At 32.4% G+C, this 144179-nt stretch overlaps 5 protein-coding genes and 1 pseudogene across 24 annotated transcripts; 2 read left to right on the forward strand and 4 right to left on the reverse strand.

Moving 5' to 3' along the window:
- Positions 1 to 828: 828 nt before the first annotated feature.
- LOC148177340 (ATP-binding cassette sub-family C member 4-like) lies at positions 829 to 4868 on the reverse strand. Its single transcript, XM_088033314.1, has 9 exons — positions 4737 to 4868; positions 4457 to 4687; positions 4003 to 4409; positions 3800 to 3956; positions 2621 to 3757; positions 2254 to 2575; positions 2064 to 2214; positions 1762 to 1992; positions 829 to 1715 (listed from the first exon to the last, which is right to left on the reverse strand). Exons 1-9 carry the CDS (start codon positions 4811 to 4813, stop codon positions 829 to 831), a joined length of 3600 nt encoding a protein of 1199 aa, XP_087889440.1. The 5' UTR covers positions 4814 to 4868.
- A 2191-nt stretch (positions 4869 to 7059) lies between these two features.
- LOC148177341 (uncharacterized) lies at positions 7060 to 8028 on the reverse strand. Its single transcript, XM_088032329.1, has 3 exons — positions 7667 to 8028; positions 7522 to 7619; positions 7060 to 7474 (listed from the first exon to the last, which is right to left on the reverse strand). The coding sequence occupies exons 1-3, from the start codon at positions 7890 to 7892 to the stop codon at positions 7094 to 7096; spliced, it is 705 nt and encodes a 234-aa protein (XP_087888455.1). The 5' UTR covers positions 7893 to 8028; the 3' UTR covers positions 7060 to 7093.
- Positions 8029 to 11155: 3127 nt separating this feature from the next.
- On the reverse strand, positions 11156 to 16936 carry LOC148177342 (transient receptor potential cation channel protein painless-like). Of its 2 annotated transcripts, XM_088032280.1 has the most exons (5): positions 16708 to 16936; positions 13494 to 13676; positions 13254 to 13448; positions 12812 to 13210; positions 11156 to 12764 (listed from the first exon to the last, which is right to left on the reverse strand). In XM_088032280.1, the coding sequence occupies exons 1-5, from the start codon at positions 16723 to 16725 to the stop codon at positions 11202 to 11204; spliced, it is 2358 nt and encodes a 785-aa protein (XP_087888406.1). In that variant the 5' UTR covers positions 16726 to 16936; the 3' UTR covers positions 11156 to 11201. The 2 variants fall into 2 exon arrangements, with proteins under 2 accessions (XP_087888406.1, XP_087888405.1); XM_088032279.1 differs by lacking the exons at positions 11156 to 12764; positions 12812 to 13210; positions 13254 to 13448; positions 13494 to 13676 and adding an exon at positions 13714 to 16485 and having other exon boundaries at positions 16708 to 16913.
- Positions 16937 to 19730: 2794 nt separating this feature from the next.
- Positions 19731 to 20342, forward strand: LOC148177343 (uncharacterized). Its single transcript, XM_088032336.1, has 3 exons — positions 19731 to 19852; positions 19905 to 20024; positions 20073 to 20342. The coding sequence occupies exons 1-3, from the start codon at positions 19795 to 19797 to the stop codon at positions 20249 to 20251; spliced, it is 357 nt and encodes a 118-aa protein (XP_087888462.1). The 5' UTR covers positions 19731 to 19794; the 3' UTR covers positions 20252 to 20342.
- Positions 20343 to 22159: 1817 nt separating this feature from the next.
- On the forward strand, positions 22160 to 28115 carry LOC148177344 (uncharacterized; annotated as a pseudogene). The gene is made up of 14 exons (XR_015769857.1): positions 22160 to 22221; positions 22271 to 22334; positions 22382 to 22812; positions 22866 to 23018; positions 25666 to 25790; positions 25846 to 26010; positions 26106 to 26520; positions 26606 to 26877; positions 26927 to 27133; positions 27182 to 27328; positions 27428 to 27522; positions 27576 to 27713; positions 27764 to 27890; positions 27940 to 28115. The product of XR_015769857.1 is annotated as an uncharacterized LOC148177344 (transcript).
- Positions 28116 to 30441: 2326 nt separating this feature from the next.
- On the reverse strand, positions 30442 to 116492 carry LOC148177345 (uncharacterized). Of its 18 annotated transcripts, none has more exons than XM_088032298.1 (12): positions 116403 to 116492; positions 115640 to 116349; positions 92097 to 93110; positions 90904 to 90969; positions 68030 to 68255; positions 50412 to 50605; positions 37330 to 37480; positions 36257 to 36445; positions 35792 to 35965; positions 34474 to 34808; positions 34102 to 34420; positions 30442 to 34056 (listed from the first exon to the last, which is right to left on the reverse strand). In XM_088032298.1, the coding sequence occupies exons 3-12, from the start codon at positions 92631 to 92633 to the stop codon at positions 33887 to 33889; spliced, it is 2361 nt and encodes a 786-aa protein (XP_087888424.1). In that variant the 5' UTR covers positions 92634 to 93110; positions 115640 to 116349; positions 116403 to 116492; the 3' UTR covers positions 30442 to 33886. The 18 variants fall into 18 exon arrangements, with proteins under 18 accessions (XP_087888424.1, XP_087888420.1, XP_087888415.1 ...); XM_088032294.1 differs by having other exon boundaries at positions 90880 to 90969; XM_088032289.1 differs by having other exon boundaries at positions 90880 to 90993.
- Between the last annotated feature and the right edge of the window lie 27687 nt (positions 116493 to 144179).

Here is a 144179-nt window from a genome sequence, read left to right on the forward strand (position 1 = left end):
AAGCTGCTCTTTCCATTCATCTACAACTCAAAGGCATTAAACGTCAAAAAGAGATATTTGAAAATTACTCCTAATAGGTCTTCTTTAAACCTATTTCGATCAACATCTAGTTTATTTGTGAAGCAAACTTACGCTATTAGGGCTCATTTTAAGCAGAATTTCACGCTGAATCCAAAACTACTAATTTTTCAACAAATAACTGAGTTATGGCCCATTAAATCTTCGGATTTAATAGAGGACCAAAATTTTTATAACTATCTAATTCGGTCGCTATCTCGCTTATTTTTAGAGCAAACTGAAGTTGTTGGTACTCATTTTACGCAGATTCTAAATCCGAGCTCGAAATCCATGTACCACAAAAAATAACTGAGTTAAGGGCGATTTAAATTTCGCATAGATGGTTTTTATTTTCGAAATTTTCAATTCTCAGTATCTTTGAAACTATGACAGGTAGAAAGATGCGGTTTTCGTCATGGTTTTTCTTTTTTTTTGCTTAAAATTTGCTCTTAGAAATCCAAAATTCTATAAGCGTTTTTTTTGTAAAAAATCCGATTGAAATGTCACTCGTACAACACAACCTAATTCGGTTAATAATTTCGTTAATTTGTGAAGAAACCTAAAGTTATTGATGCCCATTTAACGCAGAATTTTACGCATAATCCAAAACTGTGCTAATTTGTCATGTACGTCAACAAATATTGGAGTTAAAAGCAATTAAAATTTTGGAAAAACTACTAAAAGAAAAAAATTGCATACATTTAATTACATCTAAAAAACTGCAAAAAATACCTTCCAAAAGCAAAGTTACAACCTTATCAACAACTTTTATCAGTTGTTTTTATACATTTTAAACAGCAGCCCACTTTCATTCTGCAATAAATATACCGGATTTCCACATTCAACAATTTGCCCCTTTTCCAAAACGAGCACTTTATCGTAATTCAAAATGTACCGCAATTTATGTGTAACCATAAGAACGGTACTATCAACAAAAAACTCTTCAATGATCTCATGAATCATCGTCTCCACCTCGTTATCAACATTAGCAGTCAGTTCGTCCAAAACCACAATTTTGCTCTTCCGAATTAAGGCTCTGCACAAACAAATCAACTGCTTCTGTCCAACACTTAGGAGCGATTCATTGCTAATTCTATCATCAAGACTTTGGAAAAGTGTTGATAATTTAACAGTTCTAATAGTCGCCCAAATCTCTTCATCTGAGTACTTCCCCGTTGGATCGACATTGTACCTCAAAGAACCAGTAAACAGAGTTGGATCTTGAGGAACAACGGAGATTTTCGATCTGAAAAAGTCCAAAGGAAGAGTTGTGATGTCGACACCATCGATGGTCACGTCTCCTTGAAAATTATACAGGCGCAACAAAGAATACACCATGGAGGTTTTTCCAGTACCGGTTCTCCCAATCACGGCCACTTTTTCCTTGGATTCCACACAAAAATTCAGATCTTTCAACACCCAGTCATTGTCATTGTACGCAAAGAAGAGCTTCTGGCACTTAATTTGACCCTTTTGAGGCCACTTCTTCACCAACAAACCTCCAATTTTTTCCTGTTCTTGCTTGGTGTACTCCAAAGTGCGCTCCATTGTCGCCATGTCGTTTTCCACCACCGTCCAGCACCGAAACAAGAATTTCTGAAGACTGATGAAGATGGTGGTCTGAATGAGTACCAAACCAACATCGCCCACGGAAGTACCTAAAACTGTTGGTACAATCAAGTGAGTTGTTGGGTTTGGTGGTACCTTTATCCAGTACTAAAAACAAAACCACGACGAAGGCAAAGAAGCAAATACCACACAAATGGACAAGAAAATAGAAAGTTTCTCTTGTGGTCAAATAGATGTACGAGCAAGAAATGTGCACATCTAAATTCCTGTCGAATTCTTCTTGTAGAATTCTTTGTTGGTGCGAAATTCTTACAGTGGTGAGACCCTCCATGGTTGCATTAATCGCGCCGAGCAAAGGACTCCGTGCTGAAAGAAACACAGTCCGTAAAGTGGTACTTCTAGTACTAGTCAGCTAAAGTGGTACTAATTTCACTTACTAGAAAACTCCAATCGTTTGAGGGCACGCCCCGTCTTCAGATAAAACAATCTAGCAAACGAAAGAACAGTCACTGAGAGAACCGGAGGAATGACAAACAAAGGGTTCACTGTAACTATCACAATAACAGTCCCAATAAAAGCTGAAAAAATCTGCACAACTTTGGTAACCGGAAGTTAGGTACAACTCACTTTAATAAGCGTCAGAAACGAATACGGAAGAACTTCATCGATGTAGAGGAGATCCTCAGAAAACCGATTCAATATCGTTCCGATTAAATGGGTATCGAAGAACTTCATCGTGGCGCTTGTAACTCTTTCAAAGAGGAGTTTGTGGATGCTGATGGAAGCTCTGGCTGCAAAGGACCAAAACATTGTGATTTTCAACAAGTCGATTATTGTCACTGTTAGAACAACAATGGGGAGGAGGTACGTCATTTGGTGGCGTTTCTGAAGAGCTTCTTCGAACTTCTCCCCAGTTGCGTTGCTGAAGATGGTTTGCTCGGCGTTGACCCTGGAAACAAACTTCGAAGCTCAGAAGAAGAAGAAGTTACCTTACCATTTGCTCTCTAACTTCGGGACGGTACTACTCAAGAACTGGAATGGGAATGATAGTAAGAAAACCACGACGAAGAGGACGTAGCCTCCAGACGCCACGTAGCTCTTGTAGACTTGTAGAGGCACAGATCCACTTCTCTTGTACTCTTCATAAAGTCTCTTTTGGTTCTTTGGAAGAAGAGCGAATCTTTCATTGCCATCGTCCTCAGGTTCTGTCATCAACTCCTCCTGAGTCGCCGGAACCAAGAAGTCTTTTTGTTCCCCCAAAGCGACCACGTTGTTTGCCGCCGCAATGTGTCTCAAATTCTGAGACGTCAGTACGACTATCTTACCATCTAAGAACTTCAAAATGCACTCTTTGTAGATAAAATCAGAGACCAAGACATCAAGACTTGATAAGCAATCATCTAGCAAGTAGATGTCGCGGTTCTTGTACACAGCACGCGCGAGGTTAATTCTAACTTGTTGGCCTTTGCTTAGATTAACACCTCTGTCGACTACCAGAGTTTGGTCTCCATATTTTAGTCCCTCGAGATCGTAGAGTAAGGCGCAGACTCTTAACACTTCATAGTACCGCTGCTTGTTGTATCTGGAGCCAAAGAGAACGTTTTGTTTAATAGTTGAAGGGAACAACCACGGCTCTTGAGAAGCGTAAGAAATGCTTCCAGAGACTGTTAAATTTCCTTCCTCCAAGTTGTGTTCTCTTGCTAGTGCTTTCAGAAGAGTTGACTTGCCGCTCCCAACAGGGCCTGTGATGACCGTAACTCCTTCAGAAGTGTTAAAGTTGAGCTCACAGTTAGAAATTCGTAGATTTGAGCCCACGATTTGTGGCGCCACGTCTGAAGTTTCGTTTTCTGACTCCGGAGTACCACTGTGGTTGAGGAACTCTTCAATTCGTCGTACCACAGCGATCAGAGTCGCAACTTTTTGGAGTACCACCGGAAAAGTTAGTTTCACCGATCTGGAAATCACGTGGATACTGTTCATAATCAGAAATAGAGTCCCGGAGTTTAGTTTCAACCCAAAGTAGATGCAAGTAACCAGAAGGCAGTACCACGAAAGAGACAGGATGAAGTCGGCGAAGACGTATTTTACCCATAACAGTGTCTGGATTCGTTTAATGAGAGGGACTTCTTTCCTGGAAGGAAAATTAGAGGAGATTGTACTAAAGGGTACTCACCGTCGGAGCTCGCAGGCGCGGTCGCTGAAATTCCCCCCCAGAAAATACAGTTTTACCAACTTAATCGCACTGAGGACTTCTTTGGTTTGTTGGCATCTCTCCTCGGTTTTCGTCAGAGTTTTCGTTTTCATTGATTTTACCCAAAAGGCCAAGCAAGCTGAAGAAATTATCAAAGTTTTTGAGTGAGGGTGGTACCAACTTACTGTCTGGTAGTACGATGAGTGCGATTATGAAGACGAGGACTAGAAAAAGCCATCCTATTTCTGTGTACAAGACGTAGAAGGTCATGCAACATATTACAACGTCTTGAAGCAAGTACGACAGAATGAAGACACTTTGGAATTCGGTCACGTCTTTTGTAATAAGAGTTACAGTTTTACCAACTGAAATATCCTTCGAATTGACTTTCATCATGTGTCGGTAGATTAAGGAGGTGAAAGCGACTCGAATTTTCAACGCGTACGTACTGATCCGGAGAAAAAAATTCTGATTGTAGACAGACTGGGCAAAAAGAATGAGTACCAGAACGATTCCCTGGAAATATGCGTCTTTACTTCCCTGTTTGGAGAAGTTGGAAATAAACTTCTTCAAAATTTTGGGTTGGAGGACTCTGAAAGAACTTCACAGGTCTTTGGGGGTGGTAAAATGGGTACTTACCCTAGAAGTACCGGAATGACAAGAGAGGCAAGAATCAAAAGGTACTCCGGTCCGTAACACCTCCACAAAAGTCGAAAGACTGAGGCCCTTTTTGATCCAACAGTCAATTTCTTCCATTCTTTTTCCAGTTTGTCTCCTAGTCTTTGGGACTTGTACGACGGAAGTACCTCGTAGATGTCGTCCTGTGTCAACTCTTTTCGAAATCCATTCATTAAAATTTGTCGCGAGTATCTGTAAGCAAATAAAAGGTAATTGTAATTCACTTTTGACTTGAAATTACGTGAAAAGAAGTCCCAAGAAGAAGTTGGTTTTCTGCTCGGGATTGACTTTTCTGCGGATTGGGTCTAAATACTCCATGACTTGGTGGCGCGTTGGTGAAGATTTAAAGCAGTGGTCAGAATCGAGCGCATTACCCAACACTGTCCGGCAATTTATTCAAGTTTTTACGAGTGGTAACTCAGGAAAAGATAAAAGTTTGTGATTATCGCGGAAAAAACTTAAAAATTTCCAAGCGAAGGCACTTAAATTTTTATCGGGAATTAAAAATTGATTCTTATTGTCGTTGGTATGGTGACTATTGTGCATAAAATATTCAATAATTGTTGCCTTATCAAAAAATAGCGAAAATATGCAACAAAATATGACAATATTAGAAAATAGAGTGATGACGGTAAAGGTGGGGTAGATTAACTATTATCGCATGCATATGCATGTAGTTTGCACACACGAGGGCGAAGTGAATGTTAATTCAAAGTAGCAGCATTTGGCAAAATGATAAAAAAGTACTTAGAAACCTCGTAGACAGGAAAAGTGTTTTACCTACATTTTTTTATTTTTTTGCGGGTTTTCTTCAGTTTTCTTGGATTGTCACTGAAATTCTTCTCAGATTATCAAGGTTTTTTTACATTCTTCTTAGATCTCTCCTCAAATTCTTCATAATTTTCTCTGAAATTCTGTCCCAAACGCTTCAATTTCTTAGATTTTCCTGAAATAACTTCAAATTTCAGGCATGTTTAAATTACTCTCAAGTTCTTCGCACTAAACTGTCTCTCGAGTCTTTTAGTTTTCTCAGTTCTTTGTATTTTTTCACATTTATTTCCGATTAGCCTCACATTGTCCTTATATGTTTTATAAGATTTTTTCAGATTCACTGAAATTCTTCTCAGATTTTATAGGTTTTTTCTTAGATTATCCTCACCCTCCTTAGATTTCTCCGCAAATTCTTCTCATTCCACAAAATTCTTCTTTTAGATTAAACTCATATTAGTCTCCTTAGATTTTGATAGATTCTCGGGGAAGCTTCACATTTTCCTTCCATTTTCTCACAAGTTCTCCTCAAATTCTCTTTACTTTTTGAAATTTTTAGATTATCTTCACATACTCCTTTAATATTTCCTTGGATTCTCTTTAAATACCTGTTGAAATTCTTTTCAGTTCCCTTAAAATTTCCAAATTCTTAGTAATATTTTCCTAAACTATCGTAACATTTTTTGCGATTCTGCTCTAATTCTTTTTATTCTACAAAATTCTCTTCTTAGACGCAATACATTTTCATTCATATTCTCCTCTTCTAAGTTTCTCTTTAGAATTTTCATAGATGCTCCTTTGATTCGTTAAATTCTCCTCAAATTTCTTATATTTTTACTCATATTCTTCCAAGAATATCCGCAAATTCTCTATAAATTTTCCTTGAAATTCAATCAGAAACGCTTCAATTCTTCAGATTCTCTTGAAATTTCTCACAATCTCAGTCCTATTTTGTTTTGGTTTCTTTCACATTTTTCCTTAATTGCCCTCAGGTTCCCCGTAGATGAGTTGACTGCCTTTTGAGTTTTTTTTTAATTTCATCAATTCGTCCCATTTTCACATTTTCTTTCCGTTTTCCTACAAGTTCTCCTCAAATTACCTTTATTTCATAAAACTTTTAAATTATCTTTACATTCTTGTTAAATCTTAAATTCATTAGGCTCTTTAAATTTTTCCTGAAATTTTTCCTCGATACTGATTAAATTCTTTAGTTTCCTTGAAATTCTTTTTATTCTCAGATTATCCTCACATTTTTCTGAAATTCTTCTTCAAATTTCCCCTCTTAGATTAATGGACTTGATACAGTCGTACTCATATTCTCCTCTTCTAACTTTCTTAACTAAACTTCTTTTAGATGTTTCTTCGATTTGTTAGTTTCTTCTCAAATATTTTATATTTTTACTACCCCGAGATTATCCTAAGTTTTCTTCAATTTTCCCACAAGTTTAATTTAGATTTTGTTTAATTCCCCTCTTAGAAATTGCTCACACTCTCTTTAGATCTCTTCCCCAATTCTTCTTAAATTTTTCCCAGCTTTCTTAGTTCCTCTTAAATTTCTTACATTTTGTTATATTCCCCTCGATTATCGTCACATTTTTCTGAGAGTATGAGGAGGATTTAGGGAGGAGTTTAAGGAAAGTTAGAAGAGAATCTATGAAGAAAATTTAAGGAGAGCATGAAAGGTTATCTAATTAAAAAATAAGGAGAATGTAAAGAAGAATCTAAGGAAAAATTCAAGACAATCTCGAATAACAAAAAGATATAAGAAATAAAATAAATAAAACCAAATCAAAGAAATGTTTTAATAAAATCCTTAAATACAAATCCGTCTCATTCATTTGAGTAAATCGGCGATGCGCTCGGCGACGGCGAAGTCTCCCGTTTGTAGCAAAAGCTCCCCGAGTCAAACGTACCCATATCAGCTTGAAAAAAAATATTATTAATTTTATGTTGAACAATAGCGCGTGTCCTCTTGTCGTAATCTCGTAACCGATGAGCTACATAAAGTCCATAAACATCGCAACTGTCCTGTTGCAACGTCTGGAAAATCGGTGGTGGTGCCTCAGGATTAACATTTTCAAGAACTGAATTGTTCACTCTTTTAACTACTTTAATTTGTTCTGTGTACTTCTGGATTTGGGGTTCCGGTATTTCCTGGCAAAAATCCTCCGGTTCTTCGTCTGCAGGTTCGTCATCTTCTTGATCGCATTTCTAAAATGGAGAGATTATAAGAGTTTCTGGAAGAAGTCGCATTTTACCTTTGGAGAAATTGTGTTTTTTTGCAGCTCGTGTTTGTCCAAAAGAAATTCCATTTTCTTGAAGGCGAACCATTTTGAGTGGTACTCCTTCTTTTGACCTACAGAAAGTCCTAGTTCGGGAAATTTGTACTTCCCGCACTCTTACCTATATTAGCTTTGATCTTCAATTTCTCCCGCCGGAAACTAGACAGCAAACTCTCCATTTTCCTCTTTGCTTCTATCAGCGAACAACTTAACGCATGTGCGATTTTCTTCCAAGCGTCGTATTTCCTATTTTTGTTGAAATAAGAGCCGTGATGAGGATTCCAGAGTTCAGGAAACTGTTCGTATTGGTCTATGAGCTCTAGACATTTTTCTGTGCTCCATTCCATTTCGAATTCGTTTTACCATGTCACATTTTCACTGCACGAAGCGAACAAACAGAACCGAACGCCCTTGGTAAGCTCATGTTGGAAATTAATCGATGGACTGCGTTCGGCACGGCACGTTTGTAATCGTGCAGCTTGCGTGCGTATGTTCGGTGCCTTTGTTCCCTTTCGTGCATGCGCAAGAAGGAATGGAAGAGGAATTTAATTACTGTCAGTTTTTCTGATTATCTGAATTTTCGGATTATAAATTTTTTGAGGAAATTTAAGAAGAACCTGAAGAAAAATCAATGGAAAATTCAAAGAATTATTCCGGAGTTGCTTCGATATCTCACTTATTGTTGGAGAATTTTACGCAGAATTTCACAATGAATTCAAAACCATACTTAAAATTTACGTACGATCACAAATATTTGAGTTATGGTCGGTTTAAATTTTGCATAGTTGGTTTATATTGTCGAAATTTAATGCTCAATATTAATGTGAAGTCTTTGCAATCGCTTTTCTCCCGCTTTCGTTTCTTGAAATCCACTCTCAGAAATCCAAAATTCGATGCACATTTTTTTCGAAAAATTTTGTTTGACTTAAACCTTAAAAAAAAACGATTTTTCGTCTTTAGACGGTCTTTTGTAAACTACTTGCTCTACCGATCTAAAATTTAGACTGACAGTAGACGTCAAGCTGTTCTTTCGATTAATGAATAACTCAAAAGCATTTAACGTCGTTTTTGTCCTGAAAAAGGTCTTTGAAAATCACCCCAAAAAGACCTGCTGAAAACCTATTTCGGTCAATATCTAGATTATTTGAGAAGCAAATTTACATTACTGCAGTACATTTTTTGCAGAATTTCACGCTAAATCCAAAAGTGTACTAATTTTTCCCGTACGTCAACAACTAACGGAGTTATGACCAATGAAAACTTCGCTAGAGAGCCAAAATGTTGAAGGGACGGTTTCATATCTTGAAAATTACGATAAATAGAGAGATACGGTTTTTGCCATCGTTTTTCTCACATTGTGTTTGCTAAGAATACATTTTTGCATTTTCCGAAATTCGAAAATTTATTAAGAAAATTTTTTGACTAAAACTATGTAGGTAAATCTACTTCAGTCGATATTTTGTTTATTTGCGGAGCAAACTTAAGTTATTAGTACTCAAAGTCCCTATATCTATAGGTCTGAGCGAGTCCACTAATCGCGTTCCCATGTTGATGACGTCAAAACGGTTCGCCTTTTGGCGCGAAGTTTGAATACATTGCTCAGCAAGCAAACTGCAGTACACCGGTGTATTTTTGCGTGAATGTATTTTCACTTTTGACACTCAATTCAGTCATAAACTAATTCGACCAAACAAGCTTTTTTAAGGTTTCATGACGAGTACAAGTGGTGTCCCTAATCGCTGCTTGACCCAAGTGCCTCTAATGAGAATCACCTGGCTAATCAGTAACAAAATGCTTTCAAATGTAAGATCGGAAGCTGCGCTGTCAGAAAACTTTGGTCTTACCTCACCATTTTCTTCCACAACCACGCGGGGAACACCAAGAAAACCTCAACATTTCGCACATTTTGAAATGGTCTGCCATATGGCAATTTCTGCCAGGAAATGGTGAGGAACACAAAACTTTTTGACACTACAACTTCTGATCTTTCAATGAATAAAGTTTTTGTCATTGAATTATTTGTGTCCCAGGACTGAGTGTCTTAAGATCCTGGGATATTTGTGAGGTGTTTTTCTTCAAATAGGAGGTAAATACAATGATAATAAGCAGGCATAAGAGCCAAAAAGAGACTGAAATTTTTTTTTGGTTAGAGGACCAGTCATACAAATTCGCCACTGCTCTCTGTAGGAACCCTGTCGAATTAAATGACACGAACCGTTATGACGTCACATTCCCTCTCGCCCCCCGTAACGGCACCCACCCACACTTGGCAACTCGCTCAGACCTATAGATTTAGGGACTTTGATTAGTACTCATTTTACCCAAAATCCAAATCTGTGCTCAAAATCCACGTATGCAAACAAATAACTGAGCTACGAACGATTAAAGTTTTGAATAAGCTGGTTTTTATTTTCAAAAACTTCAATGTTCAAATCTTTAAAACTGTGACAAGAGAAAGATGAGGTCTTTGCCATTGTTTCCTCGCGTTTTCGTTACTTTAAATCCGCTCTCAAACATCCAAAATTTGTTGGACAATTTTTTTCGATTTTTTTTTTGACTTAAATGATAAAATTTGAATGTTTCGTCTTTTTAACGTTTCTCGTAAATTATATTTATCCCACTGACTTGAAATATTGACAGGTGATAAACTTTGAGTTGCTCTTTCGATAGATATTTAATTCAAAAATATTAAACGTCGTTTTCGCCGAGAAAGAGGTCTTTGAAAATCACCCGAAAAAGATATCTTGAAGACCTATTTTGACCAATATCTAGTTTATTCGTGAAGCAAAATTATTTAATTAAAGCTCATTTTACGCAAAATTTTACGATGAATCCAAACCGTGCTAATTTTTAAGTACGCCAACAAATAACTAAGTTTTGGCCAAGTGAAACTGTAAATTGTAGATAGAGAGATCTAGTTTTTGTCATCGTTTTTCTGGCATTTTGTTTGCTACGAATTTGATCTTTCATTTTTTTTTTCCAAAAAAAAAATCTTGCTAAAACTGTAAATCTACTTTGGACGATATCTCGCTTATTTTTGGAGCAAACTCAAGTTATTAGTGCTCATTTTACGCAGAATTTCACGCTAAATCAAAATCTGTACTCAAAATCCACGTACGCCAACAAATAACTGAGCTACAACCGATTACAGTTTTGGATAAGCTGGTTTTTATTTTCGAAAATTTCAATGCTCAATATCTTCAAAACTATGACAGATAGAAAACTGTAGTCTCTGCTATCGTTTTTCTCGCGCTTTTGTTGCTTGAATCCGGTGTCTGAAATCCAATAAAAAAAATTACGACTCAAATATGAAAAAAAATGAATTTTTCGTTTTTTTACCGCCTCTCGTAAACTACTTGTCCTAGAAATCTGCAATTTTGCACTAACAATAGACTCAGCGCTGCTTTTTTTATCGATATATAACTCAAAGACATTAAACGTTGTTTTCACCCTGAAAAAGGTCCTTGAAAATCAGACTTCTTGAATACCTATTATGGTCAATATCATGGTTGTTAATGAAGCAATTTACATTATTGGGGCTCAATTTACGCAGTATTTTACGCTGAATCCAAATTCTTACCAATTAAAAAATGATGTAACAAATAGAACAGATTGTAAAACATTTTATTTTTGAAGAAAACCAATTTTTTTCAACTTTATTTTATAGGCATAAACAAATTCGGCGGGACCTGAATCCGCTTCACTTCCCCTTTTACAGTAACCAAAAACGACACGTCCTCCACATTCCCCTGACCGTCCAAACACGTCCTAACTCTCTCAAGATGGTCATCACCAAGAATTATCACATCCTCAAGAATTTCCTTAGTCAGAGGAATATCCACCGCATCCACAAAATTGTACATTTTGAAAAACACGTTTAAGAGAACATCGGAAGTTACTTTCTTCAAGAAGTCTTCGTTGTAATCGTAAATTACACGCAAAGAAACTGTTAAGTCGAGAAGATTCACTTCTTCGTCTAGAATCTTCCAGAAGAGCTCGAAGACTGGCAAGTGCGAGAGATTTTGAAATACGTTGATACTCCTAGGATGGTAATCACAAGACAGATCTGTTATCACCACAAACTTCAAACTGTGGTCTTTAGACTTGAGGAAAGTAACAACTGTGTAGACCACCTCCAGTTCTTTTTCACTGTTAACTGTTAAAACCATCGGCGCGAAACCGTTTTTCCACAACGTTAGGTAAAGAAACTCCAACGAGGCGTCGTTGTCGATGTCATAGACCTTCCAACGTAAAGTCTCGTCTTTGACTTTTTTAACAGTGACTCTAGAAGCCTCCAAAACAAACTCCATTTCTTCACCTAGAATGTGGTTGATGGGAGAGTAGATCTTCTCCGCGATATCTTCAGAGTTCTTCACCAAGACTATATCAAACTGTTGAGTTAGCTCGTTCCAGAGCTCCAATTTCGCACATCTTCCTCTTGCAGGTTTGGTCATAAACGGCACCAACAACAACTCCGAAATTTTTGTTAAGAAATCTTCCCGCGTCATTTTATGCGCGGTTTGGTTCTTCTTCCCCGCCTTGGAAGTCTTGAGTTTCTTCTCCACGAACCGCACCAAATCCCCGGAGATGTTGGCACGCGTGTTGAAGACATTCTCAATCATTGTGGTAATCGAAGACTTGAGCTCCGGTTGTTGCTTCTGGTTAAAATACATCCTAAACTTCTTCAGAGTTGTCCCCAACTCTTCATTTACAAAAGAGACGACATTGTCCACGTCGTTCGTTCCGTTGAAGAAATCCTTCTTCTTGCTCCGGTACGTTGCAACCTCGATCTTCTTGTTCTTCCACGTCCGTCTTCCTTCTTCCTCCCAGTGGTTGAGGTCGTCGTAACTTAACTCGCGCGATTCCATCATCAGACTCGAAGCAGTGTGAAGAACAAAAGTCACGTCTGCTTTCTCCTCCAGTTTCTTCATTAGTTCGTAGTTAACTTTGAGGCTCAAGTGCCCCGTTTCTGCGCTCAACACCACACTGTTGTACAAGTCTCTGGTTTCCGTCTTCTTACACCGAAGAGCCATAACTTTCGTCTTACCACCACAGTTGGGAAACTCAAAGACGATGTCTCCGAAGCCTTTCCATTCTTCGTTGTTGATGGAGAGTTTAAAGTCTTTCTTAGTGTACAACGCAAAGCGCACGGCCACGAAGACCGCCAGAGTGTTAACGTACGATTGGTTTTCTTCAGATCCGGGCCGAAGAGCGTACTTCTGGAAACAAAAAATTTAACAGTTTTTGGTGACGCGTTTGAACAAACCTCTGGTTTTGCCCGTTCTTCATTCTTCCTTCCTGCGGTTTCAACTTTCCCTTCTTTCTTTTCTTCGAGTTGTTGCAAAGCGGTGAGGTGGCTTGGACTGTTCTTGTGCTCATTCCACTTTCTTGGAACGAATTTTTGTTTACAAACCGTGCATTCTTTGACAGTTTCGTCTTTCCGTTTCTTTGCTTCCTGGTGGAGCTTAGTTTTGACGGCACTCTTGTGTTCTTCGCATTCTTTGTGCGCCTCTTTGTCCACGCGAAGAAACTCCTTTTGGCACAAATCGCACGTAATTCTTTGTTTCTTCAGTGCCTCCAGATGTTTAGGTGTTGTTTGGTGTTGCTTCCAGTCTTTACGTGCGACTTTTACATTGCAAGCCGCGCAGTTTACCACCTTCTGGTTCTGGAAAAAGAATAAGAAGAACGAAGACTAGAATTGAGTTTACCTCAGCAACTGCTCTTCGGTGTGCTTCTGATTCTAGATGCTCCTCCTTGTCTCGTGGAAGAAATTCTTCTCGACAAACCTCGCACGTGGATTTCGTATTCTGCTTTGCCTCCAGGTGTTGATCCGTCTTCTGATGGTCCTCCCAGGCATCACGTGAAACATCTTCTTGGCAGAAACCACAGAAGATGTTCTTCAGCTACAAAAATAATGAAACTGACTGAAGGGAGTTGGTTTGACTTACCATTTTTCTATGTGCTTCTGATTGTTTGTGTTCTTCTTTTTCTCTGAGGAGGAATTCTTCTTTGCACAAAGAGCACGTCGTTTTTGCATGTTGGCGTGCTTCCGAATGCTCAGGCGACTCCTTATGGTCTTTGGAATTCTCTTCCGCAACGTGTTCTTTGCAAACATGGCAGAAGAACATGTTCTAAAACCAAGAAGAATTGTTAAAAGAAAAGAACAAATCAATTAACTCTTTTATTAAGTTAAATTAACATGGCACACAATTTGGCAGTGTTTCATTTCATCTCCTGCAACTTCTTTATCAGTTCCTCCAAGACCATTTTGTCCTTTCTTCCGTTTTCGCACCTCCTTTCATTGACTCTCTTCCTGATGTAACTCTTCACTTTCTTCAGAAAGTTAGCTTCCTCCGCCTGTCTGGTCAAGACAAAATCCAACTGCTGTCTTTCTTCTTCACTCAGTGATTGTCGATCTTCGTCAACAACCCTCATGGTCCCTTTAATTTGAATATTCGTGTGCTTGAACTCCCCAAAAATCCGCACCATTAAAGAACTCTTCATTATTTTATCAGCTCGTACGATAAAACCGGCACTTTTAAGTTGTTCAGCGACCGCAACTTCTTTCTGCAAGTTGCTGATGTCGAAAGCCAACAACCCTAAAAAGAGATTTTGAAGAATAATCGCCAGGAAGAACACGAAGGTGATGAAGATAACTTTGGCGAAGAATTCGTTGTATGAAGTCTCGTGGTACAAAGTGGTGGTGTTCGATTCTGTCTTCCAAGGCGTCTCCATGTAGTCTAGATTACCAGTGAAGAGTATAACAGTGTAGAAGAACTTGTTGGCGAATCCTCCAAGTCCAACTTCGTCGGTTTTTGTAAAGAGGATGTAAAAACAGATGCTGAAGGCAAGGAAGTGGATCAAGTAGAAGAATAAGTAGCGGAAGTACCATTTGATGGTACGAAGAATTATCATGTAGCGGACAAAGGCCGGGAGGGTGGTTAGTAGTCCGAGGAAGACCACGTTGGAGCTTAAGACTGTTAACACTTCGAAAACGTCGCTCCAGGTTGAATACGAAGAAAATGGTGGTGTGAATAAAAAGGGCCATAATAGGGCCAAGGTGGTGACGACGATGAAGAACAATTCGATGTAGTTGGTGTTGTCTTCATGGAACATCTTGAGATTGGTGCGTATCTGGACGACTTCTTTCGTGACGAAGAGTAGTAAACAAATCAGTGAAACGAACCAGAAGAAGATGATGCATCCAAGGTCGTATTCCTCGAATTTGGCCAAAATGTAGGTGTTGAGCACCATGTAGAAGACACTATAGTAATATAAGTTCAAATAGACGTATTTAAAGGAGGACTTCCATTGAGGCTTCAAGTTGTTCCACTGCCTCTTAATGAAGATTTTGAAGACTACATGTTTGAGTAACTCGGAAAGAGGAGGTGAAAGGTACAGTTCCAAAAGTGACGGCAAAGAACTACACGTGAAGCTGGTGCAGTTGATGACCACATCACCACTCTTTTGGGTCACGCAGTTGTCTAAATGTGTCTTCAGGACCTCAGGGTCTACTTTCCCCAAAACACTTCTTGGTGGTTTCGAGGAGTTTTCACAGGTCCAACTCAAAGAGCCCGGAAACTTCAACAAGAGAAGTTGGTTCTTGGTGTTAATCTTCTTGTTCTTCGCCCCTCTCTCCAACAACAGCGACAGTTTCTTGAGCACATCCGTGGAGTGACAAGTAACATTTCCTTCCAAGCGAGCCAAAACGACGGAGAGGGTGTTGTTCAAATCAACCCCATGGTTGGTTTCTATAAGCACCAGAAGAGCGTCGCAAATGGTATTCATGGGTAGTTCCGAATCGCGGAGCTTGTCTAAAATTAGCGCGACAAAAGGGTAAAACCCTTTGGTTATGGCGGCCTCCAAAACTGTACGCCCATCTTCAAACTTTGGAAGTTGCACGTCTCTAACCCCTTGTTCCAGAAGGTGAAGAACGCACTTGGCTCCTGATTTGCAGAAGACCTCCACCATACCATCAGTGACGTCCTCAGACCGCGCCCACTCGTGCTTTTCTTGATACCAGAAAATCAAGCTTCTTCGGAAACAGTATTGCAGCAACGTGCAACTGGAGGTGCTTTGCGTGTCACCGTCTAAACTCCCACGGAAGTCCCTCAAGTTACCACCGTTGAACTTCAAGAAAGCGTCTTCGTCTCCCGACTTGAGGAGCTCGAAGAGAATTTTTGAAGACGATTTAGTTGTGGTGGAGGTCGCCAAGTTGAAATGTCTACCGTTTAACAGCTCGCGGGCGGTTTTACCACCCACCGCGTCTCTGCAGCCATCCAAATCAACATTCTTCTCTAACAGTAGTTGGACTACTTGGAAGTACTTTCGTTTGATGGCTACAATGATGGGAGTTTCGTTCCAGAAGTTCGGGTGATTAACATCAATGTCTTTTTTGATTAGGATTCTTGCGCATTCGACGATGTCTTCGTGTTCTCTGTTAATGATATTCGTAAGTTTGAAGTCTTTTCCGTTTTGGCAGGATATGGTGAAGGTGGAGGAAGTCGCGCCGTGACTCAACAAGACGTGGAGAGCGTTTTCAGAGAGCGCCGTCAAACTGTTGATTCTGTTATCAACAACAAGTTTCGAGATTCTTGAAGTGACTTCATCAGGTCTTATTCTATCACAAACTGCTTGTAATCTCGTCGGATTTGTTGCCGCAGCGGCGTAATGAAGAGGTTCCCATCCGTAGTGTTGGTGGTCAATGTAGTACAGGTTGGCACCACTGTCAATCAACAGTTTGATGGTCTCTGGTAACACATTAGCAAAACCGCCTCCTCCTTGGCACGCTAGGAGCAAAATTGGTGTTGTGGTCGCATCGTTTAAGAAAGAATCGACCAAATATCTTTGTTCAATGCGGTTCTGTTGAACTTGAGCTCTAAATTCGAGGAAATTTGGTTCAATTGGTATCCGTACTTCTGGAGGAACGAGTGGGACGTTCTGGAAAGAAAATTGGATGGGTTGGTACGACTGAACTAAGCAAACGTGGTTTAAAAAGCGCGCGAAGGATCTAAGAATAGACTCGCGCGCCGCAATTGTTTATATTCGTATTGATCCAAGCCATGTCGCGGCGACGACGTGACCAACCGAGGTCACATTCTAACCTTAACAGTAAAATACGCGTGCAGTGACTCAAAAAAGGTGAAGTTTGAGGGTACTTACTTCCTGTTGATTGGCCATTGAATGGAAGACCACTCCCTTTTCCCTTTTTCTATTTTTTTTTTCAAATAAAACTTCTACGGCAAAAAATTAAAAAACGGACTTGTGGAGGTGGAGGAGGAGTGGTGCGAACACTTGGACCACCGCGACGAAAGTGGAGTCCGCATGAGTCGCGGAAATCCCGCGAAATTATCTGCGATAACATTTCAGGGAACTGATTCAGCGCTTGAGAATCTAATTTTAATTTTTTTTTTTGTTTGGAGAGATTAAACTTCGTTGATGATTGCAGGAAGTAATAATGAAATGTGACGTCACCGGTGAATCAAATTGATAAGGATGGAGGTCATCGTTGTATTTTAATTGAAAAGCATTGATAAAAATTGATGTCATAATATAAATTATTATATTATATTATATTATTATGAGAAGTATCTGATTTAGCTCTAGGAGATTCGTATGCTAGTTTTTAGTGAAATAAAAAACTTTCTTTTAAAATGTCTAATTTCGACAATTTTCATGTTAGAACTGTGAAATTTGACGAATTTCTTGCGCTTATTGACTGTACTAAATTACAGAAATTTAGGACGCAAATTACAATTTTTAGAAATTCAGAATTCACAATGTACGTTTTATGTTTGTATAATAATTTAATAATTTTGAGCTTGACGGAATTAAATTCGGTAAATTTCATACCTACTTATGAAGAGTTTTTTGAGTACTATATCAAGTTACAAAATTTTAGAACAAAAAGTAGAAATTTTTAAATTTTTAGCTTTTAAGACGAACCCAAAATTCAAATTTTTATAGTAAAATGTGTAAATCCGACAATTTTTATGTTAAAGCTATGAAATTTGGAGGACTTATTACATTTGAGATGGGATTATGGAGTGTACTAAATTACAGAAGTTTAGGACACAAACTATGAATTTTAAAAAATTTCACGCGTAAGATAAATTCAGAATGAAATTTCTTTAAGTCTGCAAAAACGACAATTTTATACCATTAATGCAAAAAAATGTGGTGGTTTTTATACTTGGAAAGAGCTTTTTGAGTACTTCACCAAGTTATAGAATTTTAGAACCAAAAATAGAAATTGTAGAATTATTTATTTGTGCTGCCATCAAAAAATTCAAAATTTTCTATTAAATTCTGTAAGTTCAACAATTTCAATTTCAAATACATGAAATTTGATGTGCGGATTGCTTTAGAAGTGGTTATTGAGTGTACTCGACTACAGAATTTTGGAACAAAAAATAGAAATTTTAAAATTTTTGATTTTTGAGACGAATCCATAATCCTAAATTTTATATTTTAATGTGTAAATCTGACACTTTTTATGTTAAAACTGTAAAATTTGACGAACTTCTTGCATTAGGAGTGCTCATTATTTGTACTCAATTACAGAAATTTAGGACACAAATTACAATTTTTAGAAATTTTTATGTGAAGGAAAAATTTAGAATTTAAAAAGTTTGTTTTATGTTTGTAAACACGATAATTTTGAGCTTGACGGAATTAAATTCGGTAAATTTCATATCTACTTATGAAGAGTTTTTTAAGTACTATATCAAGTTACAGAATTTTAGAACAAAAAGTAGAAATTTTAGAATTTTTAACTTTTGAGACAAACCCAAAATCCAAATTTTTATGTTGAAATGTGTAAATCCGACAATTTTTATGTTGAAGCTATGAAATTTGGAGGACTTATTACATTTAAGGTGATTATGGAGTGTACTAAAATACAGAAGTTTAGGACGCAAACTACGAATTTTAGAAAATTTCATGCGTAAGATAAATTCAGAATTTAAAAAGTTTTTTTAAGTTTGTAAAAACGACAATTTTATACCATTAGTGCAAAGAAATGTGGTGTTTTTTACACTAGGAAAGAGCTTTTTTAATACTTCACCAAGTTAAAGAATTTTAGAACCAAAAATAGAAATTGTAGAATTCTTTATTTGTGGTGATATCAAAAAATTCAAAATTTTTTATTAAATTCTGTAAGTTCAACAATTTCAATTTCAAATACATGAAATTTGATGTGCGGATTGCTTTAGAAGTGGTTATTGAGTGTACTAAACTACAGAATTTTGGAACAAAAAATAGAAATTTTAAAATTTTTGATTTTTGAGACGTATCCATAATCCTAAATTTTATATTTTAATATGTAAATCTGACACTTTTTATGTTAAAACTATAAAATTTGACGAACTTCTTGCATTAGGAGTGCTTATTATTTGTACTCAATTACAGAAATTTAGGACACAAATTACAATTTTTAGAAATTTTTATGTGTTTTTAATTTTTGAGAAGAACCGAAAATTCAATTTTTTGTATTAAAATGTGTAAATCCGACAGTTTTAATGTTAAAGCTGTGAAATTTGAAGGACTTATTACATTTAAGGTGTTTATTAAGTGCACAAAATTAGAAAAGTCTATAATGCAAAATACGAATTTTTTAATTTTTCATTTCTAGGACGAATTCAAAATTCAAAACTTTGCATTTAAGTGTGTAAATTCCGGAATTTTATCTTTAATGCGACGGAATTTGGTGAATGTGTTACTTCAGAAGTTTTTTTGAGTGTCCTAATTCACAGGATTTTAGAACAAGAAGTAGACATGTTAGAATTTTTATTGGTGATGCAAACTCAAAATTTGAAATTACTTATAAAATTATGCAGGTTGGTTAGTTTTTCCGTTAAATTAATGAAATTTGGTGGACTTATTACTTTACAGAATTTTATGTTAATAAATAAAAATTATAGATTATTTTTGAAGTCAAAGTTAAAATTTCCGCAATAATTTCAGTAACCCGCATCGAAATTCCGTTGACTCCTTCAGATTTTTTTTTCTTTTGTGTGGCGGGAAGTTTGAATAACAAAACATTATTTATTATGTTTTTTATTAAATAATTGTCATTACACGAAAATCATCGATGAAAATACTCTTTCCTAATGATCTTAACAAATGACGTCAAGGCCACTTTCGCGGAAAAGTAATCTGCATTATTTATGTAAATAACTATTTTTGTAAACCAACTCGTAAAAGGTGAATAGGTCGGCTCAGTTGGCGACTGAATCCAAACTGTGCACCATGTCATCGACAAAACTCACTTTTATTTTTTTTCTCTTTGGGATTCTATTCGTGTCAGGTAAGGTACCATTTTGAATTCTCCAATTGTTTTTACGCCATTTTTATTACAGATTGGGCCCTCATTTGCAAAAACTGCAACATTGACTGTCTTAGCGATGATCAAACAGACGAACAATGTGTAGAGCCAGGGGAAGAATTTGAAACTGCATGTTTGCTTGAAACTTTCAAAGGTATTTTTGGTGTATATTAATATTCATCTCACATGTTTTTGATTGTAGATGAGAACAACCAAACGTTACAACAACGAAAATGCGTTTTGTTTAAAAAAGATACGAGATTTGAGTGTGCTGACTATCCGCGTTACAAAACCGTTTCGTGTCTTACTTGCAAAACCGACAGATGTAACGTGGGTGGGCTTTCCAACGCGACCAACACTTCAAGAGGTCATCTAAATTAATTTTGAATTTCTGGACTTTTGGACGTATTTATCTATGCATCATTCGATTACAATACAAACTTATTGGAAATATATTTTATTATTTTATTTACTTCGATTTCATTCAATCGTTGGACCAACTTCGCTTTTTCAGTCTTTTAGAAAATTTTAGATTAATTTTTGGATATTTTTTAGAATTTTCCTTAAATTCTATTGAAGTTAAATTGAATTATTAATTTTAGAACAAGAAGCAGAAATTTTAGAATTTTTGGAACAAGGTCAAAATCTAAATTTTTTTATTAAAATGTGTAAATCCGACAGTTTTTACGTTACAACAATGAAATTTGCTAAACCTGTTACCATAGAGGCGTTTTTTAAGTGTACAAAATTACAGAAGTTTATAATGCAAAATACGAATTTTAGAATTTTTCATTTGTAGAACAAATTTCAAAGTTCAAAATTTTGCATTTAAGTCTGTAAAACCGGCAATTTTGGGCCTAATGCAACAAAATTTGGTAAAGTTGTTCTTTCTAAACACTTTTTTATGTGTGATAAATTACAAAACTTTAGAAATAGAAGTCGAAATTGTAGAATTTCCTAATTGTGATGCGAACTCAAAATTCGAAATTTCTTATTAAATTCTGCGACTTCAACAATTTGAATCTGAAACACATGAAATTTGGTGGGTTTATTGCTTAAGAGGCGTTTATTAAGTGTACAAAATTACTGATGTTTAGAATGCAAAACACAAATTTTAGAATTTTTCAAATAAAAAATTTCAAAATTTAAAAGTTTGCATTTAAGTCTGTAAAACTGGGAGTTTTGGGCCTAATGCTACAAAATTTAGTGAAGTTGTTCTTTCAGAACACTTCTTTAGGTGTGATATATAATTTACAAAATTTTAGAAATACAAGTCGAAATTTTAGAATTTTTTAATTGTGGTACGAAATTTTCTATTAAATTTTTGTAGCTTTAGCAATTCTAATGTTAAAGACATGAAGTTTCGTGGGCGTATTGCTTTAGAGGTGGTTAGTGAGTGTTCCAAATTACAGAATTTTAGAACAAGATGTGGAAAATTTAGAATTTTTGATTTTTAGGACAAGCTTAAAATCCAAAATTTTCTATTTAAATGTTAAATTTCACTTATTAAAATTATGTTTAAATAATAAATTTTGCTAAACTTGTTACTATAGAGGCGTTTATTAAGTGTACAAAATTACAAAAGTTTAAAATGCAAAATACGAATTTTAAAATTTTTCATTTGTAGAACAATTCTCAAAATTTAAAATTTTGCATTTAAGTCTGTAAAACCGGCAATTTTGGGCTTAATGCGACAAAATTTGGGGAAGTTGTTATTTCAGAAAACTTCTTTAAGGTCTAGAAATAGACGTCGATATTGTAGAATTCTTTAATTGTGGTGCAAACTCAAAATTCGAAATTTTCTATTAAATTCTAAAGCTTCAACAATTTTAAAGATAAATACATAAAATTTGGAGGACGTATTCCTTAAGAGGTGGTTATTGAGTGTACAAAACAACAGAATTTTACAAGAGATACAAAGTATGTATAGAATTTTTGATTTTTTGGACTAGCTTAAAATGACTTTTTCATTTAATACTATTGCGAAAACAATAGAAAAAATTACACCTGGAAAGGCATTTTTACTCCTCAAATGGATTTAAACATCAATTTATCAATTGACAGTCAGTGTTACCACAACCACATTGAAAGTCATGGCCTTCTTCTTGATGTATTTGTTAAATGCTTACATTTACAAATATTTGAATTTTTATCTTCCCTACATTAGTAAAAATTGCAGTTTTAATCGACCTTTAAGGAGACTTTTCAAATAAGATAATAAAGAACAAACAAGATAAAAAGAAATTCCCGCCTGAGACGGCAGTAAATTTACACCCGCTGTAATGCGAACATAAATATGAGTACCGGTGGTGTGAAAATTCTGATTAGTTTTGTTTGTGTCGTAATAATCGGTAAGTTTTCGGTCAAATAAAAGTTTATTCATTTCATTCATTTTTGCAGTGTTAACTGGAGTGACATTTTATCAATTATTTCAGGAAAAAACACGAGAAAAAATTATTGCCAGGTAGCCATAATTTTATTTTTTTATAAATTTTCGAGTTTAAATTACAGAACGTTTTGTCTTTTACCACCGCCCCCTTCAAATGGGTGGTACCAACCGAAACTGTCACCATCAGTACCAACAGGAACCATTTTACGAGTGTTTTGCCGCGAATCTTACATTTTGAGGAAAGAAAACGCGTCCGTTTGTATCAACGGAAATTGGTTTCCGGAAATTGGAGAATGTTTACGTAAGACTTCCGTTTTTTCTTCAATTTGCAGACTTCCGATTGTAGAAACGTGTCCTTCAATGTACTCTACATCAATGATGACAATGAAATGTTTTCATAATAACCGTTTGATGAAAAATTGCGAGAACGCCGTTGAAGGCACTCATGTCCAATACTTTTGCCCTTTGTTTTACGAGGATGCAAGACTGTATAAGTTCAAAGGGATTTGTCGGAATGGGAGTTGGAGTGAAGACCCTCCTTCATGCGTTCCTGGTAAATCTGAATACTTCGCAACCACCCTGTATAGTAAAAATGATGGTTTTTAGTTTGTGGGCGAAATTACAAAAGTATTCTGACACCCTTGATCATTAATGGTACGGTTTCTACAAAAGCGGAGTTTCCGTGGCAAGTGGCTATTTATTACCAGAAAGTTTTTATCTGCGGGGGAGTACTACTTCACGAAAAACTCATTCTAACAGGTGAGTACAATAGTCAATTGAAAAAATATGTAATAATGCACTCTATTAATAAACGATTTGATAACACTAGTCACTAAATTGCAGCGGACAGTCATTTTTAAAGTAATTTCTCAGATGAGCTAAAAATCTTCGACATTTTTCAATAAAATTTCAAGTTCTGTCAATTTTCGTTCTAGAGCAATGACATTTGCTAAGATTACTACCACAGGTTACTACTTTTGAACCATTGACTACTTTACCAAATTGCAACATCAGCTATAAAGCAAAAAACCCAAATTTCATAAATTTTTATTTCTTTGACGAGCTAAAAATCTCTATCATTTTTTAATAAAATTTCAAATTCTGTCAATTTTTGTTCTACAGCAATGAAATTTGCACCAGTTACTAATTTTGAACCATTTATTAACTGTACCAAATTGCAACATTATAAACCGAGAGATACAAATTGTAGAAATTGTTATTTTTCAGCTAAACTAAAAATCTACAACAGTTTTTAATAAAATTCCAAATTTTGTCAATTTTTGTTCTAGAGCAATGACATTGGCTGAGGTTACTACTTTTGAACCATTTATTAACTGTACCAAATTGCAACATTATAAAGCGAGAGATAAAAATTGCAGAAATTTTATTTTTTCAGATGATTTAAAAATTCACAACATTGTTGAATAAAATTTTAAATTCTGTCAATTTTTGTTTTTGAGCAGTGAAATTTGCATAGGTTACTTTTAAACCTTTTATTAACTATACCAAATTGCAACATTATAAAGCAAAAGACACAAATTTTAGAAAATTTTATTTCTTAGATGAGCCAAAAATTTCCAACATTTTTTATTAAAATTCCAAATTTTGTCAATTTTCGTTCTAGAGTTATGACATTTGCAGAGATTACTACTTTTAAACCACTTATTAACTGCACCAAATTACAAAACTATAAAGCGACAGGCACATACTTTAAAAAAATATATTTTTAGGCGACTTTAACTAAAAATGAAATTTTTAGGCCTTAAAAGCGGCCTAAAAGTGAGTCTTTTCTGGCCGCAAACATTTTCGGCCGATCTATGGTGGCGCCATCTATCCATAGTTTTGCATATTACATCAAGATACCGATATTATCCTCAATTTTATACTTATTTGGGTAAAATCAATCGACAAACTGCTGTAAAGTGCAACAAAGACGTGTTGAATTAATGAAAATGAACATATCTAGCAGTGCTCCTGCAACAACATTAAAAAACACATTAAACCTAATTCATACAAATTGTGACGCTACACGTGCTGAAACTGCAAATGTAAATAAAGAAAATATGAACTTTTCTGAAGGATTCATAAATATTTACAATTATTTAGTTGTTATAATTGATTAAATCAATAAATCATAAATAAAAATTAATTAACTTGTAAATTTAATGATGTCGCCTAAAAAATCTTGTGTGTAACACGGCTAAAAAGTGCCATTTTGCCATCGCCTTTTTTCTGGCCTCGGCTAGCGCCTCGGCCATTAAAAAAAGGCTCGGCCAAAAAAGAACCACTTTTTGGCCTTGGTACACAAATAGCTATTTTTAGATTAATCAAAAATTTTTAACATTTTTTTATAAAATTCCAAATTCAGTCAATTTTTGTTCTAGAGCAATGAAATTTGCACCGATTATCACTTTTGAACCATTTATTAACTGCACTAAATTGCAACACTATAAAACAAAAGACACAAATTTTACAAATTTTTATTTTTCAGCTAAACTAAAAAACTAAACTAAAAAACAGTTTTTAATCAAATCCCATACTTTGTCAATTTTTGTTCTAGAGCAATAAAATTTACAGAAGTTACTGCTCTTAAACCATTTGTTAACTGCACCAAATTGTAAAACTATAAAGCAAAACACACAAATTTAAGAAATTTTTATTTCCAAGATGAGTAAAAAATCTCTAAAAATTTTCAATAACATTCGTAATTGTGTCAATTTTCGTTCTAGAACAATAAAATTTGCAGAGGTTATTATTTTTAAATCGTCTATTAAGTGTACCAAACTGTAACGTTATAAAGCAAAATACACAAATTTTAGAATTTTTTTTTTTTGTTAGTAAGCCAAAAATCTCTAGCATTTTTCAATATAAAATTTTAAAATTTAATATTTTGAATAACTTTTCAATGTTTTTTGACTTGTAACTTCTAAATAATAAAAAGATAGCAATGCATTTGTCAGCGCGACAAAAAGCCAAGATTTCAGTCTTTTCATTGATGTATTACAATGAAAAATAGTTGCAATATTTTTTGAATTATATGCAAAACTGCATATAAAAATCACTAAAAACAGCACATAAGATCAGTTTTTTTGAAATATTATGGGAAGTACTAAACCTAGCGATAAAATTTATAGGTTTTTGGAAAACTTATTAAATCGTTTTTCTAAACCCCTATCGAACAATTTGATAACTTTGCAAGTTTTCAAGAAAATCTGAAGAAAATCTTTTTTCTACCCACAGTAAAAACATTTTTCAAAAATACCTCTAAATCCGCACCTGATGGAAGAAAACGGACTTTAGGTTCAAAATCAGAAAGCCATTTTATTTTAGAAATGATTTTCCACTTCTCAAATACAAATTCTTTTCCATTATCACACTAGTTCGGTAATATTCTTTAAAATCTTAGCTGCGCATTGTTGCCAATCAAAGGAGAAAAATACGGATCAGTTATCAAAGTACACTGTCGTTGTCGGAAACTTTTACAGGAACTATACTAATGTTGTTCAAGAGGAAGTTGCCCAGTTGTCCCTAGTAATACAAATAATTTCCCTCCTAGGAATTAAATTTTTATAACGTTGTTTTCAAGGTGGAAAATATAATTACTTATGAAGGGTTTCAAGGTGAACAAAATGCCTATGAAGGAGATATTGCAGTAATAATCCCAAGAAAACCTTTTAAATTGTCGGTAGCAGTCCGCCCTATATGTATAGATTGGGACAAAAAATATGCAAAGGATAAAAGGATGGGAATTGTAAGGATAACACAGAGGTTCTCTAGATTCTTTCTCTAATCTCTTTTTCCGCTTCTGAGTTTACCAAAAATTGCATTTCATACGACATCTTATAGGTCAGTGGCTGGGGAAACACAGCTCCAACCGGAAAACCTTCTGAACATTTAAGAAAACTGCAAGTTCCGATTATCCCATATGAAGATTGTGAAAAGAGCTTGTCTGATGTAGAAAGAGATTACATATCTGAAGATAAACTATGCGCAGGGTACATAAATAAAAGCAAGGATAAGTCCAACAAAACTAGAAACTTTCAAAAACTGTTCTTTTAGGTAAATCTGCCTGTCGTGGTGACAGCGGAGGCGGTCTTATTTTTGAGCACTTGGGCGTGTATTACCTCAGTGGAATAGTCAGTGTGGCTTTGGAGGCACTGACAGTAACTGGGGGCTGCAATATCCAACAATTCACGTTTTTTACCGACGTCTCGAAGTATTTAGATAACTTCATTGAAAACTACTATGAAAAGTACAAACCGTAAGTTGAAAATTGCATTGGTTTGTGGTAACAGTGTCTTTTACTCCACTGGAGTGAAATCGGTACTACCGCTACTTCTTTCAAGATCCACGCCGTCTGTTTATGAAAAACCACCAGAGCACCCCCAAGTGAAAACCACAAGAAGAACACGATCAACTTTCACCACACCGTTGCCCCCAGAAAAGTACAGTTTTGCCGGTAACTGCACACCGCCGCCAATCCCTCATGGAAGTGTGGAAACATACAAATCAAAGTTTTTTTTTAAAGTCAAATGTGAATCTGGGTACAAATTGGATGGAGACCAAATTATTGAGTGCGAAAATGGAAGATGGTCCTCACCAGTGGGACAGTGTTTAAGTACCGAATGTTTCTTCTTTAGTAGCGCTTTATAACCCCACATTTTAAGAGGTGTGCCCGTCTCTTATAAATACAACTTTTATGAACATCTCCTGTTTTTATCAAATGGGGAAATTAAAAAGTTGCAATGATACAGTTCACGGATCAAATGCTCACTTCAATTGTGCCAAGTTCTACGAAAAGGAGAAGATGATGGAACACCCTGTATTCTGCAATAACGGGAGTTGGACTCCTGGAGTACCGAAATGTGTTCCTCGTAAGTTCTAAAATTAGAAACTGGTGTAGTACTAATGGAATAACACAGGATGTGGTCATAAAGTGATGACGGATCTAACGAATATGAAGAACCACAGCGATTTAAAGAAAGAAGTTTTTCCTTGGGTACTAACAATTTATGATGAGGAGCTCGTTTGTATGGCAACACTGTTATCAGAAAGACTTGCAGTAACGTGTAAGTTTTACCTGTAGCTCGTGCTAACACTCTCTCACTTGCCTTACAATGCCGCATTTTTCTCACTTACAAAGCAATGTACGATTTTGAAAATTTCAGCACGTGACTGTTTGAATCTCAACAGATCTTACATGATTGTGGCAGGTCAGTATAGTCCAGGGCAAGAAACATCTTCATTAGTGCAGCGCCGAAACGTAGCTATGTTTGCTTCCAATTAGTTAGTAACTGACTGACAGTTTTTTTTTAGATAAGTTCAGTCGATGTTGTAATTCACAATTATCTCGCATTTATAAGATTTTCAAAAGAACCGTTTCACTTATCGGCGGTGGTTCAACCCGTGTGTTTAGATTGGAATGAAAAACTCAAGGATTTTCATTTAGGATATGTATTTTTAACACTTTTTGTTCGTGTTTTTTTGCAAAATGCAGATTTTAGATAAGTGGCTGGAATCATTCTGTTCAAGTTTCTAAGGTTGGTCGCATTGATGAATGCAGGAAAATGATGCCGGAGAGTTATGTAAACATGACGGATGAGAAATCTTGCATTCGTTATGAATCGGAAGGTTTGTATACTATTTTGTTCTGCGAAATTGTAATTTTAGTAATTTTTAGTTTCTTCCATGCTATTCAAAAATGGAGGTGGGGGATTATTTTATATGAAACCTAAAAACAGATTTTTTCTTGTTGGAATTTTAGATGTTTTAAATTCTACTAAAATAATGTCTAAATATAGAACGTACATTCCTATTCATGATTATATTGATGTTTTACAGTCCGAAGTGTTTTGAATTTTTACGTCTTATGAATAAAAAATTAAAATTTTTATTTCTTGTTCTAAAATTCCGCATTCCCGTAACCCTCATCCAATGAGAATTTTCAAAATAATAAATTCTCCGAATTTTATTGATTTAACACGAAAATTAATAAAAAAATCGATTTTTAGGTTTACACTACAAATAAAAATTCTAAAATTTCTACTTCTGGTTCTAAAATTTTGTAAATTCGAGAACTCAAAAATCTCTTCTAAAGTAACAAATTTACTAAATTCCATTACATTAAAGCTTAAAATTGTTGGATTCACAGACTTAAATAAAAACAATAATTTTAAATTCGTCCAATAAATAAAAAAATCTAAAATTTTTACTTATTGTTTTTTAATTATGTAATTGTTATATTTAATAAGAGCGTCTAAAGAAATAAATTCACTAAATTTTATTGACTTAAGTAAAAAAACTAACGGATCTACAAGAATTTAATAAAAAAATTCGAATTTTAAGTTTGTTCTCACAAGTAAAAACTCTAAAATGTCTAGTTTTGGTTCTAAAATTTTGTAAATTAGAACACTCAAAAAAATTTTTTAAACTAGCAAATCTTTTGAGTTTCAAAACATAAGGCTTAAAATTGTCAGATTTACAGATTTAAATATAAAATCTAGAACTTTGAATTCGTCCTATGAATAAAAAAAATCTAAAATTTTTACTTTTTGTTCTAAAATTCTGTAATTTCATATACTCAATAAGAGCTTATAAATTAGTAAATTGACTAAATTTTATTGACTTAACCAGAAAATTAACGGACCTATAGGATTTAATAGAAAATTTCTAAATTTTGAGTATGCATCACAAATAAATATTTTAAAATTTTTATTTCGGGTTCTAAAATTCTGTAAATTGGAGCACTTATAAAACTTTTCGAAAGTACCAAATCCACCAAATTTCATTACATTTAGTTTAAATTATCAAAATTATAACTTAATTGAAAAGTTTTGAATTTTAAATTCGTCTTATAAGTAAAAAATGTAAAATTCTTTCTTTTTGTTCTAAAATTTTGTAATTTTCTATACTCAATATTAACTTTTAAAGAAATAAATCTACCAAATTTTATTGATTTAACCGGAAAACTAACGGACCTACTGAATTAATAAATAATTTCAAATCTTAAGTTCGCATCACAAATAAAATTTTTAAAATTTCTGCTGTAGTTTATAATATTTATATATATTTATAATATAATTAAATATATATAATTATTTATAATATAATTAATATGAACTAGAGAACTCAAAAAACTTTTCTAAAATAACAAATCCACCAAATTTCATTGCATTAAGCTTAAAATTGTCAAATTTACAGACTTAAATAAACAATTTTGAATTTTGAATTGATTCTATGAATAAAAAAATCTAAAATTTTTACTTCTTGATATAAAATTATGTAATTTTATACAGTCAATAAAGACTTATAAAGTAATCACTCCATTAAATTTCTTTGATATGACTAGAAAACTGACAGACCTACGCGGTTTAATAGAAATTTTTGAATTTTAAGTTTGCATCACAAATAAAAATTCTAAAATTTTTACTTTTGGGTTTAAAATTCTGTTAATTAGAGAACTTAAAAATCTGTTCTAAAGTAGTAAATCTACCAAATTTTATTAAATTAAGTTCAAATTTGTCGAATTTACAGACTAAAATAAACAGTTTTGAATTTGTCTTATAAATAAAAAAATTTTTACTTTTGTTTTAAAATTCTGACATTTTAAACTCAATAAGGGATTCTATAGTAATTAAGTCATCGAATTTTATTGATTTAACGAGAAAACTAACGGATCTTTAAAATTTATTAGATAATTTTGAATTTTGAGTTTGCGCTATAAATAAAAATTTTTAAGTTTCTGCATCTGTTCTAAAATTTTGTAAATTAGAACACTCAAAAAAACTCTTCGAAAATAGCAAATCCACCAAATTTCATTGTATTATTTTCAAATTTAAGCATATGAAAATTCAAAATTATTTATACGAAAAATTTTTATGGAATTAACACAATACTCCAAACCAAATAGCCCTGTTCTCCCCTACATTAGCCACAAAGCTACCCACAAAACTCGTACTGTTAGTTTGTTCACTCGTTGAGAGATGGCGGTACAAAACAAACATAAAGAAATCTGTTTTAAAGGTTAAAAGCGTGCTTAGTCTAAGCACTCATTAAAAGATGGCGCTACCAAAAAAACACTGCAGAAATCTGTTTTTTCTTATTTCTCGTTTTCAATTTTAATTATTATACACATTTATTGCGTAGTTATCTTTTACCGTCTTGGGTATAAAAGAGACACACATTATTTTCTTTTATATTTGCTATTTCCAGTAAGTAAGATACATTTCACACGTACAGTTCATACATCAATTTGTCGAATAAAAACATGATAACATAATTTCTCCTAAAACCACATTATTATTAATTTTTGTTTATCCCTATACATTATACAAAACAAGTTTGAATTTTGTGTGAAGAAATACCTCGAGTTTCAATTTGGTTTGTTTAAACATGAAAGTTTAGATGAAAATAAAATTTCCGTAGTAAGAAGAAAAATTCGAAATTTAGCAATCGCACAACATTCATTCGTTAATTGATTTTTCACTGTATAGCAAACTACAGCCGAAACAATTGTAATAGGAACTTAAAAAAAAACTACAAAAAGCATAAGTTAAAAAATATAAATGGCAGTCGAATTTTAAATAATAAAAAATGGCGGCACAAAACTTGTATAAAATTATAATAACGTACAATATAACTCCTTACGACTAACGTTACGTAACATATAAATAAGTTCCGCAGCGGGAACCAAGTTAGTAAAATATATAAAAAAGTTAATGATAATATCAAATATTATTTTCCTGGTTTTTCGTAATAATACGCAAAAATTCAAACAGACAATAAATTACAATAAAGCATAAACTATGAAAACAACTGTAGTATTAACATATACAGTACCAACTAGGAAAAAAAGGAAAAAAAACATTGAGTGATCAACAGCGGCCGAGTCGTAACAGTTTTCCGGGGAATCCCGCCCGACTCGGCCGATTGTTACGTATATCATAGCTTAAGCGTTAAATTAACGGAAACTAGTTTGCACGAAAATGGCGTATTGTTACATTTATTCGGATAAAAAGCGCATGCGCCCCCTTCGATGCGGCCCTGGCTCAATTTCCTCAACTAATCGTCAACTATCAACAATAAACATTTAGCTATAAATCTGTAACTATCAAGTGCAAGATGTGACTAGCTGCACCGACAGGGGCGCCACCACTCTAGCTGCGCTCACAGAAACTTATTTTTATTACTATATACGTATACGATGAAAAAGTAACTTAACATTAACTTGTGTTAACACAACTAACATTGAAATAACTATAGAAATATTTTTGCGATTTTATTATATGTGGTTTTAAATCGAATTTTTGACCGTTCTTAGTTTTGAAGTAAGACCGAAACGTTTGTTATTTCCCAAAAGTGACTTTTAGACATATTTGTGTTAAAGTGTATCGTGTGAACTTGGCCGAGTCGTTTTTTTTAAGAGTGTACCGCCGAACTTGAATTTCTTTTCACAGTGTAAGTGTGATCTGATTATTGTGAAATAAACGAACGAGATCGGGTCACGTGATATAGTCACGTGACGCGACCGAACAAACACGAACTGAGGTGTGGTTACCAAATTTTTTGTATAGCATAAGAGAATCATTATGCGTTTAGTCTATTGCTTTTTTAACAGAAATTTTAAGGTCCGGTCCTGCAAAATACACTTCGGGGGCTTTTCTCCATTTTTTTTGTATAGATATAACTACGAAGCGGTTGGTAATAACAGCAATCGGGGAAGGGTGCCATTTCTACGTCTTTTTGGGTCCCCTCGAGGCGCAATTACAGGACCGTATTAACTCCAAACTTAACATTCATTAACAGAATCCGGTTAAAACTTGAAAAAACTGTGCAAACGAGTTTGCACTGATGTTAAGTGGGCTATTGCAAAATAAATTTTTGTAATTTTACGATAAATATTTGTCCATTCGGGCACTAGACGTTAATATTTATGTAAAATACATTGAAAGGGGTCTGGGACCCCCGCGGGCTTGCTGAAAGTTTGTAGTCGGACATGGCGTCCGCTTGGGCTATTGTAGAATTTTCAGATGGAAATAATTACTGGTGTAATTATTCTGGTGGGCAAAATGTTTGTAGCACTTTGTGCAACCGGGCTATTGTAGATTTTTGTATGTATTTTAACTGTCAAAGTCCGGGGATTTACGCAGGGACATCTGCGGCCGCGACCTGCTTTACCGGAATGTTGGCGCGCTGATGCGCAGATGCACTCTGCTTACATTGTCGCTATTGTGGGATGCTTCACTGGTAAGTCGGTGAAACACGAGTTCTAAGTCGTCACTTTTTAGGAAAGATTGTGGCTGAGTGCCGTGGCTATTGTAGATTTTTAAACTATTGTCTATATGGCTATTGTAGTATATGGGAGTTCTAGTGATCACTCGAAGGACCCAGGGAAACGAAAGGGCCCCACGGCCCAGGTTTCAATTTTTCGTCCAAACAACAATTTCAGTGCTAATATTAGTAAAAATACGATTTCTTTAAACGGCACCGCCAAAATCTGCCAAAATTTGGGCTCTGTATCTAAATTAGGTGGGACCAATTTCATCACCAAGCTGAGAGGACTCCAAACCCTAAAATTTTGTTTTATTTTTTTAAAATTCTCTATTTCGGTTGTGAAAATGACCCCAAGGCCCCTCGATTTTGAAAATTGTACCCACTTGTAAACTGAACATTTTTACGTAGAAAATTGAAAGCACCTCGAATTTTGATTGCTTGCAAATGGGAATTTTCGGCCCTTTGGAACCCTACCGTTTCCTCCCGGCCCTTCAAACTGTGCCGGTTTGCTTATGTACATGCACTTACGTATAAAATATGTACATCTGATAAAACCACATGATCGACGAGAAACCGAAAATTGAAAATTTGTTTAAGTACTCGGTATAAAAAGTCCTGGATAAATCGCGCAGTCATTCGTCCTTTCATACTCTGCCATACAAAGAAAATGAATGGGACTGTATCCCTTTTGTACTTGAAAAAACGAGCAATAAATTCCGATATTTTCTAAAATTAATAAAAATCACAGTAAAAATTGCAAATTCATTTCGTTTTTTTGTTGATATATTTTTATTAAATTTTATTTAGTTATTGCTAATCTTCAACCGGCCAAATAACTAAAATCACAGATTGAAAAAAACGTCTCCAATTTGATTTTTTCTCTTCGCTTCGTTTCTTAAAAGTTTAAATAAAAAATCGTACTTACATCTTATAATTACAAATTCTCTAGCATTCATCCTTTGTTTTCTTCTAAAACAATCTTATTTGTAATAGTTATTTACAGCTTATCTCTAAATATAATGTAATAAGTATTTTTCTTCTTATCATACCTAAAAACACTTAATTTAGGTATTTCCTTCTCAACACTTATTTACTATACATTGTTTAAATGATTTTGTAGTGATGCACTTTTAAAGTGCGCTTAATTCAATAAAATTATGGCCTAGCCATCAGGATTATACTGAGCGCATTAACGTGTCAAACAAAAACGAAAAAACAAGATAAAATTTGGCACATGTCTTCAAATTTGGGTGCGTCAGAGAATCCGTAACTGTTGGAAGATTGATGGAGCTGGAAGAAGGCTGCGACCCTTTCTTGTACTTTACGTTAGAATGCGTTCAGTAATAGCTAAAGTTTCATGGCTGTTGATTCTGCTGCTGGGAGCTTAACGAGAAGCCCAGCGACCTCGGATCGCTTCCGTGTAACCTTAAGGCTTGCTCCAATCTCTGCTCTTGCAGCCTTAAGGCCTCGGTGAGGTCGGGACTGAGCTGCTGCGAGGACTGCCCTTGATGGGTCTGGTAGTTACCTGCAACACCCCGTCAAGTCTGATCGTACCAATTTCGAGTCTTACCATTGTGACGCAGTGGACTACCATTATCCTGCTGGTGTTGGTTGAGTTGCGGCAGGGCTTGACTCATCGCCAGTCGCAGAGCGGCCTCCGCTTGCGACCTGAGCAAAGCCTCGGCGTGTTGCTGCATCCTGAGCGCGTCCTGCTGTTGTTGCGACTGCTGCGGCGACGACATGTCCATCACCGACGACCGCATCGCGTCCATGTTTCTTATACTGTCCATCGAAGCTCGCATCGCGTTCATCGCATTCATGGACGCCGATAACGTGTCGTTGGTGATGGGAGGCGTCGACGGGTTGCTGCTGTTGTTCACTTGGTTGGCCTAAAATCGGCAATTTTTACCAAATGAGCACTCGATTAACAAAAGGGGCTTACTTGTGTGACGCCAAGTCGCATGGCAAGATTGGCGATGTTAGCGGCCGCAATGTTGGCGGCGGCGGACGAGTCCGAGCCTAAGCCCGGGGGGACGCCGCCTTGGCCCACCATGTTGGCGATTACCGCCATCCGATTGGCATTGTGTAGTTGTTCTTCGACGTTGTACTGTTGGTGGAGGCCGTTGTTGCTGCGTAAGATTTCGTTTAGTTTTGTTGTGCAGTTGTTGTTGTTGTTATTGAGACCGCCGGCTTCGGAACCGGCGGACGAGAGGCGGCCGTTGCCTGAGGAACTGTCGCTGTGGGCGCTCGGCGACGCGCACATGGGGCTACCGCTTGCTGCAAGTTCGCAAACGCCTTAATATACAGGACAAAAAACAAGATTCACATAGGGGAGAGGGGGGCATAGTGGGGAACTTAACAATCAATTAGTCACGCATCCTAAAATAATAGGAATTAATAAAAAAATTTTACTATATATTATAGACTAATGTATTGCGAATGATTTTGGTTGAACTTTTTTTGATTTCAATAAAGAACTTACGACATGTGAGCATTATTTTGAAAAATGGGATTTGCCCCGCTTTGCCCCGTATATAGGGGTAAAGTGGGGTACCCTATGGAACAATCAAATTTTTGAATAACTGTGTACTTACTTAGAAAAAGTAACATCTTAAAATTACTTAGTCATCAATGCTTATTGCACATAAATGAGTAGGTTCATCATATTTAGCCACTACATTTGTATGACTAAATTTTAAAAAAACTTGCTCCTTAACTTCGCGAATTTTTTAACGAAAACACTAAATTTCACATTTTGTTTTATAAAACATATAGGTTTTCACACTTTGTTTTATAAAACACACATGGTCAACTGTCAACTGGCAACCAATCAAAATATGCTATTCGACTTTTTTCACGGCGTTTCATTTGAGCAGCAGCACTATTGCCCCGCTATGCCCCGGTACCCCACTATGCCCCCCTCTCCCCTACCTACTTTAAAGGTTAAAGAAAAAGAAGAAGAGCTGTTGGGGGTTATGTACAGAGAAGAAGCGGAGAAAGAACATGCGGGAGAACCAAAGAGAAACGGACACTGCCAGAATACGCCAATTTTTTTAAGTTTTTGGGAGAAACCGAAGAGAATTAAGACGAAAAATGTATGACCTCTGGAAGGTTTCAAATTTAGTGGGTTTGAAACCGATTTTGAATTCAAACAGCAGTGGCGGGTGTAATTACTGTATTTATTCTGCCAATGTTTTTAAAAGCTATTATAAATTCCAATATCACAATTCATCCTCCTTAATGTAACGATCGATTTTTACCTGCCCCAGCCATTCCTGTTAGGCCCAAAAGACCACTACCGGAAGCAGATGCGGAAACAGCCGCCAATAAAGTCTCTCTTTCTCTCCTTTCGGCGGCGGCTCGTGATAACACGTATTGGGCGGCAAACTGATGCTTGGGATCCATCCTCATATGTTCCATATGGGTGAGTAGACCTAAAAGAAAAAAAATACCAACACTGAATAACGAGGAACATAGAAGCAAAGCGGCAAACGATATGAAAAGCACACAAAACGAGAATATTATAAGATGGGCATTATAATATTCGCGGTTATATCCTCATCAGTTGGCGGTGAAAAAAAAAAGAAAAAAAAAAGTGCAGTGGTGGCGGTTTCGTCGAGGCTTGACTGTCAAGAGTTTTTCATACAAAACGGAACTAATAATCGCGTTTCAACTGATGAGGATATAATTAACAAAAAACGAAAAATAGGAAGTGATTGTGATACCTGACTCGTGTGTAAAAACTGCTTGACAAACAGAACACGGCCACATTCTCAACGAACTTGATAATTGTGACGTTTCCGGGTGACACGCCAAATGTTTCCTGAGGGATCCTTCATTGACATAATGCTTTCCACAAACGGGACAAGGATGATTCGCTGTCCTTCTCTTCGCTAAATAAGGATCGATGACGTCAACAGAGAGAGAAAAAAAGATCAAGCCAAGCAACCCCAAGGATCTTTATTAAAGCGATTTTTATATATTCATATCTACGAACTAATCGGGGAATCCCCGTTGACAAGACGCAACGTAAATTTTACGTGACGTCCCGTTAATGTTAAGAAAGCTCAACACCAACAAAAGCAATGCACTAAAGAAAGGACAGGGAACCGCTCAAGCAACTAAATAAATAAATACGACGTGTTAGTAAAATAAAATAATGATGGTTCGATTTTCCCCGAAAAACAGGAAACCCCGCGAAAAAATTCGTTTGTACCGAGGAAAAATTTTCATCATCTCATAACTGTTTGGAAGTTTAATTCTTTAATAATAAAGCAATACGGAGTTCTCTTTGTGAAAAGAAAACTTAATAAAATGTTTTTGTATTGGGAAGTTACAAATCCTTTCAAAGAATACGAGGGCGGCGTGGCGGCGGGGAAAAAATCGCTCCGTCTCTGTTTGACAACACGTATCAATGCCATCAAAAGGAATGGATTAAAAATGGTCAAAAGAAAGTTAATGAGTGTACAATTAAAAAATAAACAGCGGCGAACAAAAATGCTTTTAAGCTTTTGCCCTAATCGATCCTGATTTACAAGGATACAAGAGGGCTGTGAGAAAAAGGGCAGCCTTTCAATTTTTAAGTGAGACTTGACGTTGATTTATAACGTCCCGCGCCCGGAAAAATTATCAGAACGTGATTTTTAGTGGTCGGCATGTGTAAACATGGGGAAAGCGCAATCGAACAACATTAAATCAACCGGACGAGCCCCTCAGATTTTTTTTTTCTGTGGGGCCCTTCGGCCCTGCCACCTCCCAGCATGCAATGGTCCTTCGCCCATCAAAATTAGATACTTACTGGCAACCCCGGAAGCATTGGGATCTTTATGCGTGTGTTTCATGTGTTCCATAAGCGCTTCGCCTCCTAAGAACATCTTATGGCATAACGGACACGAAGTCGCGTTCGGTCCTCCAATCAGAGCTGCATGTTGCTGCAAACGACCAATACACTGTTGACAAAAGCTCGCGTTAATGAAAAAGTGTCGATCAAACCAAACTGAAAAGTTAGGTTCGTTTGTCGGTTTGGTTTGATTCGAACTTTGTTCGAGTACGGCCCTGTACCGCCAGATAGGTTAGGAAGGTTACAATAAATATCAAGTGAATGAACTGGGAAGGTTTTTTCAACAAGGTTCACCACTCCCTTTCTTTGAAGATTGGAACGAGATGGACGATGGTGGGATGACTGACTCTCACTAGACGGCTTCCCACACATGGTACATGGAACTGAGATTTTTATAGGTATCCGTCAATACGGGCCTGAACGAATTCCTAGTCAGTTGGATTCTGTGAAACTATAATCGGAATTGTCAACATTTTTTTAATGGTTTTGATTTTTTCTGTAACTGCTCGGCTCGCTGCGCTCGCCTCGCCTGTTAGGCCCAAGCTTTTTGTGTCTACGAATTAGATTATTTGAAAGCTGAAGCTTCAAGACACTTTTGAAAATCTTCTCGGATATTCTCTCATATTTCGTAAAAATGACAATTTTAAACGTTTTCCAAAAACGGTTTTGATTTTTGAAATAATTGCTCGGCTCGCTGATGCTCGGCTGTCTCTTAAGCTCTATATTTTCGTTTCTAGCCATTAACATTTACGTAAAATTATTGAAAGCAGTTAAGATTTTTAATGTGACGTCAGAAACTAAAACGAATCGTTGAATTAGTCATATTTTGTAAAAATTACCTCAATTTTGAACGACTTTCAAATAACGGTTTAGATTTTTGAACAACTAGTCGGCTCGCTAACGCTCGCCTCGTCTGTTCAGCTCCGTATTTTTGTATCTAGTGCGGAATTGTACTAAAATTTATTTCATTAAAAAGAATAAGCTTCAAGGCGCTCTTGTATATTTTTTTGAATTTATGACATTTATATTTTTCGAGTTCTGGCAGATGAAAATTGCCAAAAACTAAAAAATCGTAAATTTTTATGAGACATTTAGGATTTTCAATGTGACGTCAGAAACGAAAACGAATTGTTGAATTAGTCACATTTTGTAAAAATGACTACAATTTTGGACGTTTTTCAATAAACGGATTTGATTTTTTAAATAACTACTCGGCTCGCTGACGCTCGGCTTGTCTGTTTAGCACCGCATTTTTGTATCTAGTCCGAAATTTTACTAAAATTGATATCGTTTGATAGATAAAGCTTTAAGGCATTCTTGTAATTTTTATCAGATTTTTTATTTTAATATATTTCGAATTCCTGGAGAATCAATATTACCTACCAAAAATAAAAATTCGAAAATTTTCATGAAACGACTATTTTCAATGTGACGTCAGAAACAAAAAGGAATCGTTGAATTAGTCATATTTCGGAAAAATGATTACAATTTTAAACTTTCTGAAAATTGTTTAGATTTTTAAAATAACTACTCGGCTCGCTGTCGCTCGCCTCGTCTTTTGAGTGTCTAATCCGGAATTTCACTAAAACTTAATCATTTGATAGATAAAGCTTAAAAGCACTCTTATATTTTTTTAAAATATTTTGTTTTAATAATTTTTAGAATTCTGGCGGATCAAACAATTAAAAAATCGAAAATTTTCATACAACGGCTACAATTTTCAATGTGACGTCAGCAAAAAAACCAATTCGTTGAATTAGTCATATTTTGTAAAAATAACTACAATTTTGGACCTTTTTTTAAGACAGTTGTAATTTTTAAAATAACTAACTTGGCTCGCTAACGCTCGCCTCGTCTTTTCAGCTCCGTATTTTTGTATCTAGTTTGGAATTTTACTAAAATTTATATTATTTGAATGATTAAGCTTCAAGGCACTCTTGTATTTTTTTCAGATTTTTTTTATATTAACAATTTTCGAATTCCGCCGGATCAAAAGTGCTAAGAATAAAAAAATCGAAAATTTTCATAAAACGACAATAATTTTTAATGTGACATCTGAAGCAAAAAAGAATCGTTGAATTAGTCGTATTTTGTGAATATGACTAAAATTTTTGACGTTCTAAAAGAGTTTTGATTTTTAAAATAACTACTCGGCTCGCTAACGCTCGCCTCGTCTATTTGGCTTGTTATTTTTGTATCTAATCTGGAGTTTCACTAAAATTGATATCGTTTGACCACTAAAGCTTCAAGGCACTTTCGCATTTTTTTTCGGATTTGTCACGTTTAAACATTTCGAGTTCTAGCAGATCAAAATTACTTATTAATTAATCAAAAATTTCTCGGAGACAGCTGGGATTTGCAATGTGACGTCAGAAACAAAGACGAATCGTTAAGTTAGTCCCATTTTGTATTTTGGACGTTTTTCAAAAAACGATACATTTTTTCAGATTTTTCATAGTTATAATTTTCTGGCGTATCAAAATTTTCAAAAGTAAACAAATCTAGACGGCTTGGATTTTTTATGTGACGACTGAAACAACGACGAATCGTTCTTACTTAACATGCTTTTTTAATCGGTCAATCCGGGCCTGGACGAATTTGAACAAGCGAAGCGTTATTAGAAGGGGCGCGAAAAAACGACTAAAAATTAAAGACCTTTTAACAGCAATCTACCTTGTTTTTAATTCAAGATTTATGAAGTCATCTGCGAAGTACGTTTTACCTAATTAACGACGATAAGAAAAAAGATAAAGCTTCCATCTCATGCCTCGGTGTAACTTTTCGTTTGCTCCTTGTAATTATCATGCATTCTTTATCACATTTTGAGTTCATTTCAGTTGATTTTTTCGTTTGTTGCTCTTTAAGGGGTTTGTTGCGGCGCTGATGAGTCGGATAAGGACAGCACCAACACCCCTAATTAAATATTAAATCCCAAGGAAACGTCAGCTTATTTGCTGGATTTTTCTTGATGCAAACGATTTCGTTTATGGAATTTTTCATGGCCGTCTTAAAACCAGAGCGTTTTATCGCTTTGTTTTTAGAAAAACGTGTTTCGTAAATTATTGCATCAAACCTGTATTTTTACCTGATCGTTAAAAGTTTACCATTAATAACGTGTTTGCAAGGCGATGAACGAAAACGTTTTACTTTTATCTCAAATATCATCAAGTTAGCAGAGGTTTTTCTACACATAACCTCACTAAACAACCCTGTCTGACCAATGATAGTGTGGGTCAATAACAGACATACGTTTATTACCACACGATCTTTTATTATTGTTTTTTAGATAGCTTAATTTAAGAGTAATAGTTCGAAATTTGAAATAGGTTGGTAGCATTGCCTGTCATAGCAGTTTGAGGTTACACAGGACTTTTTTTTGTTACAAAGCTACTAAACAACTGCCTGTCGAAAGGCAACATGAGTTAATAACCGACATACGTTTGTTGTCTTGTTTCTTTCTAGCAAAAACAACGCCAACTTCATGACTTTTTGTTTCAGAGTAACACTAATGAAACGAAGCCAACTTGATTTTTAATTTTTGAGTAACACTAACGAAACTAAGGTACTAAAATGGGATCTGTCAAAGCAGTTTGAGGTTAAAAATGACTTCATTTTTTTGTTATAGAGCTACTAAAAAATTGTTTGTCAAGTAGCAGTACGGGCTAATAACAGACATATGTTTATTGTCCTATTTTCTTCAATAAAAAACAACGCAAACTTGATCAATTTTAATTTGAAAGCAACACTAATAAAACTAAGCCAACTTGTTTTTGAATTTCAGAGCAACACTGACAGAACTGAGCCACTTTAAATAAGTTGGCATCATTGCCTGTCATAGCAGTTTAAGCTACTAAACAACTGTCTGTCAAATGGCAGAATTTGTTAATAACCGACATACGTTGGTTGTATTGTTTTTTCTATCAAAAAACAACACCAACTTGATAACTTTTTGTTTCATAGTAAAACCAATGAAACTAAACCAACTTGAGTTTTAATATCAAAGTAACACTACCGAAACTGAGCTACTTGAAATGGGTTGGTGACATTGCCTGTCATAGCAGTTTGAGGTTAAAAGTTTTTTTTTTGTTATAGAGCTACTAAAAAACTGTCTGCTAAATGGCAGTATGGGTTAATAACAGCATACGTTTATTGTCACTTTTCTTCGATAAAAACGGCGCCCACTTGATGACTTTCAATTTGACAGCAACACTAATAAAACTAAGAGTAACACCAACAAAACAGCGTCACTTGAAATGAGTTGGTAGCATTGCCTGTCATCATAGTTTGAGGTTAAACACGAATTCCTTTTCTGCTACAGAGCTACTAAACAACTGTATGTCGAACGGCAGTATGGGTTAATAACAGACATACGTTTATTGTCCCGTTTTCTTCGATAAAAAACGGCGCCAACTTGATGACTTTTAATTGGAAAGTTACGCTAATGAAACAAAGCCACTTGATTGTTTTTTCGATGCAGTGCTACCAACCAAAACTAAAAAACGAAATTTTATGGCTTTAAATCAAAGATAATATCCGACGAGCCGCCATCATCGTCAGTTTCACGGTACTCAGGAGGAGAAAAACGCTTTTAATTTGTATATTGTGCATATTAATGGTATGTAAACAAAGAAAATTTATGACTCTTTCGGTAAAAAGTTCAATTAGAAAAACGCGTTGTAAACTCGGTACAATAAAATGAAGAATCTCATGGAAATTTGTTAAATCCTCATTTAAGTACTTCTATTTATGGCCACAATACTTAGTATTAATTCTTGCAGACTTTCTCTGTAAATAACTGTAATTTACGGTATTTTTTCGTATGTAACAATTATTTAGCTATTTCTATGCGGTTTGAAATTTCGGAATTTTCTATTGGAAAAAAGTTTGTATTGAACTAGTTTCACTTTCGAGTTGTTTCACACGGTCATGTAGGTGGAAAAAGTGGCGAAAAAGAGCAAACACGCATCGAACAGCACCGTCTCTAATAACATTGTATCCGTTCTGATTTCATGGAATCCATAATGAATATGAAACTAAATGAGCGAGTTTCTTATAAATATTCCGCCAATTAACATAGAAAAAGGACGAAAAACCCTCGACATTTCCTGACGTAATGGTATAAAATCCCATCGTCCATTTTTCCCCCATTATGTAATCTCCAGCAAAAATCTTCACAGACAATTCGCACCGGTGTGAAGAAAATTTCACACCGTTATCAAACCGATCTTTCTGCTTATTTGTTCGTTATATTAACGGCTCCACCCCGTATTTATCCGACAAATGAGATGCATTTTTTATCGGGAATTTTTTCACGCACGCGATTCTCTCCACGCCTACTTCCTCTGTACGTCGAACCAGGGAAAGAAAAAGGAACAAGGAAAAAATTACACATCCGAGGGTAACACCCTGTTTGCACGCGTCTCGGCCGCACCACCACCCCCGCAACTACAAATTATTATAAATGATGACAGATGACAGAAACTATGGGGTGAATTGACCTATATATGATGACTCATAATATCCGAAAAAGGGGTGAATAAAAAAGTAGTGGGCAATCTTCGGCGGGGGTTGGATACTTTTTCAACCCTCTCGAAAGGGGTTGAAAGTGTGTTAGTGTTTCTTCACAAATCGATAGGTACATTTTTCGGGGTGATTTATATACGAAATTAACTATTTGACAGAGGAACTTCCACAATACCATTTTTAACCGAAGAATTTTTAATTTCGTTTCTTTATATAGATGGTGACAGGTGGGGATTTTCTCACACTTTTAATAAAACCGAAGAAATAAATTTTCCCACTCTGGAAGACTTTATAAGGGGCGAACAAAAAATATACTCAAACGTATTAAGATTTGCATCGGGTTGGCTCTGATTTACGGTTCATTTTCGGGGGGAAAATGACAGATGATGAGAAAAGGGAGTTTCTTTTCACAGATTGACTATCCCAGGGACACGCACTTCCACGATTTTATACTAATTTAGTTCAACGAACGGCGAAATTGTCGAATTATTACTAGAATAATTGAAATTTTTGTGGTTTCAATATATGCCAATTTAATAAGAAATTAGTTATTGCACAATGCGGTAAATGGAAAAGTGTTTTTCCCTTTCAAATACCTGATTATCCCTGCAATTGTTTTATTATTTGGTTTTACTATTTTTTTTTCTTCACATTCTTCTCATTTTAATTCACTATTCTTCTTCTCCTCCCTCAAATTCGTCTTTGTACGATTTTTAGATATTTACAGACTTCTAAGTTTATACGAAATGGTCATTCTAAAAATCAAGGCTGTCTGTAAAAAATTTCGATTTTTCATATATTTTGCAGTTTTTCGAAAATTACAATTAAAAACTTGAAATTTACAAATTTTAAGTACCAGCTCGTTTAATTTTTACTTTCTTAAGCTATAAGAAACGGTTGTGACGTCAATTTAAAATCAGAGAAGTCAGTAGAAAATTTCAAAATTTTTGGTAATTTTTATCAGTTTTTCGAAAGTTTTAATTAAACTCTAAAATCACAAATTTCGGAAAAATCGCATGTTGCTCTGGAAATTTGGCGTCAGAACTGAATTACAACGAATTTCTACAAAAATGACAGGATTGGACTAGAAAATATAGGGCTCAAAATGTAGAAGTAAATATCAAAATTTCGAATGTTGTTTCAAGTTTCTCTATTTTTTTTAAATTGGAAAATCAATGTAACTGAAATAATTGTGCAACTTTTACTGAAATTGCAGGTCTGGACTAGGAGCTATTGGGCCCGAGATCCAGGCCGTTGGTTTTTTTTCGGAAATTTTAATTTGAAACTCTAAATCTATTTTACTCTTATTTTAGTAAAAATACAGAAAAAATCGTTGACATGTTTTGACAATTTGATTTTAAAACTGCAATTTTTACTGAATTACCAACACCGGACTAGAAAATATAAAGCCGAAATGCAAATCTTAAAAAATGTTTGAACTGGAAACAAGCTAAAAGTCAAAATTTGGAATGTGGTTTTAATTTTTCCTAGTTTTTGAACAATTTGAAAAACAATTATCTTTACACGTATCTAATTCATAAATCGCAGGACTGGGCTAGAAGCTAGTGGGCCCGAAATTCAGCTCGTTTAATTTTTTGGTAAATTTGATTAGTTTTTCAAAAATTTGGATTTAAAACTTTAACTGTTAATTACTATTTTAGCAAAAAACATAGAAAAAGTGGCTGATATACTTTAATTTTTTCACTTTAAAGCTGCAATTTTCACTGGAATTTCAGGACTAGACTAGAAAAGCCCAAAAAAGCAAATTGTCTAAAATATTTGAATTTCAAAACTTTAAACGAGCGAAATGCCAAAATTTGGAGTGTGGTTTCAATTTTCTATAATTTTAAATAAAGGCTGTTAGCAGAAAATTTAAAAGTTTGTAGTCAGTTTTTTAAAATTTGTATTGTAAGTCTCATTAAAATCGCAGAACTGGATTAGAAGTTTTTGAGTCCAAAATTCAGCTTTTTGGTAATCTTTATCAGATTTAAAATTTAAAAATAAAGTTCTAAATCTACCTTGCTATTTTAGACAAATTATAAAAAAAGTCGCTAATATAATCATTAAAAAATTGACTTTAAAACTGCAGTTTTCACTGAAATTTCAGGATTGGACTAGAAAATATGAAGCCCGAAAAGCAGATCTTCTGAAAATTTTAAATTTTTCAATTTAAAATAAGCTAAATAATAAAATTTCAACAGTTTTTTAATTGTCTTTCCTATATTATTCAAAATCTTAATAAATAATTTAAGCTAAATAAAAACAGCTTGCAATTTTTTTTCACAATTTTTATTTAAAGGTCTGCAACTACAAAACCACTGAAGCTAAAAGGCCGAAAAAATTCCAAATTTTCTTTTATACTGTATCTTTAAAACTGTCAAACTCTCATTAAAATCGCAGGACTGGACTAGAAGTTATCGGTCCCAAAATGCAGCTCGTTTAATTTTTTCGTAATTTTTATTATTTAAGCTTTAAATCTAGACTCCTATTTTGGTGAAAATATAGAAAAAGTCGCTGATACTCGGGTAAAAATACAAGATCGTCTAAAAATTCTGAGCTAAATATAAAAATGTATAATTTTTATTGAAATGACTAAATGAGAAAATTTTGAACTTAAAGACTTTCTACTTGATGGTCAAATTTGAAAAGTTTTGGAAATTGGTAAATTTGAAACGCCTCGCCTGACATTTAATTTGGCGTGTCTTAAAAACGCGACCTTTATGATTTTCAATAAAGAAAGAGAAACTTAAGCCGTTGGAGCAACAAGAAAAAATGCAAATATCCAGCGATTACAATCTCTGTTGTCTATAATTAATTTTTAACTTCCAGTGCGAAAAATCCGGGAAAAAGGCGACCGCTAGAAAAGAGAAAGTCGCTAATAATAATTTGTTTTGAACGATTGGCTGATAAAAGCATTCAAATTAACTGTTACGGACAATATAATATTATTGCATAAGATGTAAGTGGCGGCTGAATAATTGTAATGTTTTTCCCGACAAAATTTTAATTTCTTAATGCAGAAATGTCAGGGAAAAGTTGGTATTTTTAACCGAGCGCCTCTCAAACGTAATCTACTTTTCAGAAGAAATGAAGATAATCAATCAAATCCTCGACAAGGCAATTTCAGTAACAAACGTAGAAATTTCTTCGTCTTATTACACAAGTTTTTCTTCAATGCAGTTATGAATTAACAAACATATCACGATCGATTCGCCGCAGTTTTACAAAGGGAAAAAAATCAAACAACCCCTTATAATTAAGTCTGTAAGTAATTAATTTTTGCCATGAAACCCGCAAAAAAATCTGTAGTTTTTACAAGAAAGCGGCGGATTGTGGCGATAAATTACCTTTTGTACGCAAAAGTTATGCCTTTTATGTTTACAAGCCTGAATTTATTTCAGGGTACATATTTTATTTTTGAAATAAATTAAAGAAAACTATATTGCTATTGTCTTAATATAAAGTATGTAGTCGTAATCATCATTCGTAACGAGCGCTCGCCGCTTTTTGTGCGTAATAACTTAGAATAATTATCGGGGACTTAACAGCAATAACGTACCGGACTAGTACAAAAGGGTTAAAACTGAATGGTTTCCAACATGCGATCTTTTTTAATGTCTTCAGTACACGCATCTTTTTCTTAATCATTTTCGTAACTCATTCCGGGGATATTTCACACAATTAACTAATTGAAACCGAGGGTAAGTTAGACAGCCGAGCCGGCCCTGGCCCTATTTGTTTTTGCCCAAAAACCACGCATTAACCCCGCCATAAAAACGTCGACACGTCACAATCTTAACTAACGATCTCATCTATAAATTCTTTCTGGAATTTTTCCAGGCGATTCTCGCCCTTAGCGAGTGCGACTTTGGACGTTTTGGGGAATAATTGGGGATTAGTACGGAGATTTTTCGATTAGGTTTCGCACCTGATACGGAATTTCTGGAATACCTCGAGGGGTGAGGGAGGATCTAAACCCGCGTGCGTGTTGCCAACTCAACAAAAAGAAAACAAACCAAACTGAAAACAACAAGCTTCGTCATGTGTAAATTAATAAAATCAGTAAGAAAATCAGTAAGTGAATCTTTTGGAAAGTGGTTCGCATTTTTGGCCTTCGACGATTCCGGGTTAAGTGACCGGAGTGTGACATTGGATGTCTGTGCTGGGCCGAGTTTGACTGGGGATTTTTTACGACGATTTTTACTCGTGTTCGTGTCGTGTCAGGTTATGCTCTATTGTTCTTGGTATATTTGACAACCCTTATCGTGTTCTGATAATGTCATCGCAAATGGTATCGGTCGGACGGATCTTTGTTTATTTATTAAACTTGCTTTTTTACTTAATGTTTTATTGCAATGCTTATTATAGCAGTTTCATTATTTTTATTCAAATTTTAACTAAATTATTGCGTCAATAATAGAGCATGTTCCTTAAATTGCACTAATTCATTGTTCTCTTTTACCCGTTTGTATACAAGCTGGTCCATTACTTGACATGTTTCCAAATTAATGTTAACATAAATATTACACTAAAGTAGGCTGTGAAATTGGAAATAAGTTGGTAGCTTTGTGGACATTTCAAAACCAACAATTTTCACATAGTTTAGAGCGCAGAAGTTTAACAACACCGCTCACTAATGAAATGATCAATAATTTTTTTTTTATTAATTTTAAAATGAAAGAATTTTTGGTCAACTAGATTTTTTTTTTATTTGAGGTGACCAAAAAGTTTAAAAATAAAAACTGTCTTCGAAAAAATCAGACTTTGTTTCGCTTTTAATTTTTTGTTTAAATTTAGATTTTTGTAGAAACTGGAATTTTAAAATTTCTCCAATAATAGTTTGCCCACTGAGTTATTTTATCGGTCTTAAACCATGAAATTTGCGTTTCATTGTAAATTACTATTGAAAGAAAAAATAAAAATTCGTATTATTGAAAACTTGAAAACATATTTTTTTTTTTGGTAAATCAGTTGATTTTTACAATTTGTGGAGATTATTTTAAATTTATTTGTTACATCTGCTAAATAACAAATTTACTAAAAGATAACAGAATTGTTTTTAAATTTTAGGATCATTATTTTAGGTGGCCAAAATTTTGAAATTTACATAATCTCGTTATAACTCAGTTATTTAATGAGCGATAATGTTGAATTTTAAGGATTATATTACTTTTTACTTCATAATTACAACTGCTAAATTACATAAAAATTAAATGAACAAAACAAGATTTAAATTTTTTTTAAAATAAACATTCTATAAATAAATTTGCTATTTAGTTATTTATGGGAGTATACGTTCAAAATTTGACTTGGATTCTGCCTTTAATTTCTTTATTCGTTTCTTCCAGTTACAAGTCTTAGTTTTAGAAATTTTTATTTTTAATGAATCAAAATTTTTACAAATTTTTAAAAAATGTTTTCGAAAATTCGTTATTTTATTGGACAAGAGGTTCGAAATTTGTGGAGGTTACGCATTTTACCGATTTTCGTTATTTATCAAGTTATTTTTGAACAAGAAAATGAGTTTTTGCATTTTGTTTATTATAAAAATCAAAATTTTTAATATTATTGAAAATAGCTTTATAAATTCGTAGTTTTTAAAACCATCGAACTTACAGTTTTGCTAATTTTCTATTTAAAGATTCGGAACAAGATTTTTTATTTTTTTTATTTCTAATAAACCAAAATTTTGAAAAATTGAAAATAAATCTGCAAATAGACTGCAGAATTTCTTTATTGACTCAATCAAGTTAAAAAATTATTGAAAGAACTAGGATTTTTTATTATTTAAAATATATAATTTAACTCAGTTTATTTTTTATGTTGAAATTTAAAAAAGCAACTAGTTTAAGACTGCTAAATTGCAAAACGATTGAAAGACCAAACAAATTTTAAAAATTTCAATTGTTTCCGAAACCAAAATTTTTGAAAATTTGAAAAATATGTTCCCATCTTGGCAATTTTTGGACTAAAAGCTTGAAATTTTTGGAGGATCCTCTGTTTACTTGTTTTTCTTAGCTAACCGAGTTATAAAAATATTCACCAATCGGAAAAGATTTTAGAACATTTTGTCTTTAAAAAAAACAAAATATATCAACTTTTTAAAAAATATTACCGTAAATCCGTTATTTATTGCCCTATTACCTTGAAATTTGCTAACGCTATTAGCTTTAACTTGTTTAATAAGTCTGCAAAATTACAAAATTATTGAAAGGATAAAATTTTTAATTTTCCACAAAATCAACATTTTTAAAAATTTCAAAAATATATTCGTATATTGGTTATTTGTGGAGCTAAAACTTTGAAATTTGGAGGAGGATACCCTCTTTACTTGTTTTCCTTAGCCAACCAAATTTTGAAATTATTTAACAATTTGAACAGATTTTGGAAAAATTTCTCTTCGAAAAACCAAAATTCTTCAAAAATATAAAAATATCTTTGTAAATCCGTTATTTATCGCCCTATTACATTGAAATTTGCTAATGCTACTAGCTTGAACTAAGTTAATAAGTTTGCAAAATAACAGAATTGTTGAACTGATGGAACGGATTTTAGAAATTTTTATTTTCTACAAGATCAACATTTTTAAAATTTTCAAAAATTAACTCGTATATTGGTTATCTATTGAACTAAAACTTTGAAATTTGTGAAGATTTTTGTCTTTACTTGTTTTCCTAAGCCAACTGAGTTTTGCAATTATTGAACAATCTGAACAAATTTTGGAAAAATTTCTTTTCAATAAAAGCAAAATTTTTCAAAAATTTGAAAATATTTTCGTAAATTCGTTATTCGTTGCCTTATTAAAGTAAAATTTATTAATGCAGCTAATCAACTTGGTTAATAAATCTGAAAAATTACAACATCATTAAATTAATAAAACAGATTTTTACTTCCTGCAAAATCAAAATTTTTCAAAATTTTAAAAATAAATTCTTAAATTGGTTATTTATAGGACTACAAGGATAAAATTTGCGGAGGTTACTATTTTCAACTTTTTTTAGCCTTCAAAATTATTATTTATAATTCAATAAAAAAAAAAAATTAAAATTGGTTTTGCACTTTCTGACCACATTCATCACTGTAAAAAGCGACCTATTATTAAGTAATTTTTCCCTAATTACAGTTGGTAACATTAATTTTCGAGCCTCTTCATTTGTTAATTTAATCTTAATTTTATTCAAATTTTAATTGATACTTTAAGTTGTACACACATGGTAATGTGGGTATTATGATAATGACCAGTTGATGTGATAATTACAGCTTTGGTTATGCATTAATTTTTTTTTTTCATTTGAATTAAAAGCAAAAGAGATCAGTGAATTAGGAAAAAATATTATTACTTTAGAAAGTAGGTAATGTAATTGTGTGTATTAATTAGTATCAATTCTATTAATTAATCCGCTACGCAACACAACGGCGGTCTTCGGAAATGCGACACACTTTCCAAAACGAAACAAAAAAATTAAAAACTAAATTCTATTCTACTAAAAAAATAATAAAAACCAGTGTATACATACATGGCTTACTTTCGACGTGTGGGTCCTCAGACTTGACTCCGTTGCGAAACCTTTTCCACAAATTGTGCAGTGGAAGGGCCGATTTTTGGCCCTTTCGACTTGAGCGTCGTGATTTCGGAGATGTTGTTGTAGATTCGATAATTGGATAAAGGCCCTTCCACAGTCCGGAAGATGACACTTGTAGGGCCGTTCTCCTACAACAGAAACGTTGTCTTAACTTCCGACGGTTGTGTTCACTGACCATTCTCGCGGCACAGGACGAAGAAAAAAAGAGCAGCATATGGCGCATGCAAGAATAATTACTTCTTATTCAAGTACACCTTTTCGGGAAGCCACCCACTATAATATTAATACGTTTAACCCCACGTGTATTGTTTCAAGAATGTGTTTAAAGAACACCTGCCCCCCGAAAAATGGGGGCTCACCGTATACGGAACAGGTGAGTAGTGACCGTGTGATTAAAGATACCACATGGCATGATGGGTGTGTTATTTTTTTATGTTTTTTTACGGAGGGGCTCCACTGATTTAAACGGCTATAATTTTCGATGTCGTTGAGATTTCTCATCGGTCAGGTGGGGTAATTTACACCCTTCCGAGGAAAATGATGGGGGCTAATCCATGCAAAAATTGCAGATTAGTATCGGCTAATTGCCGGAATGTGAGGGAAGATTGAAGAGGAAAAAATGGAAATGACACACGTGGTCAACAAGTGAGATTGGATTAATTGTGTGCACGGAAAAAAGTGTGTGAAAGTAATTAAGTGGATTAAAATATAAACGTAAATGAAAAGGAATTGCATAAAATCTAGATATGATTATTATTTAATTAATCAAGAATTCTTGTTATTATTGTGCGTTTAAAACTGCACCTGGCACGAGTCTTTCAATTTAGAGACATTTTGTTTTTAAATGTTTGGAAATTATAATTAATTTGTCAATTATGTGGAGATTCCAGTCAAATCAGTTGAGCACATTAATTATTTGTAGAAAGATCTAAATTTATTTTTGCTCGGTTTTCGACCTTTAAGAAATGCCCAGAAGCTTAGGCAGAAGTTTCGTCACTTTTTACTTGTAGGCATTTATTTGGAACTTTTTTGAAAATTGTTTAGAAAATTGAGAAAATCCAGGGAATCTAAAAACAATCTAAATATTAAAACAACTAAGTCTAGACTGGGAAAATCGTAAAATATTCAGAATATTTGGAGGATTCAGAACATTTTAAACGTAATGTAATACATAAATTTAGACACTATGGAGGAATTTGAAAATTTATTTATTCTTTTATATCTCCACGTTTTCAAAATTCTCGTATATAAAATGTAAGAAAGAAAGAAAAAAAAAGAAAATTAATTTATTTACGTTATGAGAGCGAATAATTTTTTTTTATTAAAATCAGTAATTTTCGAATTTTTAAGCCTAGAACGATGAAAAGTCTTTGCTCTCAACTTGTTTTTTGACTATGCCAAGGTATAGAATTTTTGAGCAAAGAATATTTTTTATAAAAATCTGTAATTTTCGTATTTTTGGCCCAAAATCTAGAAAATTTGGCGAAGTTAATAATTTTAACTTGTTTTTTTAATGTGCCAAAGTACAGAATTTTTTAGCAGAAAAGACAAAATTTAGAATTTTTTATTTTGAGAACGTGTTAAAAATTTGCAATAGCTTTATTATAATTTGTATTTTTCGAACTTTTAGTCCTGAAACTACGAAATTTGGCGGGGTTACTAGTCTTGACTTGTATTTCAACTTTGTCAAAGTTCAGAATTTTTAATCTTTAATCTAAACTTTTTAGAATTTTTCATTTTGAGGGCAAATCAAAAATTTTACAGCTTTTTTTATTAAAATCTGTAATTTTTGAACTTTTTGGCCCAAAACTATAAAATTTGAAAAAGTGACTACTTTTGACTTTTTTTTCAACTGTGTCAAAGTACAGAATTTTGGAACAAGGCAAAAACTTTTTTAGAATTTTTTATTTTGGGTGCGAGTCAAAAATTTTTTCATTTTTTATTAACATCTGTAATTTTTATACTATTAGGCCCAGAACTCTGAAATTTGGAGAAGTTAATGCTCGCAAGATGTTTCTTAACTTTGCTAAAATATAGATTTTTGAGCAAAAAAGACAAGTTTTAGAATTTTTCATTTTTAAGGACAAATCAAAGCTTCCCATTATGTTTTACAAAAATCTGTAATTTTCGTACTTTTGGCCCTAAAACTACAAAATTTGGCGAAGTTTGTACTCTTGACTTGTTTTTCCACTGTGCCAAAGTACAGAATTTGTGAGCAAAGAAGACAAACTTTAGAATTTTTTATTTTGAGGGGGAAAAATTTGCAATATTTTTATTAAAATCTGGAATTTTTATACTTTTAGGCCTTAAAACTATGAAATTTGGAAGAGTTACTATTTTTAATTTGTTTTTCAACTGCGTCAGCGTAAAGAATTGTTTAACAAAGCAGACTAACTTTAGAATTTTCTGATTTGAGAACGAGTAAAAAATTTGCGATGAAATTTTGATGTCTTATTAATTACGAAATTTTTTTTATCTGAGCCAAATTTTGATTTTTTAGTACCAAGAGAAAACATTGTGAGAAAATAGTTTTAGCTTTAAAACTATGAAATTTGAAGGAGTTACTATTCTTGACTTGTTTTCCAACTGTGCTAAAGTACAGAATTTTTTAACAAAGAAGACAAATATTAGAATTTTCTATTTTAAGAGCGAGTCAAAAATTTGCAATATTTTTTATTAAAATTTGTAATTCTCGCACATTTCGCCATAGATCTACGAAATTTGACAGAGTTACTACTCTTGACTTGTTTTTGAACTGTGCTAAAGCATAGAATGTTTGAGCAAAGAAGACAAATTTTAAAATTTTTCATTTTGATGGCAAGTCAAAAATTTGCAATAATTTTTAAGAAAATCTGTAATTTTCGTACTTTTAGCCTTAGAACTACAAAATTTGGGGAAGTTACTATTTTTTACTTGTTTTTCAACTGTACAAATGTACAGAATTTTTAAGTAAATATAAATTTTTTTAGAGTTTTTCATTTGAGGCCGAGTCAAAAATATGCAATATTTTTTATTAAAATCTGTAATTTTCGCACTTTTTGCCCTAGATCTACGAAATTTAACAGAGTTACTACTTTTGACTTGCTTTTCATCTGTGCTAAAGCATAGAATTTTTGAGCAGAGAAGACAAATTTTAAAATTTTTCATTTTGATGGCAAGTTAAAAATTTGGAAATAATTTTTATGAAAATGTGTAATTTTCGTACTTTTAGCCTTAGAACTACAAAATTTGGGGAAGTTACTATCTTTCACTTATTTTTTAACTGTACAAAAGTACAGAATTTTAGAGCAAATAAAACAAATTTTAGAATTTTTCATTTTTAGGTCGATTCAAAAATATGCAACATTTTTTATTAAAATCTGTAGATTTGCATATTTTTTCACCATATTTTCCTACTTGTTAAATAAACCATTGTAAACATAAATATTTAATTATAATTTTTAATTCCACAAAGCTATTAATTTCACAAGCATTATTATTATTATTACCTAATAACCCCTGAGGGAATTTCCGTTTTTCGCAAAAACAATTTTAGTGACTTTCTCGATTGTATTCGCGCTTAGCCTCAAAAATCTGACCCTAGTAGAAAGTTTCCACCATTTTTTTATTTTTAATGTAACCACCCCAAAGTGCCACTTCGTTCAATTTAATTAAAAGTGCATGTATGTTTACCATTACATCCTTAAAAGTAATTAAGTGAAGTGAACTCTTGGACAATTTTCTTTTCCCTGTGATGGCCAATTATGAGGGTTGTATAACATCAAATATGACTTCCTCCAACGGCGTCTTGATTATACGTTATCTGCTAAATTTTAACTAAGTTTGTCGAAACAATTGATGCTATCACCAGCAATATGGCTATTACGGGTGGAACTTTCACTTTTTGTTCATTTTTTCTGTTGACGGATGGACGCGGAGAAGCATCTGTTGAACGGGACCCTTCGAAAAAACCCACACAGATGTGAGAGTGAATAAGTGTACGATTTTTTATTTACAATCCTTTCGGACAGAGAAATTTATTTTCATGTTAAAATAATGCCGGTTAAAACATGTCGGGTCATTTACATACAACACACGGCTTTTCGATCCGAATCGGAATTTATTCGTTTCCTTCGAGCTATTTCAAAGTAAGGAAAAAGGGGTGCGAGTTGCGAAACGAGGGCGATCGGCAGGGGCGGCGCGGGAAGGAGAAATAATTAGGCTAACTCACTTAGAGGATAAATACGAGGTGCTAATGACTCTGACGGATCTGTCAATTTTTTTATTGTGATTTATGCGTGTGAGTTTATTAAAAATTTATTACCGAACCCAATATGTACTTATTTTTAATTAACCTTTAAAGGGTCCTAAAATTGCGAAAAAATTACGAAGTGAGAGTAGATGATCGAATAACGCTCTCTGGAGGAAAGCAATATGAAATGTAAATAGCCTATTTAATAATGTATAATATTCTGAACTGCAAGGACAGGTTATAAATAAATTCATTTAAAATGGAAAGTAATAAAGCTTGAGTGTAACAAGAAGTAGCAATTTTATTTATAAATTATCCAAAAATTGCCTCAAACTAGCAAACGTTCTGTTAATCGATATATTCCCATTGTGCGTCTGAAAAGAAGCGATCATCCCCTTCGCCCGATTTTTTCCTAATTTGAAATTCCCTTCAACATTTATCTTTTAATAAAAGAGAGTCCGCATTAAAAATCCGTAAGAATTTCACGACCAATTTAATGGAAATAATAAAACGAAACTTTTTAATTCCACATTCTTTCGAACTGTGACATATTTTTAATAAAGGAGTTATTGAAAAGAAAGGGTGCCATTATTGGAAAAACCGTTCGAATTCTCACACCGCGCAATCAAAACAAAGCCCTGTTAAGAAACGGAAATGATGTTTTTTTTTCATTATTATGTAAACCGAATTAGTGTGAATTCGGTCGGAAAAAACTGCTTTACATATGTCTAGTTAATAACGTGAATGATATCACAATAAAAACTCATTATCGCATTCGATATGCGGCCGGGGTGCGCCTGCCTTTTAATTTGGTTTTCTTTTATCATTTTCTTTTTGTACGCACGATGACCCTTCGGAGTACGAGCAGATGGTAACACTTTAATTCAAGGGTTACCTTTACTTGACCATATGCATATCAACAAAAAATAAGAGAATGATAGTAGTGGAGGCAAGGAACCGGAAAAAATCCAAACACTAACTGCTGGAACTGGCGGGGGTTTTGTTTTAGGATGGGTCAGAAAGTGTTTTATGAGGGCTATAGTGTTATAATTTAGAAGGGCTAATTGGGGCGATGGACAACTGAATCTTATTAAAGCGTTGTTCTGGTCAGCTGAGTACTTTATTTTCACGGGACTTTAAAGCTTTTTTATTTCCAAAGCTTGTTTTCTACAAATTTGTAATTCCTAATCAAAAATTTTCACCACTTTTTATTAAATCTGGTAACTTTGATAGTTTTAACTAAAAAGCGATAAAATTTTGATGTCTTATTAATTACGAGATTTTTATTATTTGAACCAAATTTTGATTTTTTAAAACCAAGAGAAAACATTGTGGGAAAATAGTTTTAGTTTTAGAACTATGTAATTTAGAGAAGTTACTACTCTTGACTGGTTTTTCAATTGTGTTAATGTATAGAATTTTTGAGCAAAGAAGACAAATTTTAGAATTTTTCATTTTGAAGGCGTGCCCAAAATTTGCAATATTTTTTTATAATTTGTAATTTTTGTACTTTTAGCCCTAGAACTAAAAAAATTGATGGAGTTGTTTTTTAACTGTGTCAAAGTACAGAATTTTTTAACAAACCACATAAATTTTAGAATTTTTTAATTTAAGAGCGAGCCAAAATTTTTCACCATTTTTTATTAAAGCTTGTAATTTTCGTATTTTTGGCCCTAAAACTATGACATTTGGAGAAGTTACTGCTCTCAACTTGTTTTTCAACTGTGCTAAAGTACAAAATTTTTTAGCAAAGAAGACAAATCTTTAGAATTTTTCATTTTGAGGCCGAGTCAAAAACTTTATTAAAATCAGTAATTTTTGTATTTTTAGCCGTAGAAGTATGAAATTTGGAGAAGTTACTAACTCTTGGCTTGTTTTACAACTGTGGTAAAATACAGAATTTTTAAGCAAAAGAGTAAAATTTTAAAAATTTTAATTTTGACGGCGAATCAAAATTCGCAATATTTTTTCTTATCATCTGTAATTTTCGTGTTTTTTAGCCCTAGAACTATGAAATTAGGAGGAGTTACTATTCTTAAGTCGTTTTTCAACTGTACCAAAGAATATACTAAATTTTTGAGCAAAAAAAAGACAAATTTTCAAATTTTTTATTTTGAGGCCGAGTCAAACATATGCAATATTTTTATTAAAATTTGTAATTTTCATACTTTTAGCCCTAGAAGTATGAAATTTGGAGGAGTTACTATTCTTAACTTGATTTTCATCTGTGGCAAAGTACTGAATTTTTGAACAAAGAAGACAAATTTTAGAATTTTTGATTTTGAGTGCGAATCAAAAATTTGAAATATTTGAATTAAAAATTTGTAATTTTCGTACTTTTAGCTCTAGAACTATGAAATTTGGAGGACGTACTATTTTTAGCTTGTTTTTCGACTGTACCAAAGTATAGAATATTTGAGTAGAAAGAACAAATTTTAAAAATTTTTATTTTGAGGGCAAATGTAAAATGTGCAATATTTTTTTATTAATATGTGTAATTTTCGTACTTTTAATGAAATTTGGAGGAGTTACTATTCTTTATTCGTGTTTCAACTGTACCAAAATACAGAATTTTGGAGCAGAGAAGATAAATTCTAGAAATTATTATTTTGAGGGCGAATCAAAAATTTGAAAGTTTTTCTTAAAACCTGTAACTTTCGCAATTTTAGTTTTGGAATAAAACATTTGGAGAAGTTAGGATTAATAACTCGTTTTTCAACTGTGCTAAAGTACAGAATTTTTGAGCAAAAAAAACAAATTTCAGAATTTTTATTTTTAGGGCAAGTCAAAAATTCGCAATTTATAATTTAATTTATAATCTTTAATTTTCGTACTTTTAGCCCTAGAACTTTGAAATTTGGGGAAATTACTGCTCTCAACTTGTTTTTAACTGTGCCAAAGTACAGCATTTTTAAGCAAAGAAAACAACTTTGAGAATTTCTCATTCTGAAGACGAATCAAAAATTTGCAACTTTTTTTATTAGAAACAGTAATTTGCTTACTTTTAGCCCTATAACTACGAATTTTGAGGGAGTTACTATTCTTAACTTGTTTTTAAACTAAGCCAAAAACAGAATTTTTCGGCAAAGGAAACAATCTCTAGAATTTTTTATTTTAAAAGTTAATAATAAATTTGCAACTTTTTTGTGAAAATCTGTTATTTTCATACTTTTTGCTTTAGAACTCTGAAATTTGGATGAGTTACTTTTCTCAATTTGTTTTTCAACAGTATCAGAATTTTTGAGCAAAAGAGACTCAAGAATTTATCAATTTAGGATTTTAATTTTGAACACCGCAAAAAAGTTTTTAATTTTTTTGATCTTTGATGTCATAATAATAAAATTCGCAAGAAATGTTATCTTTTGTGCCGATTTACAAAATGTAGAGTTAAAACAATACTAAATAAATGTGTTTGTGTTTGATAAATTAAAGAAACATCATAGAAGTATTCTTTAGAAAAATTACATTACTTGAAAAAGTAATTTCTATTAAGCCAATTAACTAGCTTTTCATGTAGATGTCTCAATTAGGTATAAGTGAAAATGATAAACAAATATATTATGTAGAAATTTCCAGATACTGTGCAAATGCGAATTTTCTGTATGCTGCTATCGGAGAACAATGAAAAAAAAGTACATGAATAAATACTTTATATTTTAGCACTTTTTTTGCGAAAAACCATAAAACGGAAATGCATTACCTTAAATAAATATCGCACATTTTGAAGGTCTGCACTAGTCAACGACATAAAAACTGAAAGCTTCTTAGAGCTTTAAAGATAACATTTAAATGTTATTTTCTAAACAACATAAAAGTCTCTTTTAAACGCAAAGCTTCTTTGAAGGTTTGAATGAAACAAATTCGCGTATTTTTGAGCGGCCGTATAAATACGAAATAAAATCTGTTATAAGGCGACATTATCCTTGCAAGGATTATTCACGAGCCATTTATCCAGCCCACAACAATAAATTCATACGATTCCATTACATTAATAACGCGTTTTCTTTTCGTATTATTTCGCTTTCCTCGAAGGGTTGCGCGTCCCCTTTTTGTTCTCCGTTGTAATAAACTGAAAATATTCCCCATAGAATGTCTCGCCTGCCTCATTTCGATAACTGTCCCGATCAATCGTAATGTTGGAATTTTTCCCGTATTTTGCCATTATTCAAAATGGCGTCCAGTGTATGCAATCATTGCGAATGTGTGCATAGGGTTCGACCATGCATGTGGCAAAGAGGGGGTGGAAAATGCAATGCGGGAGGCGAGGGGTGCGGACATGTGATATATCTACGGGGCGGTGCTTTGCCTATGTACTAACGGAACACAGTATTGTGCCGATTTCGATATCTCACATGGACCGGATTATTTCCACGCCACGTCACCACTCCGGGGAAAAAATCCGGAAAGCCATCACCGGAAAAATCTAAATAAATAATATCGAGCGATTCCGGGAATACACAGTCTTGTTGGAAAACCAACCCCTTCGGTGCACTTTTCGGCGACTTGATGACCCGGAAACGGAAACCCTTTTTTCCGAGCGTTTTTCCACGTGGAATCGATCTGAAAACACAATCGTGTTTGCTGATGCAGTTTCAGTTCGATACGTGTGCAATACAGTCGGCCACGTGAATGCGGGGGCATTTCACCGGTGGAAATCCACTGGGCTATTCCGATGGGCTAAGTGTGAAAATCGCCTGCCTCACTGCCTATTCCCATTACCTTTAATTTAAATGACCGAGCCACGGAAATATGAACCGTAATGAAGTTCGTTATTTATTCAGTATTAACGATTTCATTGTAAATGCATTTGTTGTTATGATATTTGGTGCAAATTATTGCGACGAGAGGGTGGAAAAAAGCTCGACACTTTACCGGGCGCTCGAATCACCCGAAAGAATTTTCTGTTTTTATATTCCGTTTGTAAACAGTGGATTATTTCATCAGAAAACAACAACAAATTCTATACGATTATTATAACGAATTAATGATTATTAGGTAAATAGTGCCGGAAAATTTAATTCGGTTTTTTAGAATGTTGCGCGTAATTATATTAAATGAAGCAATGTTACCATACACTAATGTAAACAATACTCGTATTTTAATAGAACTGTAAAAATGAGAGTGGTATTTATTTTGCTTTGTGGCTACAGTAATTGTATTGAAATTTTTAAAAACAATTACAGTTCACAGTTTATTTATTCATTTGTACAAAATATTTAAACAATTTTCAATTTTCAACTCAAAGAAATAATTGCTCGATTTTAATGAGATATGTTATGTTTACTATATTGTTTTCGGGCTTGCAGCTTTTCGTGTTGGTAGCAATGTTATCTATCGATTTTGACGTTTCATACAATTAGTAATTTCAATTAGTGCTTGCTAGTTTTAACGACTCTAGAAAAAATGTTGTTTGCAATTCGAATTTATAATAGATAATCCATAATATTTAAATATATTTCAGTAAACAATTATGATGAACACACCAGCGTTTTTTTTTAACATTTTTAATTAAGCAAAACAGATTTTTGAAATGTTTATCTTTTGGAGTCAGCAAAATTTTGAAATCTCAAAAAAACTTTTGTAAATTAGTCATTAATAAAACTAGAAGCTTTACATTTGTAGACAAGACTACTTTAAACTTGCTTTTTTGATCTACCAAATTACATAGATTTTGGAAATTTTAATCATTTTAAGTGAGCAAAATTTTGACTTTTTTTAAGAAACCTTTATAATTGCGACTAGATCTTTGAAATTTGTAGAGAGTTCTTTCTAAACTTTGCCTGTTTGATCTGCAAAATTACAAAATTATTGAACGACCGAAACAGATTTTGAAAATTTTTATCGTTTAGTGAAAGAAAAATTTTGAGTTTTTTTAAGAAACTCTAGTAAATTTTTATTAAATCCTTGAGGTTTGTAGAGACTAGTTTCTAAACGTTGCTGCCATATCACAAAATTATTGACCATCGGAACAGAGTTTGGAAAATTTTATTATTTAAAATAAGAATTTTTTTTTAGTTTATTGAAGAAACTTTTGTCAATTTGTTATTAATTGGAATATATGCTTGAAATTTACGAAGACTACTTTTTAAACTTTGCTTGTTCGATCTGTCAAATTACAAAATTACTTAACGATCGTACGGGACGTTGGAAATTTTTATTATGTACGGTAAGCAAAATTTTATAATAATAATAATGTTTATTACAATTTTGAGTTTTTTCAAGAAACTATTAATTAAATTAATAATTGTTAAATTCCTCATTAATTGAAATAAATAATTAAAAAATCTTTATCCTTTGAAGTAACCAAAAATGTTTGAGTTTTTGAACGATTGAAACAGATTTAAAAAAAATATATCATCTAGAGTAACGAAAATTTCAAATTTAAATTTAAATTAGATTACATTATTGAAATTTGTGGAAATTTCTTACTAAATGCAGTTCTGTCGATCTGTCAAACTACAGAATTATTGCACGAGCAAAACCAATTTTGGAAATTTTTATTCTTTGAAATGAGCTAAATTTTGTTTTTTTTTTAAAGAAACTCTTGTAAAATCCGTTATCAATTGGAATAGCTCTTTCAAATTTGTTGAAACAATTTTCTAAACTTTGCTTGTTTGATTTGCCAAATTACAAAATTATTTCACGATTGAAACCAATTTTGGAAATTTTTATTTTTCGAAATGAGCAAAATTTTGAGTTTTTTTTATGAAACTTTTGTAAATTCGTTACTAACTAGAATAAATCTTAGAAATTTGTGGAGACTACTTTCTAAACTTTGCTTGTACGATCTGCCAAATTGCACAATTATTGAACGATCGAAAGGAAGTTTGATAATTTTTTTCCTTTAAAGTAATGAAAATTTTAAGTTTTTTTTTAAACTTTTGTAAATCCTTTATTAACTGGAATGAACTATTGAAATTTGTGAAGATTTCTTACTAAACTTTCTTTGTTCGATCTGCCAAATAAGAAAATTATTGCACGATCGAAACCAATTTTAAAATTTTTTATTTTTTGATATAAGCAAAATTTAGAGTTTTTTATGAAACTTTTGTAAATCCGTTATTATTGGAATACATTTTTGAAATTTGCGGAAACTACTTCCTAAGTTTAGCTTGAATGATCCACCAAATTACAAAATTATTCAAAAAACGAAACAAATTCTACACTTTTTTGACATTTAGAGTAAGTAAAATTACAAAAAAACTCTCCTAAATTAATTACTAATTAGACTAGAACCTGAATATTTATAAATAAAACTGTTTTCAGCCTATTGGTTACTTCTGTCAAGTTGCAAATTTATAGAATAAGCGGGACAAATTTTAGAAATTTTTATCCAATTATCCAATGGAAAATTTTTAAATTTTGAATTTTTTAAAAATAAGTTAATATACAGGGTCTATCAGAACTAGCGGACCAAAATGAAACGATGTATTCACAATCATCTGGGAATAATTGGAAAAATGTTTAAAAAAATCCATCTTTAATAGTGATCAGAAAATGAACAATTTAAACTAACCAATCGTGTTGCTGATGTTAATTTACCTGAAAATTAGCTTTTCCTGCTTTATTTGTAACTATGGATGCATCTTAAATATTTTTGCATTGTTGTTACACTGACGTAATTTTTTAGGTGACGTCTTCTCATAAAAATTGACAAGTTTATTTTAAGACCAACAAAATGAAATAATAAACTCAAACTTTAAAATTAACAGAATCCGAAAAACAGATTAGTAAATGAATACAGAAATAACAAAAATGAATGAATTAGCGGTATAAATTTGAAAAAATAGGTAAATAGTTTTTAAAGTAAATGTTCAAAATTTCTTCCTTCCACTTGAATGCACAGAGCAGCTCTTCTCAGTAGACTTGCCCTAGCATTACTGACCATTTCAGCTGTTATTGAAGCAAATGCTTGTTGAATGCGGTTTCTTAACACGTTAATATTTTCAGGCATATTTCGGTACACCAAATTCTTGACGTGTCCCCAAAGGAAAAAATCTAAGGGCGTAAGGTCTGGCGACCTGGGGGGCCAACGTCTTGGGCCTCCGCGGCCTATCCATGCATTAGGAAATCTAACATCTAAATGGTTCCTAGTTACATTTGCAAAATGTGCTGGGCATCCATCATGTTGGAACCAAATATTGTTAATGTCAACATTTCTTAATCTTTGTAGAGGAATATTGTCTAGCAGCATGTCCAAATCATCAACTAAAAAATTTGTATAAATTTGGCCGTTGAGTCTGGCGGGAAATTCGTACGGGCCAACCTGAAAGAATGTGATGTTTTATAATTGCGTATAACTTGTTCTCAAAACAATTTACTATGGCGTTCCCAAAAATTCCAGCCCAAAGATTGACAGAAAATCTTTGCTGGGGATTACTTTGCCTGAAGACGTGCGGATTATCTCGCCCCCAAACATGAAAATTTCTTTGATTGAAAAATCCATCTTTTTGAAAGCAAGATTCGTCTGTAAACAATATGCTTTTGACGAAGTTCTCATTTGCTTCATGTTCCCGCAGAAGCCAAGTACAAAACTCCACTCTTAGAGGATAATCTTCCGGCGTAAGACATTGCACTTTAGTATAATGAAATGGGTGCATTCGTTCGTCTTTAAGAATACGTTGAACAGAAGAGGTGGACATTTCAAGATTTCTGGCCACAATACTAATGCTCGTTTCAGGTTCCTCTTCAAAAATCTCAATAACCGCTTCCTCGTTGTCCACGGTTCTCGCAGTTCTTGGGGCACCCCCAACCTCCCTTCTGCATACTTTTAAATTACCAGATTCTCTTCCTCTCTGTACTAATCTTAAAATAACATTTCGGCTAGGCTGTTCCCTATTTGGAAAACGAAGTGCGTATTGCTGGATAGTAGCTGTTGCACTGCGATTACACTCTCCATACAACAAGACCATATCAAAATATTCTTCCGGGGTAAACATAATTAATTATTAAATACAATGAAACCACAAATCAACGTTTGGAATGACTGTCTAATTGTCAGAAATACTTTGTTATGACATAACAGTCAATTATTTTTTGCAACAATTAAATAGGTTTCTATGGTAAAAAATATATGTTTTAAGGTAATTTTACATCTACAACACGATTGGTCAATTAAAACCGTTCTTATTTTAAAAGCCAACAAGAATGGATTTTTTTAAACAATTTTCTCTTTATCTGCAGAAGATCATTTATCCATGGGATGATTTTGGTCCGCCAGTTCTGATAGACCCTGTATAATTAGATAAAAAACTTGAAATTCGTTCCTTGTTCGTCGTGAATGTAAATTAGAAGAAAAAAGTAGTTTGTAAACACATGTACTCGTTTCTACCCAGTTCACAAAACATGCAGTTATAATTTTTCCTTACAAATACGAATAAAAACAAAACCAGTCTCTGTGCTAGAATATATAATTTTAATTTATTTAAATAATTCCAACTCGCCACTCCAATTATCACACAACTTAATGAATCTAACACGCATCATGTGGTTATTTCAACATCCGGAGGAACTCTTCTTGTCCGGGAAATCCCGTGTTCTCACCAATATTGATTAGATTTTTTCTAGTTGAAACGAGCAACTAACGTCTGTTCTCCGAAATTAATAAACGCTTACCGGTTTCATTTTCCAACTTTTCCGAAAGCTCGTTGAACTTTTCTAAAGCTTAAGCCGATTTATGAAAGCCCCCCCGATTAATCGTCGATTAGCGCCTATATTTTTCCCTTTCGGTCCGCGGAATAATTTTTTGACGAAGTGAGAGCTTTTTAAAATTTCTCGGTCGTTTTCCGGTCATTAAACGAGCTTTTCCCACCCTAATTTGATATATTGAACTGGCGGCATTAGGTGCACATTTGAATTTTTTCATTCATCATACTTTCGATAATAGCCGAGTGGCTGCACCGAATATTAAATAGTGGTCGAAATCTGAAATAAAAACTGCACCCTTTTTCGTCGAGGGAAGATCCCCTTTTTTCTATCTAACCCTTTGGAACGGGGTAGTAGTGGCTCAATGCCCTATTTCTAAGTTGAAAAAATGTGCCTTCGATCGATTTTTAATTATGAGAGATGAAGGGAAAAAATTTGGAATAATATTAAAAGGGTGGCTCTTTGAACTCGATATAATTACAAGATAAAAACAATGAGATTAAAACTGACCCTGAATCGACCAGATCAAATATTTAATATGTAATTACAGCAAGAAGTGGACAGCAAATAAATGAGTGGTCAGCTTTAGAAAAATATTTCATTTAATGGATGTTTTTTATTGTAGAGCAAACACGAAGGGGACGTTTACTTAGAATCAATGTCCAATAAAACTTGACAAGAGACTGTTAAAAAAGCAATGCTATGGAAATTTTCATTTCAATATACATGGACGTGTTTCAATCTAATTAACCTCGATAATAAGTTATTGAAAGCTAAATTTAGTATCTTATCACTGGAATTTATGATTTAAAGACCTCTTTCTCTTAGGATGCGAGAAAGTAGGATATGAGATTTTGGTGTTAAATTCATCCCAAAATTTTAGAATTTCTATTGTCTAGACGAATCTAGAATCAGAATTTTCGTATAATTCAACAAGTTCGTATTTGAAAATCTATGATTAATTTCGATTCGTCTAAAATCTTCATTTCTAGAATACGAAATTGCCTGAATTACTATTGAAAAACTCTGAAATTCAGAATTTATTGTTACTGCATTTAGAATGTTCATATGAAGACAAATGTTGTTTAAGTATCGAGAAGCTAGAATCTATAAAAACACTAAGATCTAAAAATCTAGAACACAAAATTATAACTAAACAATAAACTTTAAAACTTTGCATTTCTACATCAAAAACTTCTTCTAGGCAACTTTTTTTAAATATTTACTAATCTAAAAGCTAGAATCTGATCTAGAAATCTAGAATACGAAGCTGCTTGAATTACGATAGCAACATTTTTAATATAAAACTTTGAATTCTGAATTTATAGTTTCTGTATCTAGAATCGCATGTAAGCTATTTTGTTAGTATCTAGAAGCTAGAATCAAATCTAGATATCTAGAACACGAAGTTGTATGAATTACAAATAAGAAATTTTAAATATGAAACTATGGAAATTAGAGTTTATAATTTCTGAATCTAGAATCTGCATTTCTAAACAATTTTGTTTAAGTATTTAGCAGCTAAAATCAGATCTAGAAATTAAAATTGTAGAAATTTTATAAAGTACGATTAAGAAATTTTAATTATGAAACACCAGAATTCAGAACATTAAATTTTTGTATCTAGAGTCTGTATTTCTAATTAATTTTCTTTAAGTATCTACAAATTTAGAAGCTAGAGACGGATTGAAATACGGATACAATTGAAAATCAGAATCTATTCTGTATCTAGAATGTTCATAAGTAGACAAATTTTGTTTAAGTATTTAGAAGCTAGAATCAAGAGAAAATATATTATCTAGAAATCTAGAACACAAAATTACCTGAATAATAAACTCTAGAATTTGGAACTTAGAATTTCTGCTACTAGAATGTGAATTTCTACTAAGTTAGAATTGGATTTAGAAATATAGAATACGAAAATGCTTAAATTACACCTGCAAAATTTAGAATTTAAAACTTACTGTTCAGAATTTATAGTTTCTGTATCCAGAATCTGCATTTCTAAGCAATTCTGTTTAAGTATCTAGATACTAGAATTGGATCTAAAAATATAAAACTTTGGGAACCAGAATTTCTTATTTCTGAATTTAAAATGTGCATTTCTAGAAAAATTAAGAAATCTAGAATACAAAACTGCTTAAATTATGATTACAAAATACAAGATATAAAACTTTGGAATGCAGAACTTATAACTTCTGAATCTAGAATCTGCAGTTCTAGGCAGTTTTTTACGTAGGTATCTAAAAGCTAGAATCGAATTTAGAAATCAAGAATACCTTAGTTACGATTGCAAAATTTTGAAAATAAAACTCTGGAATTTAGAGTTTATAACTTCTGAATCTAGCATCAATATTTCTAGACAATTTTATGTATGAATCTAGAAGCGGGAATTAGATCTAGAAATTTAGAATACGAAATTATCTGAATAAAATTGAGAAATTGAAATGTGAAATTCAGAATTTTTGTACGTAGAATCTGCATTTAAAGGCAATTTTCTTAAAGGATTTAGAAGCTAGAATCGTATCTAGAAATCTAGAATTTAAAACTACCTGAACTACGATTCCAAAATTATGAAATTCTGGGATTCAGAATTTACAGTTTCTGCATCTATAATGTGCATGTGTAGACAAATTTTGTTTATGTATGTATCTAAAAGCTAGAATCAGATCTAAAATACAAAATCGCCTGAATTAGAATTGAGAAACTTTTAAGAATTCAAAATCATAGTTTTAATTAGAATCTGTATTTGTAGGCAATATACAAGTACATATCTAGAAGCTAGAATGGGATTTGGAAATCTAGAATATGAAATTGCCTGAATAATGATTTCAACATTTTAAATATGAAACTTGGAACTTCGGCATCCAGACTGCAATTTTAGGCAATTTTGTAGTAGAGTATCTAAATGTTAGAATTGGATCTAAAAATCTAGAATACGAAATTGCCTGAATTACATTTGAGAAAATAAAAATTTAAATTTATATGAAAGTCTGGAATACAGGATTTATAACTTCTGCATCTAGAATTTGCACATCTAGAAAATTTTGTTTAAGTATAAGGAAGCTAGAACCGTATCTAGAATACGCGAAAAACCTGTAAATTTAGAAAATTTAAAAATCTGAGAAAACCGCTTAATTTCGAATTTTTAAGTTTCTAGAAAATCTAGGAAGAGGAATCCAAGAGACACGAAAAAACAGAATATGATATTAAAAAAAAATGGAAATTACCGAAGAATCCAGGAAGTGCGGTATGTAGAGGAATTACAATTTAAAGAAACTTGACATGGAGATTTGAAAATTAAAGTGTAGAGGAACAGGAAAAATTAAAATAACAACGAAATTTTAGAGAACCAGAAGAATTTAAGAAGATAATCGGGAAACGGGCATCGATAAATCTAAAAGTCTTAATTATATGAGAAAATTAAGGACATTGGGGAAAGGAGAGAGTAAAGAAAAACTGGGAATATAAGAAACTCGACGTATCTAGAAATTCTGAGAAAAATGAGTAAAGTACAGTAGTCGGTGAAAATGTTAATTTATAGAAATGGAAATCTGATAAATGTATTTGAGAAGTATTGAGAATCAAGAAACCGAAGCTACATACCAAGATCTGATATTCCGGTGGTAATAAAAAAGAAAATGAGTAATAATGAAAAGTCGTCGTTCACACTCACCCGTATGCAGTCTTGTATGCTGTTGAACATGGCTTAACTGCTTGAACCTCCGGTCACAATAGGAACATTTATAGGGTTTCTCTCCAGTATGCACCCTGATATGTTGTACTAGCTGATGGTTACTGCTGAAAGATTTAAGACATTGCTGGCACTGATGTGGCTTGACCTCCGACCGTCCCGTCAGCTCCCTCGCATGCATTTGCATCGCCGATTTGTGCATAAAAATCTGCAAACCCAAGAACACATTAATCACCAGCCTCCCCTCACATTGCAGTGTTTGAAGTGAAATTGTGTCGAGTACGGTTCTGAACGCGCCGCGACTATCCCTTTTAATTTCTTTCCAACTTTTTCACCCCGTCCTTTCCGTTTTTCGTTTTGCCCTCTCGTTTTTAATCACAGCTTTCTGAGATTTCGACGCTTACCTGCCGTTTTAATTCGTCATTATTAAAATAATGCTTCAGTTTTAATATTTCATTAGGATTGAGGGGGCGGGGGAGTTTTTCCAGGCGCGCTGCGACGGAGGTTTCTTCCCGATTTTCGGGGTAATTGGGCCAATTTTATCCCGGGGAAAAAATCAGGTGTGCACCGCTGATTTCGTTTTCTTCGTTTTTTCCTCCGACGCTATGATTTATCATAATGTCCTGTCTCCGCAACCGTCCCCAGAGATTAAAACAACTGTTTCGCCGTCTAAATGAAAAAAGCAATTTCAGGGAACAACTCGTACATCAAGCAGCTCGTTAACCGCCTTGAATTACGAAAGTAGACACATGGCCGTTTCTCTGAATCACCCTGTATGTATTTCGGAAGCTCGCCGTGACCTTTGACACGTCAAGGCTGTTCCTGTGGAGTATCATTGCCAGACTGAACAAACAATGGACAATCACAGTATACCAAGTGTTCGAAAAGATTTAAAACGGCTAATTTATAACGTCACGTCATATTATAAATTCAAATTGCCGGAACACCTGCTGATGTAAAATACCATACAATCAATGAAAATTGCAGGCGAAAGGCGCTCAAATTTTTATAAAAAGTTTTCAATACTAGCTTGAGAACTGAGAAATTTAATTTCTCTCCTATTTTGGATTATCTATATTTAGGGGATGTTTTATTCGCGTTCTAATTTCCCTCGATCCTTCGGATCTCGGGAAACAATAACCGCTCTCCCTTGGTATATAATTACAATAATTATGCGCATTGTAATAATTTAGAATTATCGTTGACTTTGAGGTCGTCTGACGGTAACACGACTAATTTATTTCTCGCATACCTTAGACTGGACCACAGTAATTAATGTTATAATTGATATTAAAATAAATCTTATTATTAATTATAAACGAGTTCCAATTTTCCGGAATGGCCTTTTCTGTCCCGTTAATAGCAAAAAGAAAAGATAATAATGTCTACATAACGCCGTTACGGCACTATTAGCTTGATTATTGTAATAATAATCACGTAATGACGGGTCTGTGCTAAAATTGATATTATATGGTCGTCCGCGGCCTAAGAACTGCCTTTTTTTAATTAGCGGTTTTTTAATGAGCGTAAATTTAACGCAATTACAATAATTTAGCGTTTCTTACGACCCGTTAGTTTTACAAGCAGATGCTTTCGTTAAATCTGGGGGGTTTTTGGTAAGAAGAAAATAAATCGCGATGACCAACATCTGCAGGATGAGATTTATTGTAAGTTGGTAGGATTGAAGAGAAAACTCGGCACACAATATGAGCACTCCTACACGATCTCATACGGTAAAAGAACCCAATTATACTTCCTAGTTTGCCACTCCATAACCTTTGAGTTAGACGAAACACTCGCTAGGTGAATAATGGGAGGTTTAATGATTTGTTTATTTTAATCGGTGAAGATGAGCGGAGGAAAAGGTTTTTGAAGAGTTGGTTTAACAAGAAAATTGAAATGCGGTTTTGGGCGAGTTACAAACTGGAAAAATTCTAAAAATCGAAGAATTGGGCTTCGACTCTAATCTTTAGAAATAGGTTTTAAAACTAGAAAATCTGAGAATCAAAATTCAGCAACAATTTTGGAAATTTGTATCCGTAACAAAGAGTGGTAAATTCTGAAAATTTCAAGACAATAACTCTCAAACTAAACAATTTATGACAGTTAATAAAAGAAATATTTTTCAAATATGCACTGCTATTGTTGTGCTTCGACTATAAAAAAAATCTAAATTTTTTCTCGTTGGAGACAAAATTTTTTAATTTTGCGGGGGGAACAAAAGAGCTTAAATTATTAAATCCTAAAAATTTTAACTTTATAACGCTTAAACTAAACAATTTATAATTTTTAGAACATTTTTCTTTGTTTTTAAAGCAAATTTTCCGAAACCGAAACAATAATTTTGCAATTTTTTGTGGTTAATTAAAAGACGTAAAGTAGTAAATTTTGAAAATTTTAAGGCAATAACTCTCTAACTAAACAATTTATGAGAGTTTTTAAAAATATTTATCAAAACTATGCAATTTTTGTCGTTCGACTTTCATGAAAAAATTCTAAAATTTCTCTCATTGGAGATATAACATTGTAATTTTGAGAGTTTGACAAAGAATCTTAAATCATGAAATCCTGAAAATTTTAAGCTTATAACGCTCAAACTAAATGGTTATAAGAATTAATACGTTTCTTGAAAACTGTAATTTTTTTTGTTTGCCTCCAAACAATAATTTCTGTTTCTAACTGTAGTTATATTGTGTGATTAATTAAATTTTCATTCGCAGTTGGCTTTGAGAAAAAAAATCATGTCGTAACTAACACCATTACAGTAGTTTCCACTTAATATTTGCGAAATTTGCTAGTTATCGAACAAGAAGTCAACGCACGTCCAAAATACACGGCCCACTTAGAATGGAAATTTAATGAATCACACGATAGTTTAGCCATTTTTTGTAGTTTATTGAAAAACTTAAAGTAGTAAAATTTCGAAAATTTTTAGCAAATAACTATCAAATTAAAGAAATTAAAAAAAATTGTTTTCAAAACCGCTAAATTTGTCTTTCGAGTTTAAAAAATCTAAATTTTTTCTCACTAGAAATACAATTTTGTACTTTATCGGGCTTAACTTAAGAACCTTTAATCAATTCTGAAAATTTCAAGCTACTAACGCTTAATCTAAACTATTTACAAGAGTTAATACAATGTCTTTAAAGAACTAAATTTTTTGTTAAATTTACAATTTTTTTTATGGTAAATCAATAAACTTAAAGTAGTAAATTCTGACAATTTCAAGTCAATAACTCTCAAACTAAACAATTTACTAGAACTAGTCTAAAAAATATTTTGAAATTTTTGTGCTGTATGTAGGTATGTATGTATGTGCTTAGACTTTTAGAAAAATTTCCAAAATGTTTCTAAATGGAGGTATATTTTTGAAATTTTAAGAGTTCGATAAAGAATCTTAAAACAGTAAATCTTAAAAATTTCAACTTGATAACGCGTAAACTAGTTATAAGAGTTAAGACAATGTTTTTAAAAAACTGCAAAGTTTTTGTCATTTTTTAAATCAAATTTTTTCAAAACCGCTCTAAATGTAGTGGTAATTTTGTATTTTTTTGGAGTAAAGACACGTAAAGTAGTAAATCTTGAAAATTTCAAGTCATTAATTCTCAAGCTAAACAATTTATGAGAGTTAATAAAAGTCTTAAAAATTAATTCTTAAAATATTCTGGTATTTTTGTGCTTGGTCTTTTCGAAAATTTTCTAAAATTTGTTTATTGTAGATATAATTTTGTAATTTCGAGGAGATAATAAACAACTCCAAGTCAGTAAATCCTAAAAAATTTAACTTTTTTAACACTTAAAATAAATGATTAATGTGTTAATAAAATGTCTTTAAAAACACAAATTTCTTGATAGTCGTTAAATAAAGTTGTTCAAAACCGCTTTAAATGTAGTGATAATTTTGCAATGGTTTGTGATTAATCAAGACACGTGAAGTAGTAAATCCTAAAAATTTCAAGACAATAACTCCTAAACAAAGCAAGTTATGGGAGTTAATAGAAGACTTATTAAAGTATTCCACTATTTTTTTTGTCTTTAAAAAAATCGCTAATTTTTTTTCATTAAAGATATAATTTAGTAATTGCGACAGGTTGAGAAAGAGCTTTAAATGAGTATATTTTAAAAATTTTAATTTTATAAGGCTCAAAATAAACAATTTACGGAAGTTAATATTAGAAGTCTTTAAAATATTCTGGTATTTTTGTGCTTGATCTTTTTTTTTCTAAAATCTTTCTTATTAAAGATATAGTTTTGTAATTTCGGGTACTTCAAAAAGAACTTTAATTAAGTAAATCCTAAAAATTTAAAGCTTATAATGTTTAAACTAAACAATTTGTAAGAGTTATTATAACTTGTTTAAATAACGGCAAATTTTTGGTTAGCCTTGAAATAAAAATTACAAAATTTTTCTAAATGTAGTTAATAATTTTGTGGTTAATCTAGAAATTGAAAGTACTAAATTTTAAAAATTCCAAAGCACACAATTTATTAGAGTTAATCAAAGTTTTCAAAATATTTTTCAATCACTGCTATTTTCGTACCAAAACACGCAACATAAATACAAGAATTCGAAATACTGCCAAAAATAATATAAAAAAAAGCGGTCGCTCGTTCTTCTAACTCATTCTCGGTCTACAACAAAGCCTTTACCCCCACAATCAACAATTTATCATATCTCCTCGGCAAACGCACTTGTCATTAACATTTGTAATTTAATTAAAAAGAAAGAGACCGAAGATTAAAGGTATACTATTCAAATTAATTGTTTCGGATTCTTTAGAAGTGTAACCTGATATGATGTGATAGCTGTAGAAGCGTTAGTACTCAAGAAACATTACTCAAGTAAAACGTTCGTGGACGCAGCCCGTTGCATCTTGATATCTCGCAAAAAATATTTTGAAATTCTTTCTTTGACTGTGCTCGTAGTTTTCGTTAAGGTTCAGCCAAACGTAATGCAAAGAGACAAATTATGTTAAAATTATTCTTAGAGAAGTTTGTGCAGCAGTACCAACGTTGCACTTATTGATTAGTCTAATTAATAGAGCGGTTTCAAATCACAGGTTGCTTCTAAATAAATTACCAAAGTGCATAAATATTAATAATAGAGCTGTTTTCTAGTTTATATTGCACAGGATTATTGCATGTTATTATGTTCTCTTCACCCAAAGCGTTAATTTCACAAATCCCATAAACTTCCTGTTGTAAATAGAATTAACATGTTCCCATTTTCGAGACTTTCAAAATTGAAAATTTCCTCTGACCTGATGTGGCGAGTAGTCAAACGGCATAACCGGAGGATAGTAATAAACATTGGGCTGATAAATTCCCGAGGACGGTCCTGGCATCGCGTCGAAATACGTCGCTGGCGTCGTCGGTGTCCATTCGCTTTCGCTGGTGCCGCCGCCACCGCCATACATCGTACATTTGTTAAATTGCAGATTTCGTTTGTAAAAAATGTTATTTATTCTTCAGACATCCTGTAGGCCGCCCCATCCGCGTATGCAGATCAGTATTATGCAGTAAAAAAAATAACAATAATTAACTACCGCACTGTACACATTGTGATTTTCGCCTAAAGCCCCGTTCACACGCGTTCACCGCCCGACAATCACAAGAAAACTGAAAGAAGTTGTCAAACGACTAAATAACAAATTAAATGTTCCATATTTATAATAATTCATATAAAATCGAACTAAAATAAATCAGTTTTTGTTTTATTTTGTAATTACGCAAATTTGTTCCTTATTCTCGTCGAGCTTTGGTCGGTTTGCTTACAAATTAGATTTGCTCTCGTAACGTACGACCTGTTGGTTATTTGTGGTGATTGGTCGCGTTTTGACATTGTTGTTTTGATATGAACGACTGTAATTAGGTCAATTTATTTACTTGATAACAAGTGCAGGCTGCAGAAATTTTAACATGAACATAGCGCACGATAAGTGACGTTGCGGGAAAAATCTAAAGACAACCGGAAGTTTCCAGCAGCAATACAGGAAATCGAGAGGGCTTTTCACGATGACGTTTGTGGTCAAAAGTCGAAACATTTGAGTTGTGACGCTCTAATTCGATCTTATCTTTTTTTCTTTAATGGCATTCGTCTGTTATTTGTTATATGCGATTGCGAAAAGAGCACGGAGCTTCGTTAAAAGGTTTTTATGATTTATTATGTCAACGTTGTATTTACGTAGATTGTAAATTAAAAAGGATGTTCAGCTGTCAATGTTTATTTATTGTTATTATGGGTGGAAATTACGGAAAAAACGATGTCGAATAGGTACATAACCTCAAATTGGGAATGACAGGCAGAGCTGCCAACGGCCCCGAAAATTTGTGTAGACCGATTTATCTTCAGGACAATTTGTAGCCGGCACAATCTGTCGCTGTCTTGTTCGCCGCAAACAAATTTGTGTCCAGGGTGGTTTGCATTCGGATTTTCCCACAAATGTGCCTCTCATTACAAGGACATTCTAATTTAAGATGTTATCAAAACTTTTATGAATCATTATGAAGATAACTGTTGCATTTTTTTACAGTTGGTAGCTCTGATAAGTTTGGCGCATTTGAGTACACGTCAATTATGACGTCATAGCCTGCTTGGATATCATAGAAAAGCAATGATCATTAAATTTCCCTGTATTGGTTTGCGAGTTTATTAAAATTTTATTGTTGTGGAGAACGAGAGATATCTTGTTGTGTTGATTTTATTTGTTTTTACGGTGGCGCGTGTAAGAATTACGACCTTTGACTTTTTGATATGTAGGTTTATGTAATTTTTGATATTTTTGTAATTTTTGCTTCTAACACAGTATGTACCGTAATTCGGGGAATATGACGGCTTTTTCGGCGAAAATTAGAGTGCTTTACGTTTTAGGTTTACGGTATTAACCCTAAAGTCACAATATTTTCAAAAATTTGGCAAAAATTTAAATGCAAACCTCGGCTACGCCTCGGTTTGTATATTATTATATTCCCAGTCATATATATGTACAATTTATAATGGCTCATTTTTAAACGTATTAAATAAAAAATTTTGGAAAAGTTTTATTGCAAACTTTGGCTGTGAATACTATTTTGTTCACAAATACATCTAAACCTTATAATGGCTCATTTTTCAAATTTCTAAAATAGGTATATATTCAAAATTTGGAAAAATTTGAATTTTTTTCCAAACCTCGGCTACGCCTCGGTTTGTATACTATTTTGTTCACAATCACAACAAAACCTTATAATGGCTCATTTTTCAAAATTTAAAAAATTTTTGAGAAATCAAATAGCACACCTCGGCTACGCCTCGGTTTGTGTACACAACTAACCTTATAATGGCTCATTTTTCAAAATTCTAAAATAGGTATATTCAAAATTTGGAAAAATTTTGATTTTTTTTCCAAACCTCGACTACGCCTCGGTTTGTATACTATTTCATTCTTAATTGCAACAAAAAATTGTTATTATTATAGTGTCTGAATTGTAAAAACTACAAAAACATTTTTAGTTTGCAGTTGGCTGTGAGAATAAATTTTATGTCGTCACTAACACTGCACCCGCAGTTTTGACGTATAAAAATGAAATAGTTATTTAACTTAAGACGTTTAGTTTTTATACCAAATTTGAACATAAAATTTACATTTTAGTATTTTTAAAAATTTCAAAATTTTGTACATTTACTCAAAATTAAAATGCACATTTTGTAACGAAATTTTGTACAGAGCTTCAAAATTTGATTCTGAACAACTTTTTTAAATAATTTTTTTGGATATTTTCAACACAAAGCAAACTATGGCAAAGAACCATTTCAAAAAAGTTATAAATTTATTACTTCTTTATTATATTCGCAGGATTATGGAAACTACAAAAACAACCATTGGTGTTTTTAAATTTAATGTCTAAACCGTAAAATCTACAAAAAACCTTTTCAATTTGTAATTTAGTTTATTCGAAAATTTTAAAATTTTGAAAATTTACTAAAAGTTAAATAGCACATTTTGTAATGAAATTTCGTACGTAGGTTCAGAATTTGATTCTGAGCAACTTTTTTAAATAACTTTTTTTGATATCTTCAACTCGAAGCAAACTATGGGGAATAGAACCATTTCAAAAAAGTTATAAATTTATTACTTCTTTATTATATTCGCAGGATTATGGAAACTACAAAAACATAACCATTGGTGTTTTTAAATTTAATGTTTAAACCGTAAAATCTACAAAAAATCTTTTCAATTTGTAATTTAGTTTATTCAAAAATTTTAAAATTTTGAAAATTTATTAAATGTTAAATAGCACATTTTGTAATAAAATTTCGTATGTAGGTTCAGAATTTGATTCGGAGGAACTTTTTTAAATAACTTTTTTTGATATCTTCAACGCGAAGCAAACTATGGGGCATAGAACCATTTCAAAAAAGTTATAAATTTATTACTTCTTTATTATATTTGCAGGATTATGGAAACTACAGAAACATAACCATTGGTGTTTTTAAATTTAATGTCTAAACCGTAAAATCTACAAAAAACCTTTTCAATTTGTAATTTAGTTTATTCGAAAATTTTAAAATTTTGAAAATTTACTAAAAGTTAAATAGCACATTTTGTAATGAAATTTCGTATGTAGGTTCAGAATTTGATTCTGAGCAACTTTTTTAAATAACTTTTTTGATATCTTCAACGCGAAGCAAACTATGGGGCATAGAATCATTTCAAAAAAGTTATAAATTTATTACTTCTTTATTATATTCGCAGAATTATGGAAACTACAAAAACATAACCATTGGTGTTTTTAAATTTAATGTCTAAACCGTAAAATCTACAAAAAACCTTTTCAATTTGTAATTTAGTTTATTCGAAAATTTTAAAATTTTGAAAATTTACTAAAAGTTAAATAGCACATTTTGTAATGAAATTTCGTATGTAGGTTTAGAATTTGATTCTGAGCAACTTTTTTATATAACATTTTTTAATATCTCTAACGCGAAGCTAAATATGGGGAATAGCCCTATTTAAAAAGTTCCAGGGCTGCAACAAAACTCAAATTTTTGTTCTAAAATTTACTAATTACTTATTTTGAGTGCAACACGCCGTACAAAAAGGCACAAATAGGTTTTTCAAAAAAATATTTAAAATGAACTAAAATGAAATTCAACGACCAAAAAAACTCAAAAAGCTCTTTTTAAAAAAAAAATAACCAATGCTACTAAGTGACGTAAGAACTAAAATTTTGCAACTTTTTTAATAAAGAAACGGTTTTCTCATTAAAACTGCATTTGTTGAATTAATTTCTTTTTACGTTGGCGCAAGTAAGATTTGCGACCTCTGACTTTTTACCACGTAAAAGTGATACGAGGATGACTCAGACTGTGACCATTTATTACAAACTGCATCATTTCAGTGTTTTTTTCTAGATAAGTGTCACCTAAGACAGCGACTGCCCCCAATCATGCAGCACGACGTTCTCGCTTCATCATAAATTCAAGTCACATTCTAACACCGACTGAATTTAAACAACGCCATTAGAAGCAAGCAATTGCATCAATTTATACTTAATCGAGTCACAGTCTGGACATCATCTTTTTGCTCATTATTAATAAAAATCCCCTAGGTCACGTGACGACGAAACAATGACTCCGTTTCTATAAATCGCCGTGTAAACATACGCATTTTATTTACAAGGCCGCGCTAAGTTTGTTGCCTTTTTATTCATGTGTGTTTATTTTTACACGTCTGGATTTTTCAATGCTTCACTTTTATTATTATTGCTCGTTTTTTTTATTTTGTTGTTATTTGTTTATTCGAGGCGACAATCGAAATGTAGCGGCCAATCATTGTTATATCGACGGGGATTTTTTGTAGCTACCATAGAAATTTATGACGGCCATAAGCGAAACTTGTCGCGGCATATGTCAGACGTCTTTGTCTTACGAGGCGGAGGTCATAACGTGTAAGAAGGAGATGGAGAACGTCGCGCAATTAAATTTATTGTATGTGGTTTGTTAATATGACGATTTCTATTCCCTGCATCGAATTAAACCCATTCAATTAGTACATTCTTAATTTCTTACGTTTTCATAGATATTTATGTCTCTATTTTCACTTTTGTGTGTTTTTTCAGTGCTGTGTACACACGTTTTTGTCCGTAAATGTCAATCTAATTAATCTAATGAATATTTGCGATCTGTCACAAATAATCGAGAAAAGAAAGTTATTTATTAATGATAATTACGATTAAGGCGGCCTCGTTCCCTTTTGAATCTTAATCATAACACACCGAGTGAAAAAAAATTCGGGGTCGACATAGGCGGGGTAGTTTCGGGGGATCAGGGCAGCGTCCGCATCCGCGATCCATGCCTCGCAACGCCCTCTACATGCCAAGCGAACCGACCGTCTTTTTTCATTATTTTTATTTGTTTTTAAACGACTTGCTTTTTCAAAGTATATTAACCTATACCGGACCAGACGAGCGAGGATCTCAATGCTTACACGATGCGTTCATAATTCATGCTGGGCCATTGCACAGCCATAACCTATCTCAACTTTGAAAATGTTGTTTGTAGATTTAAAAATAGCATTTAATCTGGTACGGATGGGAAAAAATCGTACGTCGTGCGGGGTGCGAGGGATCTCCTTATTCGCCTATAATCGCTTTTCGCAAATCTAGCGACAAGTGGCGATTGTCTTTTTTTAGCGTGGCCTCGTCTGTCTCGACCACCTACAAAAATAGGAGTGTCTCGTGTGGACGTCTTTACGCGAAAAACTAACATGGCAGCGCCCTATATTCCTGATGATGCCAGATAAGAAGCGAAATCACTGGCGCGAAAAATATGTGATGTTAAATAATAATGGCGTGCAAAATAACGGAGCTACGGTATGTACGGACGGCGCAAAAATCATCTTTTTTGCATTGATCATCCGTGTAAACGAGAACGAAACGGGCCCGAGGCATCGGGACGTTGTAAATAATAAATCCATTATGTTTGCCGCCTTGACTATGCAGGATATATAAAGATAACACTAGATAACTAAAATACAGACTGCCCGGTAAAAAAAACGGAAACTACAGACCACATTGTCCTACTTTATTAAACGCTATTGTAAATAAAAACGACAGAAACAAAAGAAAAATCAATATGTACAAGGCAGTCAATAATTCATTTGATAGAATTTCTGAAATGAGACCTTCCCCACACCCACATTTTATTATATTTACGTTTTTAATCAACTCTGATTAAAACTGTTTTGAAGTGCCTCGGCTTGCCTCGGCCTGCCGCAATACCCCGAAATCATTAAAAGCATTCCTTGAAATTCGGAGAGACTACTTTCTAGACTTTGTTTGTTTGATTTTCCAAATTACAAAATTATTGGACGGTCAAAACAAATTTTTTGAATTTTTTATTGCTTAAAGAGCGCAAAATTTTAAATTGAAACTGTTGTAAATCGGTTATTAATTAGACTAAATCCTTGAAATTTGGAGAGATTACTTTCTAGAGTTTGTTTGTTAGATCTGCCAAATTACAAAATTATTGGTAGGTTAAAACAAATTTTGAAATTTTTTATTTTTTAAAGTGCCCAAAATTTGGAGTTTATTTAAGAAACAGCTGTAAATCCGTTGTTAATCGGACTAAATTTTTGAAATTTGGGAAAACTATTTTACAAACTTTGCTTGTTTGATCTGCTAAATTACAAAATTATTGGATGCTCGAAGCAGATTTTGGAATTTTTTATAGTTTGATGTGCGCAAGTATTGGAAAACCGTTATTAACCGAATCAAAAATGCGTACAAACTACATTGCCCTACTTTATTAATAGCTTTTGTAAATAAAAACAAGAGAAACAAAAGAAAAATCAATATGTACAAGACACCTAATAATTCATTTGATAGAATTTCAAAAACGAGGCCTTCCTCACACCCACTTTTTATTATAATTACGTTTTTAATCAACTTTTATTAAAAGTGTTTTTACCAGTGCCTCGGCATGCCTCGGCCCGTTACACAACTTTCGAATCTTTAAAAATACCGACTTCAATATTGGATTCAATTCCATTGTAGAGATGATCCAATTTAATTAACCTTTATAGATGCTAAAACATGCCAGCAGCTATATTGACATATTATTATTAAAGTATAGTCCATAATCAAGCGAAATAATTTGATCAAATATGAATTCACTACGTAATGTATAATTTTAGTATTCCCGTTTAATTAGTTTTTTCTCTAAATGTGTTTTGTTACAAAGGCAATATTTGACATAACGGCGAATTATATTTGTAGTTCGCGAAGTAATTAAAGTGTGTAAAAATCCGCGTTCTCTGGTGACTTTAGCTTTGTGAAGTTGGCTGCTTCCTTCAAGTTCACTCTTTCCTGTTTTTTAATTGCAGTGACCCAATACGCAACCTTGTGGTACACCGCAATTATCTTTCGAGTGCAAAAAAGTGGTCCTTCATCGGATGTTCCCATCAATTGGGCGCCATTTTCTCCTCACATGATCGCTGCATTTTCTATACAGTCCAGGTCAATCTGATATAGCAAATCCGCGCAATTATTTTTCTAGCAAAAAGTACAAAACCTCGACTTATTCCACGGCCATAACTCATTTAAAACCTAACGGAATATAAACTTTATGTTAACTACTAGTTAGTACCATATTGGTTTATAAGAAAATAACTTAATAAGAAATGCGGTTATTAACCATTACATATAGTTATACTCGTCGGAGATGGGAACATACTTTCTCGTTGGCGCGGTAAAATCCCACAAAAAACCGTTTGAGGACCGCTCGTCGCAAAAAATACACCATACGCACACAAACGATAAAAACAAACGAACGTCGCCATTGATAAGAGGTTCCTGACCTACCCCACTGTAATCTAAATAAGTCTCCACGTACAATAAACGATAAAAATTATTGTTGTGCGCGTATGTGTGCGATATTATAAAAAACAAGTGACGGAATGCTCGTATTGTTTATTCATATCGCGATGAGTAAATATTCATTGAAAAACCTTCAATGCGGCATTATCAGCGATGGCATCGATAGCGCCTAAACACCACACGTGACCGAAATGTGGCCAATGGCGCCGCGTCACGTGAGCAAACATGGCGCGCCAAAATACGTCAAAATGATTTTGAAGCGCACGTTGCACCAGTACCAACATAATAATGCCAAATATTATGTGAAAACTGGTAAAGCTGGGACAGTATATGCAACCTTGTTGGTCCCTATCCACCGGTTATATCTGGTTTTCTGATATAAACAATGTTTTATTATTATTCCACATCGATAACAAAGATGGAAAGCAGTCCTACCAACATAATTACTACTTCTAGGTCTTGTATTTACAAGTAAAAAAAATGAAGGAATCTGCATTACCGATGTATTTAAATAAGTGAATACTTGCTATATTGTAATAATATTAAGTCTCGACACGTGGCCTTTCATTGTTTTGTAATATAGACAAATTTAAAAATATGATAATAACGACGCAAATGCGTTTTGCATGTCATTTTAGCGTCGCAATCACGTTTTTTGAAAAAATCTAGTTAATAAATGAAATATTTCGAAAAATTTACCTTATTTGTAAGAGATGATGAGTGTTAAGGATCGAGAAGGCTTAACGGAAAATGACAGACGACAGAAATTACAAATGCGCATTCAAACTTGCATCACCCTTATTAATAAACGCGGGATTTTTAAAAATACACGTTTTCATAAAGTGAAGGAAAAAAAAATAAAAAAAAATATTGCGACAGTGTGAGCTCCCGGCTGCCGAACTGCGTATGCAAACAATTGCCATTCTCTCCACCTGATCTGGTGGGTCGCAGGTGTACCACCACGCAAATAAAACACTAAAATTCCCGTGAAAAACCGAAAATTCACTTACGACAGTCAGAAGAAGAGAATCGCCATTTTGTGAGTAAAAATGTCAATACTGTGATCGTACATTTTGAGATAACCTCGAGGCCAATAATTTCGAATGTGTTGATAAATTCCCCGATAAAGAATGGGGGCATTCTATTGGTCTATAGTAATTTTAGTGATACTGACCGCGCTTTCAGTCTCCATGGTTATAATCAGTCTCGTCTTCTTCCGTTATCACAAATATTCCCGGGGGCGGCGGGGGCCGAAAGTAGCCGCTCGGTGTTTTTCTTAAGATCCAGGGGCGTAGCACACACGCACACACAGGGACTTCGCGTGAATTTTTACGTTGTTAAAGCGAACGATCGAGAAGACGTCTCTCGACCAGCACAACACATTATTGCGTGGTTTAAAATGTACTTGTGCTAATGCAAGTAACTGCATTTGTCGGCCTTGCAATGCATAAAACCCTGGATAAAGGAGTTTTTTTAAGTGGGGGGAGCTTCAAGGGTAAAATAAGATTGGCGGAGAACACACATATTTTGTTATTTTATCGATGAACACGTTTCCGCGGTTATATTTAAACATATACAGGGCGTGCGAATAAAAGCCACCGTCGTAGCCGATTTTATTAGGCATTGTATTTATGACGGTAGTAAAATTATTTTAAATGAATAGTTGCGATGAACTCTAAGATGCGAATAATAAAAACTTGAAAGGGTTCAAGTGAACAGATTTATTTTATGGCGGCTCGGAAAACATCGATTCGATAATTTGTTATAAATTATCTTATCGATTTATTTAACGCAATATTAACTATATTGCGACACGAGTTTGATTATTTCTCTGATTGTAAATATTTTTCCTTGGAATTATTTTCAACTCATCATCGAGCAAGTTTTTGCAAATTTATTTAATTATTGGTGTAAATAATCTTCATTTACCTGCATTTTTATTTCATTTTCTATTTATAATTTTATGGAGTATACGTAACCTAAATCATTAGGTGTGAAAATATTAATATTAAAATTACACGGGTATTGAAGACGGCGCCTTTGTGCGTTCACACGTGCGAACCTCACATTTGTCAGATGTAGAAACGTGTATTTGGACTCAATGAATGAAATCTTATCTTGAGAATTAAAGTGTGCCAATTTAATAAATTTTCTAGATTGATCGCTTGATTGGGAGATATGAGTTGCTTCACTGTTTCGAAATCAAGCGGAAAAAACAATAAGAGGGCAGTTTTTTAATCTAAAATTGATTAATTCTCGCCTTGCATTTAATTTAAAGTAAAATGCAACAACTTCTTAAGAAATGCAGACAGTTTAAAAAACACGAAATATCTTCAAAATTACAAAAATATTGAGCGATTGAAATATAATTTGGAAATTTTGATTGTTTATTGTGTGCAAAATTTTGATTTTTTTTTCTAGAAACTTTTTTAAATCCGTTTATAATTGAACTAAATCTTTAAAATTTGAGGAAATTACTTTCCAAACTGAGCTTGTTCGATCTGCCAAATTACAAAATTATGGAACGATCGAAACAGATTTAAAAAAAAATTATCGTTTAAAGTAAGAAAAATTTTTAGTTTTTCAAAAAAATTTAGTAAATCTGTTAATTATTGGACAAATATTTGAAGTTTGTGGGACTGCTTACTAAATTTTGCTTGTTCGATCTGCCAAATTACGAAATTATCGAAACTAATTTTGGAAATTTTTATTTTTTAAAGTTAGCAAAAAATGAGTTTTTTTAAAAAATGTTTGGATTTCCGGTAGTAATTGAAATAAATCTTTGAAATTTGTGGAGATTGATTTTTAACTTTGGTTGTTCGGACTGCTAAATTACGATATTGTTGAATGATCGAAACAGGTTTTGAAAATTTTCGTCATTTAGAGCCAGCAAAATTTTGAATTTTTTCAAGAAACTTTTGTATTTTCGTTAATAATAATATAGAGTGACCAAAATTTTTTTAGTTTTTATAGAGTTTTTTATAAAAACTTCTGTATTTACAGTAATAATTAGAATAAATCTTTGAAATTTGTGGCGATTACTTACGAAACTTTCTCCCTTCGATCTGCCAAATTACAAAATTATTGAACGTTCAAAACAAATTTTGAAAATATTTATCATTTAGAGTTAGCAAAATTTTGAGTTTTTTCAAGAAACTTTAATATTTGCGTTAATAATTGAAATAAATTTTTGAAATTTATGGAGATTACTTACTGAACTTGGTTTGTTCAATCTACTAAACTACAAAATTATTGAACAGATGTAGATTTTTTTTTCATTTAGAGTTATCAACTTTTGTATTTCTGTTAATAATTAGAATAAACTATTAAAATTTTTGGAGATTACTTACTAAACTTTGGTTGTTCAATCTGCCAAATTACAAAATTATTAAACAATTGAAACAATTTTGAATTTTTATCGTTTAAACCGAGCGAAACTTTGACTATTCTTAAAAAACTTTTGTAAATCCGTTTTAATTCGACTAAATCCTTGTAATTTGTGGAGACTAGTTTCTAAACTTTGATTGTTCGATCAGATAAATTACTAAATTATTGAACGATAAAAAAAATTTGAATTTTAATATTCTTCAAAGTATGTAACTTTTTGAGTTTTTTTAAGAATCTTTGGTAAATCATTTTATAACGTGTTTCATAACACGTCAAATTTTTTCTTATTTCCCATTATTTTGTTAGTCATTTTAATCAAAAATCTATAAAAATTTGAATATGCTAATTAAAATAATTTTCATAATCCCACAGAATTCAAAAAACGAAACCACGCAAATGACATGGGAAGCTTCAACTACCATAAGAACCAGCACCCAACAAAACATCTAAAAACAAGACGATAATAACGGAATGCCGGAAATGAGAATGAGAAAAGAAGAGTTTTACCTTAACCGTAACAAAATAATTAATATCAAAGGTATTTAAAATTTGTGTTTATGACATCGAAAAATTAGAACTTATTTCGCTTACGATCATGTTATAAATGACCAGATAATATCAAAATTACCGGGATTATCATTATAATAATAACAGCATGTTACAAATATTAATTGAAAATATCTGTGGGATCATAATTACAATAAGCATCACCTGTTAGTAGGTGTGGTAACAAACGAAAGATCAAAAAAGAATTGAAAATGTCTCTTCCATTTTAAGATTTTTAATTAACGGAGTAATAATTGACTAATTACTGACTGATTCACTAACTAACTAATTACGAGCGTTTCAGTGACATTTGTGTTAGCAATTACAAAACGCCACAACTTTAAATACCATGAAAAGTGATGTATCAAAAGAGTGTATTATTGATCCCTTCTAGTGCTATTTTTTATGAAATGGTGGTACGACTGTTTTTCCAGTAGACATAAAATTGAATGTTTCATGTGTGTAATTTGATCGTATTTTCCGTGTTTTGTTTATTGGAAAGTTTAATCAAAGTTGTGGGTGGCGTTAAGTGTTCCACCCCCTTAAGAGCGAGTGCGTCCCTGTACAAAAAGGAGGCGGGGTGCAAAAATGCCGGCACTGGCGTGTTCTCCGGTCATTATTAACTAAAAATTTTCAAATTATAAGTTTGTAACGTAATTTTATAATATTGCATGTCAATATCTTCTATATTAGGAATCAAATTATGGCTTGAGAAATTTAAAGCTTGAAAAGTTTGTGTTGATATTAAAGAGAAAATTGCTCTGGAACAAAGCGGCGCAAAAAATGCGATTCCACCCCTGGATTTTTCGAAGATGATGGGCTTTTAAACTGAAATGTTTCCGACTAATCGAATTATCTTTTAAGTGCTCTTTTCTTTCTTTCTTTTATTCTTTTGCACAAAAACCGCCACTTAACGGCGCCCATCTCATTGTTCCCAACCCTCTACGACGAAAAACAAATACAAAATAACAACCAAGTCGAGGTTGGCGGTGGCGCGTTCAACTTTTTTCCGATTTGCTTTTTTTACATCGCCGCAGGTCACTTGATTTTTCAGCGCAACCGGTTTTTTACTGCTGGTTTTGAAAGCAGACGTTGACTTTAAGTCCAGAGCCTCGCGCGATTTTATATTGTGCGGGTCAGTTATGTTTTTATTATTTTTATCGCGTTCTCTACTACTCTGAGTAAAAAAGTACGATGCCAACGCACACAATCGCGTTATCTGTGGAATTTCTTCGCTTTTTTTGCTCGTACAAATACACCACTTTTAGAGCAACCAGAGCCGGCTTCGCCCAGAACGAATTATGGAAATGCTTTCCGGGCTACCGACTATTACTTTACACGATTCCGGGTCCGGTGTCGTGCTCCGGAGCAATTTTAGAGTGCTTTCATTTGAACATCGAATAATTCCGAATTATTATACGCCGAAATCGCCTATTACCAGCAATTTAACGGAATTATTTCGAATGCTTACAATGACTACGAATTATGAATCCGACCCTAGTACGTGGGGTGGCATTAAAAATTTACACGTCATCGTTGGAGTATTTGTTTAATTTTTTTCACTGTACTGAAATGTAATTAAATTTTCATTGTGACCGATTCATCGAACCACAATAAAAGTGTTTAGTAATCTTGAGCAAAAAAACTGCCCCCTTCTCATTTGATTGCAATATAGGGGATTTTTTTTATGAGATCCGAGGTTTGTAAGCAATACGGTTGATGTCAGTATGGGCTTGGAACGCGTCACCCTTCTTTTAACGGGCTAAATTTTAAATAAATTATTAAATGAGCCAGCGATTTGTTAAATTTTTATGCTAAAACCAAAAGGCGTTTAGAGGCTATTAAGTGCAAGTTGGCAGCACTGCTTGAGGCAAAAAGGGAAATTTTATTCGTTTATTTGTTAAAAAAACTGCATATTGAAGTTTGGCCCTCATATCTGCTAAATTACAAACTTATTGAACAAGCGAAAAAAAAATATCAATAAATTAATGTTTGAAAAATTTTGGAATTTCAAAAAACCTTTGTAATTTAGTTATCTATTGCACTACAAGCTTAAAATTTATAGAAGGCACCGTCTTAACTTTACTTGTTACATTTTCCAAATTACAGAACTGTTGAAAAAGCGAAACAATTTTTAATTATTTTTTTTATATCTACGCAAAATTTTCAAATTTGAAAAAACTTGGAAATTTGTTACTAATTGGACTAAAAATTTTAAATTTGTAAACAGAATAGCCTTAAAATTTACTTGTTACATCTGCTAAATTACGAGGATTTCGAAAAAACGAGACAAATTTTTTCATTTAATGGACGTGAAAGTTTGAAATTTGAAAAAACTGTTGTAAATTTGTTACTAATTAAACTAGAAATTTGAAAATTGTCGACAGAATAGCCTTAAATTTACTCGTTACATCTGCCAAATTACGGGAATTTTGGAAAACTTAAGTAAATTTTTAAAATTTGATTTTTTTTTATTTAATAAATGTGAAATTTTGAAATTTGAAAAAACTGTTGTAGAATTGTTACTAAATGAACTAAAAATTTGAAATTTGTAGACAGAATAGTCTTCAATTTACTCGTTACATCTGCCAAATTACGAAAATTTTGAAAAAGCGTAAAAATTAAAAAAAAAATATTTAACGGATGTAAAATTTTGAAATTTAAAAAAATTGCTGTGAATTTGTTACTAATTGAACTAGAAATTTGAAATTTGTAGACAGAACTGTCTTAAACTTACTTGATTTGTTTCCCAAATTACAGAAATGTAGAAAAAGCAAGACAAATTTTGTTGACAATAGATTTTGTTATCATTTAACGTACGCAAAATTTTGAAATTTCAAAAATCTGTTGTAAATTCGTTATTAATTGAACCAAAAATTTGAAAAATGTTGACAAAATGGCCTTAAATTTACTCGTTACATTTACCAAATTACAAAGCTTTCAAAAATACAAAACAAATTTTTGAATTTTTTTCCTTCAAGGATGTGAAATTTTGAAATTAAAAACCACTGATGTAAATTTGTTACTATTTGAACTAAGAGTTTGAGATTTGTAGATACAATGGCCTTAAACTTACTTGATTCATTTGCCAAATTGCAGAAATGTTGAATAACAGAAACAAATTTTAGATTCGGTTTTCATTTAACATATGCAAAATTTTGAAATTTGAAAAAACTGTTGTAAATTCGTTATTAATTGAACTAGAAATTTGAAAGTTGTAGACAGAATGGCCTCAAATTTTCTCGTTACATCTGTCAAATAACGGGGCATTCAAAAAAACAAGACAAATTTTAGAAATGTTTTTAAATTAACGGATTTGAAAATTTAAAATGAAATAAAACTGTTGTAAATTTGTTAGTAATTGGATAAAAAGTTTGAAACTTATAATAATAAAATATTATAGCCAGATTGGCCTTAAACTTACTTGTCATAATTTCCAAACTACAGAGCTTACGAAAAAACGAGACACATTTTAGAATTGATTAACGTACGCAAATTTTGTGATATCAAAAAAACTTTTGTAACTTTGTTACTAATTATACCAGAAGTTTAAAATCGGATGACAGAACTGTCTTAAACTCACTCGTTAAATGTCCCAAATTACAGAAAAAGTGAAAACGAAACAAATATGAGATTTTTTCATTTAAAGTTTGCAAAATTTAGAAATTTTAAAAGTATTTTTAAATTGTTTACTAATCAGAGAAAAGGCTTGAAATTTGTACACAGTTTTGTAGCAAACTTATTTAATAGATCTGCCAAATTACAGAACTGTTAAAAAAACGAGACAAATTTTAGAACGTTGTTTTTCAGTAAATAGGTACAATCAAAAGTTTGATAAATCAAAAAGCTCTTGTAAACTGGTTGTTAATTGAACTAGAACTTTGAAATTTGTGAACAATACTTTCTCAAGCATGCTTGTTCAATGTACCAAATTATTGTTTATTATAGGCAGAATGTATTGTTTATTATTGGCACTTTAAAAATTTTATTGTGCAGATCGCAAAAAATTTTCAAATTTCTAGAAGATGTAAATGAGTTATTAATTGGAGTAAAAGCTTGAAATTAGAAGACATTTGCCAAATTACAAAGTTATTGAGAAATAGCAGGTTTTGGAAATTATAGTCGTTTGAAGTAAGCAAAAGTTTGAATTTTTTTAAAAACTCTTGTAAATTTGTAATTAATTTTACTAGAAGCGCACTTGAATTTTTCAAAATTCTAATAATTCCTTCGTAACTCAGTTAATTATCGTTAATTTGAGATTCAATTTTGTTTAACAAAAAGACGCTCCAGCTTAGTTCTCTGCCACTGAAATTTGCAAAAATTCTTTAGAATAGTTTTAATTTTCAGATTTTGTTCTCTGAAGTTTCAATCATGCTGGTAGCAATGATTAGCAAATTAGTTTTTCCACTGTATTAGCCTCGCTAATTCTGCCACTTTCACGCATTATTGGATCGCAAATTTCCCCTAAACTTATAAATAATATTCATACCAATCGCCGCATGACAGTGCGATCGTTTTTCCGGAATCGATCCTTCACCTGACCCTTGTTAAATTTTTAATCGAATCGTCTTCGCCTATCAATTATCCTAATACAGCGTGATCGATTAAACTAAAAAAAATAATTCGATCTAGTGCATAGAAATTTTATCAAAACGCAACGTCATTAGCAAAAAAATTCAACTGCTGTTACACATGGAGAATTTTAATCAATTCCGTCCGCTACAAAATTCCCCCATTAAAACCCCATAAAAACCATAAAAAATGGTAATAAAACACAAAGTTTTCCAGATCATATCGAGCGATTTTCATCACACTGGTACCCAATGGTACAAAATGCGTACACAACCACTACACAAAACAATAATTCCTGTAAACCGCCCCGTCTCACTCTGACGCACACGTCATCCCCTTGGAAAAAGGGGTGCGTGAACGAAACGGGTTGATCTTATCGTCCGCCCTATTTTTATTCGTTTTCTTACTAGATAATTTCGTTTCCTGAGCGAAAATAGAAACTGGAGAAGTTTTATGTAAATCAATGGTCAAATAAAGGTGGTTTGGATTTTTTTCGTGGGAAAGCGACGCTCCTTCGTTTCATCCCCTTAAAACACAAAGGTGTTATTCTTTTACCTGATCTCATTTGCATGTATGAGGGTTAATTTTTTTAATTTTTTCCTCTCGCCCTGAAACAATAACTCCACGACGGGAATCTTTCAACCCCTAGTCGGAAATGACACGCCGAATTTTTTGTTTTAAAACGCTTCCGTGTGAATCTTTTTTTCTAATCATTCTAAATGCCATCACAAGGGGTTATTGTTTCATCAAACTCGTTCCGACAAAAGGGGGCTGATTGAATTATATTTCGCGCCCTTTCATACGCGAAAAAAATCACGATCCGTTGCGTCAAACGGTCTTCGAGGGGGCGGCTCAAGCCACCCTCTCAGTCGTCGATTGGACATTATTTACCTCCCGCGTTGGAAAAAATCCAAAACTAAATTTCGCTCAAGGGGGTGGCTCTCGACACCCTCTATTTGCACAGTAACGAAATTAAAACGTGTTCGAGTGTTAAAAATTGGAATTTTTTCACCCCTCGTACCGCCTTATTCTTGAAGATGTAACGTGTTGATCTCCGAGTTAAAGGGGTAAAATATTACCGGAAACGGATGTTGTGGCGGCGGCGACCGCCCCCAAAACCGAGATTCGTTCTTACGCGATAAAACGAGCAAGTGTGATGTGGAATTGGAAATACAGCAAATACTCACCGTTTAGACATGATTTTTTTGCCAATACCCCGTAGATAATCATGTTACTAATATACACAGTGGACAAACAAAGCATGCAAAGCAACACCAACGAGTTCGAACCGGTTTGCTTCGAAAATGGCAAATATTAGTTTTGAAAAATCTCAACTCATCGCCATTTTCCGGGCAATTCCCCGTTTCGCAACGCCTGACTGTACAACGTCCGATTTTTTTAGGGGGGCATTGTACAAGTCGCATTGATAAAATTCGCGTATTCTTTTTGGTACTGGAAGAATACTCTACACGGTTGAATAGAATCCAACTCACTCGCTGCAGTGTAGTCCAACATTCTTCGAGCGTCCTTTCTGAGATGGCCGAAGAGGTCGAGTTCCTCTGCAGTTGGTTAAAGTCCGGCAGCGTTAGTTGGGAAAGCAACTGTTTAGTATACATTAGTACATTTCCAACAGAGACCAAAGAAGACGAGCACAAGCACAAGGAAAAAAAATCAAACTTGGCGCGTGGACCTCGAGCAAATCAAAAATTCGAGGTTTTCCGAGCGTGGGCGCGCACCACGTGCGACGTCTTGGCGCGTCGATAAGAACCTTGAGACGTCGCCGCGGAGAGGGCGCCACCGTCCAATTAAAAACCTCGCTTTTTGGCGCCCGAAATGATCGGATAATTGTCGTGTTTTTACTTAAATTATAACCCTTCCGATCGAAGACAATGCGTACTAAAATGTTGAGCATATGTTGCCGACATATGTTCGGTATTTTTTTAAGCTGTGAGTGTATGTAATTAAAGTCATTCTCCGTCTCGCTTTATACTCAATACGGCTAATAAATACTTCCCGATAACTGTGTAATTAATTTCGAACGCAAAACGGACAAGACAAAAAAAAGAAGAATTAGGGGGTGCGATGGCATGTGTGACGCTTGTTTTTTACCGTTTACGACAGTCTTAACTTAATCTACACGTTTTGTTTCATTTGCTTACTTAGCTGATGATAAACAAACAGATAAAGTGGACACAAAAATAGCAAAATTCGAACTACGAAGTTCATGATCTAGGACAATCTGCTTTCTGAAAAAATCTTATCTTCAGACAAATTAAGCGAGTGAGTAATTTATATCATAACTCATAACAATATCTTTTATCAAACTCCTTGAAAAAATTGAGATGTTGTCTTTTCTTTATCATTATCATTATTATCATCAATTTGGCGAGAAGCAAGTCAAATATTTTCGTGTTTTTATGGAGAATAAAACAATGCAAATCCCGCAAAAATAATAAAACAGATTACGTTTTCCATTGTCTGTAAAAATGGTCCCGAAACTGAAAGTCTCCTTCAGTTTTTCCCCCGCCTTTCACATCCCAATCGTTTAATTTTCATAATCGTATGCGTATGTCCTAAAATAATGAATTAAAATCAGCGCCTACTTTCTCTCGCAGTTGCTCTGAAAATCGGCGGTGGTCCAAAAAAAACCCATAATAACCATGCAAAAAAATCGGACAAGACCTACCTGCAAGTCATTGACCAGTTTCTCCGCCATTTTGTCCGGTGAACTTTGCCCCCCAGTCAGCTGATGCTGTTGTGACATACTATGCACCAACTGCTGTTGAGCTTGTACTTGAGCGAGAGCATGAGCATGAGCCTGTGCTACCTGAGAATGCGAGTTGGGGCTGCCCAACTGAGGCTGTTGCGTTTGTTGGTTCTGTTGTGGCTGTTGTTGATTCTGTTGTTGTCCATTGCTCTGTCCCTGAGCCACCGAGTTTTGCTGTTGTTGCTGCTGTTGGGACTGTTGTTGCTGTTGGTTGTTCTGCGGCTGCTGGGTTTGTTGGTTTTGTAAGGCCAGAGCTCCTTGAGTGATAACGTGGTTCTGACTGCTGTTGCTCTGTTGTGAAGGAGAGTGTGCCGGTATCGAGTTCGTGGAGCCCGGCACCGGCGAGTTCTGGTTGGAGTTCGACAAGTTCTGGGCCATGCTCTGAGGCGGCCCCCGTGCCTGGTTCCAAAAGTCGTTGTTCATTTTGAATACGGGCCTGTTGTTGACCTCGGCCATCGGTATCTGCAGGGACAGCGGCGTCGAACGGAGGTCCAGCGCGGCGTTCTCCTGGGCCTTGAACGAGTTCTGCAGCCACTTCGCTACGAGGTTTTCATGTTCGACCTTGAGATTGTTGATTAGATTTTGGTCCTCCGTGTTGAAAATGTTGACGGCTTTGCGGGGAAAGGCGGAAATTGGCCCGTTTACGCGAACGGGTACTACAAAGCGGTACTAGCAGCGTCAACTTGATTCGTTTTTTTTGGAATATTGCACTCGATTTGCGTGGCTATTTCGTTTTTTGCGGGGTGATGGGGTGAAGTTTCGAAGCCTGCTAGATCGGCACTAAAGTCGTACCGACGGATATTTAGAAAAGGGTGGATCTGCTTCCGTCTCGCTTCCACAATGGGGGCTCTCGGATTTCTTACTTTTTTTACATAGACGATTGGCAGATGTTTTCTTCCGGATTGTTGCCGACGCACTCTTTTCAATTCCAATCTGAAACAATCACAGTAGGCCTCAATTAAAAACGATACATCATACCAACATTACCAAAAAAATTGGTGTTCTCAAAAATAATTTATTCGGTTTTCGAAGCACAGTTGAGATCATGCATTTTATGAGTCATTCCGCTAAAAATGCACAATATCTGTAACGACATTTTTATATTCAGATAGTTATTAATTAATTCCAAGAACAGTTTAGACGCGATTTTTGCAAGTTTACGACGGAGTCTTAAATAATGGAAATAATTTACGTTTTCCGCAGAACTTGGTGCGGTTATTTTGGATGCAAAATTTTACAAAACCATTTCTTGTTAAAATTCCCGTGCAAATTGTGAATATTTTCATTCAAAAATCGCTTATTTTTGGATAGTTTATTAGTCTCCTATCAATGCTGTTGTTGAAACTTCGCTTATTATTTTTCTGCTTTCGATGAAAGAACGTGGCAATTGCAAAATATGTAATAACATGTAGGAGACGCGATTTTGTTCCACTCTGTATAATGTCCGTGATTACCGGCTAATTATTTAAAGATTAAGAGAAAAAATTCAACTTGAGTGTATTAATTTTGTTGCAATTTTCGAACGAATATTAAAAACAGTTTATCTTCTGCATGTTTGAAAACGCCGGCGAAAAATGTAAAACTGTAAACAGCTCGTGGTAAAAGAAAAACAAATTTGTATTTTTCGGTCAAATTTCAAAAATCACGCGTTATTTTAAGTGACAGGTCATGGCCAACTTTGATAACATTTTACACTGAAAGTGAAAAAAGCACACGTTTATTATTGTAGTAATAAAAATGATAAGCTTTGGAAAACAAATTTGCAGACTATCATCACGTCTAAAATTATCGAAAATTGGGGAAAAATGAGGAGACACTGTGTATAAAACTTGTCGCGTGCACATTTAAGATTATAAATATTTGAGAGAATCGCATTCAAGGCCGATTTGAATTTGAGCCAATTACTTGAGATTAAATAATAAAAATTAATTATTTGGTCACGAGTAAAATGTGATAAGATTTGGGAAACGGTAATAAAAATAATAAACTTTGAAAACTTGTAAAGTTCGAAAGTAAGTTAGCCGGCGGCAAAGTAGCCCGCTCCGTCGCAACAGAACTGGTGAAAAAAATAAGTTTTTGGTACTTACAGTTGTTAAAAATATTGCACAAATATCAGGTAAACACAGTAGCTTGAAAGTATACCGTGCGAAGCGGAATCTTGCACAAAAAATCGCGGGAGAAATTCGAAAAAAATCCCGTTTCACTGTTTCCGAAGGGTCAAAGTAGACTAGATGTGTTCTTATCGCCGAAAAAATTCAAAGTAGTGCGGTTAGAGTCGACGTCGCGAGTCCGTGTTCGAGCGTCCCGACGCGTCTAAACGATAAGAAAGTCAGTAGATAACTAAGAAAATGAACGGCGTCGCGAAAAGACGACCAGCGTCTGAAAACGACGCCTTCAAACTAAGAAAATAAGGGTAGAATCTCTTAGAGGGAGAAAGCGCGATCCAAGACCGACGCTTAAGACGAAGATGCCGAACAAATACGAACAAGGAACAAGCGAGAGGAGCGCATCCAAGTGCATTGCGTGCGACGGAGACGGCGGCGCTCGGTGAGGGTTGCGACAGGAATAAATATATGCAAGAAAAACGAGCGAGCAAGGGATGGATGAACCTTAGAATTGTATCTTAGTGTGGCGCACGCGCATCCCCTAACAAGTATAAGGAGTCGTCCGACGGAGTTTCCCCCGCCACTCACGACCCCCTAGGAAAAAAGCGCTCCTTGTTATTTTTTAGAAGCCATCCCCACTACTTCGAGGAGGGGAAGACGGTGCGATCTAAGGGATGGTTTTTACGTGGTGGCAGTCGTGGCCGACGACGGAACGGCGAAACATCGACGATTTTTATGAATCATCCCACCCCTTCCTCCGTGTGTCGCCCCTCCACGCATTTTTAAGATCCAAGACGGCCAACACTAGCGCTTTTTTTTTCATGAGACCTCCCTCTTTTTTGCTTTTTTCACGAGGGTGCACTCCCCCCGACACGTGCGCCAGATGGACGACCAAGGCCGCGCACATGGGGCAAACCATCATCATTTTATCGGACGCGGTCCGCAAACTGATGCTTTAGCGGACGCGCCGAAAAACGGCATAATTTACGCAAACAACCTGTATATGCACCGGATGCGAATAGATATAATAAAATCAGATTATAATTTTTCCGTTCTGCAATACAGCACAGATTCCATCGGTAATTACCCGCTAAAAAAGTCCGTATCGTCCATCAAAAAATTACCCTAATTTATTCCCCCTTTATTCAAATTTAAAAAATCCAGAATCGGACATAAGCAAGGTGCTCACGTGTCCTCGCGTTACGCAACAGGGCAGGTGTGCACCCATCGGTTATTTCCCTTAAGACGGCGAGCGTCGCGACGCCTCCACTAGATGGCGTCGCGTGTTTCATCCCGAAGATAGCCCCAAAAAAATCACTTTCCCTGACCTAGACATTCTGTTCTAACTTGAACGAGGCCTGATAAAATGGCGCGTTGATGATAATGAGACGTATAAACAGTACCGTGCGTACCTGGGGGGGGGCTGTGGGGACACGTTACACAACTTCACAGAAACGGGTCACAGTGAAAAATGACGATTTTTAGGATGTAGAGTGACTTTTTTCCGTCTGTTTGAACTTGGAACTGTCTTATCAGTTTCTATATTTACGATAAATCAAACCAATAAAAAACGCGCTCCCCTCGGTTAAGTGATGATAATAAAGCTGTGACCTCTAAGTCACTTTTTCTCTATTTTTGTTATGTTCATTTTTAATTATTTAGATAGACACTCATAAACAAGATGGCGACTGGGAAACGAAAAAATCGACAGCGTGTGAACTGGACTTGCAAAATGATCATTTTCACTGAATTTATTCATAGGAAACAGTTAACTCTTAATAAGACATATTAATTTATACCTGCTCAAAAGGAAATGCTACAAATTAACATTATTGATGAACTTTCCTATTCTCAGACTTCGATCTTGTTCTGAAGAAGCGTAATCGATACTGCGTTATTTTAGATACTAGATTCAAGTATTTAAACGCCCAAAATAAACATCCAAACACATAATCGAGAGAGAATTTTACGAGTGCAAGCCTGCAAAAATGGATCCAGGCGCTTGGGCGGAGCAAAAAATTATAAAAAGAACCAACCGTAATTAACACGAAGAACACAAAAAATCGAAGGCGGTTTAATTAATTTATTAATTACAACCGAGTCGCCATCGCGGAAACTAAATAAAATGTGTGATCACAGTAAGCTGAGATATGGAGGAAGCAAGTCTGTTCTTACTTCGGACCATTAATGAACGACACGTGTCTATTAAGCGCAGACTGACTTCACATTTTGGCGCTTATTCACTTTCCAGCAAGCTGTGATATTTAACGTGTGTTGGAGCTCTGCCTTTTCACTCAATTTGTCAGTGTGACAGTTTGAGGTTAAGTTTGTTAAGCGCCACCGCGGAAACAAAATAAAAAATTAGTGATTACCGTAAGCTTTGGTATAGAGAATCTGTAATATTTTCACCCATCTATCAGTGTGACAGTTTAAGGTTAAGTTTGTTAAGCCGCCATTGCGAAAACTAAATAAAAAATGTGTGATCACAATAAGCCTGATATGGAGGAGGCATGTCGGTTCTTACCACGGTCCGTCAATGTGATACACATGTCCATTAAGTGCAGACATGACTCCACATTGAGGCGATTACTTTAGACGCATATTTTCGTGTTTCTTGCTCTGCCTTTTCACTTAATCTGTCAGTGTGACAGTTTGAGGTTAAGTTTGTATTACTAAATAATGTCATTGTTTACACGTTCGTCGTGACGCGGTGGAAATGTCAAACGTGGAAAAAATAACGTAATGCGGAGGTACCAATTTTAAGAAATATGCGAAGTCGCCTCCTCGGAAATTTGGTAAAATAAAATTCTCTTATAGCAATACAAAATGTTTTTATTAAAAATTTGGAAAAAAATGTCATTTTGACATAATTAGATCCGTTTTTGTGTATTTTTTCGATCACAACAGCAACGCCAACTTGAGAATAATCTTGGAGGCCAAAAACAAACGTAAAAAGATGATACAATAATCATAAATGAAAAAAGATACAATAAAAAAAAACACTTTTGTAAAAATGCAAAGCCGCCCGAACTCTCGCAAAAATTAAAATGTCACATGTAAAGAAAATTTTACGATTTTGTAACGCAACGAACTGTTTTTGTTAAAAACAAAATAAAAATTATTGTGAAAACAGAAAAATTTGAAAAAATAAAAAGAACAGTATTTTGACACAAATGCGTTTATGGTTGTTTGTTCTATCACAAAAACAGCGCCAACTTGATGACACCCAATTAATTAAACTTGTTTGCATATATTTTTCTAGACTTTTCAAATGACAATAAAAAAAAGTAAAAGCGAAAATAAAACATCCAGAAAAGATATCAACTTTAAAAAAAAAGAAAAAAAATGACTACTTTGAACAAAATAAAATAAATATTTTCATTAAAAACAAAAAAAAAATTATTGTGAAAACAGCCAATTTAAATAAAATGGCGAAAAAAACCGACATTTTGACACAAATGCATTTTTTGCTGTTTATTTTTAACACAAAACCAGTGCCAACTTGATGACACACAATTAATAAAACTTTTTTGCATAATAATATCTCTAGAATTTTGGAGGTTTCTCAAATTACAATAAGCACAATAAGAAAAAATGTGAAAAAAATAAAAATAATAATAATAAAAGAAAGAAGGTACATACAAAAAAGAGGTACCAACTGTTAGATAGGTAAATTTGAAGTAATTTAGATAAAAAAATTGTTTTTCAAGTAGAAAAAAGTTTTACTACTTTGTAACAATATAAAATATTTTTATTAAAAAACAAAATTTGTTATAAAAATAGCCAAATTAAAACAAAATCGCGAACCAATGTAAACTTGATGACACTTTTTGATTTTTTAGTGCAATAAGTACAATTTTATTGCAATAATTTTTTCCAAAACTTAGACACCCTCTTAATTAATAATAATAACAATAAAAAAAATGAAGAACGAGATATGTATTAAAATAATAATAGAAAAAAGATACAAAATAATAGGTACGTTTAGAAAAATTTGAAGCCGCCTAATCAACCAAATTAGGTAAAATAAAATTGTTTTGTGATTTTTCTGCCAAAAACGCATTACCAACTTGATGACAGTCAAGTTTATTTTTAACTTTTTTTGCGAAGTGGGTAAAATTTTTGAATTCATTGCAATTATCATTTTTTTTTTGAAAATAAATAAAACAATGATAATAGAAAATTATCAAAATTACAATTTATTCCCCAAACACCAAATTTGACAAAAAATGCTGACGCGCGTTTCGATAGCAATGCTATCATTATCAGAGCGAAACGCGCGTCAGCATTTTTTGTCAAATTTGGTGTTTGGGGAATAAATTGTAATTTTGATAATTTGTCAACAACACCAAGAATTGATCCAATAAATTTTCTTTGAATAGAAAATTGAAAACAAAGATATAAAAACAATAACAAAAAAAATAAAAATGATGGCAACAAATTGTCTCGTTTTCATTTAAAAGAAAATAAAAAATAGAAGAACGATCGCCCGGAAGGGTCTTTCTCTTTCTCTTCTAATTGAAGACTTGAGCATGTAGAGTATAGAAATTTGTTAATTAGAGCAAAATGGTAAACACAAGATTTGCCAAATAAAAAACCAAAAGTCATTAGACTCTACAGTTGGCAAACGTGCGGGACCAGATCCTTGCACTTGAACTTAATTTTTTTTTCAAAAATTGTATTCAATTTTTTGTTGCTCATTTTTCTGCTCTACTGCCGGTAAGTAAATAGGAAAAATGAAGAGAAGGAAATTAATACTTAAAAAAGATAATTTCGACTTTATAAAGGTAATGGCGGTAGTTTACTTTAAATCGCCCGTTTTGTACCTAATGTCTATAATAAAAAGACCTTCGTATCGTGCAAGAAGACAACATATTGTTACCTTGACATGAAATTAATGAGAAGTTTTTGAAGCGATCTCAAAATAAGCATAAAAATGAAGAATGTCGGCGATAAAACAAGATGTAAAACCAAACGAAAAAATTAAAATTTCAGAATTTCTCCTCATAGATATTCCCACGTTTTTAATTTTATTTTATCTACTTAACTACGATGTCGTTAATTTCATACTCGGTCATCGGACGTTCTAGTTTTATCAGAAGTTTTTACAGTTAGCGTTTAATTAATTTCGCGCGGGAACGAAGCGGCCGCGCAAAAATCCGAAATTTCGAATTTGTGTTTCTAAAATTCAAAAATCTAAATAAAATCGAAGCGGAACCGAAAGTTGGCGATAAGAGTAGAACAACAACAAACCGTTTTGACTCATAAACAATGAGATAAAAGCAAGAAAAAATGGAAGGCCGCAGATAAGAATTTTTAGTCTGGCGAAATCACGGTCGTTGTGAGGGTAAAATCCACCGTTGCAGAGGCGTTTAAAATGCAATGAATTGGGATTTACGACCGGTTTATGTTCACAAATTGTTTATTTGAACTGAAGCAATAAGTGTTAAGCCTCTCAATTAGAAAGCCTCAAAAAGTGCAAACTTACATGGAAAGAGCGCCTCCCTGAAAGCATCCAACAAAAGAGTTGCTAAAAATAAGCGAAAAACCAGCTCTTGCCAAGCGAGCGAAAAAAATCGTCCAGTTTCCTCAAAAAAAAAGGCATTGCGTAACCACGGAAAAATACCCGAAAGGGTGCAGGGGCACCAACGCGAAAAAACGCTCGCTGCGGTTTTTTTTCAGCGATAAAAATCAAAATGGCTGTACAAACAAATCTATTTTTATCGTGAAATTCTCTAATATTTGAGGAAGCCATTTTTATTATAACAGCGCCGTTGTTAAAAAATGCGCCAAACGATCTTATTGAATTTATGGTAATTTTATGCTCGCGTTGTTATTGATTTTTTCTTCGTCCGGCATGCACTTAAAACTAAAAAAAGGCACACTAACCAGCGTTTTTCACTTTTTACCCACATTCTCAGGCACTTATAACCTCACTAAACAGAAAAAAAAAACATAAACACACTGATCGGACCCGGTATCACTGATAACACGAGCGATGCTCTCCTGTTTCGCGATCGGTTTTTTTTTCCTCACGAAGGGGTGACTTGATAATTCATTTTCAAACCATAGGTGTCTATGATTTGGAGTTTGAAACAGAGTTGAACATCTTAGTATGTAGTAAGAAAGCTGCATATAGAAATGAAGGCGGCGAAGGTGGGGGGGATACGAAATTGCATAAGTTTTAGTACACAGTGCATTTTGCATTGGAACGGATAAGGACAGATACTCAGCGCTAGAGTTTATAAAATAGTTTGTTTCGTTATTTTTTATGTGCGGGGCACTTTCAAAAGTCGGGGGGGATTTTTTCGCATTGTTACGACAGATTATTTCAAAGATGAAGGAAAAAATATTCGTGCAGGCTGTTATATTATGACGTAACGCGCCGTCCGGTCATAATTTAATCCAAATAAATTAAAAGTTTATCTAGATAAATTGAGTGATATTATAAGTATGTGAAACTCATGCTCAATTATTAATGTCGCTTTGAACATGCGAGGGTTACGTAATTTTTGCTCGATTTAACGGGGGCCAATACTCATTAATGCTCGAACGGTTTCGCTCTTTGTTCTTTCTTATTTAACTACGCGGCCCTCGCTTTAAGCGAATCCAGCTTTTCCGAATACAAAGTCGCAAATGAAAATCCAAGGACACGGAAAAACGAGGTCTACGAAAAACGCGAGGACCTCCGATTTCCAGGAGTCACTTAATTTTTTTCTCATTTTTTGCGTTTGGTATAAAACGAAGAAATCGTAAAAATATTACACAACAAAGCCTAGAGAATTTTAAAAGATTTTAGACTGTCTAAAAGAATTCTGGGTGAGCTTTCAAATTCTCTAAAATTTTTGGAGAATTTTTATCTTGTTTCAGAGGATCTCTGAAATCATGTCATTTCCTTAAATCCCAGTGAATCGCAAGGAGCCCTGAAAAACCAGAGAAAAGGCAAAACAATTCAAACCAAATCTAAAAAAAAATTAGAATATCCTAGGGAGTCTAGGAGTTCTGAAGAAGCCTGTAGATCTTTAGGGAACCAAAACAAACTAAAAATTTCTTTATTTTATAGAATTGTGTAGAATCCAGAGAAACGTTCTGGAAAATTCTGAGAAAGCCCGCGAAAATGACGGATTTCCTGAAGATATAAGGAAGTTCTAAAAAATACTGTAACTTTCCAGAAAGTGCTTTAAAAATCCTGGTTTTATATAAGCATCCCGAAATTTCTGAAAAATCCGAGAAAACCTGAAATAATTCACGAGTTTTATTATTATCTAAGGAATCTTAGGAGTCCTGGAAAAGCCTCCAAATTGTTAGAAAACCAAAACAGTTTTAAAAATTCTCTATTTTATAAAAATGTGTTTGAACAATTTCCTAGAAAATTCAAAAAATCTATAAGAATTTGACAGAGAGTCCTCGAAAATTACAGGAAATCTACAGGACGTTAGGAAAATCAAAAAATGCGAGTTTATTTCAGAGAATGCTTCAGGAATAGAATAGTAAAGAAACCTGGAATATCTGAGAAAATTAAAAAAAAAACAGAATCCAGAAGAGTTTCAGAATGTTCTATGGAATTTTAGGAGTCCTGGAAAAATAAACACAGTTTTAAAATCTCTCTATTGTATAGAATTGTGTCAATGTTTTAAACAATTTTTTAGGAAATTCAAAAAATCCAAAAATTACAGGAAATTTACAATACATTAAAAATACCAAAGAATGCTTGATTATCTCTGAAAATGCTTCAAGAAAAAAAATCTGAAAAAATTAAAAAAAAAATCATACCGAATCCATAAGAATATTCTAGGAAAACTTAGTCTCGGAAAATCTTTAGGAAACCAAAACGAACTAAAAAATCGTTATTTTATAAAATTGTGTAGAATCCAGAAGTTTTCTAAAAAAACCTGGACAATTTAAAAAATCATAAAGAATTTATAGTCCTCAAAGATTACAAGTTTACAGGAGAGTATAGGAATATCAAACATTCTGCTCCAGGATTTGTAAAAGTTTTTCTAGATAATTAAGGAATAGTAAAAAATCTTGGAAACCCTAAGAAAATAAAAAAAAATGACACAGAATATAGAAGGATTTTAAAATATTCTGGCGAAGCCTGCAGATCCTTAGGGAATCAGAACAATCTAGAAATGTTTCACAATTCAGAAATATTCTGAAAAATCCTGGAAAAACAGGATATCTACAGGAGACTAGAAATACCAAAGAATCTTAGAGTGCTTCAGGAATTCTGGATTTGTAAAAATTTCCTGAGATTAACAAGACATGGTAAAGAGCCGTCAAAAGCCCAAACATTTAAAAAAATATCTAAAATTCTTAGAATCTAGTAAATTCTGTAAAGTTTTTGGGAATCGTCGGAGTGCCTGAAGATCTTTAAAAAACAAAGGAATCTGAAAGGTTCTATTTCATAAAATTTTATAAAATCCAAGAACGACAAATAAATCTTCTAAAATCTAAACAGATTTTTTTATAATTTTTTCTAGATTTTTTGTTATATTCTTTTGATTCGATTTAAATTTTCCTCAAATCCTGTTTCTTAAGTTTCTACATTTTTTTCAGGATCTTTAATATTTCGTTGAATTCGTCTTAGACTTTTTTTTAGCATTTTTAAATTTATTTTTGATTCTCTTTGAATTTTTTCAAAAATGCCAATTTTTAACATTTTTTATCAAGATGAAGTTTTCTTTTGGTTTTGCTTTGTACACGTTCTAAATTCTTTTAGATTTTCTTCGAAATAATTTTGTTAAACTCGTCTTCTTTAAATTGTCTAAATTTGTTTTTTTATTTTTTTGGATTTGATCTAAATTCGCTCTTAATACGTCCTCTTTAAATTTTCTGCAGTCTTCAGATTCTGAAAGGTTCTTGAAGACTTGTGAAAATTCTGGATAATCGCAAAAGATACCAGAAACTGCCACAGGATATTCACGAATTCTAAAAATCCTAAAATTTGCCAAATCAAGCTATAAAATGGTGAACAATTCCAGGAAATTCTGGATAATTATCAGGAATTCTTAAATATTAGATAATTTTAGAAAAGCCTAGAGAATCCAATGGAAATTTAGAGTTAAAGCCTTGAAAAAGTAAAAAAAAAACAATCAAAATCTTGAATCCCGGAGGATTATAAAAAAAACAAAGAATAAAGTCCAGAGCTGCAAAGAATTCCAGAGAGATCTAAAAGGTCACACAAGATGCTAAAAAAAGCAAAGAGAATCGGGAGATAATTAATTAAAAATTCATAGAACATTTAAAGAATCCTTCAGAATATTAGAATATTTCAGAAAATTCCAGAAACTTTAGAATCCCAAAAATTTAAAGAAGCTAAAAACCGAATATTTTTCCACACTTTGCACCTTAAAGTTTCCTCATATTTGCTCACTAACGTCTTCTATTTGATTTCTATCTACATATTTATCTAATCAGCAAAGATGGCCCCCGTGAAATCAGGGCGTCCCCCCTCACTTATCGAACCCAAACTTTTAGCCAATACACTTCACGAATTTTTTTTATCTTGGATCCACTCAATGAACCGAAATTTTTATCACCAAACCAAACAAACAAGTTTCTAGTTCTAACCAGTCCCGGACTTTAAAATTTCCTCCAAAGAATTTGAATGTATGCAAATTAAAATAAAGCTAAAAGATAACTTTTACTTTACAACTATGACCTAGATAAGAGAATATTTCCTACCGAGTTGCGGTACCTTATATCTCGATCGGATCGCTCTGAATGCGGTCCTGGAGTACCAAGACGTCCGTTTGCCGCAACTCTGTCAATGAGACAGCGGCTAGAAGAAAAATGGCCGATCCTCTCGCCGCAACACACAAAAATAGACGAATTAGATGCTTGTACGCGGTCCGGTTGAGTTTTTTATTAGATATAATGGGCGGGCGATTATTCGACGTTATGGGACAAAGTTCGGATTTTTTCGCGATGGCGACCCGCGCTCGTTCTTGCTTGATAACTTCCTGTTTTTGACAGGGGCGGACTCGCCGACTTTGTAATTAGAGAGATTTATTGATAGATTGCGGTTAATTAACCGGCGATTTTTCAACAGAGCAAGGATTTCTTTGTGCATACATTGACCACTACTGGGAAATTTAATTATAGTCGAGCACAGTTTCTACAGTTCGCTGCGATTTTTTTACTGCCGCAACGAATTCCGAATCGGGAAATGGGTGCCTAATTTACAACATCGCAGTTATTAAAATTTGAATGAATTTAGACCCGATGTCGTTAAATCGGTAATAAGACACATAAACGCCGCAGTAAAATTTTAATAAAACAAATTGTCTGCTACATACCTAACTTCCAATTTTTGATATAACTGCAAGTATGTCTAGAGTAATTTCATAAACAGCTAAACGATGCAATTTGTACAGTACTTTTAATGTGAACACATGCCGGCGTCGCTCATTTTTAATCGGCTGAGGGGAGATGAGACTTTGCAGGAGAATCTCAAATTTTACATAGGTAGTTGTCATTCTAAAGTAATGAGTTTTTGAGAAGTTACCCCTTTTAATCTGCTTCTTAACTGTGCTAATTTTAAAAATTTTAGAACAAGAAAATATTTTGAAAATTTAGACTCGAGTCAATAATGTGACCATCTTTTATTAAATTTGGTGACTCTGGCAGTTTCACCCACAAAACAGTGAAATTTGGAGAAATTACCACCTAAGACCTATTGGCAAAATTTCAAAAATTTTGGAGCGAGAAAGATTATTTTTAGAAATTTTATTTTAATTCGAACCAAAAATTTTCACCGCGTCCTATAAAAATTTGTAACTTGAGCAGTTTTTATTCCAAAATAATAAGATTTTGGAAAATTACTACCTTTGATCTTCCTCTTAGCGGTCTTTAATTTCAAAAGTTTAGAACAAATGGGAGAATTTTTTTATTTGAACTAAAATTTACACCGTGTCGAATAAAAATATCTGACTTTGGCAGTTATAATTCCAAAACAATGAGATTTCAGGGAGTTACCGCTTATGACCTGCTTTTTAACTGTGCCAAATTACAAAATTTTAGAACAAATGTGATTTTTAATGAAAGCAAAAATTTAAACTATCTTTTATTAAATTCGGTAATTTGATAGTTTCAATACTTAAGCAGTGAAATTTGAAGAAAATTCCACCTGGAACCCATTTATTAACTGTGCAAAATTTAAAAATTTTAGAGCAAGAATTACCAGTTTTAGAAATTTTGACTTTTGTACGAACTAAAAATTTCCATCGTGTGGTGTAAAAATCAGTAACTTCTGTAGTTTTTATTCAAAAATAATGCGATTTCGGGATAATACCGCTTTTAACTTGCTTCTTAATTGTGTCAACTTTCAAAATTTTAAAACAAGAAAAAGTATCTTTTAAAATTTTGATTTTTATTCAAACTGAAAATTCAAACCATTTTCTATTAAATTCAGTAAATTTGTTAGTTTTGACCTTAAGACAATAAAATTTTCAAGAATTACTACTTAAAGTCTATTTATTAACTAAGCAAAATTTTAAAACTTTAGGGCAAGAATAGAAATGCTTAGAAAGTTTTACTTGTATTCGAAAGAAAAAGAAGTGTCAAATCTGTAACTTAACCAGTTTTATTTATAAAATAATGAGATTTCTGGAGTCAACTGCTTGTGTCCTTCTCTTTACTTATGCCAAATGTCAAAATTTTAGGTTATAAGATTTTTTTTTAAGTTTTGATTTTCAGTGAAACCAAAAAAATTCCACTCTCTTCTATTAAATTCGCTAACTCTGGCAGTTTTGACTTTACAAGAGTAAAAATTAAAGAAGTTACTACTTAAGACCTATTTATTAATTGTACAAAATTTCAAAATTTTAGAGCAAGAAACAAAATTTTTAAAAATTTTAATTTTTATTCGAATTAAAAATTTACATCATTTTCTATTAAATTCGGTAATTATGGTAGTTTCAATCATAAAACAATAAATTTTTGAGGAGTTACTACCTGAAACTCATTTATGAACTGTACATAATTTTAAAAATTTAGAGCAAAAAAATATTTTTTTTAGAAAATTTGACTTTTATTTGAATCAAATTTTTTCACAGTGTCGTTTAAAAATCTGTAACTTAAGCAGTTTTAATTCTAAAATAATGAGATTTCTGGAGGTAATCGCTTTTGATCTTTTTCTCAATTGTGCCAAATGTCAAAATTTTAAAACATAAAGAATGTTTTTAAAAGTATTGATTTTCATTGAATCCAGATAACTTCCACTTCTTTTATTAAGTTTGTTATCTTTTTCAGTTTCACCCTTAAAACAGTGAAATTTAGTACACTTACTACCTGAGACTTATTTAATTACTGTACAAAATTTCAAAATTTTAAAGCAAGAAAGACAAGTTTTAGAAATTTTGATTTTTATTCAGACTAAAAATTTCCATTATCCTCTATTAAATTCAATGACTTGGCTAGTTTCAACCTTAAAACAGCAAAATTTGAGAGAGATTCTACCTAAGACCCATTTAGTAACTATGAGAAATTTCAACATTTTAGAACAAAAAAAAAGTTTTTGGAAAATTTTACTTTTATTCGAACCAAAAAGTTTCACTGTGTCGTTTGAAAATTTGTAACTTGAACAATTTTAATTCCAAAACAACGGCATTTCTACAGGTAACTGCTTTTGGCTTGATTTTTAACTGTGCCAAATTTCAAAATTTTAGAATCTGAAACAATTTTTATAGAAATTTTGGCTTTTCGAATAAAAAATTTCTACTCTTTTCTATTAAATGTTCTAAATCTGGCAGTTTCAACCTTAAATCAATAAAATTTAGAAAACTTGCTATCTGAGACCTATTTATGAACTGTGTCAAATTTCAAAATTTTAGAAAATAATTTTTTTCTAATTCTGATTTTTACTCAAACTAAAAATTTACAACCTTATTTTTTAAATTCGGTAACTCTGGTAGATTTAACCCTAAAACAGTGAAATTTGAAGGAGTAACCACCAGAGACCTATTTATTAAGTGCACAAAATTTCAAAACTAAAACGCAAGAAATAATTTTTTTAGGAATTTTGTAATTATTTTGGCCTAATTCGAAAATGTAAAATTTCACATACTTACCAAAAATTGAGGATATTCTTTGAAACTCCCTCAATTTTTATGATCTAGCGGAATAAAAGAATCTGGCAAAATCTACTAGAAAGGTCAGATTCAGTTCTGCAATTTTTAACGGTCTATTAATTTTAATGACAACAACTTTTAATACACTGTTAAAATAAACAGGAAGATTACAAAAAAGGCCCCTATTTCTTGAGGATTTCTTAGAGCATCAACCTCAACCTTGTTGAGGTGTCCATCTCATCTGATTTTTAATATTCATTCAGAATTTGAGAGTTTTTAAAGTAACTGAAGAATATTTTTACTTCATTTTACCTCTTATGTCTACTTGCTATACACCTAAAATGTTTACATGTTTACATTGCTTTATTTATATATCAATATTGAAATACTCTAGATTGCAAATGGGCACAAGCTTCATGAGAAGATTTTTCCGAATCCTAAATAATAACGTACAATACTTTTTCCTTAATAGTTTTTCCCGCTGATTAGATTACCATGATAAAACAGTGACATCTATTCATAGCATTTGCATTTTCAAAATAATGTTTATAAGCAGTGGAAGCCAATCGTATTCATCATCATCATAAGAATTTCCCTTTCATTACCTCCAACTTTCTTCTTTTTCACCTTCCGTGATTTTATTGAAACATAATCGAAGAAAGAATAAATTTTTATAGGTCTGCGTGTCGATTAAGACCGCAATAAAATTACAGGTTGTGTAACTACAGGCTGATAAAAATCTTTTAATTACACACGAGATCGCTCATGTCATTTCTGTTAAATTAAACAAATACGTTTTTTTTCCCCATTCTCATTCGTTGGGAACATTTTTATCTCCCATCGCAACAAAAATTAAACAACTCTGTTATCAAAAATGCAATTTTTACGCTAGATATCAGCTTTTATCACGTTGTGAAAATATTCAGAGGATATTACATATCTTTTTACCCAGCCTTGATCTCGACTGTCTCTCTTTTATTCATGGGAGTAGATGATGGGGACCGTTTTTTCCACGTCTTTATTGCACCGACAGCCATCTTAGGTCACTGCTGATAAAAAATTAAGCTGGATTTATGGATTTCGTATTTTTCCGTTTTGATCATAATTATTATTTGTAGAGATAATTTAAAGAGACCAGTCATTGCACGAAATTTGAAACTATAAAGTTACCAATTACTTTTTTTTATTACTAATAATGCCAGTATTCTTTATTTTATTTGTCTTTTAGATTATTTTTTCCTGGAACGAATTGTTACAAGGGAGTCATTTGCTTGGAATTGCGCCTAAAAACTCTAATGGAGAAATATTGAAGAGACATTGTTCCATGCATGTAATAACCAGAATCGTCGGTATGAAAAAGTGGTTCTTTAATCCGGGAGATTGCTCTTCAGGGTTCATCATACCAATGAGCAAACTTGAGGAAAAGCGAGATCAAAATAATTTCAGTCTACATTTTTTTTCGGATTTTACCCCAATTGAGATAAACTAGAAAATATGTGGAATTATCTGTAATCCTCTACCTGAAAAATATTTTTCAGGACTTTTCAAAAGTGCCTTTCCTAACAATTCCATGATAGAACTCTTTCGATTTTTAGATTTTTTTGGTCAGCCAGAATTTCTTAAACTATGTAGAACCATTCTGAACTTCTCTAAAGACTTCTTCTGGAGTTCTCCAGGATTATTTACGATTTCTGGGTAAAAATTCATTGGGAATCCTTCTCTGATCCAAAATTTCTGAAAATATTCTGAAACTTTTTTTTCCAGAATTTTTCTAAGAATATTTTGAAATTTTCCTAAAAGGGTTAGGGTTATTTGGGTTCTCAGAAATCTTTACGATTTTAAGGGATTTACTGGGATTATTATAGTTTTTTAAAGATTCTGTAGGTTTCAGTGGAATTATCTAAAGCTTTCCAAGTTTGTGTGGAACTCAGAAAAAATAAATAATAATAATATTTCTATTCCGATTTTAGATTTTTGGATTTCTTAAAACTCCTTAAAAGATTTTAAAATTTTGTTGAATTTTCTGAAATTTTAGAATCCTGGTTTGGTCTTTCTCAAACTCTACAGGACTTTTTACACACAAAAATTAGCAAAGTTTGTCAGAATCGATTTATTCAATCTCTCTGTATAAAACCAAAAGTCAAAATTAAAATTGAATGAGAGAGACGTATTTTAACAAGTGTTCAGCTTTTGGACGCTTGCCCAGAGTACCAACTGATTTTTTTAAATAAAATTTATTCCGCCTCTGTAAACTAATTACAAATTAATTAATTAGTTTACAATTGTCTGGGTAAGACTTTCACCCAGTCATTGACTGATTGTTTGGCAAGTTTCCAACATTGGAACATAGGAGATTATACGAAAAAAAATTCAAAAAATTGGCAAAACTTTGACTTAAAATTATTGTATTAAGCAAAAAAATGTGAAATTTACTAAATTCGAATGAAACGTCCGTACCTAAAATCGCATTGCCATGATTAGTTGTTTTTTATTTTGTTTAAGCAAAAACGTGTAACCTTGTAAAAAGTGTCGCCAAATTGGCCAAAATGTCAAAAGCAAAACGTACCTAAAGTTGCGTTCACATGATTCATTGTTTCTCACTTTGATATGCGTTACAGTTCGCCCAAAAAACGTGTAAACCTTTAAACAATAGCGCAAAATTAGCCAAATTTGAGCAACTATACAAAAAAATTGACAGATTTTCTAAATTTTATTTGAATATATTTATCTAAAGCCACTTTTACATGATTTATTTTTTCTTTAAAAATAAACGCATAATTAACCAAAATTTGAGAAAAAAAAACAAAAAAAAAATAACGAAGTTTACTAAATTTAAATTAAACGTTTTAACTTAAAGCCGCGTTCACATGATCCATTATTTCTGATTTTGTCGGCGCAAAAAAAAACGTGTAATCCTTTGTAAATGAGTGCAAAATTGACCAATTTTTTTAGAAACGAAACGAAAAAAGGTCTAAATTTGAATTGAATAGATAAAGCTGCATTCACGCTTCATTATTTCTCCTTTTAACAGATGTCACAGATAGCTCGAAAAAAGTATAAATCTCTAAAAATAGACGCAAAATTTGCCAAAAATTGAGAATTGAAACAAAAAAGTGTCAAATTCACTAAATTCGTAAAAAAACAAAAAAAAACTAAAGCCGAATTTACATGATTCATTGTTTCCTTAAAAAAAAGCGCAAAATTAAGCAAAATGTGAGGAGCGAAACAAAAAAGTTGTCAAATTCACTTTATTGGCATTTAAAGTTCTTCCCTAAAGCCGGATTTACAAAATTCATTGTTCCTTATTTTGATACGTGTTATTGTTTGCTCTAAAAGAAACGTGTAAATCTTTAAAAATGGAAGCATAATTTGGTAATTTTGACAAACAAAAAAATCCACTAAATTCGAATGAAATAAAACTACTTTAGGCCGCGTTTACATAATTCATTATTTTTTTTTTAAATAAAAAAAGTGTCACACAGACATGTACTTAAAGCCGCGTTTACATGATTCGTTATTTTATTAAAAAGGAGAACAAAATTGACCTAAATTTAAGAAATAAAACAAAAAAAGTAGCAAATTGATTAAATTCATCTATTTAAAGCTAAAGAGTTCACACATTTTTTTTTTAAGAGAAAACCTTTAAAACGAATTGGCCGAAATTTGAGAAACAACTCAAAAAGTGTTGAATAAAATGTATCGACCGAAAGCTGCGTTTACATGATTTATTGTTTCCTGAAAAATACAAAAAGTGTCAAATTTACTATGCGAATATATCTAAAGTCGCGTTCACATGATTAATTGTTGGTCAGTTTAAGTGCCAGCATTTGCACAAAAAGTGTATGTAAATGGCAAAAGTTCTTTTCCACTTGTAAGATCGTGTCTCGACCAAATCTCTGCCGCAAGGTTTCTATCAATGGCAAACTGTTTCTTTCCCGCTTTTTTCTTCCAGTAATAAACAATAATTTCCAATCATAAATTACTTCATCCTTCATTGAAAAATGCGAGCTAACGGTGGCACGATAAAACTTATATAAATCACGTTAGAAATTACATCTGAGATAATACCACACGTAATCAACAAAATCACCAGGAAAAATCTCGCGAGACGAAGTTTTTTCAGAAAATTCCGCCGATTGCTTTTGCACGAATCCGTTAGAAGCCGATTCCCATTTTTCCTTGTCTACCTGTTTTAAGCAAAAGTAGTTTGACACTTAAGTTTAAAGGTCTCGAGTTCAAATACCGTATGTTTCGCTCTTCTTTATATTCGTTTTGTTCCGCGTTTAACAGAGAGAGATGACTTAGATTAATAGCCACTTTATTAATCCTTTTATTGCTTATTTGCTATGCGATTTTTTTTAGTAAGAGTTGTTATTGTAACCTCAAGACACGAAAACGCCCTCTGGTAATTAACGTCGCACCGAAAAAAATTGCGCGCGGGGACGGGGCGAGGGACGGCATTTTTTCACGAGAACCATAACCTAGCCTAAGCTGAGTTATTTCTGTTAAAGTAGGCTGTAAAAGAACGCAATAAGAGAGAAAAAAAGACATGCAAATAAAGTACTGTAGAAAGAAACGGCAGGTCAACGAACTAAAGATATGCGTCTGTCTTTGTCCCACGCACAGCACTGTTTCGGTCTCACCAGTGGCGTACCAAACATTAAATCAAAAATTTAGGAAAAAACACTCCTCTAATTCTACCCCCAAAAATTCCTTCGTATCAACAAACAATTTTTAGATTTTTCGGAACGAAAAACTGGGAAATTCCGCGATTTTCCCGCGAAAATGTCAATTTCAAAGGAGGAAAATTTAAAGTTTTATCCTAAGGGATGGTTTCGAGGGGTTGGTCAAGTCAAATCACGGCGGTACGGCGATTTTTTTTTTCTAAAGTGCTCGCTGCGCACGCCTCTGACTTATATGTATACATGCACACAGCCTCCCATACTTAACTGAATCTGTGTAGGGTAGGTCAATGCATTTTATACTTGTTTTATTTTCTAGCTGGTACACTCTTTCGTTTCTTTTATACACTTTTTAGTTTAGTTTACACTGCAAAATATAAGGATCTATCTTTATATTGGCGGTATTTATAAATTTTAAAACGGAGTTCGTTCACCAAGTCAAATGAGGTGCACACATTGTGGCGGCTTTTTTCTCGTTTTTCTTCATCGGCGGGTACAGTCTGCGACGCAAACGTTGTTAATTAACTGACAATTGATATGATGGAAGAAAATAACAGGCGAGGTACTTTGATCTTTGGGGATTTAAGTGGAGCATCGGAAGCGCGGCGCAAAAATATTGCAAAAAAAATATGAAAAAAAGAACAATAGAAAAAAAAAGTAATAAACAGAAAAAAATAAAACAATGATATTTTTTAAAGGCTAATACAATAGAAATAGGAAAAAAAATAGATTGAGTTAATTTAAATTTTTAAAAATACTGTGAAGAAAAATACACGTGAAAATTTTGAATTAGAAAGAATGGAAATAAAAAACAGAAAAACAGGAAATTTCAAAAACAGTTTGAAGAGAGTTTGCGCTATGCCATTTGCCGTTCGATAAAATTTGCTGGCTGGGGCGTGCGACTTAAAATTGCATTATTCCCAATTAAAGGCGACTGATAATCGAGTAGTCTAAACATTAAATTTCGTTTGATTCCACCGGTGTCGATTTGTGTTAATGTAAATTAGTTCGGCAATTTAAAGATTGCGAAAAATGTGAATCTGTGTAAGGAAAAATTAAGTACACATTTTTTTCCAAAGATGTGAAATTGATAAAGAATCCAGACGCGATTTTTTTGGATGTAGAGGATTTGGAAGATTAAAAAAGTGTGCAAATAAATAGATTTTTAGGTATACAAATTTCAATTTTTTCTGTTTGTATTCATTTTTAGATTTTTTGTTTTTAAAATTTAATATAACTTTGTTGTTCTATTTTTTCTAAAGTAGAAAATCCAAAATAATCTAAAAATCCTAAATAGAAAAAAAAATCTAAATTTGCACGAAAAATTTTTTCTAATTTTCAAATTGTCCAGTTGTCTCATTGTCAGTTTTAGATAAATTTCGTTTTTTAATTTTAAAATAGCTCCAGTGCTCTTAAATTCCTGAACTAGAAAATTCAAAAAAATCCAAAAAGTCCTGAATAAAAAAATTTTAAAAATTAAATTGTTTGAATGTTTTGTTGTCAGAATCCCAATTTCTAAAATATTTTGTTTTTTTTAATTTGGTATATAGCTTTATTGTTTTTATAATCTTAAAATAGACAATCCAATAAAATCTAAAAAACCCAGATGTAAAAAATGATACAAAAAAATCTAAATTTATAACAATTTTTTTTAGTTAGTAGTTAGTTTTAGGTTGTCGTATTGTCTCAGTTTCAGTTTAAACAATTTGCATTTTTGAATTTGATTTAGAGCTCCGATGTTCTCACATTCCTAAAACACAGAATTCAAAAATGTCTAAATAACTCAAATATTAAAAATTCCAAAAAAAAGTTTGTATAAAAAAACCTAAATTTTTAATAGTCGAATTGTCAAATTTCAGTTTTATAAAATTTCCGATTTTTGAGTTTGATGATTCAAATGTTCTTATATTCATTCCTTAAATAGATAATGCAAAAAAAAACCAAAAAAATCTCAAACAACAGATGTAAAATATCTATCTAAATTTGTTTAAAAAAAAATTCAAAATGTTAAACTGTCGTATTGTCAAATTTTCTGTTTTATTAATTTGATGTAGCTCCAGTGTTCTCATATTTCTAAAGTAGAAAATCCAACCATAATAAAAATCTGATAATATAAAACATTCTTAAAAAAATTAACTTTGACTAAAAAAAATTATTCCAATGTTTAAATTGTCGTATTGCCTAGTCTTAGTTTTAGATGTTTTCTGTTTTTTAATTTTAATATAATTTCATTGTTCTTAGATTCCTAAAAATACAAACTAAAAAAATCTAAAAATCTCAAGTAAAAAATATTACAAAAAAGTCCAAAAACGAATAATCGTTTGAACAAATCTTAAATTCTTTGATTACTCTATTGTTGGGTCTAAGATTTAGAAAATTTTGGGTTTTTAGTTTGAAGTAGTCTCATTGTCAGTGGTTTCATGTTTACAAAATATTGATATTAATTAATTAAATTAATAAAATAAAAAATATATTTAAATTTGTAAGTAATAAAAATTATTTGTAGACTGTGCTTTTGTCAAGGTCTCAATTTTTTGGAAATTTTGGTTTTTTAATTTATTATAGCTCTATTGTTTTTAAATCTCTAAAAAAATACTCTTAAATCAGAAAATTGTAGAAATACCTTAAATTAATTATTAAAAATAATCTAGAACAGCAAATAATATTCAAAGAACATTTTTTACCATAATTATGAAGAGTGTTTCAAAAATTTGTAAAAATATCTGCAAAATATAGAAAATTCTAAAGATTCAAAACGAAAAATTAAAAAAATTCAGTAAGCTCTTATGTAAACAAAAAAAAAAGAGATATAAAGATGTGTAATTGAAAACCCAAAAAATAATAATAAAAAGTAAAGCCAAAAAAAATGAATAAAATTATCAAAACAAAATTAATATTTTTGATACAAAATGACAAAATTATTATCCAAAATTGATGTTTGGGATCCTGGAATTGAGTAATGTGGCCATAAAAACAGAACATACTAATAAATATTTTATTCCCATGGGAGAGAGGTCCCATAAATAATAGCAATAAATTTTTATGGGTCCATTAATTAATTCTATCTAATCTCTTTTATTGTTTGCAAGTACCAGTGTTCTATATTTTCCAACAAGAGATCTAAATAAGTAAAAAAGATCAATTGTAGTTCCGTTTTGAATATTTATCCAGTCAGACCGCAATTCCGAAAAATGTATTACTGGTTGCTCCAAAAAATCTTGTTTCCTATAATCGCGAGATTGTTTATTAATATTTTCGTTAAAATAAATAAAATCATATTTTCTCAGGAATTAAAATTCCGCGCAACACTAGATATAAAATTGTTTCAAGGTGACCACCCTGTAGACTTTCCCATTTAATCCTTAATTAGCAATCAAGCAATAATAGATTACCCGTGCTGCACACATTTCGATACCCAATTCCAACTTAAAAAGTTTTCCAAAAATAACCACCTAAAAATACACCAAAGACATGGAAATGAGTGTCTGGAAAACCGAATAAATTTCCAAGTGTCAATAACACCACATACAGGGTGCAAAAAAAAGAAAAGGGAGTGGTGGCGACCGCCGCCATCTTGGGAAAACACACAACATTTAACTTACCAGTGGAAGTGTCGTAGTTCGGTGGTTAAGTCACAATTAGGATTAATTTGTATTAACAATAAATTTTGTACTTTACCAAAGTAAGCCACAAGTCGTTTTTTTTTGGTTTTTATAGTAATTTTTTTTTTAATAATATACAAATTTTTCTAGTAGGAAGGTTTGTTTAAGGCCGACAATAAGGCACTATAGTCGAATTTTTGGAAAAATACTTTTAGTTGCGACAAAATAATTAATCTCGAACACCTAAATTCGCTGAACTTATTTTTAGTATTTTTTTTTAAATATATCTCTTTAAATGTCGACGAAATCACAGTTTTGGTTATTATCTTCGAGTGTCGAAACGAAAAAATTTGAGTTAACGTCGTATCGATATATTAGAATTCACTTAAACTTAGCCCGATATTGCCCGGTTTACTGTAGTTTGTTATTAAGTTATAAGAAAAAAGAAGCTTGCCCTTTAAAGTAACACACAACGGAATTAAAGTACATCAAGTTAAATGATTGAAAATGCGATGTTGTAGTTGCCCGATGCACTTTTCAATATTTAACCGTGTAGTGGCGACTAAACAAATGTGAACGTGCCCTTAGAACAAAATCTTGAAAAAATTGATCCTCTATAGCCTGCGTCCGGTGCGTTTATTACAAATAGGAACATTAGCCAGACTTATCACGAAATTTAATTTTGTACTTTGTTTCGAATGATTCAATTTCTGAAACAGAAAAAAGTGTGTTAAGACATGATTACAAACTCGTGCAGACTTACGGTTTTTTTTGGTTGTTGAGTTTGAACTTTTAACTGTAGGTATAGATTGGGTTGAGGGTTTGTGTAAGGGTATTTAACGCAGTTGGCTATGCACTGAAATTTTCCAGGGTTGAAAATGTGTACTAGAAGTACATAGATGGAGTATATAGATTGCATATACGGGGTACATAGTGATGTGTGTGGCCCTGCCTATGTGTGAGAGACAGAAAATCTCTCTCGAATTGTCGGCCAAAGCGGTGGGGTAGACATTTGACGCTATTCCGCATCCTGCAAGGGTGGATTTCGCATTTGGACACGTTCGAAACATCGATGCTGTTTTATTCCAACGCGCGGAAAAAAACTCCAATCCAATCAAGTCACCTGAGGATTTTTCCTACATGTTGGTGCAACTGTCAGAAATGACATCTCAATCATCGGTTGATCTCCAACTGTTTTTTTTTCGGTTGTTTCGTTCATTACCTACCGCGATGCTCGCCCTTTTGTACAATATTACCATTTTTGTTGGCGTCCCCTAACCCTGCTTCCCACATATATGTTGTCCCAGAGCTCCCCTACATTCATGGTTGCCTATCTCTGTCCTTTTTTCAATATGTATATAACTCACCGGGGAAAAAATCGGTGTATCGCAGTGCATTGGACAAAACTAAATTCTATCTAATGCAAATCAATATAAATTCGTCAGTTCGGGATCACGCATGGTTCAAAATGCAATTCTGAGAGTGCAACAGAAATACAAATAGAACGAGATAAACCCAATCACCATCGACGTACGAGTTTTATACGAATCAGATAAAGGTAGGACATGATCGCTTTCGCGTTTTTTATTCGCGAAAATCATCACCTTTATCGTACTTATTTTGAAAGAAATTTTTGAAAAATTTTGACTCATTTCACTGGGAATAAAATTTTGGAATAAAATAACTATTGATCATCGGACATTAAATAATATAGTTGTAAAATTCATGCATATAAATCTATGTGTTATCAAAATATCCCCTCGTTGCCCCTCGCCATCGATGGTCGCCTAGGCAACGATGCAAATTCATCAAAAATTTTTCGCGCTGCCAACAAAATCGAATGAAACACCGGAATAGTGTAAGAACTGCATAAAAATGCGTCCGTTTGTGATTGGTTGCTGCGATTACAATTTATTATTGGAATTTTCAACATAATATTGCAATTAAATGGCGGAGCGCGGGGTGCCCGTACAATTATTATGTACAATCTTTTTTAATTGTTATCGAAGCGTAATTGTACTGTTTTTGATAATTTTTAATAATTCACACTACATGCATTTCCTCTACGCTGTTAAGTGACGGATGGACGAATCGATCGGTAAAAATCTTCCCTGTGACGGATTTGTTGGAAATGGTAGGTAATTAAGGATTCTGTCATTTGATGAAAGGTCAGATTGGAAGAAAAGCTTCTCGGCCATTGTTATTTTTATGGCCAATGAACAATGGACTAATTTTAAATCGATATCGTTTATTTTCTTTGTTGGGAAAATTTGACTTGAAGGAATTCATTGAGACAATCAGAAAATAAAAGGGTTACAGTGCAACCAAAAAAACAGTGGCGTCGATGCGGTTGCATATTCATAGTTACGGCACCTAAGCGGTGGTTCACGCAATGTTATGAATAATTCCGCGGGTATCCGCAGGGAAGGAAAATAGAGATGTTCATTATGTGATAATTACAGAGGCTTTGTTTTAAAAATGTTTTGAATTAAAAAATTAGTGAGATGGAGAAAATTGCGGGATTAATTTGTAATGCTTTTATTGGAAATTTTTCGTAGATTGGGTATTTGTTGGATTATAATTTTGAAATTTGAGAAGATTGTAGTTTGAACTTTTCTTAGTTTACAACGTTAGGAAATTATTGGAGAAGCAAAACAGCTTTTGAAACATTTTATTTCCAATTGGACTAAAATTTTTAAAAATATCAATGTATTAATGTAAATCCGTTAATTATCGGCCGGTAAGATTGAAATTTACAGGAAGTACTCAATTTAATTTGCTTAATAAGCTTGCTAAATTGCAAAATTAATAAAAAAAACGGGACAAATTTTACAAATTTTTATTTCTCTCAAAATTTTTAAAAAATTAAAAAATATTTTCTGCATTGATTCTGTGTTGGACTATATTTTTAAAAGTTGTGGAAATTACTTTCTTAACTTTCTTTCTTAATCTTACCGATTTACGAAATTATCGAACAAACGATACAGATTTTAAAACATTTTCCGGCTGATGGACCAAAATTTTTCAAAATATTGACCAAAATCTGTTATTTATCAACCGATAAGTTTGAAATTTCTAAAGATTATTAGACTCAACTTGTTTAATAAGTTTGCTAAATTGCAAAATTTTGGGAAAACGGGACAAATTTTACGAATTTTTATTTCACCTGAGCCAAAATTTTCGAAAAATCTAAAATTATTTTCGTAGAATGATTATTTCTTGAACTTTAATATTGAAACTTGTGTATGTTACTATTCTGACTGTCTTTCTTTAGTTTGCCAAATTACGAAACTGTGGCCCAAACGGAGAAGATTTTGAAACTCTGTATTATGAAGTAAACTAAATTTTTTGAAAATTTGGATATAAATCTGTCATTTATCTGCCGATAAACTTCAAATTTGCTAAAATTACTAACTTCAACTTGCTTAATAAGCTTGCAAAATTTTTGAAAAATCTGGACAAGTTTTACAAATTTTTTATTTCTCACGAATCAAAATTTTTGAAAAATTGTAAAATATTTTCGTGGATTGGTTTATCGAACTATAATTTTGAAATTTGGGGAATTTACTCTCTTAACTTTCTTTTTTTAGCTTACCAAGTTACGACATTAATGAACAATTGGAACAAATTTCGGAACTTTTTATTTGTAAGTAAACAAAAATTTTTGAGAATATCGATCTAAATTCGTCATTTATCAGGCTATAAACTTGAAATTTGCAAACAGTTATTAGTTTTAACTTGTTTAATAAGCTTGCTTAATTGCAAAATGTTTAAAAAAATGTAACACATTTTACAAGTTTTTATTTCACCCGAACCAAAAATTTCGAAAAAACGTAAAAATATTTTTGTAGATTGGTTATTTCTAGGGATATAATATTGAAACTTGGGGTGCATGTTATTATCCTAACTGTCTTCCTTGAGCTTGCCAAATTACGAAAAGATTGAACAAACGGAACAGATTTTGTAACTATTTATTATTAAGAAGACCAACAATTTTGATCATTTATCAGCCAATAAACTTTAAATTTGCTAAAATTACAAACTTCAACTTGCTTAAAAAGGTTGCAAAATTGCAAAACTATTGAAATAACGGAACGGATTTTACAAATTTTTATTTTCTAGAAGCCAAAATTTTAGAAAAATTTATAAAATATTTTCGTAGATAAGTTATTTGTCGGACTATAGTTTTGAAATTTGGTGAAGTTACTGTGTAGGCTTTCTTATCACAGCTTAGCAAGTTTCGAAATTAGTGAACAAACCAAACAGATTTTCAACTTTTTTATTTTTAAGTAGATTAAATTTTTTGAAAATATGGTTTTAAATCTCTTATTTATCGCCCTATAGACTCCAAATGTGCTAAAATCTCTAGCTCTCGTCTTCTTAATAAGCTTGCTAAATTTCACAATTATTAAGTACACGGGACGGATTTTAGAAATTTTTATTTTCTAGGACCCAAACTTTTTGGAAAATTTTAAAATATTTTTGTAGATTGGTTATTTGTTGAACTACAATTTTAAAATTTATGAGTGTTATATTCTGTCGTACCTTTTTTTCTTTAGTTCACTAAGTAACAAAAGTATTGAACAAACAGAAAAAAATTTGGAATATTTTATTTTTAATTAGACCAAAATTTAAAAAAACTTGATCTAAACTTGTAATTTATTAGTCTATAAAGTTAATATTCTCTAACAATGTTTCAACTTGTTTAGTAAGCTTGCAAAATTGCAAAAACAAATTTTAGAAATTTTTGATATTTGAAAGAACCAAAATTCTAGAAACTTTTAAAAATAAATTTGTAAATTAGTCATTTATTGGACTATAAGTTTGGAATTTGCGGAGATTTTACGACTACTGAAATAATGCCACAAACTTTTCATTTCGGATAAAAACCAAAATTACGAAATTTTAAAAATATCGCAGATTAATTACTTGTTTGAACTGGATTTAAACATTTTTAGGGATTAACCAAGATAAAAAACAGAATCATCTTTCCATAGAATTTGGAAAATCCAAATAAGAAGTTAATCCGATTAGCCTTATCATTGATTGATAGATTATCTGTTTTACACCATAAAATCTGTTAAACCCGCACGTGTCATTACAATTCGAAATAAAAATATCTGCGTGAAAAAAAATGCATTTCCACTCAAGTGCCTCTGAATTTTTAATAAAATTAATGAAAATACAGAATCCCCGTTGTTTTATCTTTAAATGAAAGAGTTTTTCGTTGCAACGCCATGTAAATATGAAACGTTGATGGGGTTTTTATGTAGCCATTTTGTCGCGTTCGTGAAATATGTCATTATTAAAATTTGACGTAATTTTAGTAATTTATTAAAGCCGTTTCGACGCAGTTCTTCATAATAAATATTGCGTTTTTTCGAACTGGAGTGACATACGTCAAATGTAAAATTGCACACGCTCCACAATGATAAATTCGGAATGTTTGCTTTTATTTCTCTTGTCTATCCCGAACTCACACATACACATTTCACATATATATTTTATTGTAACAAGTCCTGCAACAGTCGCCCAAATGCAATCCTGCCAATGCAATAAATTAAAATAGCTTTATTTCAGTGAGCGATTGGTAATAATTTGCGTGTTTGTGTGCTGTTTGATGGAGAGCTGGAAGCTGGGGATTCGCACTATGTGCAATGCGAAAAAACGATCGAATTTTAACGTGAAAATAAAGAATTGGATTCCGGTTGATTTACGCCAAGGGTCAGTTTCATCGGTTTATTGCTCATCCGTTAACTCGAGGGTGCGCTTTTTAAATCAATTAGCACATTCTGGGGCTTTTGATATGGGGTAAGTCAATTGGAGGTAAGTCGATTGCGGCCGATCACTGATTTTGGCTAAATTCACTTAATTGATGATTAAATTTAATTAAGTAGTTTTGCTAATTTACAATGCAAATGCAGGTTTGAGTGAGGTTTTATGAGTTCACTTTTAAATTATTCCGGGTGAGTGCAATTTTTTTTAAAGACTTGGAATGGGAATTTCAAACAGAGCCGGACTTGCGATGTTGTATTTTAGCAAGCATTGTCTAACGGTTGATGATAGACAGTCTGTATACATTGATGGCTTTGATCTCGACGCTTTGGCCAGAGGAACAACACATAGGTGTTGCAGTCTTCGGGTGACAGGGGCCTTTAATTCCCACAGGTAATTAAACCACCACAAAAATGTGAGGGGAATTTCCTGTGGGACAAACAGGAAGTTTACTTTTTATGAAATCTGATTGTGTTTTGAGTTATTTGATTTCTCCAAGTCGGAAATTTAAATATTTTCAAAATTTTGTAAATTTTAAGCTACTTTTTAGGTTTCTGACATTTTTGTCTTTTTAAAAAATATTAATTAATTTTAGAAACTTGATAGTCGTCGGAGTCGAAATTGAGAAAAGGACATTTTTGCTGAACTGCAAAATAAATAAAAAAACGAAACGAATTTTAAAAATTTGTATTTTTCGTAAGATGCCAAAATTAAAAATAAAAATTACATTGTTTATTTGTTGAACTATAATTCTAAAGTTTGTGGATTCTACTGTCTTAACTTTCTTTCCCTAGCTTACCGAGTTTACCGAAATTTTAGCGTAAACAAAACAGATTTTGAAACATTTTATTTTTAATTGGATTAACATTTTTGAAAATATCAATGTAAATCCGTTACTTATTAGACGATAAACTTAAAATTTGCTGAGATTACTGTCTGCAATTTGATTAATAAGTTTATTAAATTGCAAAATTATCCAACAAACAGTACGGATTTTATAAATTTGTATTTCTCATTAGACAATTTTGATGAAAAATTTTGACATAACTTTGTTGATTGATTATTTGTTAAACAATTCTTTTGAAATTTTTGGAGATTATAGTTTTGACTTTCTTTTCTTAGTTTACCAAGTAAAAAAATTATAAAAAAACGTAAACAGAATTTAAAATATTTTGTTTCTAATTGAACCAAATCTTCTGAAAATATCAATGTAAATCCATTATTTATCAGCCGCTAAACCTAAAAATTGCTAAGGTTACTCGCTTTAACTTGCTTAATTAATAAGCTTGTCAAATTGAAATTATTTTTTTTAAATACGATAAGGATTTTACAAATTTTTATTTCTCACAAGTTAAAATTTTTGAAAAATTTAAAAATATTTTTCTAAATTGTTATTTGTTGAACCATAATTGTGAAACTTGTGGATGTTACTGTCTCCACGATATTTTCTTAGCTTACCAAATTGCGAAATTATTTAACAAACGGAACAGATTTTCGAACATTTTATTTTTAATTTAACCAAAATTGTTGAAAATATCAAATGTAAATCCGTCATTTATTAGCCGCTAAGCTTAAAATTTGCAGAGATTATTAGCTTCCGCTCGCATAATAAGCCTGCTAAATTGCAAAATTATTGATAAAATTAGACGCATTTTCCAATTTTTTTTCTCACAAACCAAAATTTTTAAAAAGTGAAAAAATATTTTTTAAATTGATTAGGTATTTGTTGAACTATAATTTTGAAATTTGAGGATCGTATTCTTTTTAGTCTACCGAATAACGAGATTATTGAAAAAACGGAAATGATTTTGGAACTTTTCATTTTTAAGTAGACCAAAATTTTTGAAAATATTGATCTAGACCTGATTTTTATCGCCCTATAGACTTAAAATTTGCTAAGATCACTAGCTTTCGTCTTTTTAATCAGCTTGCTAAATTTCACAATTATTGAAAAAAGTAAAAGAATTTTTCAAATATTTATTTTCTAGAAACCAAAATCAAAATGTTTTTGTAGATTTGTTATTTGTTAGACTATAACGTTGATATTTGTGAATGTTACTCTATTACTTAGGCTCTTTATCTTATCGAGTTACAAAAATATTGACAAACAGAATAGATTTTGGTACTTTTTATTTTTAAGAAAACCAAAATTTTGGAAAAAAATTATTTAAATCTTTTATTTATCAGCTGTTAAGCTTAAAATTTGCAGATATTACTAGCTTCTGATTGCCTAACAAGCCTGCTAAATTACTTAAATCGAGATAGATTTTACAAGTTTTTATTTCTCACAAGACAAAATTTTCGAAAAATTAAAAAAAAACATTGTAGAACGGTTGCACTATAATTTTGAAATTCGTGGATGTAATTCTATTAAATTTCTTTTTTAGCTTACGGAGTTACGAAATTATTGACCAAATGGGACAGATTTAAAAAAAAAATATTTTTTAGTGTTGACTATTTAGATCAATTTTTTATTATTGATCTAAATCCGTCATTTACCAACAGATAAGTTTAAAATTTGCAGGGAATACTAGTTTTCGCTTGACTAATAAGTCTGCTAAATTACTAACATTTTGAAAAATCGGGACGGATTTCACAAATTTTTATTTCCCGAGGGCCAAAATAAAAAAAAATATTTTTGAAGATTTGTTATTTGTTGGACTTCAACTTTGATATTTCATCATACTCTTATAACTTCGTATCTTCAACTACCCAAATTACAAAAATATTGAACAAATAAAATAGATATTTGAGCTTTTTACTTTTAAATGCACCAACATTTTTGAAAATATTGATTTAAATCCGTTACTTTTCGCAATGTGCTTTAAACTTGCTAAGATTACTAGTTTTAATTTGTTTGATATGCTTGCTAAATTACATAGTTCTTGAAAACGGGACGAATTTTCCAAATTTTTATTTCTTACGATAAAAATTTTTCGAAAAATCAAAACATAATTTTGTTGAATGGTTATTTGTTGGACTATATTTTTGAAATTTATGAATGTTACACAATTAAATTTCTTTTTTTTAGAAGGCCCAGTTACAAAATTATTGACCAAATGGGCCAGATATTGAAACATTTTATTTTTCATTGTTGATTTATTATTTAGATCGATTGTTCAATATTGATCTAAACCGTCATTTATAAGCCGATAATCCTGAAATTTGCAGAGATTACTAGTTTCTGCTTGTCTAATACGTCTGCTAAATTACAAAAATCTTGAAAAAACGGAACGGATTTTATAAATTTTTATTTGCTGAGCCAAAATTTTTGAAAAATCAAAACTGTTTCATTGATTTGTTATTTGTTAGATTACAATTTGGAAATTTGCGGATGTTACTCTCTTGACTTTCTTTCTTTAACTGACCAAGTTGCGAAATTATTGAACAAACTTAAGAGATTTTGGAACATTTTACTTTTAATTTAAACAAAAATTCTTGAAAATATCAATGTAAATCCGTCAGTTATTCGCCGATACGCTTTAAACTTGCTGAGATTACTAACTTCCGTTTGCTGAATAAGCTCGATAAGTTGCAAAATTATTAAAAAAAGCAAACGGGTTTTAACAATTAATTTTTAATAATCTAATTCAGAGGAAACTTAACACTTAAATCGTGCAAACTTGAAGAGCTTAATCATTTCAAATTCTTCAAATTTTACATTTTTTTTGTGTTTTTCTTAGATTTTTTATCTTTTTACGTTTTCGAAGCATTTCCAGCGCGCCAACGTTTGATTTAGTTCTTTTTTTCCCCCACACCCCGAAAGCTCCGAGAATATCCTGACTCCTCCACCCCGGCCGATTTCTTTAATTTAATATCACCCAAAGTCCCTAATTCCATTTTATTGAAATTTATTTCGTCTGCCATCAGCACAAATTTAATTTCTCTCTTTTGATATTTAACAGAAATGCTTTGCAACTAATTGCAGCACATAACGGCATGGATATTTGTCTCTGGCGTTTTTTACCTTTTATCGCGACAAATCTTCTTTATTATTACAAGTGTGGGTTGTACCGAAAATGGCGTTGTTTCATAATCTGGCCATTGCGTGCGTAATTTTTTCCCTCCGTCCCAACGGGGCTGCACGAAGGGTGGTAAAAATCCACCCCACTGATGGGGATTCAGCTTTTATGAGTTGGGGAATGGACTGTTACGTTTAATTATTGTATTTGGAAAAATCCGCCGCCTCCATTTCAACCAGGAAAAGAATGATCTAATTATTTTTTCTCGCTCACTGATAAACTGTCTGTCAAGAAGAACACCCCAAGTGTTTGTAGTCGGGGAGTTTTTGCCGCGAAGCGGCAAAAACTCCCGCGCGAATTATTTCTTTCTTATCAATAATTTTTTGTTGATTTTCACGTTTATCTTCTCAATTTAGGATTATTATTACGATAATTTCGTTCCTAGAAATTAGGGGTAGTACGAATCGGTTTTAAAAATTAAATCCACCCTTCTCCGCTCCTCTTGAATGCTGCCTGAAGTGTTTAAAACGCAGGGTATTTCTTTAAAAGGCTTTTTTCGCCCCTATCTAATTTTTCCACCCTCTGAACGTTTTTCAAATCGCTCCTTCATTTTGTTGAATTAATTTTATATTTTCCGATTTGCATTTTCTTGATTAGTTATCGATTCATTTCAATTCATTCAAATGCAAATTTTTAAGATGGTCGAACCGTCACAATCACGATCCGATTAATTAACAAAGCCCTTGATTTCTTGAAAAAATTATTCTCACACTATTCGGCGGTTGGGATGGGGAGGAGTGCGACTACCTGGTTCATTTTTTTGGGGGTGAAGGATAATACAGTAACTTAACACGTATTTGTTTAAGAGGGGGTCAGCCGGGTTTAATTAGAATTAGTTTCGGAGCATTGTGTTTCGTAATAACGGTCTTTTCTCAACTACGATGTCTGAAAAATAAGCTTATGAAAAATTCAATTATGAAATTAAATTAATTTTCTGCCTTTTAATTATAAGACGTCGAAATGGCGAACACAAGTGCTAGAAAAAGACTCAGATAAGAGATTCTTAAGTTGGAAGGAGAAAACTCCAGATAGACGGAAGCGAGAAATTAAGAAATGACTCCAATTAATTCTCGATTGTATAAAATCCAAGAAAAATATCCTGATTCAAGCCCTCACGCTTTAAGACTGCAGGGAGAGGCGCACAACACAAGAAGAAGAAAATTAAAACAGAGTTTTATAATGTTTATTTTCAATTTGAATGTTATTTGTGTAAAAACGAGAACGCGATATTAAATAAACATGTTGCGTTTAAATAAATATAATAAACAAATACATTAGTGCGCAAATGTTCGAGGGACACATTATCAAGCCGAGCTCGGTGGTGCGGAACGGCACAAACTGTTGCAAATTTGCCAATTTTTATCATATAATTAAAATCGAATTGGCTAAGCTTTGTACAGACACCGGTTTAATTCGAGCCCAAACAAATTCAGGGAATTTGCACCAACGTCCAACGTCATGTTAATCACTTTTTATTTACATTCAGGATCAGCTATTCCTACGATCATTTACATGAAATGCTTTTGATTGAGGGATGAGTAATCATTATATTATTTCATTTGTGGAATATAGAAATGCCTGTAATTAGATTTTGCATCGACTAGTTTTCAATAGCAGTAGTTGGCTTGAATGTTCTGTTTGTGCGTTGTACTGAACATGTAATAAAATAAATAAACAAAAGCACGAATAGACAATTCTGGAAAATCTGGAAAGTTTGTATAAATCAAAAAATTAAAAAGAAAATAATGAAATAGTGTCAAGGATACGGATAATCCGCATTTTTGTATATTTAGAAATCTCAAAGTTTAATAAAATTAACCTAGGATTTTGAAAAACTCTAAAATCTACGATTGTGGATTTCTAAAGCAAAGGATTGCCGATCCTGCTAAATATAAAAATGTAATTTTACAACAGTATTGATCACGTTGAAACCCTTTTTTGGTTCACATTGATACTGACTTGAATTTTAACCACAGTTAGAATGCTTTTTAAGTGTTTATTTGGAAGCTAATTGCGTTAAAACTAAAAGACTGAGGAATTTAGAGCAAAAATGTTTGTTTTTAACGAATGTTCAAATATTTTCGTAGATCGATTGAACTATTATTTTAAAATTGAGGAATATTTAAAACGGAACAAAATTTTAAACTTTTTATTTTTAATTGTACCAACATTTTTGAAAATATTGATGTCAATCTGTTATTTATCAGTCTATAAAGTTGAAATATGGTAACGTTACTCGCTTTCACTTGCTTAATAAGCATGTTAAATAGCAAAATTAAGGAAAAATGGGACGGATTTTACAAATTTTTGTTTTCCAGGGGCCATTTTTAAAAATTTAAAAATATTTTCGCAAGTTGGTTATTTGTCGAACTACAACTTTAAAATTAATAAATGTTAATGTCTTAACTTTCTTTCCTTAGCTCAACAAGTTTTAAAATTATTAAACAAAAGACAATTTTAGAACACTTTGTTATTAATTTGACAAACATGTTTGAAAATATTATAAATCTGTCATTTATCAGCCGATAAGCTTGAAATTTGCAAGGATTATTAGCTTCCGCTTGCTGAATAAATTTGCTAAATTGTAAAATTATATAATTATACGAATAAATTTTACAAAATTGTATTTTTTAGGTGCTAAAACTTTAAAAAAATTTAAAATATTTTTCTAGATTTGAATGATATATGTTAAATAAAATAAAAATAAGAACCTTGCCGGAATTTGGAAAATTGAATCTATATGCAGCTACAAAAAAAATTGTAAAACCCAAAAATTTAAAAATTTAAGAAAGAATGAAAAAATTTAAGAATGGAGCAAAAGTTCAACAAACTGAGACATTCTCAAATTTGAACGAGCTGAATTTTGAAGCAATAAATAGAAACGTATCAAAAAAGATCAAAGAAATTACAGACTTTAAATTATTTAAAAAGATGGTATTTTGGGGCAATTTTTAATTAATTTTGTCAGGAGAAAAATTACGATTTTAAAATTTAAATTTTAATCAGAATTCAATAAGATTCTTTAGTTTTCGGGATCCTTTAAATGCGTTGAAAGTTTTCTTAGACTTTTATAAGATTGTACAATTTTTATCTATTATCTTTTTAAAAAGATTTTCTATTATTTTAGGCTTTTAAAATATCATTCAAAATTATTCACAAATTTCTAAGATAAATTTGTATTGTTCAAAAGTTTTGTAAGATCCTTTCCAATATATACTCCAAAATATTTTATATTCACCTATGATCCTTTCGGATCCCCTAGGATGGCAGGATTTTTTAAAGTTTTTAGCATTGAATTTCTGATTTTCAGGTGTTTGGTATAATTCGCATAATTTTAAAGAATTTTTTACTCTTACTATAATTTTATACTTCTAGTTCTGTTAATTTTTTTAGAATCTTTTCCGAATTTTAGAGATTCTTTAGAACGCTCTTCTTCAACACTCTCAAAACGTCTATAATTAGAACTCGTTAGATTTCTCTACAAGATTCGTTATCTTCTACAAAAGTTTTCAACATATGTATATACTTTCTTAAGGATTACCAAGGGCTATTTATTTCTAGCCTATTTTCTAAGGTTTTGAAGAGATGTCCAGGTATCTCTAAACTGCTCTAACATTCAGAATTTGCCAATGTAAATTTGATTTTTTGTACATTTTGAAAACTCCAATAAAATTATTGTGGAAATTCATGAAAAAACTAAATTTGATTTAAATTCAGATAATCAAGAGAATTTCAAAAAAACATGAAATCTTCGACTATATAAGTTTTCAAAATTTAAAAACTAAGAAAACAAGTTTGGAACTCAAAAAATTAAAAAAATGGACCAACAATTTAAAAATATTAATTCTTAAAGGTGAAATCTAGAAATATGTACAATTAAATAAAAATTTCTTGTATAAAATCTAAAATATGGAATTTAAGCAATTGATCTTTCAAAGAAAATTTATTGGATCATTTCTTGGTGTTGACAAAAATTATCAAAATTACAATTTATTCCCAAACACCAAATTTTGTCAAAAAATGCTGACGCGCGTTTCGATAGAGCGATGATTAAACTGTTTAATCATCGCTCTGATGATGGTAGCATTGCTATCGAAACGCGCATCAGCATTTTTTGACAAAATTTGGTGTTTGGGAATAAATTGTAATTTTTATAATTTAAGCAATTGACGCAATTTAGGGCATTTAGAAAATCTGAGGGAAATGACGGACTACAAAAACTAATAAAAGATAAAATAAAGAAATTTAGCATTAATTAAAACACATTCAACAATTTGATCGATCTAATTTCGGAAAGTTAAAATTAATAAAACGCTTTCTAAATGACCGAAAATCTAAAATATCTAAAAAATTAGAATTTTTCGACAGTTTAAAGATTAATATAAACAATAATTAAAGTTTTCTAGGCACTTAAAAATTCTTCGAAACTCTTCATGCTTTGCTAGGACTCTTCTCTAAGATTCTTAAAATTCTCTGGATATTTTCGAATTTTTGTCTTCTTTTCATTTCTTTAAAATTCTTAAGATTTCTTGATTTTTTTTTATAATTTTTTAGGGTTCTTTAAGAATGTCAAGACTAACTTTACTGAGCCTTTAGTTTTCGAGAGATCTTCAAAAATTTTCAAAATTCTCAAACGATTTTTTCTAAGAGAGTAAAATTTTTAGCATTCTCATGATTTTTTGAAGATGCTTGTAGAGTTACTATTTCAGAATTTCTCATTAATTCTCAAACTTTTTTCCCATTTTTTTTATTATTAGATCTTTTCTGTTTTCTATATTATGAGTGGTCTTGGCGTTCTTTAAGGGTTCAAATCTAAATCTGACGAATCAAGAAAACATCGAAAATTCAGAAAATTTCAATTTAAAGAATGTTGAAAGAAATGCTCAAAGAAAGTAAGAATTTGCGATGATTCAAAAGCAACAAAAAAATCTAAAAAACTAAAAGATTCTAAAACTGATTTAAAAATGGAAAGAATTTAGGTAACACTTTGGATCCACAGAGTTTCCAAGGTTATTAAAATACAAAAATTTAAGTTACTTATTTATTGAACTACCTTATATAACAACAATTTCGCACTTTGCTATTTTCGCACTCGTTTGAATGGGTTAATAGACTATTTCCACATAGGATGCGTTATTCGTTAATACGAGTTTAATAATAGTATATTATGAAACGCGTTTCATAATGAACATTTTGCCGCACGCACGTTTTTAGGACACGACGAGCGCATAAAGTCATAAAGTAGTAAGTGCGGCAAAATGCATTATGAACAAGTATCATACGCTATTTTTTCTATTTCGCCTTATTTTAAACGAAGAAACTTGATTTCGAAATCTAGGGAATTTTAGGGTAGTTGGCATTTGCATAATGTTCGGGAAAAAATTCGAAGTAGCGAAATCCAATTTCAGTCAGTTTGACAGGTGTGACGTTTTGAGGTTATCGGAGCTCAAGGGAGCCAAGAGAGCGAAGATGTTGAGCATGATCATGATAGTTCTCTTGCATCCAAAGAGTTTTTCTCCGATGAATTATTAAGTTAAGTACAACAAGAAATAATAGTGTATTGATCGATTTATCATGGTTTATCAAAACCAAAATCTAAATTGTCAACGTTGACGGTTTGTCTGCTGCAAACCTAAGAAAAATAAATGCTCCTGGAAATATTGGCACGGGATTGGTCCATTACGATACCGAAATACGCTCAAACGCGTATCGAAATATCTTCATTATGAACGCGAAATAGAAGAAATTTGTTTTAATATTCTAACAAACAATTAATTATATTCATATAATTTCTGGTAATGAATGAATCTAGGGGCGCCTCTCATCGAAAAATGAAAAATGCGCTTCTTTTGTCCCGTGATAATTCAAATTGTTTTTGTCGGACTTTGTTTAATTTATGTAGAGTTGTGTCGTGTTGAACGTCTGGGCGACGGACCAATTAACCATCCTTAAACAGAGCACAAGAAGACGTAGGGTTGGCTAAATCGATGAAAAAGCAGCGCTCCTATAAAAACAGTTAAAAACAAACGGTTCTCTCTTTAAAAGCGTTGGGTAATTAAAAATGATCTAAAAATAACAAACTGGTAAACTTAATTGGCAAAGAAAAACAGGCCACTTTACGTGCCCGTTTTCGCATCGACTCACCCCCCACAAAGTGAAAATTCAATTTAAAGAAACGGAGATCGAACAGGGGTCCAATTAAACGAGCGTCCGGTGATGGAGAGCACCAACCCTCGTACTGTCGTTTACACTTTGTTATTATTTCCGAAAAAAAATTCGAAATAATGAAACATCTGCCTGGCCACTGTCCCCGTAAAAATTTGACCTTATTGTTCCCTTTGACCCTCTGTCCATTTCCTTGTTTGAATTCGGGTTACCTGGGTCGGATGCAATCTTTTGTTTAACGCGGGCAACCCTTTCCAGGTGACTACATCTAATCTGTGGATGGTTTTAAAACGATCGCAGGACACTCGGATTTAATTAGGGGCGCCTTTTTAACCCAAGACGAAAAAACCGACGCCCGTAAATTACCAACTTTGAAAAAGTTTTGTCCCTAGATTAAAAACAGGCCGCTGGCTTGTAGAAAACAAATGAACGTCAAGGAAGAAGGCGAAGAATAAGAGTAATAAGGTCGGAACAGATAAATCTTACCGTTCGAGGAGGAGGAGAGCTGTGCACACGCTTGCGGAGCGCCATGCTTTGATAAAAACTTCTCTTTTCGAATTTTAAATTGAGATTTTTTCGGGATGGAAGAGATACGAAAACTGTCATAAATCTCCGAAGTTGCTCAAAATTTTTGCGGAGGTGAAAATAAAAGTCTCGAGAGTATCAATATTCATTCTCCCAGCTTCAAGTTATCGGAAAGGGAATTAAATTTTATTAAGGGCTCGCTACGCTACATTCTATGGTTTCAAGGTTTAAAAGAAAACAGTTTTTTTTTCTCGTCGACAATTTATCGGATACGAAAGAATAGAGTCCAGGAATTTCTTTTACTTTTTTTAACCCGATCATATCGATTTTTGAGCAAATATGTTCGAAACTATTGGAACTATGGATGAGTATTAATTATTTCAGCTGAATTTATAAATAGAAAACCCATTTAATTAAACTCTCATTTTAATTAGTGCATGCTGCAGCAAAACCGAAAAATCTTTCTATACACGGTTAGGATGAGGGTTTTTTACTTGAAATTCCAATTGAGAATCATTGAAGATTTTGAGGAATAGAAGCTTTTTAAATTGCAAAATTATTGCAAGACAGAGACGCATTTTACAATTTTTAATTTTTTATAGAACAATTATTTTTGGAAATTAAAAAAATAAATTTGTAAAGTAGTTATTTATTGGTCTTTATCCTTGAAACTTGCTGGAGTTATTACTTTTAACTTTTCTGTTAAGCCTGCCAAATTTTAAAATTATTCCAACACAGAGACGGATTTTACAAGTTTTTATTTTTCCAAAAATCATCATTTTTGTAAATTTCAAAAATAAATTCGTAAAGTAGTAATTTATGATATTTAAATCATGAAGTTTGCTGAAGATACTACATTTAACCTTTCTATTCAAATTAACAACTTTCAAAATTATTGTAAAATGGACGGATTTCACAATTTTTTATTTTTCAAAGAACAATCATTTTTTGAAATTTTGAAAATAAATTTGTAAAGCTGTTATTTATCAGACTTTAACCTTGAAATTTTCTGAAGTTACTACTTTAAACTTTTCTATTTAGCTTACTAAATATCAAAATTATTGAAGGTCAGAGACGAATTTTACAATTTTTTAATCTTCATAGAACAAGAATTTTTTTTAAACTGTAAAAATAAATTCGTAAAGTAATTATTTATTGAACATTAACCTTGAAACTTGCTAAAGTAACTAATTTTGACTTCTCGATTCAACTTACCTATTGCTGAATTATTGAAGAACATAGATGGATATTACAATTTTTTATTTTTCAAAATACGATCATTTTTGTTAATTTCAAAAATAAATTTGTAAGTTATTGAACTTTATTTTTTAAACCTGCTGGAGTTGTTATCTTTAACTTCTATATTAAGCCTGCCAAATTACAAAATTATTGATAAACAAAGATAGATTTTACAATTTTTATTTTTCAAAGCACAATAATTTTTGAAAATTTTGCAAATACATTCGTAAAGTAGCTATTTATTGATCTTTAGCGTTGAAATTTGCTCAAGTTAATACTTTTAACATTTTCAATTAGGCTTAACAAATTGGAAAATTATTGAAAAACGGAGACAAATTTTACAATTTTTTATTTTTCAAAGAACATTTATTTTGAAAATTTTCGAAAATTAATTTGTAAAGTTTATTGGACCTTGACCTTGAAATTTGCTAACTTTACTACTTTTATCTTTCCCATTAGACGTGCCAAATTCCAAAATTATTAAAAGCGAGACCGATTTTAAAAATTTTTATTCTTCTAGAAACAATCTTTCTTGGGTTAAATCTACTTTCAGAGAATTTGTTTGAGAATCCTGGAAAAAATTCTAAAACATTTAGACAGGAAATCCTTGAAAATCCTAGCAAATCAGTTCAACTTTGTAGAACCCGAAAAATCCTTAAATATTATGAAGAACCTCTAAAATTCTACAGATAAATCGATAAATTCGATAAATTCTAAAATAAATCTTAAACAGAGAATATTGGAGTTATTAATAAAAGAATTCAAGATTTTAGAATCTAAAGAATCTAAAGAATCTAAAGAATCTAAAGAATCTAAAGAATCTAAAGAATCTAAAGAATCTAAAGAATCTAAAGAATCTAAAGAATCTAAAGAATCTAAAGAATCTAAAGAATCTAAAGAATCTAAAGAATCTAAAGAATCTAAAGAATCTAAAGAATCTAAAGAATCTAAAGAATCTAAAGAATCTAAAGAATCTAAAGAATCTAAAGAATCTAAAGAATCTAAAGAATCTAAAGAATCTAAAGAATCTAAAGAATCTAAAGAATCTAAAGAATCTTACATTTTATTGTTTTGTATTAGATTTTTCCAGAAATCGTAAAAATAAAACCGTCTTGTAAAATCTTAACCGGACTAGTCTGGGAAACTCAATTCCCCTGCGCGTAAATCAGCAAGGAAATGTATGTTTTATGACGATTTTTCGAAAATCCAATAATCCAAAAATGCTCTACAGAAATTGCACAAAATGCATTGCTCATTTCCTTTGCAAAACTCATATGTACATATAGTAACACCCAAATCAAACTTATTTGTGACAGAAAGGAATAAGCAAACAAATTTACATTTTAGTCGAAGCACGTAGAAGAAACTGTTTAAATTACTGTCTGAACTGCATTTGCACTTTGTTCATTACTAGAATATGTCATGAAAATCACATTTTCCTGCCTAGGCCGGTAAAAAAACTAACAGAAAAATAAAGAAAACTCACCTGTTTAACCTAACAATAATTAACTAAAACACGCACAAACTTAACACTAACACTATCTACTTTATATTATGTACAATTAAGCCCGGTTGCACCATAAAGCCCTGAGATGGTTTCATTCCAATGAATGCCCTTTTGGAATTTTAAATTAAGCCCATTTTCGTGATTAGAGTAACTTTAAAAATCGCCCGAAATATTTTGAACGAACAGAAAAACCTCAACGTCCCAATAACAAAACAAAATTTTAATGAAGAGAACATAATCGTTTTTGTATTCTTTTAAACGCGCAAAAATTTCGAAAATTTACGGTCGTCCGTTCGTGATTTAACCAAAGTGTATACTAATGCTTGAGCGTAATAAAGAGGGGTCAACTGTCTGTAAAAATGGCACATTTCAAAAAAATGCCCATTGAATGAAAACAGGTATAATGCAATTCTTGTCCAGCGCACCCCTCGTAGTTGCATCCCTTTCCGTGCGAAAAAACCGGCGCAAACGGTCCACCCCTTGCCGACGCAGCAAACTCTCCAAGACATTTTCAAGTTTTATCCCTGCGAAGTCTCGCCCTCTAACTATACGAAATTCCCGGAAAAAATCAGAAAAATTTCCGCGAAAACGCTCCTATTGTGGCGCCCTCTATCGAAAATTAGCGTCAATCTTTTCAAGCGCCACCTATCGGGCGATAGCACAACTTCTCTCTGCGTTACCGACCTCTGTTCAAGGCAACAGGGGTGAATTAAAAAACCACAAAAAAACAACCCTCGTAATTGTTTTTTAATGGCTCCGAAAGGGACGATTTGGGGATGGCGAGTTTTTTTCTTAAAACAGCGTGTGTTTAAGCTGTCAACACATGTTTTTTAATGGTCGGGTTTTTATGGGTGGCAATATGGTGTTGATGCTACCCCTAATATCAGTTTTTATGGGACTTTTTTGTTAATTTTTTGTCCATTCTTTGGGTTTTTTTTATGTTTGTGTGGTTGCACGCGACTTTGGGGAGGAGTGAATTATCGAGTTTGATATAATGTGACATTTAATACGTTGCGTATTAATTAGGAAAGGGTGGGGGAAACTAATTAAAGGTATCGAAAAGTGTGTTTCGACAACAATTTTTTCTTTTACTACGTGATAATAACTAAAACATAAAATGACTCAATAATTTACATTTTATTATGTTGTTGTTTTATCTTTACTTTCGTTTCCATTTTATCTTACTTTATTTTATTATTAATTTAAATTAAATTACAATAAATTCCGGATAAATATAAACGCAGGACATTATAAATCAACTTATTTAAAAGAGCGATAGTTGTGAAAGCAGTTATGATTTATGATATAACTGATCAAATCTATTTTTAATTTGTATGTATGCAACCAACAATACACAATTATGGCAGCTGTAGGACCGTATGTAACGAAATCTACAATTTATTTTTAATACAAAGTTATAAATTGCGCTAATTTTCTATTGATTCAATTGTAAACTTTACTCAGTTGCATTCTTATTATTAGTCGTAAAATTTCAAAGCTTATTTTAGAGAGTCAGCACTTAAGCTGCACTTGACAAAAGCATAATAATGATGAATTATAATCCTTTTGAAGTTTGCCACTTATTTCTGAGTTTATTAATTAAAGTATAGGTTGGTGGAGGTACAATGTAACAGTTCAAGTTTTAGTTTTCAAGACTTCCACCGGATTTGAAATTACATTGTCATCTGTTTAGAAAGTTTTTTTTTATTTAAGGTATTTGGCGTTTTTTGTTTTTATTTAAAAAAAAATCGAAAAAAATTAAAATATAAAAAAATTATCAAACTTTAACAGTTTTAAAATTTAAAACTTTAAAATTTTGATATTTCGAAAATAACAGATTTTTATTGAAGTTTGTCGCGATTACTCTCATAAATTTACTTATTAGATATGCCAAATTTCGAAGTTTTAGAAAAGAGTGTAGACGTTTGTATTACAAATAGGAAACCAACAATTTTGAAATTTCAAAAGTATGTTCGTAAATTAGTCATTTACCGGACGGGAACCTTAATAATTAATTAAGCGTATTGCCAAATTTGAAAATGATTAAAAATTTTGCATTTCAAAGCAACATTTTAATTTTTTCAAAAATATTTTGGGATCGCTGTTATTTATTTGACGATAACTCTGAAACTTGCTGAAGTTACTACTTTTGACATTTCTATTAGACTTGCCGATATGCAAAATTATTGAAAGACAGAAACGGATTTAACAATTTTTTATTTTTAAAAGAACAATCATTTTTGAAAATTTCAAAAATAAATCGTAAAATGATTATTTATTGGACTAAACCTAAAAATTTGCTAGAATTACTCTTTTTAACTTACCTATAAGCTTGCTAAATTGCAGAAGTATTGAAAGACAGAGACGTATTTTCAACTTTTTATGTTTCAAACAACAATATTTTTTTGAAATTTTAGTAATAAATTCGTAAAGTTGTCATTTATTGAACATTAATTTTGAAATTTGCTGAAGATGTTCCTTTTATCTTCATTATTAAGCTTGCCAAATTTAATGTCAAAGACGGAATCTATAATTTTGTATTTTTAAAAAATAATTATTTTTGGAATTTTCACAAAAATTTGAAAAGTATTTATTAGATTTTAACCTTGAAATTTGCTGCAATTTCTTCTTTTAACTTTTCTGATAGACTTGCTAAATTACAGAGGTATTAAAAACCAGAGACGGATTTCAAAATTTTTTATTTTTCAAAGTACAATAATTTTTAGAAATTTTACAAATAAATTCGTAAAGTAGTTAATCATTAAACTTTAACCTTGCCATTTAACTTTCCTATTATACTTGCCAAATTTCAAAATTATTGAAGGACAGAGAGGAATTTTACTAGTTTTAATTTTTCAAAAAACAATCATTTTTGAAAATTTAAAAAATAAATTTGTAAAGTAGTTAGTTATTGGAGTGAATTTTTGAAACTTGTTTGAGTTATTACTTTTAACTTCTTTATGCCAAATTGCAAAATTATTCAAAAACATAGACGAATTTTACAATTTTTGATTTTACAGAGAACAATCATTTTTGAAATTTTTGAAAATAAATTCGAAAAGGAGTTTATTCGACTTTATTCTTGAAATTTGCGGAATTATTACTTTTATCTTCCCTATTAAACGTGCCAAATTGCAAAATTATTGAAAAACAAATAATACAGATTTCTCAATTTCTTTCTTTTTCAAAGAACAACCAGTTTTGGAAATTTCAATAATTAATTCGTAATGCTGTTATTTATTGAACTTTAACCTTGAAATTTGCTGAAGTTACTATATTTAACTTTCTATTATCCTTGCAAAAGTTCAAAATTATTAAAAACCATAGATGGATTTTTACAGTTTTTAATTTGTGGACAACCAATTTTGAATATTTCAATAATAAATTCGTCATGCACTCACTTTTTGAACTTTAACCTTGAAATTTGCTGAAGCTATTACATTTAATTTTTCTATCATTCTTACACAATTTCAAAATTATTGAAAGCCAGAGACGGATTTTTACAATTTTTAATTTGTCATGGAACAACCAATTTTGGAAATTTCAAAAAATAATTCGTAAAGTAGTTATTTATTAGACTTCAACCTTGAAATTTGCTGACGTTACTACTTTTATCTTTTCTATTAAACATGCCAAATTGCAAAATTATTGAAACACCGAAACGGATTTTACAAATTTTTATCTCCCAATCAATAAAATATTTTTTTTGACTAATTGCTTGAATCTTTGCACTTATCTTGAAAGTTATAAATCTTAACAGCTTTTGGTGTTTCACTAACTCCACACGCGGCTTCTTCTTCTTCAAAACTTGGTCGAACTCGAGGTGTCCAAATCCATGTATTAATTTTCATTTGAATCTCTTCTGCATACAAAATTGGCTTCGTTAGGTCGACATTCGTCTGAAAATTGAAACGTACAAAATGACATAAAACAATCAGACGTTGAGATGAAAGAAGGGTTGTATAAGCGAAAGAAAACGCATCCGGCGAGCTGGTTCGCCACGTCCTCGCTGCATCCATCGCCTTCTTGCATCGTACGATCCGGCGCCGCGACGCCTTTCCATCCTTATCGATAAAAATAGTCCGCGCGTTCCACTTTCCTCCACGCTACACAGAGAAAACGACTGGTAACGTCCCTTTTTAAAAGGAGTTTTACCCCGCTTTTTCTCTCTAACCTTCGCAAGGTGTATAAGTCGAGACCGTCGGAACGTCTGAAGAGTCTTCTACCAACGTCTAAAATACCGATCAATAAAACATCTGAACGTAGCGGAGTTTTCATTGGTCGACCAAGGAGTTTTTCCCCCACTTTTCCACGGAAATGTCCGTCAGAAAGCTTTCTTTTGTTTCAGGTTTTATATTAGATTTCGCCTCGCGCGCGCGACGCCGTCGAGGAGCAACGGAGGGAGAGGGGAGGGCGCTCCCTTGCGTGTCTTGCAGCCCTTCGTGTGTTGCGAGGATGAAAAAAAGGGATTTTATAAGGCAGGGAAAAAGACGAGAGATTCATTCAGGTTGACACGTGTCAAATTGTTGCAACTTGAGAAGAACATGAGATCGTTTCGGCGCCTACTTGATTAGGGCGCTCGAGGGAACAAAGTGCTTACGGATCCATGATCTTCGAAGATATTTAAATATGATCCTCCAGAGTGTACGTTTATTCCTGAAAATGAAAGTCTTCATATCATAAAATAATGACAACTCTGAGCTTTCACTAAGTTTGACTCTATTCTTATTTTATTACATATGTTGTATGTATGCATAAATGTGGGTGAAGAAAACTTTAATTTGATGACATTTTTTCAAATTTGATAGTCAATTGACACCTTGAACTAATTAATTATGGTACTTGCAATGAATTACTAATGAAATAATTCCACGATTTTCTAATCAACATGACTGCTAGTTAAGTGTAAAAGCGTGATCAGTGCCTAAATTAGTGAAGAATCAAGCTTAATTAATTAAAATTAAGAAGAAAAGAGACCTCATGTTTATACAATCAGGCTCCATTTTCTTTTTTAATTCAATTTTCTTTATTTCAACGTTGTTTCGTAATTGAATTGAAATATTATAGAATTGTACAGAAAATTCACGTTTTAGTGCCTCCAAGAACTGGCTGGGAAAGTTAGCCCAGGTCAGAAGGGCTTCAACCCTTCGATTGGAAACCACAAAGACGATTTTTAAAAAGTTTGGTGCAGTTTATGGAGTTTTCTGTGGAGTTTCTTATTATTTTTTTTTTTATTTAATGAACTTCTCAAATTGATTGTTTCACCAGATTTTTATGTTTCGGTCTTTTATATCGTTTAGTTCATTTAAATGTACAAATGCAACAAATTTGCTTATTCCGTCTGATAAAACACTAGTTAAAAATATATACAATAAAATGGAGAAAAGATGAAAATGTACTTGACAATTTGACAATTTGATAAAATATGAAATTTAAAAAACTGCTAAGACAATTCGTATTGTTTTAAATTTTAAAAACTGTATGGATGCAGAATTAATTTTGATACGTTTTGTGTCCCACAAAACTGATTCTGAACCCATTTTATTCTTTTTATTTCTATTTATTTTAATAAAAACTAGATTTTAATTCATGAAATAAAGAAAAAAAATGCAGTTTAAAACATTGTCAATTTGACGATCTGCTATTTTACTAATTTTAAATAATTAGCACTACTAAAAATATTAAATACATCATCAAAATTTGATATTTTGCTATTATGACACAAATTCCAAGTACTGAAAGTTTAGCTATAAAGATGAAATTTTTAGACAATAAAATAAAGAAAAGATAAAATGCAATTTGAAAAATGGAATGAGTAATTTATAAACTGTCAAAAATTGTAATTTTGAATTCTGAAAATTGAAGTTTTTAAAACATAAAATAAAGAAAGGATAAGAAAGCAGATTAAGAATTTGGTTACACAAGATAAATTACTACTGAAACTTTAGTAAAAAAAATGAGGTTTTTAAACCATGAGATGAAAAAATTATAGAAATACCACTTAAAAAATCAACATTTTGATGGTATGAGAAGTTTTTAATTGATAATTTGATGGATTGCGAAATATTCGAATTAACAACCTCGTAATTTTAAATTATAAAAACTGAAAATTTTGAACATTGAAATGAAGAAAGTGTACGAACTGCTGACATTTGTAATTTTGAATTAAAGAAAATTAAAGTTTGAAGATCTGAGAATTTGCTTCAACAAGATTAATTCTATCTGATAAAAGCTTAATTAAAAAGATCAGATTTTTTAGACAATAAAATAAAGAATAGATAGCAAGCACTTCAAAAAAATCCATAATTTGGTGGAATGCAAAATTTTTGAACTACGGATAAGCTTGTAATTTTGAAGCATAAAAACTAAAAATTTTAGACAATGAAATGAAGAAAGTCTAGTGCAGTTTGAAAATGTGATAATTTGTTTGCACGAGATTAATTTCTAACTGCTAAAAGTTTAGTTCAAAGAATGAGTTTTTTAGAAAACTAGATGAAGAAATGATAAAAATGCCATTTGAAAAATTGACATTTTGATGGTATGGAAATCTAAAATTTTTGGGAAATAAAATTAAAAAAGTATTTGAATTCAGTTTGAATATGAAAATTTATATTCATGAGGTAAATTCGAACTGCTGAAAATTTGGTTAAAATAATGCGAGTTTTAGATCATGAGATGAAGAACAGATGAAAATGCAATTTGAAAAATTGACAATTTAATGGCATGCAAAATTCTTGAACTGCTGTCAATTTTGTAAGTTTTTTAAAGATGAAATGAAAAAAGTGTACAAATGCAATTTGAAAATATGAGAATTTTCTTGCCCTAGATAAATTCTAACAACTGAAAGTTTGGTTAAAAAGACGATGTAAAAACGCGATAGATATTAAATTAGAAAAATCGATAATTTGATGATTTGCGAAATCTTCAAACTACTTACAATTATTGTAATACTGAATTTTAAAAACTGAAATTTTTAGGTTATGAGGTAAAAAATTTCGTTTACACGAGACAAATTTTAACTATGGAATCTTTAGTTAAAATGATGAGTTGGAGACAATTTTGAATAAAAAAATTGACATTTTTGTGTTAGGCGTTATTTATATTTGTATAACTTTTGATCCAACGCCTGTACATACATTGTACCGCACAAAATTTTAATTTTTTTTATGGTGCCAATTTAGCTGGTCCTTACAAGACAAACAAAAAGCTAAAGCACTTGCTACTTACAAAAAAGCTTTTTAATTACCACCGCTGAATGGTAAATCCCGTTAGTAGAAAAGTTAGCCCCAGCGCATCCACCAAAAAGCAAGAGAGCTGCAGCTCTTTGGAGAACTTGTGAAACGTCAGTGTCATAAAACGAAGTAGCAAACAAAACCAGTGTAAAACAAATAAAAGTTAAATTGAGGAGTTTTTTTCGTTTCCACTTTAGTTGTTTCGTGTCGACCAAGCATATCGAACAATAAACAGGAGAGAAAGAGATTAGAGAAAAGGAAATTGTGTACATTTTAAAAATGGAATGGATGTGCGAGGGTGCACATAAAGATTCCGGTTGGTTGCCTTGACGTCCTAACGTAAGGTTTAAAGTGTAAATTTTTTGTCCCCTTATGTAAATACATCGTAATTAAAAAGGACTGAAGTGAAAAAGCTTGTATAAGTTTCAACTTAAGTGAAAATATAAATGCGAAGCTTTCAGTTTATAAATATTCATATTTACAGAGAGAATAAACTCGTTTTTTTCCGTCAAAGAGGTTTTTTTTTTCGTTAGAGAGCTTTAATTAAATTCCTTCTAGATTCGGAGATGGGAATAATGCAAATGGTATAGTTGGCTGGGGTTTTAGTTAGGTATGTCGTTGTTCTTTTAGTTAAGTGTAGTTATCTATCACTTTGCACCGCCTACTTAGCTCGCCCATACATCTTACGTCGCTTTTATCTCTTCTCTTAACCGCCGAATCTCTTTCGAAGCGTAAGGAAAACTCGCCCCTACTCACCCCTTGTCGACATTTTATTGTATGTATCCGGTCTTTCCTTACTATTAAATAGTGTCATTAAACCTATAAAATACAACCTATAAAACCGTAAGGTTATGTCGCGAGGCAGCGCGAGCGCTCCGGCGAATTCCCAAGTAAATTTAATAGAAGGCCTTGGTCATTGTGCAGCGTTTTGTTTCGACGACATTACGTTGTTTTGCCGTATAAACAGAAACAATGGATGTTTTACACACTCCATTGTTTCGTTATCTTGAAGACATTGATAAATTAAGGTTACTTTTAAGGCGGCCATCTTTGTTCTCATTGTAACGTTATTTAAAAGATGAGTAGATATAGAGCGCTCGCTACGCACGAAACACACATTAATGGTTTTCGATCTTGCAAGTTTTAGGCTAATTACTTTTTACACGCATCGTTACTTTTTCTACTCGTATTGAGTAAGTGCTAAGTTGAATGGAAAATTGATGGGAATTCGCTCATTTTCGGCGGAATTTAATCGAAAAAAATTCTTTGAAGACGAATAATTTAGGTAGATGTAGTTCCTCATTTGCAATAACCGATCAATTTAGTTCTACAATATGAATCTGCAAAAGTAAAAGTGTTTTTTTAAATTCAAATTACAATTTAGCATATTAAACTGTCGAATTTTTAGTTGACGTTCCATCGATTCTTCATCTCATTATCTCAAAAGCTCGTTGTTTTAACCAAACTTTTAGGAGTTAAAATTCATCTCATATAAGTAAATTCTCATATTGTCTTCAATTCAATCTCCAAAATTTTCAATTTCTATAAATCTAAATTAAAATCAAAATGTACATTTTATAATCGCATTTTCTTCATTTCTTTATCTGATTATCTAAAAGTTTCATCGTTTAACCAGATCGAATTTACCTCGTGTAAGCAAACTCTCATATTTTCAAATTGCATTTATACATTTTTTTTATTTCATCTTCAAAAAATTTCAAAATGATAAAATTGAGACAGTTTAAGAATTTCAAATGTCATCAAATTGTCATTTTTTAAGTTGGATTTCCATCTATTACTCATCTCATTATCTAACAGTCTTATTTCGTGAAAATAAATTTTCACATATTGAAATTGCATTTATACACTTTTTTGATTTTATTCTCCAAAAATTTCAGATTCTGTACATCCAAATTACAAAATTCTCAGCAGCTTGAAATTTTCCCAACCATCAAAATGTCGATTTTTCAATTGGTATTTTTGTCATTTCTTCATATTATTGTTTAAAAAATCTCATTCTTTTAGCTCAACTTTTAACAGTTAAGGCGCGATTCCACTTGCTTAGACTAGCCCAG

The sequence above is a fragment of the Gnatocerus cornutus genome, chromosome 3, assembly GCF_029298725.1.
Source record: "Gnatocerus cornutus isolate USDA-ARS CGAHR chromosome 3, icGnaCorn1.1, whole genome shotgun sequence".
Classification (NCBI taxonomy): Eukaryota; Metazoa; Arthropoda; class Insecta; order Coleoptera; family Tenebrionidae; genus Gnatocerus; species Gnatocerus cornutus.

Coding starts and splice junctions, on each gene's coding strand:
- LOC148177340 (XM_088033314.1), bottom strand. CDS start 4,813: ATGGAGTATTTAGACCCAATCCGCAGAAAAGTCAATCCCGAGCAGAAA. Junction 3,758..3,799: donor CGCGCCTGCGAGCTCCGACG/GTGAGTACCCTT, acceptor TTTTCCTTCCAG/GAAAGAAGTCCCTCTCATTA. Junction 1,716..1,761: donor GTTTTTAGTACTGGATAAAG/GTACCACCAAAC, acceptor CAACAGTTTTAG/GTACTTCCGTGGGCGATGTT.
- LOC148177341 (XM_088032329.1), bottom strand. CDS start 7,892: ATGGAATGGAGCACAGAAAAATGTCTAGAGCTCATAGACCAATACGAA. Junction 7,620..7,666: donor GAAGATCAAAGCTAATATAG/GTAAGAGTGCGG, acceptor GACTTTCTGTAG/GTCAAAAGAAGGAGTACCAC. Junction 7,475..7,521: donor AAAACACAATTTCTCCAAAG/GTAAAATGCGAC, acceptor TCTCCATTTTAG/AAATGCGATCAAGAAGATGA.
- LOC148177343 (XM_088032336.1), top strand. CDS start 19,795: ATGTCATCGACAAAACTCACTTTTATTTTTTTTCTCTTTGGGATTCTA. Junction 19,853..19,904: donor TGGGATTCTATTCGTGTCAG/GTAAGGTACCAT, acceptor TTTTTATTACAG/ATTGGGCCCTCATTTGCAAA. Junction 20,025..20,072: donor TTTGCTTGAAACTTTCAAAG/GTATTTTTGGTG, acceptor TTTTGATTGTAG/ATGAGAACAACCAAACGTTA.
- LOC148177345 (XM_088032283.1), bottom strand. CDS start 92,633: ATGGCCGAGGTCAACAACAGGCCCGTATTCAAAATGAACAACGACTTT. Junction 50,606..68,029: donor GCATACAAGACTGCATACGG/GTGAGTGTGAAC, acceptor TTTCTGTTGTAG/GAGAACGGCCCTACAAGTGT. Junction 35,966..36,256: donor AGTTTTTACACACGAGTCAG/GTATCACAATCA, acceptor TTTTTCTTTTAG/GTCTACTCACCCATATGGAA.